General features: G+C 41.6%; 6 protein-coding genes across 9 annotated transcripts in view; 2 read left to right on the forward strand and 4 right to left on the reverse strand.

The window, feature by feature from the left end:
• Positions 1-495, reverse strand: part of nap1l4b (nucleosome assembly protein 1-like 4b) — a 48,776-nt gene extending 48,281 nt beyond the window's left edge. For 2 of the 4 annotated variants that reach the window (XM_060911627.1, XM_060911629.1), the window contains exon 1: positions 415-495. The gene's annotated coding sequence lies outside the window, so the exon portion shown is untranslated. Of the gene's footprint in view, positions 1-175; positions 219-414 lie in introns of those variants that run through there. The other 2 variants (XM_060911630.1, XM_060911628.1) reach the window with 2 other exon arrangements.
• Positions 496-16,905: 16,410 nt separating this feature from the next.
• On the reverse strand, positions 16,906-73,838 carry rfx7a (regulatory factor X7a). The gene is made up of 9 exons (XM_060911747.1): positions 73,435-73,838; positions 60,907-60,940; positions 41,179-41,270; positions 40,797-40,919; positions 36,596-36,712; positions 33,185-33,269; positions 30,862-31,069; positions 27,270-27,574; positions 16,906-24,085 (listed from the first exon to the last, which is right to left on the reverse strand). The coding sequence occupies exons 1-9, from the start codon at positions 73,542-73,544 to the stop codon at positions 20,663-20,665; spliced, it is 4,497 nt and encodes a 1,498-aa protein (XP_060767730.1). The 5' UTR covers positions 73,545-73,838; the 3' UTR covers positions 16,906-20,662.
• Positions 73,839-77,315: 3,477 nt separating this feature from the next.
• tex9 (testis expressed 9) lies at positions 77,316-98,866 on the forward strand. The gene is made up of 12 exons (XM_060911844.1): positions 77,316-77,348; positions 78,845-78,972; positions 79,149-79,212; positions 80,915-80,994; positions 81,080-81,119; positions 84,650-84,735; positions 84,815-84,978; positions 89,687-89,769; positions 89,848-90,021; positions 93,742-93,876; positions 97,136-97,270; positions 97,348-98,866. Exons 1-12 carry the CDS (start codon positions 77,316-77,318, stop codon positions 97,423-97,425), a joined length of 1,200 nt encoding a protein of 399 aa, XP_060767827.1. The 3' UTR covers positions 97,426-98,866.
• Positions 98,867-101,364: 2,498 nt separating this feature from the next.
• On the reverse strand, positions 101,365-109,728 carry calml4a (calmodulin-like 4a). Its single transcript, XM_060911248.1, has 5 exons — positions 109,401-109,728; positions 109,250-109,280; positions 108,925-109,065; positions 104,176-104,364; positions 101,365-104,006 (listed from the first exon to the last, which is right to left on the reverse strand). The coding sequence occupies exons 1-5, from the start codon at positions 109,401-109,403 to the stop codon at positions 103,909-103,911; spliced, it is 462 nt and encodes a 153-aa protein (XP_060767231.1). The 5' UTR covers positions 109,404-109,728; the 3' UTR covers positions 101,365-103,908.
• Positions 109,729-116,719: 6,991 nt separating this feature from the next.
• Positions 116,720-137,087, reverse strand: cln6a (CLN6 transmembrane ER protein a). The gene is made up of 7 exons (XM_060911770.1): positions 136,453-137,087; positions 136,089-136,206; positions 133,150-133,248; positions 132,724-132,912; positions 131,272-131,327; positions 129,326-129,445; positions 116,720-120,951 (listed from the first exon to the last, which is right to left on the reverse strand). Exons 1-7 carry the CDS (start codon positions 136,500-136,502, stop codon positions 120,684-120,686), a joined length of 900 nt encoding a protein of 299 aa, XP_060767753.1. The 5' UTR covers positions 136,503-137,087; the 3' UTR covers positions 116,720-120,683.
• The window catches only part of gpatch1 (G patch domain containing 1), a 29,045-nt gene continuing 21,601 nt past the window's right edge, over positions 136,736-144,179 (forward strand). Inside the window, exons 1-3 of the mRNA XM_060911769.1 lie at positions 136,736-136,997; positions 143,816-143,950; positions 144,056-144,141. Of these exons, the coding sequence (XP_060767752.1) occupies positions 136,928-136,997; positions 143,816-143,950; positions 144,056-144,141 (291 nt within the window). The 5' untranslated portion in view covers positions 136,736-136,927. The remainder of the gene's footprint in view (positions 136,998-143,815; positions 143,951-144,055; positions 144,142-144,179) is intronic.

Genomic DNA, 144,179 nt, shown 5'->3' on the forward strand with positions numbered 1-144,179 from the left:
ATTAACGGATTAATCCTTAGCCTAGTTAGCTAAATTATTCTTAATGCTAAATTAACTGACGTGTAACGAATCCAAACTCGGGTTGAGTGATGTAAACGAGATAGCGGATCTTGTGCTAATAAATTAACTGCCTCACTATTATTAATACTCAATAGTGAGCTAGCAAGATACTTACAGTTACTTCAGCACACTAATGCTTGCTAGCTAACTCGGCTAATACAGCAGGTTTAAAAAAAAAAAAGAAAGCTCTGTCAAAGCGGAAGACGCACAGAAAACGCGAATAAATAAAACCAATATATACCACAGACTGATACCCTTTCAAAGAAAATCCAGATGATATGGTGGTTAAAAAAATATATATTATTAATCTTTTATTTTATTTATTTTTTAGGAAGGAGCTGCCAGCTTTCTTACCTTTTCCAGAGCTGTTATTCTGCACATGGACACTTTGAGCACATTGGGTCAATGCTAAAGCCCACAGTGAGAGCGCCCCCCTGCTGTCTATGGTTGTAAGTGCAGCATATCATGATCAGGTTAGAGCTCAGATTCATCTCAGAAGAAGGAAGGAGGTTTAAACATCTGTGTGGGTCACACTTGTGTAATTTCTAGTACAGTACAGAGCTCATCAGTGTTGGGAACTCATTTCAGGGGAAAGTATCTCAGGCAGGCATGCTGAAATTGTCGCCTGATGGCGTCACAAGTTAATATGCATATTCATTGCATATTCATCGTCATGATCATTTTGCATATCAAGACGTGCTACAAGAAAAAGGGAGATTTTTTTTTCCTGAAGATACTTAGAATAGAGTTTTATCTGAATTTTGTATAACTACAGGGGTGATTTATAGAAAATCGTGCATGCTGATTGGTCAAGAGATTCGGACTGTTTCTCGATAATCACCTCAAGCAACTCTGCAAAATGGCGGCCGATCGCATTGTCACCGTAAGTGAGGAAGAATTACAAATGATGAAAGAAAATGCTGTTTCTAAAATCACTAAAGATGCTCTGAAGTTTGGTCTAAAACTATTCAAAGATGAGGTGGAATTGTGATTGATTTTATCGATTTCAAAACAAAGTATTTTATGTGACTTGGCATAGATAAGTGACACAAGTCTGCAATCAAATCAAAGTCCTTCCCACACCGTGTGGCGCATAGGGCAGCGCCGATCTCCGTTTCCGTAGCCCTCAACATCTCACCTATTACATACAGTGGTGCTTGAAAGTTTGTGAACCCTTTAAAATTTTCTATATTTCTGCATAAATATGACCTAAAACATCATCAGATTTTTACACAAGTCCTAAAAGTAGATAAAGAGAACCCAGTTAGACAAATGAGACAAAAATATTATACTTGGTCATTTATTTATGTGAACCTCTAGGATTAGCAGTTAATTTGAAGGTGAAATTAGAGTCAGGTGTTTTCAATCAATGGGATGACAATCAGGTGTGAGTGGGCACCCTGTTTTATTTAAAGAACAGGGATCTATCAAAGTCTGATCTTCACAACACATGTTTGTGGAAGTGTATCATGGCACGAACAAAGGAGATTTCTGAGGACCTCAGAAAAAGCGTTGTTGATGCTCATCAGGCTGGAAAAGGTTACAAAACCATCTCTAAAGAGTTTGGACTCCACCAATCCACAGTCAAACAGATTGTGTACAAGTATAGGAAATTCAAGACCACTGTTACCCTCCCCAGGAGTGGTCGACCAACAAAGATCACTCCAAGAGCAAGGTGTGTAATAGTCAGCGAGGTCACAAAGGACCCCAGGGTAACTTCTAAGCAACTGAAGGCCTCTCTCACATTGGCTAATGTTAATGTTCATGAGTCCACCATCAGGAGAACACTGAACAACAATTGTGTGCATGGCAGGGTTGCAAGGAGAAAGCCACTGCTCTCCAAAAAGAACATTGCTGCTCATCTGCAGTTTGCTAAAGATCATGTGGACAAGCCAGAAGACTATTGGAAAAATGTTCTGTGGATGGATGAGACCAAAATAGAACTTTTTGGTTTAAATGAAAAGCGTTATGTTTGGAGAAAGGAAAAGACTGCATTCCAGCACAAGAACCTTATCCCACCTGTGAAACATGGTGGTGGTAGTATCATGGTTTGGGTCTGTTTTGCTGCATCTGGGCCAGGACAGCTTGCCGTCATTGATGGAACAATGAATTCTGAATTATACCAGCGAATTCTAAAGGAAGATGTCAGGACATCTGTCCATGAACTGAATCTCAAGAGAAGGTGGGTCATGCAGCAAGACAACGACCCTAACGGCTGTATTCAAGATGGCGCCGCGGACGGTTGCCTCAGTACTTCGCTCTCTCGTACTTTCTATGTTTTTGTGTATTTGTTGTGTTTCTTGCGTTTCTTCGCTTGTCACATACTCTAGACAAGAACTCATAAACATTGGATTAACCACCAGTAAAGTTCTTTCATCGGCTTTCATCAATCCGGAAAGGTTTTCAGAGTTACTTGTTGGGGGAGCAGCAGCTCTCTAGGGATTATGCCGAGGACGCCGGAGACACCAGGGGAAGCGAGCCGGCGCGCTCGTCGGACTGAAGCAGTGGGGGTTTCGCACTGCGCTCCCGTCTATTCACCTGGCTAACGTCTGCTCTCTGGCCAACAAGATGGACGAACTGCTGCTCCTCAACACAATCAACACAGATTTTAACAGATCTGCTGCCTTGTGCTTCACCGAAACCTGGCTCGGTGAGCACATCCCGGACTCTTCTCTCCATCTGCCTGGATTTCACCTTCACCGAGCGGACCGCGAAACGGAGCTCACGGGGAAAACGAGGGGAGGCGGAATCTGCTTTTACATTAACGAAGGTTGGTGTACTGATGTCACAGTTCTAAATAAATCATGCAGTCCTCATCTGGAGTCATTATTCATAAACTGCAAACTGTTTTATGCTCCGCGAGAGTTTTCCTCGTTTATTCTGGTTGGAGTCTACATCCCCCCTCAGGCGTGTATTAATGAGGCGTTACAACACCTGGCTGACCAGATAAACAATGTGGAGAAAAACCACCCGGACTCTTTGCTCATTGTTTTGGGGGACTTTAACAGAGCAAACCTCAGCCACGAACTGTCAAAATATAAGCAGCACATTGTGTCCCACCAGGGACTCTAACACTCTGGACCACTGTTACACTGTTTTAAAGGACTCCTACCACTCTGTCCCCCGTGCAGCCTTGGGACTATCTGATCACTGTATGGTTCATCTTATCCCGTCCTACAAGCAGAAGCTGAAATCTGCTAAGCCTGTAGTTAAGACGGTGAGGAGATGGTCTGATGAGGCCAAAGTGGAACTACAAGCCTGCTTTGACTGCACTGATTGGAGTGTTTTTGAGGCTGCAGCTTCAGACCTTCATGAACTGACTGATACTGTGACATCTTACATCAGTTTTTGTGAGGATGTGTGTGTGCCCACCAAGACCTTCCGCACATACAATAACAAGAAACCCTGGTTCACCGCAAAATTCAGACAGCTTCGCCAGGCCAAGGAGGAGGCCTACCGAAGTGGGGACAGAGTCCTGTACAAACAGGCCAGAAACACGCTCAGTGCGTTTACATGCACATAGAGAAAATTGAATTTCTGCCATTGCTCGACTGAAATCGAAGTTCTAAATGCCATGGAAACACCTTAGCTAGGCTGAAATCGAACCGAACTTGATTTCTCGTAATCGAGCTACACGACCTAGATTATGTGATTTTAGCCGAGCTACTTAGTGCATGTATACCCTATCAAGCTACGTAGTCGAGCTACTTACTTCAGCACTGCCCCTTCCGGGAGTGACGAGACCACAAGCGGGAAACACAACAGCCTCGGTCGGCATGACAACGAATCATGACAACGGCATGAATCTTTTCTTTTTGTGGCATTGTTTGCACTGTTAAAATTTAGCTCACTTACTGTATCACCAAATACATCTGTACAGCTGTTGCATAGCTGTGAATTGTGTACATAAACAAGTCATTGTATTTGTGTGTGTATATATATATGTCCAACATCTGAAGAATGTCAATAAAAACAAAACAATTTAACTTTTTGTGTTTATTAAGACATAAGTTAAATTGTAAGCAAAAAAAATTTTTTTTGTAAGCAAAAAATGGACTTTAGAAAAATATACAATTGTGCAAAACAAGTTGTCTTACAAAACAGTGGTCTGCACAGGACAGTTTGTAGCCATACAGTCTGTTAGAGTAAGCCTAACAGCTTGAGCACGGAACTTGTGAACACGGACTTTGTTTATACTCTTGAATAGCTCTTCTTCATGACGACAACCGGACGTGTACCAACACGATGGGGCGTGTAGCACCACCTGTGGCTCGGGTGCACAATGTACCTCACACAATAGCTCGATTTCCTTGTGTGCATGTAGGATTGGATTTCTCTGGCACCCCTGCTGGGACCCTTAGCTTGATTACCGACAGTAGCTCGATTTGGATGTGCATGTAAACGCACTGACTGACGAAAGAGGTGAAATCAGCTAAGGCCACATCCACACGACAACGGCAACGTGATGTTATTTAAAAAAAAATATCGCCTCCAAATGGGCAACGATCAGTAGAAATCAGGTCCATATGGCAACGCAACGCTTGCTGAAAACGATGCAATACACATGCCACACCTCTAGGGGCGCTGTAAGACGGTCCCTTCGGACACACCAGAACAACCCATACGAAAAAGAACAGTAAAGAACTTATAAGAGTTTACCACTGTCTTAGTAGTAAATCCTTATAAATATAAATAAATATATATGCCATGTATGATTTACTCCTGAAAGTGGCCCATTTTGCATTTTCCTCATACAAATTTTTTATGAAAATCTAGTATGTATGAAGTGAACATTGTGCATGGTTTTTACAGATAATGTGTATGATGAATTACACCGTCTTTGTATGCTTCATGTAATGTTTGTAGTTTTAAATTATATTTTACAGTTTAAAATGTACATGCCTTTTATATGTAAATCCAACACAAACATATGTGGATTTACATATAAAAGGCATATACATTTTAAACTGTAAAATATAATTTAAAACTACAAACATTACATGAAGCATACAAAGACGGTGTAATTCATCATACACATTATCTGTAAAAACCATGCACAATGTTCACTTCATACATACTAGATTTTCATAAAAAATTTGTATGAGGAAAATGCAAAATGGGCCACTTTCAGGAGTAAATCATACATGGCATATATCTCATCTCATCTCATTATCTCTAGCCGCTTTATCCTTCTACAGGGTCGCAGGCAAGCTGGAGCCTATCCCAGCTGACTATGGGCGAAAGGCGGGGTACACCCTGGACAAGTCGCCAGGTCATCACAGGGCTGACACATAGACACAGACAACCATTCACACTCACATTCACACCTACGGTCAATTTAGAGTCACCAGTTAACCTAACCTGCATGTCTTTGGACTGTGGGGGAAACCGGAGCACCCGGAGGAAACCCACGCGGACACGGGGAGAACATGCAAACTCCACACAGAAAGGCCCTCGCCGGCCCCGGGGCTCGAACCCAGGACCTTCTTGCTGTGAGGCGACAGCGCTAACCACTACACCACCGTGCCGCCCACATGGCATATATATTTATTTATAAATCCTTATAAGGATTTATCCTTATATTTATAAGGATTTACTACTAAGACAGTGGTAAACTCTTATAAGTTCTTTACTGTTCTTTTTCGTATGGGAATAGAAGTAAGGACGCATGCGCATAAACTATTATGCGCGAGACTTCATATTAGCCACAAAGTCAGGAAAATCTGTTCGTAAAATTACATTATAATGACCAAATACAATGAAAAGTATTTTTCCAGTCTCGCCTGTGAAAGGTAATCCCATGTGATCTCGTTTAGACAGTAAACCTGTTGGTACAGTTAAACGCAGCTAATCTTTATTCTCCGCTTTGACCTTTCCAATATGGCGGCGAGGATGACGTACGCGGAAGGCGGCGTCTTTAATGGTCCGGAATAAATTGAATACTACACGTTGATGGATTAATTTGCTGTTTCTCACCTGTGAAAGGTAATCCCATGTGATCTCCTTTGGACGGTAAACCTGTTGGTACAGTTAAACGCAGCTAATCTTTATTCTCCGCTTTGACCTTTCCAAAATGGCGACGAGGATGACGTACGCGGAAGGCGGCGTCTTTAATTGTCCGGAATAAATTGAATGATACACGTTGATGGATTAATTTGCTTTTCTACGCCCTTTTTTGAGGAATGTACTGTAGGACTTAAACCATCATCTGAAGAGGTGAGATCGCTCCTTTTTTCCCCTTATTTTTGCTGGCGGGATTGACTCTGCCCTAAGGGCTATTCTCTCTCTCTCTCACTTTGCACCAGGCATTACACAATAAATATTCACAGTGAAAATATTTTGTAAGCGCGTTTCATGAACCAAGTTATAGGATTTCTTGACAACTCGCATCGCATCGCAATGAGATCATTGGCACTACTGGTGTTAAGAATCAGACCATTTTATAAATGAATATTTTGCTGTAGAGCTGCAGTGTTTGTACAATTGCATGTTTTTGCTTCACTATTACTGTCACTATTCTGCTTCTTGCATTACTACTGTGAACTAACACTGAACATAATAATAATAATAATAATATCCAAGCTCGTGTTTCACTCTCACTAGTGCTCTGTAAGGCTTTTTCCTGGTGATATTCGTTACACTTCTACCCGGCGTGAAGCATTCAGTCATGTGGTTGTGACGTCATCGTAAACAAATCCGTTTTACTCATCCAGACGACTTCACAACGGCAACGTTGCCAGATCTTTCCACTCTGGAACCCGTTCTCAAAAAGATTGCGTTTTGGGCACCCAAAACGCCGGCGCCGTGTGGACGCCAGGCCTAAACGATAAGCAATTGTATCGGAGTCACCTGAATCCGTTGCCGTGTGGACAGGGCCTAAGAGGCGCTACGCTGAAAGGATCAAAAACAGCCTTTCAGCCAACGATCCGGCATCAGTGTGGACAGGCCTGAAGAATATTACTAACTACAGGAGACCATCCCCCTACACTGCAATGAACCATCAACTGGCTGACGAGTTGAATGTGTTCTACTCCAGATCTGACAAATTCACACCTCTCCCCCCCTCAGACATTAAAGACCCATTCACACCCCCTGCTATTCTGCCTCCTCTCGCCTCTGACCCCACACCAGCACTCAAGATCTGTGAAGAGGATGTTTGTCAGCTTTTTCGCAGACAGAAGATCAGGAAGGCACCTGGCCCAGATGGTGTGTCACCCTCCTGTCTGAAGGTCTGTGCTGATCATCTGGCTCTCATCTTCACCCAGATCTTCAATAGATCCCTGGAGCTGTGTGAAGTCCCCTCATGCTTCAAACACTCCACAATAATCCCGGTTCCCAAGAAAACCACCATCACAGGACTGAATGACTACAGGCCTGTAGCTCTCACATCTGTAGTCATGAAGTCCTTCGAGAGAGTGTTGTCACACCTGAAGGACATCACAGACCCCCTGCTGGACCCCCTGCAGTTTGCCTACCGGGCAAACAGGTCAGCGGATGATGCAATCAATATGGGACTGCACTACATCCTGCAGCACCTTGACTCTGCAGGGACGTACGCCAGGATTCTGTTCGTGGACTTCAGTTCGGCATTCAACACCATTGTTCCAGACATCCTCCACACCAAGCTCACCCAGCTCACTGTGCCCTCCTCCACCTGTCAGTTGATTACAAACTTCCTGACTGACAGGAAGCAGCAGGTGAGGAATGGGGAGCATCATATCCAGCACTCCGACTGTCAGCACTGGCGCCCCCCAAGGGTGTGTGCTCTCCCCACTGCTCTTCTCCCTTTATACCAACGACTGCACCTCAAGAGACCCGTCTGTTAAACTCCTGAAATTTGCAGACGATACAATGGTCATCGGCCTCATCCGGGACGGTGACGAGTCTGCATACAGACGGGAGGTTGAACGGCTGGTCTGGTGGTGCGGTCAGAACAATCTGGAGCTGAACAAGCTCAAAACTGTGGAGATGACAGTGGACTTTAGGAGGAGCCCCCCCCTGCTGCCCATCACCATCACCAACAACACTGTGACTGCCGTTGAAAGCTTCAGGTTTCTGGGTTCCACAATCTCTCAGGACTTGAAGTGGGAGACAAACACAGTCACTGTCATCAAAAAGGCTCAGCAGAGGTTGTACTTTCTGCGCCAGCTCAGGAAGCTCAACCTGCCTAAGGAGCTGCTGACACAATTCTACTCTGCCATCATTCAGTCTGTTCTTTGCTCTTCCATCACTGTTTGGTTTGGATCGGTCACCAAACAGGAGAAGAACAGACTGCAACGGACAATAAGGTCGGCAGAGAAAATTATTGGTGTCAACCTGCCCTCCATCCAAGACTTGTACTTGGCCAGAGTCAGGAAACGAGCAAGTAACATCTCTGCGGACCCATCACACCCTGGTCACAATCTGTCTAATCTTCTCCCCCTCAGGGAGGCGATATAGATCACTGTATGCAAAAACAACCAGACACAAGAACAGTTTCTTCCCCCAGGCTGTCTCTGTGATGAACAGCTAAAATCCAGATTCATATATCAGCAATATCACTTGCAAAACATCTGCACACTCATACTGTCATTCTGTGCTCACTGTTACTTATATATTTTTTTACTTATTTAAATTTACTATTCATCTTTGCACTATGCACCATATTGCACCAAAAGGGAAATCCTTTCTGTGATGAACAGCTAAAATCCAGATTCATATATCAGTAATATCACTTGTAAAATATCTGAACACTTATACTGTCATTCTGTGCACACTGTATACTTTATATTTATTTAACTATTCCATACTTGACTTACCTGGATTACTTTGCACTATGCACCTATTTTTGTTGTTGTTTGCTTGTTTGTTTGTTTTGTGTATATGCTTTTTTTTATCTGTTTTGTACTATGAGAGCTAAGTGAACCGGAGTCAAATTCCTCGTGTGTCCACACACCTGGCAATAAAAGTGTTTCTGATTCTGATTCTAAGCTCACAAGTCGTTCTACCAAAGAATGGTTAAAGAAGAATAAAGTTAATGTTTTGGAATGGCCAAGTCAAAGTCCTGACCTTAATCCAATCGGAAACCACCAACATCCCAGAGTTGAAGCTGTTCTGTACGGAGGAACGGGCTAAAATTCCTCCAAGCCGGTGTGCAGGACTGATCAACAGTTACTGGACATGTCTAGTTGCAATTATTGTTGCACAAGGGGGTCACACCAGATACTGAAAGCAAAGGTTCACATACTTTTGCCACTCGCAGATATGTAATATTGGATAATTTTCCTCAATATCACCGAAACCTGGCTTCATCCGGAAATACCCGATGCTAGCTTGCAGCTAGCAGGTCGCACTCTGCTCTGCTGGGACAGGACTGAGAACTCCGGTAAGAGCAGAGGAGGGGGGCTCTGTCTTTATGTGCATGACAATTGGAGTAACAACGGAACAATTATAGACAGACACTGCTCCCCCGACCTCGAGTACATGTCTGTAAGATGCCGGCCTTTTTTTCTACCGAGAGAGCTATCTGTGGTGATTGTCACAGCTGTGTATATTCCACCTGACGCCAGTGTTAACACAGCGCTCTCTCTCCTGATGAACACCGTAAACAAACAGCAGCGGGCCCACCCTGACGGTGTTCACATAATTGCAGGAGACTTTAATAAGGTCAACTTGAAGACTGTACTGCCGAAGTTCTATCAACATGTTAAGTGTTCCACTCAAGGGGAGAACACTCTAGATCATGTTTACTCCAACATCAAGCACGCGTACAGAGCCATACCCCTCCCCCACCTCGTCCAGTCAGCATACATGTCAACCTTTGGTCAATCAAACCTGTATAACCAACCTCCAAAATCCGTATTTCCCTTATAAAATCCTTATAAGATGCAAATTAAAATAATTTACCTAAAATTTGAATGATAATTAACAATGATTTATCCAAGTTACTTTTTATTCAATATTAATAACAATAAACCTTCAGAATGAATACAAAGCTCCAATGTTCGACAAAAACACAAAGTGTCACTCTAATGTTCTGAATTGTACTCCATGACAGCTTTTTTAGTGCTCTGCACCAATACCTCACGAGGCTGCATGTCACAGCAAGTGTCTGTGTTGATCTTGCCGGAGTGCCCATTCAGAATCTTTTCAGTCGCTATTGAAAGTCGCTCAGGTGGAAATACACGTTTCAAACAAAATGTTACTTCCCGGTTGGTGGGATTCTCGCAATGCAGCGTGCGCATGATCAGAAGTGGAATGAAGTCTCGCTCCCACAAGATAACGTGCGATTTCATAAGACTCTTTACTGGCTGTTTGTGTTTTCTGTGGTGTACAGTACGTTTGTAAATGTTATGCGCTCTTATCATCGTGGGAATTGATTATAGCTCTAAATAAATATTGAAGTTTTTTTTAAAGAATCCGTATAACTTTATTTGTACGCCCGTATACTACGTTTATTGAATCAAATCCGTATAAAATATGGACATTCCGTATAGGTTGACATGTATGAGTCAGACCATCTTTCCCTCCTGCTCTCCCCAGCCTACACCCCCCTCAGACACAGAGCCAGGCCCACTACAAGGACTATCACAACCTGGCCTGACAACGCACTCTCCAAACTACAGGACTGCTTTAAATGGACAGATTGGGACTTATTTGAACACCAGGAGCTGGAGACATTCACGGGAACGGTACTGGACTATATCAGGTTCTGCATCGGGAATGTGACGGTGGATAAAAACATTCGGGTTTTCCCAAACCAGAAACCCTGGATGACCAGCCAGGTCCGCTCACTCCTCAGGGCTCGCGACGCTGCCTTCAGGTCAGGTGACAGAGCTCTGTACAGAAGAAATCAGAAACACTTTAATTGCCAGGTATGTGGACACACACGAGGAATTTGACTCCGGTTCACTTAGCTCTCATAGTACAAAACAGATAAAAAAGCGTAGACACAAAACAAACAAGCAAACAACAACAAAAAAAATAGGTGCATAGTGCAAAGTAATCCAGGTAAGTCAAGTATGGAATAGTTAAATAAATATAAAGTATACAGTGTGCACAGAATGACGGTATAAGTGTTCAGATATTTTACAAGTGATATTACTGATATATGAATCTGGATTTTAGCTGTTCATCACAGAAAGGATTTCCCTTTTGGTGCAATATGGTGCATAGTGCAAAGATGAATAGTAAATTTAAATAAAAGTAACAGTGAGCACAGAATGACAGTATGACAGATATTTTGCAAGTGATATTGCTGATATATGAATCTGGATTTTAGCTGTTCATCACAGAGACAGCCTGAGGGAAGAAACTGTTCTTATGTCTGGTTGTTTTTGCATACAGAGATCTATATCGCCTCCCTGAGGGGAGAAGATTAAACAGATTGTGACCAAGGTGTGATGGGTCCGCAGAGATGTTACCTGCCCGTTTCCTGACTCTGGACAAGTATAAGTCTTGGATGGAGGGCAAGTTGACACCAATAATTTTCTCTGCCGACCTTATTGTCCGTTGCAGTCTGTTCTTCTCCTGTTTGGTGACCGATCCAAACCAAACAGTGATGGAAGAGCAAAGAACAGACTGAATGATGGCAGAGTAGAATTGTGTCAGCAGCTCCTTAGGCAGGTTGAGCTTCCTGAGCTGGTGCAGAAAGTACAACCTCTGCTGGGCCTTTTTGATGACAGTGACTGTGTTTGTCTCCCACTTCAAGTCCTGAGAGATTGTGGAACCCAGAAACCTGAAGCTTTCAACGGCAGTCACAGTGTTGTTGGTGATGGGCAGCAGAGTGGGGGGGCTCCTCTTAAAGTCCACTGTCATCACAGTTTTGAGCGTGTTCAGCTCCAGATTGTTCTGACCGCACCACCAGACCAGCCGTTCAACCTCCCGTCTGTATGCAGACTTGTCACCATCCCGGATGAGGCCGATGACCGTTGTATCGTCTGCAAATTTCAGGAGTTTAACAGACGGGTCTCTTGAGGTGCAGTCGTTGGTATAAAGGGAGAAGAGCAGTGGGGAGAGCACACACCCTTGGGGGGCGCCAGTGCTGACAGTCTGAGTGCTGGATATGATGCTCCCCATCCTCACCTGCTGCTTCCTGTCAGTCAGGAAGTTTGTAATCGACTGACAGGTGGAGGAGGGCACAGTGAGCTTGGTGTGGAGGATGTCTGGAACAATGGTGTTGAATGCCGAACTGAAGTCCACGAACAGAATCCTGGCGTACGTCCCTGCAGAGTCAAGGTGTTCCAGGATGTAGTGCAGTCCCATATTGATTGCATCATCCGCTGACCTGTTTGCCCGGTAGGCAAACTGCAGGGGGTCCAGCAGGGGGTCTGTGATGTCCTTCAGGTGTGACAACACTCTCTCGAAGGACTTCATGACTACAGATGTGAGAGCTACAGGCCTGTAGTCATTCAGTCCTGTGATGGTGGTTTTCTCGGGAACCGGGATTATTGTGGAGTGTTTGAAGCATGAGGGGACTTCACACAGCTCCAGGGATCTATTGAAGATCTGGGTGAAGATGGGAGCCAGCTGATCAGCACAGACCTTCAGACAGGAGGGTGACGCACCATCTGGGCCAGGTGCCTTCCTGATCTTCTGTCTGCGAAAAAGATGACAAACATCCTCTTCACAGATCTTGAGTGCTGGTGTGGGGTCAGAGGCGAGAGGAGGCAGAATAGCAGGGGGTGTGAATGGGTCTTTAATGTCTGAGGGGGGGAGAGGTGTGAATTTGTCGGATCTGGAGTAGAACACATTCAACTCGTCAGCCAGTTGATGGTTCATTGCAGTGTAGGGGGATGGTCTCCTGTAGTTAGTGATATTCTTCAGGCCTGTCCACACTGATGCCGGATCGTTGGCTGAAAGGCTGTTTTTGATCCTTTCAGCGTAGCTCCTCTTAGCTGATTTCACCTCTTTCGTCACTGACTACGTTTACATGCACATCCAAATCGAGCTGCTGTCGGTAATCGAGCTGAAGGTCCCAGCAGGGGTGCCAGAGAAATCCAATCCTACATGCACACAATGAAATCGGGCTATTGTGTGAGGTGCATTGTGCACCCGAGCCACAGGTGGCGCTACACGCCCCATCGTGTTGGTACACTTACGGTTGTCGTCATGAAGAAGAGCTATTCAAGAGTGTAAACAAAGTTATCAGTTCCGTGTTCTCCATTGCGCGTTTTTCTCCCGTCCATGAATTTTAATATATTCAACTCCTTAAGCTGAATGAGCATGAACTCTGTCTCCTCATTGCTCCAGAAGTGCATATTTCTGCTCGCCATTTTCTCTTCTTCGTTTGTTCCTCCTGACCTCTTCTGCTGCTCGCTGCTACTGTTGTCATGCCGACCGAGGCTGTTGTGTTTCCCGCTTGTGGTCTCGTCACTCGTCACTTCCGGAAGGGGCAGTAAGTAGCTCGACTACTAGCTCGATAGGGTATACATGCACTAAGTAGCTCGGCAGAAATCGCATAATCTAGGTCGTGTAGCTCGAGTCTGAGAAATCAAGTTTGGTTCAATTTCAGCCGAATTAAGGTGTATACATGGCATTTAGAACTTCGATTTCAGTCGAGCAACGACAGAAATTCGATTCTCTCTATGCGCATGTAAATGCACTGAGCGTGTTTCTGGCCTGTTTGTACAGGACTCTGTCCCCACTTCTGTAGGCCTCCTCCTTGGCCTGGCGAAGCTGTCTGAGTTTTGCGGTGAACCAGGGTTTGTTGTTATTGTATGTTCGGAAGGTCTTGGTGGGCACACACACATCCTCACAAAAACTGATGTAAGATGTCACAGTATCAGTCAGTTCATGAAGGTCTGAAGCTGCAGCCTCAAAAACACTCCAATCAGTGCAGTCAAAGCAGGCTTGTAGTTCCACTTTGGCCTCATCAGACCATCTCCTCACCGTCTTAACTACAGGCTTAGCAGATTTCAGCTTCTGCTTGTAGGATGGGATAAGATGAACCATACAGTGATCAGATAGTCCCAAGGCTGCACGGGGGACAGAGTGGTATGAGTCCTTTAAAACAGTGTAACAGTGGTCCAGAGTGTTAGAGTCCCTGGTGGGACACTTAATGTGCTGTTTATATTTTGGCAGTTCGTGGCTGAGGTTTGCTCTGTTAAAGTCCCCCAAAACAATGAGCAAAGAGTCCGGGTGTTTTTTCTCCACATTGTTTATCTGGTCAGCCAGGTGTTGTAACGCCTCATTAATACACGCCTGAGGGGGGATGTAGACTCCAACCAGAATAAACGAGGAAAACTCTCGCGGAGCATAAAACGGTTTGCAGTTTATGAATAATGACTCCAGATGAGGACTGCATGATTTATTTAGAACTGTGACATCAGTACACCAACCTTTGTTAATGTAAAAGCAGATTCCGCCTCCCCTCGTTTTCCTCGTGAGCTCCGTTTCGCGGTCCGCTCAGTGAAGGTGAAATCTAGGCAGATGGAGAGAAGAGTCCGGGATGTGCTCACCGAGCCAGGTTTCGGTGAAGCACAAGGCAGCAGATCTGTTAAAATCTGTGTTGCTGCTCCCCCGACAAGTAACGCTGAAAAAATTTCCGGATTGATGAAAGCCGATGAAAGAACTTTACTGGTGGTTAATCCAATATTTATGAGTTCTTTTCTAGAGTATGTGACAAGCGAAGAAACGCAAGAAACACAACAAATACACAAAAATGTAGAAAGTACGAGAGAGCTAAGTACCGAGGCAACCGTCCGCGGCGCCATCTTGGAAGAGCTCTCACATTATGAAAGATACATTATGATCGAGAATCCGATCATAATGGGTCACTGAAGACGCTTTCAAAATGATGGCTGTGCATTTCAGCTGTCCACTTTATGATCAGATAACTCAAGGCAGATGCTAATACCAGGTTTGGACAGAGCTGTTTTTACATATTTACAAAATAGTCAAACCAGGATGGTATGCTGGAACAAGAAGTCTCGTATGGGTTTCCTCCGGTTATTACCTTGCCCGGGACGGAGTCCACCAGGGGGCGAGGTGTTGTTTTCAGTGGGGTTTCTTTGTTTTTTAGTTAGCAACGTTACGAGAAAACGGCTGGACCAATCTTCCTGAAACTTTCAGGATTGATGGGCATTGGTCTCAAATAGAACCTCCAACATTTTGAGGGTCATCTGGTCAAGGTCACCAAAAAGGTAAAAATCTTTTTTTCACAATATCTTCCTTCATATTCATCATATTTACTTCAAACCAAATCCAAAAGGTTCATCTTTCAACTCTGCTTCCATACATATGCTACATGATAGGGCATCTCTCATAGTTTTCTTAGGGGTTGGGGGTCAAATGTCAGGGGTCCAGGTTACGGGTTTTCAGAGGCTCATAACTGGGTAACGGTTCAAGATAGAGAGATACATAATATTAGGCTACATATAGGAAGTCATGTATGGGCTTTCATTTGGCACCTTGACCTTGAGTGACCCTAAAAGGTCATACGCAGGGTCATGGATTTTCAAAGGCTCATAACTGTGAAATGGTTCAAGATAGACAGATGCTTTATATTATTGACCTAGAAAGTCATATATGGGCTCTCATTTGGCACCATGACCTTTGACCATGAGTGACCTTGAAAGGTCAAACTCAAGGTCATGGGTTTTTAGAGGCTTATAACTTTTACAGTGGTTAATGATATACAGATGTTTACCATTATCAACATCTAAGAAGTCCCATATGGGCTTTCAGTTGCCAGCATGACCTTTAATGACTTTGAAATGTCAAACTCAAGGTCATGGATTTTCAGAGGACTATAACCTGACAGTTGATGATTGAGAAATATTACCATTATCAACATATAGGTAGTCCCATATGGGCTTTCATTTAGCACCATAAATGTTGACCTTGAGTGAGCTTGAAATGTCAAACTGAAGGTCACGGATTCACCTCATAAGGTGAATAGGCCAGACTGCCGGGCGAGGTTTGTTTTGCCTGGCAACACTTGTATTATATATGGTCCAGTCCCACAGAAGAGCTACTGTTGCACAAAATGCTGAAAAAGTTAACGCGGACACCTTTCTTTTTTAGTCACCATGAACTTTTTCAGCAGTTTGTGCTACAGTAGTTCTTCTGTGGGACTGGACCATATGAGCTCGCCTGTGTGCCCCATGCGAATCAGTGAGCCTTCGATACCCATGACCCTGTCACTGGTTCACCGGGTGTCCTTCCTTGGACCACTTTTGGTAGGTACTAACCAGTGCATACCGGGAACACACCGCAAGATGTGCCATTTTGGAGATGCTCAGACCCAGTCATCTTGCCATCACAATTTGATCCTTGTCAAAGTCACTCAGATCCTTACGCTTGCCCATTTTTCCTGCGTCCAACACATCAACTTCAAGAACTGACTGTTCTCTTGCTGCCTAATACTAATATATCCCACCCCTCGACAGGTGCCACTGTAATGAGATAATCAATGTTCTTCACTTCACCTGTCAGTGATCAAGTGGTTTCAAACACATGTTCAGTAGTGACCTGTTCATTCACACAATCAGCTAAATTAGGGGTCGCCACAGTGGATCATTCTTCATGATTTATGACCCGCATAATTGATTTGGCGTAGATTGTTACACCAGATGCCCTTCCTGACCCGACCCTGCCCGCTCTATCCGGGCTTGGGACTGGCACTAAGTACTGTACGCATGGGCTTGTGTAACCCCAGCGGCTGGGTATTTTTACCCAATCTGCATGTCTTTGAACAGGACCCAATTACACAACATACAAGTTATTTTACATGTCTTTTCTTACCTTATCTTTAAATAAGCATTTATTTTTTCACACTGGGGGCAAAAAAAAAAAGCACAAAACACTTTGTCATGATACTTTACAAAATGTTTATTAGTCACATAAAATAAGTCAGTGACCACTTTCAATGCAAAAAGGAAGAGAAAAAAAACTTTCTAAAACATCAGAGCAACATTATGAAGCAAGTCTGACTGATGTACAGGGTTTAACACAACAAAGGGGTCAAGATAATGTGTATTAGATCACAGAATAATAGCCACAGTTCTGGCTATATTGATTAAAGAAAGAAACTTCATACATACATTTTATTATTATGATAAAGTGAGAAAATCATATTAAACAAGCTTTGAAAAAATTTACAGAAAATAGTAAGCAAATAATTTCCCGCTTGTTATATTAAAACACTGGGATGATATTTTTTTTAATTTAAGATTTTAAGCTTGGGTTTTAAAAACTCAATACTATTTTGGGGTCTTTTTTTTTTTTTTTAAATAATTATCTTAAAGAAGAAATTAGTGCAACAGTAATAATGAACCTTGAAAGCTTTGTCCAATTTAAGGCGCTGGATTTCCAGATTCAATTCCCTGTCCATGACCGAAAGATACATTCCCTAAACATTCATTCATCCATCCATCCATTATCTATCCCGTTTATCCGTCAGGGTCGCGAGGGAAGCTTTGGGTGAGAGGCGGGGTTCACCCTGGGCAGGTCGCCAATCTATTACAGGCCTTACAGATTATAAACAAATACAAAACTAAAATACATACGTACACATGCAGTTATCTTTTTGTACACGAGGACTGATTCCTCAGGCAGGTTACACATTTGCTGGCTTCTGATAAATAAGTTTAACAGTTTACTAACCACAACAACAATAACTACAGCAAGAACATTAAACAGTGCCTGCGATTCCTCACATACAGGTTTGATATTTACAACCACACTTAAAACCAGTGGATTACTTTAACAGTCTTCTGCACGGCTACACCTTTTTTATTTTTTTAAAACAAATTATACCATTAGTATGTTTTTTTTTTTACACATTCTTTTAGTAAAAGTTTCAGTGCTACATGACAGATTGCATGTTACAAATTACAAAAAAACAAACACGTTTTGAACATTTTCAAATTATGATTTTAAAAAAGGGTATAAAATTCCAAATAAAAAAAAAAAATCTCAAATTCCAGAGCTTTTCTTTGGCATGGAGGGACAGTAAGGCTGAGATGGATTACGGAGACCTTATCACAAGTTGACACTGTGTTTCTGCATCAGGTACAAGAGAACTAGCTACATGCTGTATACCAATTACACAATCTTATGTATCGTGTATAAAAAACATTTATTACTTGAGCCAGATAATTTTTTAGCTATGACGTGCTCAAATTCCAGTGTTCTCAGCTTATCCAATGACATAGTAATACTCATCCTGTTATTTAATATGATATTTAATCTCTAACAGTGCAAGGATAGTAATTGAACAAAAGTCACAAATTGCAAAGTTTAAAAATATTCAGTACAACAGTGCACTTCTTACAATGACAAATCAATCTGATTGATTGAAAATTTTTCTTATGCAAAACACTGAAGATGTAAAAAGGTCACATAAAAAAATGCAAAATTTATGCATTCAATTATAAAAAAGGGAAAAAATTAACTGCCACTAAACCAAAAAAGTGGCAGATCAACCGATTTTTAAAAAAATGCACAGATAATAAAATCTATATCCTGATCAGATCCTGAATTAAATATCTTCTTGACATTTTCTTACTCGAGATCTAAATTTGCATTTGCGACTCAAAAGGGCTGGACTCTATATCAATCAGGAATCACTGTAATTACAGTAGTAGTTTTAAAGGTTTCTGAAAAATACAGTGACCGCACACAGAAAATAGACAACAGTCATGTTCATCATGCTCCGGCGATGTCTGGATTGAAGCATTAAGAATATGCCCTTCATTTTTCTTTTTTTAAACAACTATCTTTCGTGCCTTAAAAAAAAGAAAAGAAAAGGCAGCTTGGAGTTTGTGGGACACAAACGGTGACTGTTAGTGCAAATATTCAGGCCTTTTAATGATTGTTGTTCAAACAATATGGATTATTTGCATCAATTATTGAATTTAATCCCTCAGCTAGAACTTGGGGAAACCCTGAGATAAAGAAATAAAGGAAAATTGAAAGTAAGACACATGAATTCAAAGAAATAATTCACTTACAATTAGGAGCAAGCCAATTATTATTATTATTATTATTATAAAACTGATACTATCCATCTTTGGACTTTAAAAGCCATTCAAATTTTCCACTGTATAACATTTACGTGCCAATTGCTATATTTTATATATTACACACACTCACCAGCCACTTTATTAGGAACACCCATCCACCTGCTGTTTTCTGCAGTTCTCTGAATCAGCCGATACCTTGCCAGCAGCACGATGCATAAAATCATGCAGATATAAATCAAGCGCTTCAGTTAATGATGTTCACAATGTTCAAACATCAGAACGGGAAAAATTGTGATCTCAAAGTGTGACTTTCTTTCACTGTGGTATGGGTGTTGGTTTGAGCCAGACGGACTGGTTTGAGTATTTCAGAAACTGCTGATCTCCTGGGGGTTTCACACACACACAAGTCTCTAGAGTTTACATAGAATGGTGTAAAAAACAAAAAACGTTGAGTGAGTAACTGAGTGAGTGACAGTTCTGTGGGTGGAAACAAACGCCTTGTTGATAAGAGAGGTCAGAGGAAAATGGCCAGATTGGTTTGAGGTTTTTTGCCAGGAAAGATATAGTAACTCATATAAATCACTCTTTACAACTGTGATGAGCAGAAAAGCATCTCAGCATGCAACAGCAGAACACCACATTGGGCTTCACTCCTGCAGCCAAGAACAGGAATCAACAAGAAGTTCCTATTAAAGTGGCCGGTGAGTGTATGTCACAGGTTCTAACCCTGGTCCTGGAAAACCCACTGTGCCGCATAGTTTAGTTCTTTCCCCGATCCTAACACACCTGAATTAATTAATCAACTAATTAACAGCCCTCACAGCTCCAGGGTCCTCGGTTCGATCCTCAGTTACTGTGTTTGTGAAGGATATAGTAACTCATAGCAACTCTTTACAACCGTGACAGACAGAAAAGCATCTCAGCATGCAACAGCCGAAGCCCACACTGGGTTCCACTCCTGCAGCCAAGAACAAGTTCCTATTAAAGTGGCCACTGAGTGTATATATGAAAACTTCATAATATATAAAAGACAGCAGGTATAATCTTCCCATTTCTTATATTCTCCCCCTTTAAGGGAATACATTTATTCATTACAGTTCTGTTATTAATTTGTGCACCTGGAAGCACCTATTTGACATTTGCAAAGCTGAAAAAAAAAAAAGACTAAATGAATCACAGTATATAAGACAGCTCGAAGTCTTAATAAAAGTTTGTGTTAAACATAAAAAAAAGAAAAAAAAAACCTTTTATTTACACAAAGATACCTTGCCTGCAAGGTGTGCAGAAATATCCCTTGTTTTTGGTAAACTGTAAAATTATCCATTTATAATTTCACAGAATTTCTTGGAAGCAATACAAACCATTTTCTTTGAGACACTCGAACCCTGGTTAATTTTAAGTTCTCTTTCCAGTATTTGAACATGTGTGGAGAGAAATTCAACATTACAGTACCACAATTTGAACAGACGTGCAGAGAACAATTTGGGGGAAAAAAGAACCAGTATTCGAAGAAAGAAAAAAAAAAAAGGGATCATTTCTGTTCAACCCAGGAACTGAGCCCAGCAATTCATTGCAACAGTGCTTTGTGTATAAATAAAGCTTCCTGTAAAACAGAGATACAAACCATTACTCATCGAAACAATTCAAGCTACTAATTAACCCAACATTTCCACAGTTGCCTGGTCCTTGTTCTCCAACCAGTCAAAGCCAGCAGAATTCACAGTCTCATTGCAAATCTGTTGGAAAATCGGGTCATTCTTTAGTTCCTCCAGTGTTGGTTCTTCATACTGCACTTGCTGCTGACTTGATGCTGGATCAAAGAGAAGGTTTGCATCTAAAGAGTTTAAATCATTCATGCTACTGGAGAGTTCAGAGGTCAGTTGCATATCACCAGGAAACTCTGAACCTCCAGAGCCAAGTTCGATTGCCTGGCCTGGAAGCTGTGAGACAGTGTTCAAGCTGTCTTCATCTAACAGGTCTTTATCAGTGGTGTTGAAAAGGAAAGACTGCTGGTGCTGATCGTGCTGAAGGTCTTGCTGTGGTGGAACCACTAAGGTCTGATTTTGCTGCCTGTTCTCTTCTGAGACCGACTGCCCTTGGGCCTCCCTTGCCGAGAAGCTTATTTGCTCCCCTCCATTGTTCTTCATGAAGTAAGCAGGCTTTGTAAATTTGTAAGCTGACGAGCCAGGCGAAACCATAGCCTGGTGATTGGCACTGGCTGGGAAACCAGGAGCAGAGGTCGTTTCCAGGATTTGTGAGAGGTTCATGCGAGCAGTGTAACTGGATGGAATATTGTTCATGCCAAGTCCACGTACCACATTGTCTCCATCACCATCCATCTTGTTAAGCAGGACGTTGGTAATGTTTTTAGTATTGCTTGTCTGCCCACCAGCTTGCATGGGTAAAACTTCTGTCTGCATCATCACATTAAGTGGTACAGACTGACTCCTCTGCACCATGCTGCTGACACTAGTATTCCCTTGACTATTAGCAAAGATATTCAGCACTTCTGGTGCCACTGGTGAATTAAAAGGAGAGACCACATAACGGCGGACATTGGGGTTTGGGGTTCCACTCAGGTTGCGCTGCCTGACTGCTGGACTGACACTGCGGCAGCGGAAAGATCCAGAGGAGGAAGTGTTGGTTTTGTTATCAAGTGGGGCTGGAACAGCAAATCCCTCCTGTTTATTAAGATTTGCCATGCTAGCCACCTGCTGCTGGACTGGTGAAATGGATGTCAAGCGACTTATGTGCATGTCATGGTGCCTGACTGGTGATGGATATGTCTGGCCAGGAATGGCAAAAGCATGAGGTTTCCTGAATTGGTTATCCACCAGATTCTGATAGTTAGGCAGAATGCTAATTCCACTGTTGGAATTACTACTACTGCTATTGTAGTTATTATTCATCCAGTCCAGCTTTGCTTTATCTGGGTGGGTGGCCATTGGTCTTTGCATGGGCTTGACTGGACTAGACGAGATAGTGCTGCCATCATGGTAACTTGTGATGCTGGAATTGATAGGAGTGAAGGCAAATGGGTTCCTACACTCAACAGGACTGGGTGGAACACCACTACTGCAGTTTGAGTGGGGTGTTCCAATTGGGGTTTGACAGCTGCTTCCCAGTGCACTGTCTACAGGGGTGGTAGGGGCAAAATGTGAGCAGGGGCTCTCACGGGTCAGTCCCTGCCCCATTCCTATCATCTCTGCGCCATGGGTGGGGGTGTGGACAGGCGTGCTGCTAGTGTTAGCCAAATTGTAGCAAGAAGTGCTGGCCTGGTGACTGGATATCATATTGTTTTGCAAAGCAGCCTGTTGACTTTGCAGTGCCATGTCCTCACAGCCATCAAAGTTTTGCATGGAACTGTTCATCTTCATCTGCTCCTCCATTTGAACTAGTTCCTCTACGATACTGTCCTGAGTCATGTCATCATCGTTAAATGGGAAGCAACCCACATGGGGCTGAGATGAGACATGGTCTAACATATCAGTAGTCACCTGCATCCGCTGGCCTGTGGCAGTAGGTCGAGTCATCATAGGAGTCTCCATAACAGAACTAGACATTTGCTTGTTTTTTACTGTCCCCTGTTGAAAATAAATTTGTTGCTGATTGCCATCTTGCTGCTCATTATTCCAAAGCACAGCATTCAGTTCACATACTGCAGAGGAGCTGGACTGCTCCAAGCCTACCTGAACTGCTTGGGTATTATTGTTTGCATGTTGCTGTACCAACATCTGACCTGGGGCACCAACAGTGCGAGTAACTAATGGCTTGCTGTTCATATTGGATGAAGACCCTTCCCACTGTCCTTGGGACACACTTCGTGGTCTGTTAAAGGTCTGAAAGCTTGCATTCCCGACCTGACAATCCTGGCAAGGGGCACTCACAGCTGTGGTACCAGTAGTGATATTTTTTACGTTCGACGAGGAACCTTCCCACTGTTCCTGCAAGATGTTATGGGAACTGCCAACAGTCTGGAAGCCAGGATTTCCAACTGAACTATCAGAGGATGCAAGGATATGAGTAGAAGCACTGGACGCAAGCTTCACCATAACCTTTCCAGCAGCTGAAGAAAGTTCACTTTCTGGTTCAACAGGAGTGTCTGACCTGGAAACATTCTTCACTGCAATTTTCATCGCCAATTTAGGTTCTTCACTGCCCTCAGAAATGTAAATTTTTTTGACAGGTGTCAGACTTGAATCTGGATGTAAGCCTTGTCTTTTGCGAGGACTTGGAGATGCCAACTCGGGATCCTTGGGTGGTGTCATAAATGTGCTACTACTTCTTGTTGGAGCACTACCGGCACTCTGATTGGCCATGTCCTGATACAAAGTGCTTTCAGTGGGATTGTTATTGCTGCCAGAAGCCAAATTGCTTTCATTAGGGAGCATCTGACCATTAAATTTGTTCCCTGATTGCCTGTCCAATTCTGCAGACATTTTGGCTAGAGATGTAGGCACACTTGCAGCTCTGGGTTTGAGTGCTCCTTCTAATTGCGTACCCCCACCAGTTGTCCCACCCTGAGCTTCTCTTGCTTGCCCTACAGCATCAACAATATCCAATTTGATGTTGACTGCTGGTGTTGGGGTTGTTTGTCCTGGCTTTGACAGTGTCGATGGAATTGCAGCAATGGAGCCACTACGGACACGTGTAACAGGTTGGAGGTCATCACTACGGCTGGTGATTCCAGCAGAGGCAGGCCTAGCTGTGGTGGCAGCAGTGCTGGTGGTGCTGTTGCTGGGCCCCAGAGATATCGCTGTCATTTTTACAATGTTCACTGAGCTCTCCTTGGGTGTTGGTATGACAGTTTTGATGGAACTTTTGGTGATAAGGAGCGCAGGAGGTGAACGTAGCGTGATTGTGCTAGTTGTAGCCGGTTTAGGCAGGATCTGGGCATAGCGATGGCGAGTGAGACGATCACCAACAGGACTTGCAGTGACGTTCTGAGGGGTTTTTGGACATCGGTTCACAGGCTGCACTGATTGGGTGACCACCTGAAAATTGACAGGGAGCACCTTGCTTTCTGCAGTTGCCATAGGTACTGGGCTTGGTGACATCAACTGTCTGCTTCTTTGAACCTGAACAACAAGAGAGTGAACCTAAGACCCATAATATGACTTTGTACAGTTGGGTCCATATGTATTTGGACAGTGACAATTTTTATAATTTTGCCTCTGTAGATCACCACATTGGATTTGAAATAAGCAATCAAGATGTGACTGAAGTGTTGACTTTCAGCTTTAATTCAAGGGTTTTAACAAAAAAAATTAACGTTTAGGAATTACAGCCTTTTATTTCCATTTTCACAGGCTCAAAGGTAATTCAGCAATTGACTCACAGTTTCATAACCAGGTGTGGCCCGTTTCCTCATTATTTCATGGCAAATTAAGGAGATAGAAGATGTGGAGTTGAATCCATCCCTGTATCCGAAATCGCTCCCTACTCACTATATTGTGGGCTATATATAGAGTTCGCCATTTTGTCGTGCTGTCCGAATGTATAGTGAGAATTATTACACCCTATATAGTGCACTTAAAGTATCCCACAATGCATCATAAAAAGTAGTGTGGATGGTCACTAACCAAGCAATATATACCATCATGCCTTGCGGTCACGCTGAAAGAAAAAAAAAAAGTGTGTTGGGGTGAATGGACAGAGGAAGAAAGACATTATAAACGGACATTCAAGTACAATTAAAAATAGTAAGAGAATAAAAAAATAAGCTAAAATAGAATAAGACAGATAACATACAAGAATAAAAGTTACAGTGCAGAGTGAGGAATTAATCAAAAGCCTCAGCTTTGATTTAATAAAAGGTAGTGGCAAAGAAGAAAAAGTATTCAACCTTGATTTAAAAGAACTGAAAGATGCAGCAGACACAAAGTACTTTGTATTGATTAATGTGGGAAATACGCTCAGTATAATATGGATTCATCACAAAAATACATGCGTGTATTTATTATTTTGAAAATCCACCAGCTGACTGATCTGGCACGTTTTAATTGTGCGACAGTAATGACGTAAATAATTGCATAGCGGAGTAGTGTCCGAAAAAGGTTTTTATTTTTTTCATTTTACCAATGAGCTCACTATATAGTCCTCTATATAGCAATTCCCCATATAGTGAGTAGCGAGTAGTGAATGAGTGAGCGATTTCAGACACAGGACATGTGTTGAATTTGCATTTGGCAGCTGTTCATGGGAACTCTCAACATGGGGTCAAAAGATGAAGGAGTGAGGTGCAAGTGAAAGAGGCCATCATTAGGATGAAAAAACAAGAGAGACCTATGACAGACAGAGCAGAAACTTTAGGAGTGGCCAACTTAACAATTTGGTACATTCTTAAAAAAAAGGAATGCACTGGCGAGCTCAGCAACACCAAAAGGCCTGGACTATCACGGAAGACAAATACAGTTGATAAAGTGATCACAGAATTCTTTCCTTGGTGAAGAAAAAACACTTCGCATCAAGTCAAGGACACTCAAGGAGTGTCTCAAGTTCTTGAAGTCTACAACCAAGAGACACCTTCAATAATGTGGGTTAATGAGGGTTTACCATCCATCCATGCATCCATCCATTATCCATAACCGCTTATCCTGTACAGGGTCGCAGGCAAGCTGGAGTCTATCCCAGCTGACTCTGAGCGAGAGGCGGGGTACACCCTGGACAAGTCGGTCAGGTCATCACAGGATTAACACAGAGATAAACAACCATTCGCACTCACATTCACACCTACGGTCAATTTAGAGCCACCAATTAGCCTAACCTGCATGTCTTTGGACTGTGGGGGAAACCAGAGGAAACCCACGCAGACACAGGGAGAACATGCAAACTCCACACAGAAAGGCGCCCATCAGCCACTGGGCTCGAACCCAGAACCTTCTTGCTGTGAGGTGACGGTGCTAACCACTACACCACCATGCCGCCCACTGAGGGTTTACCTCAAGAAACCAACCACTGGTAATACTCAAGAACAGAAAGGCCACATTAGACTTTGCTAGAAAGCATCTAAAAAGGTCAGCACAGTTCTGGAACAAGATTCTTTGGACAGAGGAAACCAAGATTAACTTGTACCAGAATAATGGGAAGAGATGATTATGGAGATGGAAAGGAAGGGCTCACGATCACATCATCTGTCAAACATGGTGGACGTGGGCATGGGATGCCAGTGGAACTGGGTCACTGGTGTTTATTGATAATGTCAAGTCAAGTTTGTTTGTGTAGCGCTTTTAACAATAGACATAGTCCCAAAGCAGCTTTACAGAATTTGAATGACCCAATTTTATGCCTAATCTATCCCCAATGATGAAGCCTGTGGCAACAGTGGCAAGGAAAAACTCCCCCAGATGACACGAGGAAGAAACCTCGAGAGGAACCAGACCCAAAAGGGAACCCATCCCCACCTGGACAACAACAGACAACATGATCATAACATTTAACAGTTTCAACATGAAGTCAGTTTCATTGATGTTATAACTCTCCTCATTAACGGAAACTCAAGCGCAAAACTGTCTATGACAACCGCAGTCCCAAAGCTAGCAAGCCAACCGTAGTCCTCAGCCACAAAAGCATTACTGCAAGTGTCCAGAGTGTCTTCCAAGTGTGACTACTGATCAAAGTAGCAGGATGAATTCTGAAGTGTACACAGCTATACTTTCTGCTCAGACTCCGTCAAAGGCTACAAAACTCATGGGACGGCACTTCACAGTCCAGATGGATAATGATCCAAAACATACCACGAAAGCAATCCAAAAGCTTCTTCAGGCAAAGAAATATAAATGTTCTTAAATGGTCAAGTCAGGCACTTGACCTCAACCCAACTGAGCATACTTTTCACTTACTGAAGACAAAACTGAAGGCAGAAAGACCCACAAACAAGCAACACCTGAAGGCGGCTGTAGTAAAGGCCAAGCAAAGCATCTCAAGGGAGGAAACCCAGCATCTGGTGATGACCATGGGTTCCAGACTTCAGGCAATCATTGACTGCAAAGGATTTGCATCCAAGTATTAAAAGTAGTCCTGACATTTAAACTTGTCAGTTTCTCCGACTACTTTTGAGCCTGTATAAATGGAGGGACAATGTAAAAATGGCTGTAATTCCTAAACATTTCAATCACATCTTAATTGCTCCATTTCAAATCCGTGGTGGTGGTGGTGGCAGCGTACAAAGGCAACATTTACGAAAACTGTGTCTCTGTCCAAATACTTACGGGCCTGACTAAGTTTAAGCATCTGATTTCCTGTACGAATTGAAATAGTTACCGTAACTGGGCTAGGAACTGCAGCTACCACAATACCGATGGTGGGCTGCGGTGAAAGTAGGGCAGGGCTTCGACATGGGATTCCTGTGCTTGGACAAGGAGTAGTGACCCCTTCCACCCTCCTACCCTGACCTTCAGGAGAAAGCGGGGAGTGAAGTTTCTGTTCTTGCTGCTTCTTCTGAATCTTCCTCTGGAGCTGCTGCTTGGCGTCAATGGAAGGGGATGTCAGTGTTTTGACCTGAGGCTGGAATGAGTGGGCATCAGTTGTGGGCATGAACGCAGATGACTGAACAGACATTGGGGCCCCTGAGGACATCAAGAGAAATAACTTACATTAATAAACAAGAAACTTCAGGCTTAATATTTATTAAAATCATATAATAGTGGAGATCACCATTGACAACTACAGTATTAGTGACAACTGTCCTGCAAATTATGGTGTTTCCCCTGCTCTAATACAACCACTTCAACTCAACCTGGCTGAACAAATCAAGTGTGCTGGGATCAGGGAAAATGTGCAGAACAGAGGGTTCCTCAGGACTAAGGTTGGGAACACTGTCACAAAGCAGTTCTTTAAAAAAAAATTAAATAAAAAAATAATAAATCTGAATGTACACTATATGGCCAAAAGTATGTGGATACCTGACCACGACACCTACAGTATATGTGGGCCCAACCCAAACTGTTGCTTGCACAAGATTGTCTGGAAAGTCTGTGTATGCTTTAGTATTATGATTTCCCTTCACTGGAACTCAGGGGCCCAAACCCGTTCCAGCATGACAATGCCCCTGAGCACAAAATGAGGTCCATAAAGACATTGTTTACCACAGTTGGAGTGGAAGAACTCTAGTGGGCTGCATAGAGCCCTGACCTTAAGCCCACTGAACACCTTTGGGTTGAACTGGAATGCCGAAATCAGTACTCAACTTCACTAATGTACTTGTGGACCAACACCTACAGAAAATCTGGTGGAAAGCCTTTCCAGAAAAGTGGAGAGTGTTGTAGCAGCAAAGGAGCACCAACTCCATATTAATGCCATGCCTTTGGAAGAGGATGTTCAAAAAGCACACATGGGTGTCATGGTCAGGTGTCCACATACTTTTGACCATAGTGTACACCTAGATTCCTAATAAACAGGCCAGAGGTGACGGTGGAAAGGAAAAGCCTTGAAAAGAACCGGACTTAAATAAGAACCCAACTTCTTTGTTCTAGGTGTTACAATTTAGTTTTCTATTTATAGGCCTAATTGATTGGTCACTTACGAGGGTACTTCAAAAGGTTCTCGGCCTCACCTGGAAACAAGGGGTCTAACTCCTGTTTTGGGGCATAACTGCGTGCTATAAAGCCTTCCATCACTGATCACAAAAACTCAAATGAAAGAAGTAATCAAAGAAAAAAAGGAGAGGAAAGAAAGCTTCAAGCTGGCGTGCTGTTGCTCCAGGATAGTGCACCTGTCCACACAGCACAGGGGGCGGGGCAGAAGCAGCCAAATACGGCTTTGAACTGTTGCCCTATCCACCTTACTCACCCGACCTGGCACCATCTGGCTTCTGTCTGTTCCCCAAACTCAAATCTCACTTGCATGGTCACCATTTTCAGAGTGATGATGACATCATCCATGGTGTTGAGGAGGATCTGAATGCTCAAGATGTGACCTTCTTCCACAAAGGGATAATGAAGCTTGAACATCGGTGGACCAAGTGCATTGAAGTTAAAGGAGACTATGTTGAAAACTAACAAGAACAATCTTTGTCCTGTGACGTTTTCTGGATGAGGCCGAGAACTTTTTGAAGTACTCTCGTAAATGTGTTTAAGGTTACGCCCATTCTAAAGCTCAAAAACGTCTCTATCTTTTGACACAGGAGACCTGGTTTGGGTTCTGTTGGTGGAACGTTCACACTTTGCACATGTGAGGAATTAAAATTGTAATTGTTCCAATAAATTAATCAAGTGGTACATATTTGAATGGTTGGAATCTGTGATGATCTATGACTAGAATTTTTATTTGTTTTTCATGAACACCAAACCCTTCTATCTAATGAGAAAGTGGGATTTGCCTGCTCTTCCTCCTAAAATAATCTGAAAAATCAGCCTCCAAATCCTAGAGTTTGTAATCAAGGTTAATTTAAATGTCAGTATCAAAGTCAAAGTCCCTCCTGTGCCAGGGTCTGGTCTTCCCAGGCAGTCTCCTGTCCTAGTACTAACCAGGCCTTTAAGGCGCATTGGGCATTTCTATTGACTACTTTCACACACCCATAATGCTTTGCGCCTTGGGGGATAACCAGATGCTATATTTGTTTACTAAGTCATATAAACTCAGTTATTTCTTCAAATTCACACGGGGAAAAACAACTTTTCCTGATTTAAAGTTTTATAGAATACCTAAAGAGGCTAAGCGTCAAAGTGCGGTTAGACAGACTTCGCCGTCAAAATAAGTGGCGGAGTAAAGTCTGATGATCTAAGTCACGAAGCCTACAACCCCTCTGTCTTTACGTTTGATCATAAAAAGTGTGAAAACTGGAAAACAAGGACAAGTCAAAGAACTGAAAAGGACAACTTTATTGAAGGATCAAATCCCAAAACAAAGCCCGGATGATGCAGTGTCAGTAAGCGTCCATGTCCTTCCCCTTTTAGTGTTTATGTAGGGAGATCGAATGTAGTATTTGACCCTGTAGTCTTAACAGCTTCCTCTAACAGCCCACAGATTGTCATAATCTGTTGGCATACGAGCTCAAATCAGAGTGAAGGAAACCAAAATCAGCTTAAAGACAGTTCTGACTTGATGGAGTGAATTCTGTGCTTGTGTTCCCGTGCACAAAGCGTTTTGTATTTTATTTTTTTTTACATCTTTCTCGTCATAACAAGCACCCAGCAAAAACAATTTCATTGTGGATTCTTCTATGATCAGTGTTGATCTTTCTCAGCTCTTCTGCCAATCTTTTACCTTCTGCAGGTCAGTAATTGTTGGAACACCTGTGTTGACAGACGAAGGTGGCTGCTGACTCACTGTTGCCCGAAGTAGAGATGTTCAAAGCGTTCCATACGATATTTACAGGCGCTTTTTTACCGATTGATTTTTCAAAGTCCACAGAAAAGGCTTTGCAGATTTCTTTAAGCTTTGGTTTAGTAAGTTTTGACACTTCTTCGAAGGTTTTAGGAAGATATAAATTTGAAAGATAACGGTCAGTGTGTGACACCATGCTGTTTTAGTTTGTTTATATTTTGGTTACCCCCCAAGGTGCAAAGCATTATGGGTAATGTGAAAGTAGTCGATAGCCCTTGGCCTCAAGCCTACTGCATAGCTAGGGTTACAGTGTGGGGGGGGCAGGTCCTCTGGTAACCCCGAGAGCTTGACTTGGATCTGTATTGCGACGCCTCACCAGTTGGCAGTAGGTACCATTTTTATGATGGCCTTTGGTTTAACCCAACCACGAGCAGAACTTGCAAGCTCCTACTCAAGAGGTGGATACACTAACCACGAGGCCAACTTGTGGTACAAACTAAGACTAGAATTGCGTTTCAGCCTGATTCCATACCAACAGGGGGAGGTATTGTATAAAGGTAAATCTTGGTCTTGGACAAATGCACAGTACCTGGAGGGGATCCTGTCATCACGGTGAGAGCAGCAACAGACTTGGTGCTGATGTAGTGGCTGTTCAGCAGGAAGCGTGCCAGGTCCTCGACACTAAGAAACTGACGACTCAGTACTTTCTGAGCCCACTCGCACACCAGATCACAAGCAGCAGAGCGAATCTCATCCTCCCCACTGGAGTTCTGCCCAGTAGGTTCAAACCCCTCACACTGCCATATATGATACAGAGAGAGAGAGAAAGAAAGAGTGGACATGAATTTGATGGTGACATCAAGGAGAAATGTACGATTCATGCAGTTCTCTAATCAGCCAATCCTGTGGCAGCAGCCTAACGCTTAAATCATGCAGACACAAATCAAGAGCTTCGGTTAATGTTCATTTCAAACATCAAAAGGAAAAAAAAAAGAATTCTGCGAATTTGATCGTGGCATGGTTGCTGGTACCAGACTGACTGGTTTGAGTATTTTAGAAATCTGCCGATCGAGACTGGTCTGAACTGACAGGAAGTCTACAGTATCTCAAATAATCACTCTTTACAACTGTGGTGAGCAGAAGAGCATCTCAACATGCACAAAACACTGAACCTTGTAGATGACGGATGGGCTACAACAGCAGAAGACCACATCAGGTTCCACTCTTGTCAGCCAAGAACAGGAATCTGAGGCTATCATGAGTACGGACTGAGATGCTTTTCTGCTCACCACGGTTGTAAAGAGTGATTTATATGAGTTACTATATCCTTCCTGGCAAAAAACCTCGACCCAATCTGTCCATTTTCTGACCTCTCTTATCAACAAGGCGTTTGTTTCCACCCACAGAACTATCACTCACTTACTCGATGTTTTTTGTTTTCTGCACCATTCTGTGTAAACTCTAGAGACTGTTGTTTGTGTGCGAAACCCCCAGGAGATCAACAGTTTCTGAAATGCTCAAACCAACACCCATACCACAGTGAAAGACGCTACGTTCACACTGCAAGGCTTAATGCTCAATTCCGATTTTTTTTGTGAAATCCGATTTTTTTGTGAGGTCGTTCACATTAACAAATATATGCGACTTGTATGTGATCCTCAGTATGAACGAAAAGCGACCTAAAAGTGTTCCGCATGCGCATTGCAGGATACGACGACGTCACACGCAGTGAGCATGGCCAGTGTTTACGGAAGTAAAACCGCCCGGTTGCGGTATAACCCATCCAATCTAGCTTGAATACCTGTATCCCCCCAAATGGAAATCAGCTCCCTAACCTCTGCGTCCTTCCATTGAGAAGATTCAGAACCTTCACAGCCCGAAGCGTCCCTCACATTGATGTCATGCGCAGGGGCGCAGATACGTTTTTTTGAACTGGGAGGGACAAAAAACTGGGGGGGGGGGGGCAAAGCTGCCAGCAAACCAACCCCAACCCCGATATGCCTGTCAAACTTGTTGTTAGTAACCATAGCAACCAAGCTCGAGCTCGCAACCTGTGCAGTCTGCGCAGCTCAACCAACCGAATATCAGTCTTTGTTTTATGTGAGTTGTTGCAACTATGTATACACTGCTGTGCACCTCAATAAACCGAATGGTAATTAGTCTTTTGATTTTTCCGTGAGGTTTGCCTTATGCAAAGAAAGACAGCATAGACGTTTTTTCCTCCCTATAAGTGGGGGGGACCGAACGAGGTGAATTTAAATCTGGGTGGGACGAGTCCCCCCCTCTATCTGCGCCCGTGATTATGCGCCATGTTGTTGTAACTTTTTTTGAGAGACCCGCCGCCTACTTCAGCGCAGAATAGTGACGTTTGTGGCTTGTTGATGACGTGTAAGTCGGATGAATGCGACCTGGCGGTTCAGACTGAAGTCGCATATGAAAAGAGCGGATAGGGATCGGAATTAGGACCACATATCCAAACGGCCTGGGTCGGATTTGAAAAAATCGGATCTGTGTCGTTCATATTGTCAATAAAAGATCGGATACAGGTCACATATGGGCGAAAAGATCGGATTTGAGTCACTTCAGCCTGCAGTGTGAACGTAGCCAGAAAGTCACACTTTGAGATCACAACTTTTCCCGTTCTGATGTTAGAACATTAACTGAAGCTCTTGATTTGTATCTGCATGAACATGCAGGGGTACTGGTGTTCCTAATAAAGTGAAAGTTGGCGTACTTCGCCATTCTGCTTACGCTGCAGTTTACTACTGTGCTAGTACCTTTACTCGGTGCAATTACAAAGTCGAATCCAATCTAAACTAATATTACTTTGCTGGAATAATCTTAGCTCGGGTGTCTTCTTTATGAACAAGGCCAACACTTAAACACATGCATCCATGCACAGGCAAACCTACTCCATCTCCCGTTTTGTGTACGTCCAGATTCGGAAGAGACGGCATGTGAATGAACGGCTTCTTTCTCAGGCCACTATAGCAATACATGAGCAGGTGTTAAGGCGAAAATATTGTCAGAAATGTTCTCTATATTTCTTAAACTTGGAGGAGGAGTTGCTCTCAGTTCTGTCTCTAAACATAAAATATTCCCTGTATGATGTAAATGTTGCAGCAAGAAAGGATTATTTTAAGTTGGTCTTAAAGAGCACAAGATTATAATACTCAAAAATACAATAGGGGTCTGTTAACTCCATCACTGATAACTGGCATGGAGTACAAAAGTTTTCACCCCTTTTGTTTTTATGTTGACAAATATATCTTGTTTTATGAATGTTCTACTGAAACACAGCCTCAAGTTTACTGAAACGGCGTCTTCGTGAGCAAGCTCAAAAGTTTACATCTCCACTGACCTGCTCTATTTGAATGTGAAGGATTTAAGCAGCTAATAACTTTTAACCAGAACGTCAAGGACGTAGTAGCTCGTCTAGCCTGCCATCATTCAATCGAAACAACCATGACGACCAAAACACCAAACAGAACTGAAATGCGACAATGACCCTGTGTCCGAAATCACTCACTCATTCACTACTCCCTACTCCCTATATAGGGAATTACTATATAGAGGACTATACAGTGAGCTTATCGGCTGGCGGGTTTCAAAATAATAAACACATGCATGCGTTGTGATAAATCCATATTATACTGAGCGTATTTCCCACATTAATCAATACAAAGTACCTGCAGCTTTCAGTTCTTTTAAATCAAGGCTGAATACTTTCTTCTTTAATTTTAATTTGATTTCTTTCAGCGTGACCACAATGCATGATGGGATATATTGCTTGGTTAGTGACCATCGGTTGTACACTACTTTTCATGATGCATTGTAGGATACTTTGAGTGCACTATATAGGGTATAAATAATCCTCACTAAGGTTTCGGACAGCACTACAAAATGGCGTCCCGGCTATATAGTGCCCTATATAGTGAGTAGGGAGCGATTTCGGACACAGGGTGTGAGAGAGGACCAACCTCCACGACAACAGAAAAGCATCAAACAACCAAGTTTTGTTCCTCATGGGAAGATTTACCCAAAATATTGATCAGAACTGGAATCAGATGAGAAATGAGAGAGGAGATACAATTCTAGGGAAAAGTTTGAAAACTCATCTCATCTCATTATCTCTAGCCACTTTATCCTGTTCTACAGGGTCGCAGGCAAGCTGGAGCCTATCCCAGCTGACTACGGGTGAAAGGCGGGGTACACCCTGGACAAGTCGCCAGGTCATCACAGGGCTGACACATAGACACAGACAACCATTCACACTCACATTCACACCTACGCTCAATTTAGAGTCACCAGTTAACCTAACCTGCATGTCTTTGGACTGTGGGGGAAACCGGAGCACCCGGAGGAAACCCACGCGGACACGGGGAGAACATGCAAACTCCGCACAGAAAGGCCCTCGCCGGCCACGGGGCTCGAACCCGGACCTTCTTGCTGTGAGGCGACAGCGCTAACCACTACACCACCGTGCCGCCCAGTTTGAAAACTCATTCAGGTTAATTAGCAGTTTGTTAGCAAAAAAATTGACAATACAATGACCAAGTGTTGTGCAGAAGGACTAGTTCTTTCAAACGAAATAATCAGAACTGAAATCCATTCAGAACCGAGGGAGGAGACACGATTTAACTGAAAATTAAACAAAAGTTGTTTACAACAAGAAAATCAAAGAACAAACGACCAAGTTTTGTTCCTCAAGGGAAGCTCGACCCAAAACATCCATCAGAACTGGAATCGGATGAGAACTGCGAGAAGAGATACAATTCTAATGAGAAGTCCCGAAATTTGTTAAGTTGACCTAATTAGCAGTTCGTTAGCAAAAATTCGATGATACAATGACCAGGTTTTGTACAGACGGACTAGTTCTTTCAAACGAAACAATCAGAACTGAAATCCCTTGAGAACTGAGAGAGGAGACGCGATTTAACTGAAAACAAAATTTGTAACAGAAAAATCAACAAATGATCAAGTTTTGTTCTCGAGGGAAGATCGACCCAAAACGTCCATCAGAACTGGAATCGGATGAGAAATCAGAGAAGAGATACAATTCTAGTGAGGGGCCTGGAAAATTCGTAAATTTGGCCTAATTAGTAACTCGTGAGCAAAAAATTTGACAAAACAATGACTAAGTTTTGTGTAGAGTGATGAGTTCTTTCAAACAAAACAACCGGAACGGAAATCCATGGAGAACTGACGGAGGAGATACGATTTAACTGAATTGTGGATGACGGACACGACGCCATGGCAATCGGCCTTAACGGTCAGATGAGCTGAGAAAGACTGGTGGGCCTTTTTTTTTTTTTAAACCTACTGGATGACAAAACCAATGCTTGGGAATTCACAGGTCAAATTTCATGTTCAGTAAGCAGTCTACAGAAGTCTTTGGAAGATGTAAAGACCAACACCATGGTGCAGTGGTCATCACTGTCGCTTCACAGCAAGAAGGCTCTGGATTCGAATGTCTGGGCTTTTTCTGTGTGGAGTTTGCATGTTCTCCTCGTGCCTGTGTGGATTTCCTGTGGGTGCTCCAGTTCCTCCAACAGCCCAGAAACATGTGGATTCGATCAACTATCTCCTCTAAATTGCCCAAACGTGTGAATGAGTGTGAATGTGAATAGCTGCTCATCTCCATGTTAACCCTGTGATGGATCGGCGACCTGCCCAGAGTGAACCCTGCCTCTCTTTTTAATTTTTTGCTTCACATCAACAATTTCATCATGTGTCATACTGTACTGTATGTGCGCGGTGCTGAGAAATAGAAAATCATGCAACGAAAAAATGGAAGTATGTGAGCTCTTTGCAGGAAGGCAAGGTCAAAATATCCTGTGCTGGTATGAAGATGGGTTTGATTTCTTAACTGGGGATTGCTATGTGTATTAGATTTCCGTTACTGTGACAACCATCATCAACAAACGAGCGTTCTTTTGGAGCAGCACCACCAAGGAAATATAAATAGATTGTATTCACGTATGTACTTTTCATCCTGGCTTTAACTCCCACAAATCTGCTCACTGCTGTTTTAACGATTCAAAAATGCATCATGATAATCCCGAGCCTGTAATGTTTCTAGGAATAATGTATAAATAATGTGTGAAATCCCCACGACTGCCGTGTGTGAAAGAGGAGCTGAAATGGAGAGCGCTTCCTGAAGGTCAGGCAGATTCCTGCTGCTACTCGGTTCCTCTGTCAGACAGCAGCACGTCGACGCTTTATTCCATTTTCCTGATCTATATTTAGGAGGTGCATGAACTACAACAACAGATGTCTGACACTTCAAAAGGGTCGTAACAAACAGGTTCAGAGAAGGATATTTCGATTTGCCCCTCATGCCGAGCCGGCGCGCCTTCATGTTGGGAAAAACGTTCTTCATGATCTTTCCAAAGTCAGCAGCACTGAGAGCGTGATAGCCCAAGTTGTCACAGTAGCTCCTGAAAAATACAGAGCAAGACACTGAGTTTAGAGTTCATATACAGAAATATAAAGTGAAGATATAAACTTCTTAATCTTGATCAAAATGAAACCCACAAAAGAAAAAAAAATAATAATTCTTGTCCAAATCTCCCAAATGTATAAAGATTAAAGAAAAAACAATGCACATGTTTGAAACCCTGAGTCATTAAACTTGTTTGTATGAATAAACAAAGGCAGAACGTATTGGAACATTATATACACGTGTGTGTGTGTGTGTGTGGTGGTGGTGGTTTTTTGCATATTTTCTCTTTCCAAAACTTTAATGGACATACCAAAATTGCAATAAATAATACATAATAAAAATAGTACATTTTTGAGATCTTACGTATCATAATATCCTTTGTTATGAATCTATTATTCTTTAATTATTTTAGATAAACATTACAAACCTAGAAAGCAACTGATTTGATTATTTCAGTTTTCTAAAATGTTAAGAATTTTTAAAATTGTAAAAGGTTAAAGCTAGACGGCCTTTCAGATTTTTCAAGTGTAGGTCACAAAAATAATTTTCTTGACACTCAATTATTTTTGTTTAGTGACCAAAAGCTACTGAATTCGAATCACAGACTTCCAATTTTATTAATTTTTTTTAATAGAACAATTAATTAATTTATCTCCACATGGCCTGAAATTCTCAGCTATTTTTTCCTGCTTCACCATGACCCAATTCAAGATACTACGTCATGCATCACGTGGTGGCCTTTCCCCGTTCACGCAAGGCATTGTGGGATACAGATTTGAAACAGGAGAGAAAAATGGAGGACGTGAGTGTGCGAATGAAACGTGAAAGAGCGACTACAGTAACGGAAAGAAAGCGAGAAGAAAAGATGTTTTATACGAAGGAAAGGAAACGCAGGACCAAACTAATAAATATGGGCGCTCAGCGAGCACTCGGTGTGATCAGCTGTTCGTTTAGCGACAGAATGATGGAACTGTCAGTGCACGCTCAAAGGGAAACCTGCGCATGCACACACACACGGACTTCCTCTGTCTGCTTGACTGCGCGAAGTGAGCGATTTCATGCACGTTATTTACTTTAATCTCATCAAATTAAATAAATACAGTGGTGCTTGAAAGTTTGTGAACCCTTTAGAATTTTCTATATTTCTGCATAAATATGATCTAAAACATCATCAGATTTTCACACAAGTCCTAAAAGTAGATAAAGAGAACCCAGTTAAACAAATGAGACAAAAATATTATACTTGGTCATTTATTTATTGAGGAAAATGATCCAATATTACATATCTGTGAGTGGCAAAAGTATGTGAACCTTTGCTTTCAGTATCTGGTGTGACCCCCTTGTGCAGCAATAACTGCAACTAAACGTTTGCGGTAACTGTTGATCGGTCCTGCACACCGGCTTGGAGGAATTTTAGCCCGTTCCTCCATACAGAACAGCTTCAACTCTGGGATGTTGGTGGGTTTCCTCACATGAACTGCTCACTTCAGGTCCTTCCACAACATTTCCGTTGGATTAAGGTCAGGAGTTTGACTTGGCAATTCCAAAACATTAACTTTATTCTTCTTTAACCATTCTTTGGTAGAACAACTTGTGTGCTTAGGGTCGTTGTCTTGCTGCATGACCCACCTTCTCTTGAGATTCAGTTCATGGACAGATGTCCTGACATTTTCCTCTAGAATTTGCTGGTATAATTCAGAATTCATTGTTCCATCAATGATGGCAAGCCGTCCTGGCCCAGATGCAGCAAACCAGGCCCAAACCATGATACTACCACCACCACGTTTCACAGATGGGATAAGGTTCTTATGCTGGAATGCAGTGTTTTCCTTTCTCCAAACATAACGCTTCTCATTTAAACCAAAAAGTTCTATTTTGGTCTCATCCGTCCACAAAACATTTTTCCAATAGCCTTCTGGTTTGTCCACGTGATCTTTTGCAAACTGCAGACGAGCAGCAATGTTCTTTTTGGAGAGCAGTGGCTTTCTCCTTGCAACCCTGCCATGCACACCATTGTTGTTCAGTGTTCTCCTGATGGTGGACTCATGAACATTAACATTAGCCAATGTGAGAGAGGCCTTCAGTTGCTTAGAAGTTACCCTGGGGTCCTTTGTGACCTCGCCAACTATTACACGCCTTGCTCTTAGAGTGATCTTTGTTGGTTGACCACTCCTGGGGAGGGTAACAATGGTCTTGAATTTCCTCCATTTGTTCACAATCTGTCTGACTGTGGATTGGTGGAGTCCAAACTCTTTAGAGATGGTTTTGTAACCTTTTCCAGCCTGATAAGCATCAACAACGCTTTTTCTGAGGTCCTCAGAAATCTCCTTTGTTCGTGCCATGATACACTTCCACAAACATGTGTTGTGAAGATCAGACTTTGATAGATCCCTGTTCTTTAAATAAAACAGGGTGCCCACTCACACCTGATTGTCATCCCATTGATTGAAAACACCTGACTCTAATTTCACCTTCAAATTAACTGCTAATCCTAGAGGTTCACATACTTTTGCCACTCACAGATATGTAATATTGGATAATTTTCCTCAATAAATAAATGACAGAGTATAATATTTTTGTCTCATTTGTTTAACTGGGTTCTCTTTATCTACTTTTAGGATTTGTGTGAAAATCTGATGATGTTTTAGGTCATATTTATGCAGAAATGTAGAAAAATCTAAAGGGTTCACAAACTTTCAAGCACCACTGTAACTTCCCAGCCACAGAATGGCCTGATATTTTGTGAGATATTACAGAAATAAACATATCACAATGACCACATTTCATTGTGAGGGAACTAAATTTCACTGATTTTATGAAATCAAAAGGCCGTCTAGCTTTAACATTTTTACTGATACTTCTCCTCTAAGTCTTAATTCATTATTAATTATATAAATTAAAGCTTTTATTTAAGATTGTAATTAATCATTTATAATTAATTACATTTCAGTGTTTATTATGAATAATCTAACTTTTGAACATTTTTACAGTTCAGATTTTATGTTTCATTTATCCTCCAACTAGGGCGGCACGGTGGTGTAGTGGTTAGCGCTGTCGTCTCACAGCAAGAAGGTCCTGGGTTCGAGCCCCGTGGCCGGCGAGGGCCTTTCTGTGCGGAGTTTGCATGTTCTCCCCGTGTCCGCGTGGGTTTCCTCCGGGTGCTCCGGTTTCCCCCACAGTCCAAAGACATGCAGGTTAGGTTAACTGGTGACTCTAAATTGAGCGTAGGTGTGAATGTGAGTGTGAATGGTTGTCTGTGTCTATGTGTCAGCCCTGTGATGACCTGGCGACTTGTCCAGGGTGAACCCCGCCTTTCGCCCGTAGTCAGCTGGGATAGGCTCCAGCTTGCCTGCGACCCTGTAGAACAGGATAAAGTGGCTAGAGATAATGAGATGAGATCCTCCAACTAATTATGTCAATTTTTAAGACTAATTTATAAATAATTTTTCAAGATTTTTTTTAAAGGTACAGGGTTCATTCATTATTCATATGACTCATTTATAAGTAAATTTTAAACATTTTTCAAAATGCTGATGTTAGCTTCTACCAAATTTAGAATTTTTTTCCAAAAGGTTCAGTGTTTAATTTTGCTTTAAGTTATAATTTTTTAAATGTTCTGCATTCACTGAATATCAATTTAAGACTATTTTTAAAGGTTTTATAATTCAGTGTTAATTTATGATCAAGTTATTAATTTATAGCTTTTAATTTGTTTTAAAGATTTTGTAAGGTTCAGTGTTAATTATTTTAGTAAAACTTAAATTAATTAACTTTTTTGAAGTTCAGTGTTAATTTATTGTTCACTGATTAATTTTTCACTACCTCAATTCTTTTCATGGTTCTGTTTTAAATTATAGCTTCGTTATTAATCTGTAACAAATATTTAAACTATTTTAGAGGTTCATTTGTTAATTTATACCTTTTTTTTTTTAGCATTTTAACATTGTCACTAAATACTAATTTTTTTTTTTTTTTTACTGTTTTTGCTGGCAGTTTGTTGCAAACCCACACATCCTGATGTTGCGTACTCAAGAAATGTCTTTAAATACCACTGTGAGAACTCTGACTCGTAAACTCACTTGTACTCGTCGAAGACTTCCTGTTTGGGCAGCGAGGTGTCCGTGTGCTCCTCCAGGTGATTCCGAATCCAGCTGAACGCATGCATCTGCTGCATACGGCTCGAAGACACGCAGCTCTGCTCACTGCTGGAGATACGACACAATCCCTGTTGTACTTGTTTTTGCTTCGTTCTAACTAACAGACATCATGTCGCACACCACACACCTGCAGCGTGTATTACAGGTGAACATATTTTAAATGAAATGAGTTCCAGACAGTTTGCGCTGCCCCACGTGCCTTTCATAAAGGTGCAAGAACAACTGTGCTGCTGAAAATCACAGAGTGAAGTATTTTTAACAGTCACAATGTGAAAATGTGAGAATTTTAAAAACAAACACTCACATTTTGTCGCTGCTGCTGCTGCTGCTGGGGCCCGAGGGCAGCCGGAGGTAGAGGTAAAGTTTCTCAATGTCTGTAAACCTCTCCACATCTTGCTGTAAAAGGACAGGAAATGAAGAGAAGGAAAAGAGAACAAGGATATTAAGGCTGAGAGACATTAATAGATGTGTCACGTTCATTATGTCTTCTTATTAACCCATTGACGCCGGATGCTGCGTCACGCAACATTGCCCCTAGCGCCGGTTGTTGCATAACGCAACACTGCCCCAAATGCCGGTTGCTGCATAACGCAGCATTGTTGATTTGTCATTATTTTCAAGACTCATCTATGTGTTAACAAATGTGTTAGTGTTAATGCTGAATGAGCATGATCCAATAAAAGCAGAGAATTTTATCTTTTAAATGCAACTTATTTCATGTCTTTATGTGCTTCAGAGGCTGAGATATTGAATTTTTCATAGGCGTTTTCAATTAATTATTTTTATTTCAGAAAACCCTCAGGCAGATGGGGACCTTTTCTAAAAACTGGCTTAGGCATTTGCAGACGTTTTTTTGCAGGCGTTTCAGGCGTCAATGGGTTAAATCAAGTCATTAGTTTTCTTTTGTTACAGACATGTAAAAGTTTTTTCCTTTACCTGACATGTTTCGACGGTGTAACTTCCGTCTTCATCAGAGGGTCACCCGGATGTTGGTGTGTGACGTGCTTTTGTTTACGTAACATCAGCTGATTACAAAAGCACGTCACACACCAACATCCGGGTGACCCTCTGATGAAGACGGAAGTTACACCGTCGAAACATGTCAGGTAAAGGAAAAAACTTTTACATGTCTGTAACAAAAGAAAACTAATTACTTGAGAGACATTAACTCCTGCTTTTAGCACTTTTTCATTCGTTCGTTTAACAGTCAGTGAAAATGCTCCTGTTTCTAAACGTCATTTTATATCATATTTAAAGCACAAACAAGGGCTACGGGACAATAGTACATGTGACCGGGGGGGGGGGGGGGAGAACACAAAAACGGTGAATAAACAAAAGTCCAAAATGTATTTGGAGAAATAATCCAGACAAAATTAAAACCAGAACGTCAAGAATGTAGTCACTCATCTGATCTGCCATCAAAACAACCCTGATGACCAAAACGCCAAACAGAACAGAAATGTGACACTGTGAGAGAGAGAGAGGACCAGCCTCCACCACAAACTATTTACAACAGGAACATCAACAAAGGACTACATTTTTGGCCCTTTTCCACTACCCTTTTTCAGCTCGCTTCAGCCCGACACGGCTCGCGTTTCGACTACCAAAGAACAGCACGACTCGGCTCGCTTCAGCCCTGCTTAGCCCCTAAAACTCGCACCGTTTTGGAGTGGGGCTGAAGCGAGCCAAAGCGAGCCGAGTGAGGCTGGGGGCGTGAGCAGACACTCCCCTGTGCACTGATTGGTGAGGAGGAGTGTCCTCACATGCCCACACACGCCCCGCGAGCACGCTGGGATCTGTAAACACCGTAAACCCGGAAGAAGAAGAATTACGAATTACAAGAATTTCTGAAGCCTTATGCGCCTCGCCTCATCTATACGCTCTTGCCAGTATCTGTTGGCGTTGTCGGTGACAACAAGCCACAGCACCAAGACCAGCAACACTAACGACTCCATGTTTATTGTTTACTATTCAGGTCGTGAGACTACCGCTTAAAAGATCACTGATGTCACTGTTTGCGCTGCTTAACGACATCACGTGACGTCCACCCACTTTCGCTAACTCCACCCAATGTGTCCACCCACTTCCAGCCAGCACGGTTCAGCGCGGTTGTAGTTGAAATGCAACTTCAACAGCCCCGCTCAGCCCGACTCAGCCCAACTCAGCCGCGTTTGTAGTGGAAAAGCGGCATTTGTTCCCCGACGGAAGATCGGCCCAAAACATCGATCAGAACTGAACTCGCATGATAAATGAGAGAGGAGATACAACTCTAGTCAGAAGAAAATATGTTAAGTTGACCTGATTACTAATTTGTTCGCAAAAAATTGACAATACAACGACCAAGTGCTATACAGGACGTCGAGTTCTTTCAAACAAAACGATCAGAAGTGAAATCCACTGAGAACTGACGGAGGAGATACGATTTAACTGAAAATAAACAAAATTGTAAACAAATTGTTTACAACAAGAAAATCCACAAACAAAGTTTTGTTCCTCGAGGGAAGCTCGACCCAAAACATCAATCAGAACTGAAATCAGAGAGGAGATACAATTCTAGTGAGAGGCCTGGAAAATTTGTTAATCTGGCCTAATTAGTAACTCGTTAGCAAATAAATTTGACAAAACAATGACCAAGTTTTGTGCAGCGTGACGAGTTCTTTCAAACAAAACAATCGGAATGGAAATCCGTGGAGAACTGACGGAGGAGATACGATTTAACTGAATTGTAGACGACGGATGTGACGCCATGGCAACAGCTCTTCGGCCTCATGGACAATTGAGTTAAAAATTATAATTAAGGCAAAAATAAAATTATGATCCACACAAAATAAAAAAAGAATGTCTCTATGCGAAATAATTGTATTTTATTGAGAAATATGTAAATATATTATCCATTACTGAGCAATAATTAAAGTCTTTCATGTCGAGGATAACCTCAAAGAGTTTAATCATTTTTTTTGTTGCCTTTTCTTTTAGCTCATCCGGCCGCAGGCCAGGCCTGATGAGCTTAAAGATCACGCATCGTCCGTCTGTCGTCGTCGTCCAGCCACAATTTACAAAAATTGCTACTGCTCCTACAGGATTGATCGGATTTCGATCAAACTCACATACAATGTTCCCCAGGTGGGTGTGCATAAAAGTTGTCAAGACGGTGGCGCCGTCCGTCATATTTACAATTTCTGGGGCGTCTGAAATTTTGGGGTGATTAATCACATTAAACGCCATTCTTCGTAAACTGCTGGGACGTTTTCACTGAAACTCCTCCAGAAGACTCTAAAGACATGTTCCAACAAGAGTTGTTCACCAGGTGGCGCCACCTGCCATGGCTGCGGCTGCACAGGGGTCACGGGCAATTTCACAAAAATCGCTACTCCTCCTATAGGAGTGATCGGATTTCAGACTCGCACACCTCAACAGTGGCCGCTATGAGCTCCAGCCTCACTGAGGCCATTTTCTTTCATAAGTTGGTCTAAACTGCCCTACTTTATTTTCTACAACCGCACTCATGTTTACTCCAGTAAAATAAACCTAAAATATATATAAACTAACCTGCTCTATCAGCTTTTCCTCAAAGCGTTCAGCCATGTTGATAACTTCAGACTAATAAAAACAACGCTGAGGTCACGTACCAAAACATGAACACACTGCCACCCTGATTTTTGCTGGTACTGCAACTCGCACATGCGTCGCATTAATTTCTGACGATGTGCTCAGAGGACGTGCCAAAAGAGCACTGGGAAGGCGTGGCAGCCTTGATGCGTTCCGAGCGTCGAGTGTATTCCAGCCCTAAGACTTGGCTTTGAATAATGACCCCAAAATACAGGACCGGTCAAACACAGGGCTACAAAATCAGCAATAAGCATCTCCGGGTCTGGATTTAAAGCCTCCTGAGAACCTGTGGTGTGAACTGAAGACGATGTCCACATGCACAAAAAGAAGAGCGTGAAGGATCCTGAAGAAACTGTGGAAGATTGTGGTTTGGTTTTTAATTAAAGCGGATTTTTTTTTCCATTGATGGGCATTCCTTCAGTTCCTTCAGAAGGTTTAGTATGAATTATGGACACCTTTATTGTGTGACGGTGTCTTCTTATACGCTCGAGATCAAAATATCAAGAATGCATGTGATGTAGGTGCAGTAAAAACCCCAACACACACACACACACACACACACGCAGAGAATTCAGCTTAAGGAAATGAACTGTTATCCTTCTTTATCTCTCTCTCTCACACACACACACACTTGCTCAGAGGTTTGTAGTGGCATTAAAATGTAGAAACCGTCTCTACATCTTCATCCTCTCCATCGACTTTATTCCTCTTCAAAGGGAATCTGAAAGATGGTGGGGTGCAGCAGAGCTAATTTACATTCTGTCTGAGTAAAAGGCAGTGCGTGCACACACACGTCTGTCTCTCTCAAGGCATTTCTCTACTGCACAAGCAGATGCTCACACACACACACACACACACACACACACACACACACACACACACACACACTCCACAACTCACTACAATAAAGCCCTGATGTTACTGAAGGTCTAAAGAATAAAACAGAATCAGCACACATTTTCACTATTAACCAAAACATTCACCTGACCATGTAGAGAAGGTAATAACGCTGATATTTTTAGGGTTTTAAAGTTCCTCTTGGACCGGAGATGGACACATCGTGCTTAAACATGAGATTATTTCATCATGTCCAAAAGCCTTTTGATTTTGTGAATATACAGTAATTAAATTAAACACAATTCATTTTATGTGACTTCCAAAAAAAACAACAAAAAACCCTACTTTCTCCACCTCGAGGTTCAGGTGTGATTAAAAGCAGATACATACTCCTTTTAATCATTTTTTTTAAAAAGTTGTCCAAATGCAACGAAAAAAACGATATCTAAAACTATCCAAGCCGGCTAAATCCAAAACTATAGCCTTATTCGGACGGGATTAAACTGACCTGAGGGCATCTCCTGTTTTACAGAAGCTACTCTGTGATTTTGTTCAGAGAAAATGCAACCCGACAGAAACTCAGTCCTGCTTTGGGAACTTTATTGCTGTCCAGATACGAGAGTTTTATTACTGATCAACACCAACACAGCTTGTGAGGTTATATTAAAAATTATTTACTAACTAAAGGCCCAGTCCCACAATACCTATAACTATAACCATCTCATCTCATATCATCTCTAGCCGCTTTATCCTGTTCTACAGGGTCGCAGGCAAGCTGGAGCCTATCCCAGCTGACTACGGGAGAAAGGCGGGGTACACCCTGGACAAGTCGCCAGGTCATCACAGGGCTGACACATAGGCCCTGTCCACACGGCAACGGATTCAGGTGAATCCGATAAAATTGTTTATCGTTTCGGCCTGGCATCCACACGGCACCAGCGTTTTGGGTGCCCCAAAACGAAATCTTTTGAGAACGGGTTCCAGAGTGGAAAGATCTGGCAACGGCGCTGTTGCGAAGTCGTCTGGATGAGTAGAATGGATTTGTTTACGATGACGTCACAACCACATGTGCTTCACGCCGGGTAGAAGTGTAACGAACTCGATGCGAGTTGTCAACAAATCCTATAACTTGGTTCATGAAACGCGCTTACAAAATATTTTCACTGTGAATACTTATTGTGTAATGGTGCAGATAGAGAGAGAGAGAGAGAGAGAGAGAGAGAGAGAGAATAGCCCTTAGGGCAGAGTCAATCCCGCCAGCAAAAATAGGGAAAAAAAGGAGCGATCTCACCTCTTCAGATGTTGGTTTAAGTCCTACAATACATTCCTCAAAAAGGGCGTAGAAGAACAAATTAATCCATCAACGTGTAGCATTCAATTTAACGCCGCCTTCTGCATAGAATCATATGTCATCCTCGCCACCATATTGGATGGGTCAAAGCGGAGAATAAAGATGGCTAATTCATGTGCTGCGTTTAACTGTACCAACAGAGGTGTGGCATGTGTATTGCATCGTTTTCAGCAAGCGTTATGTTGCCATATGTACCTGATATTTTACTGATCCGTTGCCCATGTGGACGCGATATTTTTTTTAATAACATCTCATTGCCGTTGTCGTGTGGATGTAGCCATAGACACAGACAACCATTCACACTCACATTCACACCTACGGTCAATTTAGAGTCACCAGTTAACCTAACCTGCATGTCTTTGGACTGTGGGGGAAACCGGAGCACCCGGAGGAAACCCACGCGGACACGGGGAGAACATGCAAACTCCGCACAGAAAGGCCCTCGCCGGCCACGGGCCTCGAACCCGGACCTTCTTGCTGTGAGGCGACAGCGCTAACCACTACACCACCGTGCCGCCAACTATAACCATAACTATGAATAAAATCAGTCCCCTGCAGTTCATGGTCGGTGCTCAGACCAGACTGATAACGATCCCTATAGCCCCGGCCTGGGTTTATCCGTATCGGTGAGATTGCTTCTGGAGCCATTTTTCCAGGCCTGGACCTGATCCCATAAAACATCTGACCAATCAGGGAATTGTTTCCATGTGACGTTGTCTGAGCACGTGTTATTTTTCCTGAATATCTTTGTACATCCTTGTTGCATCATAAAGTCATGGAATACGGATTCACGGAAAATTAAAAAATATAATACAAAGCACGGATCTTTTATTCATGGATATGTGATTATTTTCCGTGAAATATCAATCGTAAAAAATTAAACGTATAAATGCAGGTAAGATATTTTAATCATGAACTTCGGCAATCCAAACATTTAATTGTTTTAGATTTCTTACTTGTCTTACATGATCCATTTTTTTTTTTTTATCTGTGATGAAATCAGTAACAATCTGTAATATCCTGAAACATCTGTGACCGATCCGTAAATTATTAGCATCCGTGATGCATTCGTATTAAAATCCGTAACCACTCCATATTTTGTATCCTTTTTTATTATATTTCTGTAATCTGTGACCTGTCCATATGATATCAACCACCAGAGTATGTACATGAGTTGTTCTGAAGTCCGAGCTGTACAGTACGACCCGGAATAATGTGCTACTACTCGGAAAAAACTTCCATGACTATTCCTAAGCTGCATGTGTTTATTTCCCCGAGTGTCAGGACCGAGCGATATTATAATGGGGATTATAGTTGTGGTGTTTCTGCTCCAGACTGGAACTAAACTCAGGCAGACGGAGAGTCAGAGTTGGAGTTAGAAGTATAATTATAGTTAGTTATCGGTGTTGTGGGACCGGGCCCTTACAAAATCAAGATTATTGGTGTGCAAAAACAGTGTGATAGCTCCATGAAAGATTTTTGAAATTCACACACTGAGTGTAACGGAGGAAACCTTTGCTATTAAAACTCAAAAACTTTCTAATACTGCATACATATACACTTTGAGTCCCAGCTGTAGTTTATGGACTTCGCTCGACACCGACTCCTTGATTAATCGTGTATTGATTAATTGTATGCATAAGATAAAAATGAAGACGAAGCTTTCATGTGCTGCAATATCAACATAAATCACGTTGATATTGCAGCACGTGAAACCTTCGTCTTCATTTTTATCTTATGCATACGATCGCATGCTGAATGAACCCATCTTGCATGTGTGTATTTAACAGCAGGTTTAATAAACCTGTTATAACTGGCCTTGTGCACACATCTTATACATCCTGCTTCACACGAGGCTGGAGAAACCCGTTTACAATCCGCGTTCTGGTCCCGAGCGCTCGTTTGTGTTTGGATGGATTTCCTGTCAGTTTATTCAGACATTTTACACGCCCCTCCCACAGCCCTTCACTCCTCCAACACCTCAGTCTGAAATCGGTAAGCACGCAGCGCAGCCGGATAATTCTGTGAGCAAGAAGCCACACAGCAAAATAATTATCTTGTATGATGGAAATTTGGCATGGTGGTGATGGAGAACTTAAATTCACGATCCAATTTCAAGATTTATCCTTCACCCATCATGCTCCAGTTCACCATGTGCCTCACCTGTCCACAGCTCCTCAGTCTTCCCTCCAGTCGCTGGAATTAGTGTGGTGTTTCATCTCGTCATTTCTGTTTGTCTCTATATTAAGGGTTGATAGACTTTGAAAGCCTAAATTTATCTACCGCTGACCTCATATGACTGTAGTGGGGCTTAAAAAATAAATAAAAATGGCCCCTGGATGCAGACGTCTCGGAGCCGAACATGCTGCCTATTTTTGTAGATGGTAAGCAAAGACGTGATGATGTTAAACACACACACTGACAAAAAGAGCTTCTCTGTTAGACAGTGTCGTGAAATACCTACCATCCTACATCTTTTGCCAAATGAGTGGAAACATAACTAAGTACAGGTGCTGTATTTGGTTTTAAGTTTCTTGCCAAGGTACCAAAAGAACCAAACAGTGCCATCTGGGTGGAGCTACAGTGCCAGCCCAAAGTTTGGACACATCGTCTAATTCTGTAGTTTTTTTTTTTTTATTAATTAAAAAAAAAAGTCATTTCATGTCTTGAAGTAATGATGGATGTCGTTTCTCTTTACTTAGTTGTTCAGTTCTTGATCTAATGCAGTATGGATTACTACAGCTATTTTAAGTTCGTTTCTTAAGACAAGGATTTTTTAAGATGTTACCTTGTTGACAGTTTCGGCGAGAATCTTCCGCCTTCTTCAAAACAGTCACCAGATGTCGAGTGGTGACGTGCCTTATCAGCTGATGTTACGCTACGGAGGCGTGAACGTCCCGCCCAATTTGACAGGTAGTTCACGCCTCCTGCTGTCAGGTCGCTCCCCCAGGACTGCGCTCCAGGTGTGTGACAGCGCGTACGCTCCCTCATCCCGGTTCATCGTCCTCTGCGCCCGCTTGCGTATCTCCACTGCCTCTAAAATCCAACGCTGGTATCTATTTTCTTCAGCGCGAATGACTCTGGCCTCTTCCCAATTCATTATATGATTATGTCGTTTGCAGTGGTCTGAAATGGCTGATTTTAAGTTTTCTTGGTTTGCTTTTTCTTTTTTGGATCTTGTGAGTCTTTTTGTTGTTTCTTTTTCACATTCTATTTGGTGTTCTTTCCTTCGAGTATGGAAGCATCTGCCCGTTTCACCAATATAGACTTTATTACATGAACAGCAAGGGATTTCATAGATGACGTTGCATTTATTGTCCAGTTGTATTTTGTCTTTGGGGTGAACTAGCAGCTGTCGGAGGTTCTTGTATGGTTTGACCAGGGTGTTGATATGGTATTTCCTCATGGATCGTTGGATGCGTTCTGTAACTCCTTTTACGTATGGTAGTGTGAACCATACTGGAGCGCAGTCCTGGGGGAGCGACCTGACAGCAGGAGGCGTGAACTACCTGTCAAATTGGGCGGGACGTTCACGCCTCCGTAGCGTAACATCAACTGATAAGGCACGTCACCACTCGACATCTGGTGACTGTTTTGAAGAAGGCGGAAGATTCTCGCCGAAACTGTCAACAAGGTAACATCTTAAAAAATCCTTGTCTTAAGAAACGAACTTAAAATAGCTTTAATAGTTAGACATAATGAACTTCCACTACATATGGATTACTACTAATAAACGCATTAAGAAGGCAAGAAACTCGTCCGCTAATTACCTTTTGACGAGGCACGGCTGTTATTTGAAAAGCATTCCAGGTGACGACCTCATGAAGCTGGTTAAGATAATGCTAATAGAGTGTAAAGCGTCATCAAGGTAAACACTGGAGAAATAAGAAATGCTTTATTAACAAATAAATCGCAGCCCCAATAGGCTGAATTGCGTATTACATAAATAATGGTAAATAAATACTGATTATATATTAAAATAAATCAATAAAATTTTCCTGATCAATTTCAATTCAACTTTCAAATTCAATTAGACTCGCGGCATGAAGATATTATTAAAAAAAAAAAGTTTTTCAAATGATTTGTTTTGAATTTAGGTATAATGGACTTGCGCTTATGTCTGATATTGTATTTAGACTCGTGGTGGGGGGCAATAAACCATAAAGTTTATGCTGCCCATCATTTGTTATGGAATTAAATGTTGACTTGCAAATATCTTTATGATGTTCTTCTAAATGTTCCGCGGTGGATACGCTGAAGAGCCTAAAATATCAATCATATTTTTTAAAAACATTTTGTTGTTTACCACATAATTCCGTAGATGTTATTTCATAGTTTCGATGTCTTCAGTTTTGTTCTACAATGTAGAAAATACAAAAAAAAAAAAATTAAAAAAAACCCCACCACCTTTGAATGAGTAGAGTAGGGGTGTACAAACTTTGACTGGTACTGTAGAAAAGGTGCAGATCATTAGTGGTGTTCACACAGCACATATTTGCATCAATGCTGCACCGATGTATTTTGTTGCGATATATCGTAAATTTTGTGGAGCGTTCACACGTCGCAAACTTGCTTACTAGAGAGAAGCGTGTTAGCACCGGTGCAGCCCCACTTGCGTTCACACGGCAGTTTTTGCGACCGTGCTACCGGTATATGATAGTAATGCGGAAATGAAATACGCGCATGCGTGAAAAAGTACTTCCTTTTCCCGGTTGTCATGGCATCACCAAGCGCCGGGAAAACAACGTGGATGAAGACACGCAGTTCTGTTGTTGTTGATATTCACCATTTTGGAAGCGCAAAATACCAGGATGCAAATTATGCAATGCCCGTATGTGATCAACTCTCCTCACGCGTAGCGAGTCTACCCCTGTAGCGTTCAGACGGCCCATTTTATATCGGTGCTGCCCCGCAAACTAGCATTTACTCCGGAGTAAATTTCTTAAACCACCTCCCGAGCAGGGTTAGATTTGCACCGGTTTAAGCAGCTTTCAGGGGCTACACCGGTATAACTTTGTACCGTGTGAACGCTCTACCGGGGCAGCCCTGGTGCTACACCGGAGTAAAAGTTGCCGTGTGAACATCCCTATAGAGATCTTACAGTCACGTGACCGGAAAGTACACAGACGCCATCTTGTCGGGCAACAACACAGCTGAATACTGCTGCACTCGTGTACAGAATGGATCAATTTCAACCGACGGACTACACGGCTCATTTTTCTAATGAACAGATAACTAGATATATGTCTAAAATAAACGATCTACAGATTAGTGACCCTTATGGCTTACCGGACGGAGTTTTCACGACCGTGTCAGTGGATATGGAACTGCCAGAGGTGGAATACCCAGACGTGTATAATTACCTCATCAACTTTCCCTCGCTGTTCAGTGGTGAAGCACTGCGTGCCTATAAATCTCTGGACAGTTATCTTTACAGAAATTCAGGATTTGTCAGCGACTCAGATGTGGCATCTTGTAAACAAGAAAATAATCCTCATTGGATGGGTAAGTCACTTAAGTATTACTAGTACTGCACTGACCAGCCGATTATAGAATAGAATAGAATAAGGTAATTCCAGCTGTAATTCCAAATCGTCCGTTTTGTTTACCATGGATCTGGCGTTGGAGAGATAGAGGCTTAGCAGTGGAGGTTTGAGTAGCTGTTTTCTGAGCTTAGTCAACAGGCCGGCTCTACAGCCTCGCTTTTGCTTCCGCTCCCGGCGCCGCCTCCTTCGCTTTGCTTCCGATAACAATCCACGGAGACCCCGCTGGTCTCGCTATCTCGTCTGGAATGTTTTTTTTTTTCTCGTCCGGAATGTTGTGCATGCGATGGAAATCGCTACAAACCGTCATTTTCTGCTGGAAACCAATGTCCAGTAAGTCCATACGGTTGTAGTGGATATTGAAGTCCGGTACAGATGAACAACACGCAAAAATACACACAAAAAACATAAAAAACGTGCACAGGTAGGGAGAGCTTGTAGCCACAGCCGTTGTAGTAGAATTGTATATAATAGGGTTTTCCAGAAGAAAAGGTAGAAGTAGAAGCAGAAGTAGAAGGGGGAAATATGGCGTTTGACCGACAAGATGGTGTCTGTCACAATCTGGATCGGCTGTGACGTCACATGCAAGTGCTCCATAGATTGGTCCTGACAATACAACAGTCCCAGGATTGTTCTGATAACGTTTCTGGCTAAAACAGCACAGTAGTGATGCAGAGCATAATTTTGTATTTATTTACCTCCAGAAATGTTTTGTTGTTTCTATTTACCTTAAAATATGCGATTTGAGGAAAAGATTTACGAGAAGCTGTCCGAGAAGCACTTGATGCCTGCATTCTCCCAAAGTTAAAAGGAAAGCAGTGATATTAATGACTGGTGGTTTCGTCCTTGTGCCGAGAGCGACGCGTCGCCACTTATGGGCGACAATCAGCCTTAATGAACACACCCTGTGTTTAACGCATCACTGGCGAGTTTTGGGTTTGGAGCCATGACTCACTCGCTTCACTCATTTCATATATTTAACAGTTATTCCACGAAATCGAGTCGTACATGAGCTGATAGCCGGCAAGACACGTAGCACCGAGTTGTCTATAATCCATGTACGACAAGATTGAGTGGAATAACTGTTTTATTCTACCCACATTCACTGGATTTTGAGAAACAGAGCATTTTTATTTTATTTTTTGCAAATTTGATAAATAAAAACTTTATACAAAATGTCCGACAAAATCGTTTCCGCTTAGAATGTAAACAAACCGGCAAAAATGACAGGAGCAATGTGTGAAAAATGCGATAATAATAATTCTTGAAAAATAAAAACGATACATTCTTACTGTCAAATACTTTCATTCCATATTTTGTTGCTTTTTTTGGTATTTTGGGGGGTTTTGTTTTCGAGTAGAGTTTTTATTTCATCCTCGCTTGGTTCAGCAACACGCGCCGCCATTTTGTTTTTCTCTACTCACGGTATACGAGCTGATATCCTATTTGTAAGGTAGCCAATCAGAGGGCGCGATTGCTCATATCCAGTGAATGTGGATAGAATAAGAAGGAATAGCGGTACTCTGTGATGTAATTGTGTAGACACTGCAGAATCAATCAACACTGCTCCTGAATCGAATTGCAGAAAAAAAAAATTGAGTTCACAATTTTAATTTTATGTTCTATTTATAAACCCCTTCACTGTATCAGGCTTCTTATTCCTTTTCTACACATTTTATTTGCAACTTTGGTGCAAGTGGTTAGCGCTGTCGCCTCACAGCAAGAAGGTTCTGGGTTTGAACCCAGCGGCCGGCGAGGGCTAGTCTGGTTAACACCAGACCATATCACAAGTGAAATATGATCTGGAATCCGCCTATTGAATTTCTCGTAGGGGAGGTGTGGTTTACGATTGTCAACGGCCGTTTATTGGACGTTGCGAATGTCTATCATTTGGCGTATACGTAGCCCATGGCCAATCATGGCAGTTGTACCCGGTGACGTAGTTAGAGCGACGAAGAAAGACTATAACGCCAAACGCTGTTCTTTTTTTAAAACAAACTTTCGCTATAAACTATTCAGAACAGTGTCTAAAGCTTGATCGAAAGTTTGGTTCGTATCGCTCGCCGCCATGTTAAATGTGATCCGTAAACAGTCCCAAATAAACTACAAGCTTCCGTTTGTCGAGTAGTACGCGTCACCGTCTTTCCACCCCTCCCCACTCTCTGATTGGCTCCCTAACTCAGGCGAGCCTTTAGACCATAGTTTCCATGCTGTCTTTTCAGATTGGAACGATTGTGCAAAGCAGCATGGGATTTCCCAGGCTAGGCGAGGGCCTTTCTGTGCGGAGTTTGCATGTTCTCCCCATGTCTGCGTGGGTTTCCTCCGGGTGCTCCGGTTTCCCCCCACAGTCCAAAGACATGCACAGAGACTCAGATTGTTTTGCAGGTCAAGGGGCCCACAGGGCCCCTCCTGGGAAAAAACAGGGGCCCATTTCTACAATGGGGGGCCCAGTGATTATCCTTCAGTTGAAGCGAACCTAGTGAGCGAAGCGAGCCCAATGAACAGCTGAGGCAGGCCAGGGGCTGTTTTTTTCTTCTCAATTCTGTTTTTTTTAAATATTAGAAGCCATCTGAAGCAATGTAGATGACAAAAATCAATGCTTCAACCAAATATGTTGAGATATTGTTTAATCAGTGGCAATATTTTGGAATTCAACCACAGGCCACTATATATCACATCTATATTATCTCCTCTTTGTAAATTATAGCACAAGAATGGGTTTGTAGTAGTAGTCACCAGTGGTAGTGGCAGTGGTAGTAGTGGTTGCTGTTGTAGTTGTTGATGTTGCAGTAGTTGTTGTTGTAAATCTAGTATGACTAATTACCTTGGGTATCAGGGGTATCAGTTTTTTCAGGTGAATGTACTCTCTTTCTGCTGAAGAATGACAAAATAGATGTATTTTTCTTTTTTTTCTTATCCATGTTTTCTTGTCTCTTTCAAATATTCGTACATAGACCGTAAGACGCCACCTAGCGAAAGACTTGGATCAGGTTTTACTCGCTTGGGCGGCTACAAACGGGGCGGCATAAATCAGACCCTCCAGGATTTCGCGATGTTGTGATTTGCAACTTCAACGCAAATTCAATCAATCCCCGTGAATTCAGGGCGGTGTTGCAATTATATCCAATCACCGCAACTTTCCCGCAAATTTGACCAATTGTTGGTGTCGACAAACTACCTTCCGCCTTACTTCCAGTGTTGCCAGATTGGGCGGTTTCAAGTGCATTTTGGCAGGTTTTGAACATATTTTGGGCTGGAAAACGTCAGCAGTATCTGGCAACACTGCTTACTTCCGTGTATACGTTCAAGAGAAGCAGCATATGCGAGTCAGTGTTTCTGTAGGCTTAAATTCTGTTACTGAAAGTGTGTTATGTTTACAGTGAAGGACTGTGTGCACTTTACATTATTTTTTACTTAATACAAGAAATTAATGGACGCCAACATTTTTGCCAAAATGGTATTTTATTTTCCATTGTTTAGGCAGCTTCAGCATCATACTGTGAGATTCTGTTCAAATTGTTTTTTTTTCTTCTATGAAGCCTGAGCCATTTATTTTATTAGTTTATAATTATTGTTTAATTTAGTCTTCAGGAGAGACTGCCTGCACACAGTACTAGTATTAATAGTGTTTTTTTTTTTCTTACATGAAAGCTGAGGCATTTATATTATATTTTAAGGTAACTTCATGTTGTGCTGTGAGGTTCTCTGCACTTTAACTTTTGAACCAACAGGTGCATTTGGATAAGTAAAGCCTATTTTTCTGCATTTTTGTAGTCCTGGTAATCTTTTATATTGGTAAAGTTGTTTATAGGACCATTTCTCAGTGTCTGTTTTTTTTAATCAATAGTTTTTCAGGTGGTCGGGCCTTTGCCCATGGGGCCCGGCCGGGCTCAGCCCGAAGAGGCGACGTGGGCCCGACCTCCTGTGGGTTCACCACCCACAGAGGTAGCAGTAGGGGTTTGGTGCAGTGTGGATTGGGTGGCAGTCGAAGGCAGGGGCCTCGACGACCTGACCCCCGGACACAGCGGCTGGCTGTTGGGACATGGAATGTCACTTCGCTGGGGGGGAAGGAGCCTGAGCTTGTGCGGGAGGTTGAGAGGTACCGGCTAGAGATAGTCGGGCTCACCTCCACGCACAGCTTGGGCTCTGGAACCCAGCTCCTCGAGAGGGGCTGGACTTTCCACTTCTCTGGAGTCGCCCATGGTGAGCGGCGGCGGGCTGGTGTGGGCTTCCTTATAGCTCCCCAGCTCAGCCGCCATGTGTTGGAGTTTACCCCAGTGAACGAGAGGGTCGCCTCTCTGCGCCTTCGGATTGGGGAGAGGGCTCTTGCTGTTGTTTGTGCCTACGGGCCAAATAGCAGTATAGAGTATCCGGCCTTCTTGGAGTCCCTGGGAGAGGTACTGAGGGGTGCTCAGACTGGGGACTCCATTGTGCTACTGGGGGACTTCAATGCTCACGTGGGCGATGACAGTGACACCTGGAGGGGCGTGGTTGGGAGGAACGGCCTCCCCGATCTGAACCCGAGTGGTGTTTTGTTATTGGACTTCTGTGCTAGTCACAGTTTGTCCATAACGAACACCATGTTCGAGCATAGGGGTGTCCATAAGTGCACGTGGCACCAGGACACCTTAGGTCGGAGGTCGATGATCGACTTTGTAGTCGTGTCATCTGATCTCCGACCCTATGTCTTGGACACTCGGGTGAAGAGAGGGGCTGAGTTGTCAACTGATCACCACCTGGTGGTGAGTTGGATCCGCTGGCGGAGGAGGAAGCTGGACAGACCTGGCAGGCCCAAACGTATGGTGAGGGTCTGCTGGGAACGTCTGGCCGAGCACTCTGTTGGGGAGGTCTTTAACTCCCACCTCCGGGAGAGCTTTTCCCAGCTTCCGAGGGAGGCGGGGGACATTGAGTCTGAGTGGACCATGTTCTCTACCTCCATTGTGGACGCAGCTGTTCGGAGCTGTGGCCGCAAGGTCTCCGGTGCCTGTCGTGGCGGCAATCCCCGAACCCGGTGGTGGACACCGGAAGTAAGGGATGCCGTCAAGCTGAAGAAGGAGTCCTATCGGGCCATGTTGACCTCCGGGACTCCTGAGGCAGCCGACGGGTATCGGCAGGCCAGGCGTGCTGCAGCTCGGGCAGTTGCGGAGGCAAAAACTCGGAACTGGGAGGAGTTCGGGGAGGCCATGGAGAAGGACTATCGGTCGGCCTCGAAGAAATTCTGGCAAACCGTCCGGCGCCTCAGGAGGGGGAAGCAGTACTCTGCCAACACTGTTTACAGTGCGGGTGGGGAGCTGTTGACCTCGACTGGGGACATTGTCGGGCGGTGGAAGGAATACTTTGAGGATCTCCTCAATCCCACCGTCATGTCTTCCACTGAGGAGACTGAGGCTGATGACTCAGAGGTGGACTCGTCCATTACCCAAGCCGAAGTCACTGAGGTGGTTTGCAAGCTCCTCGGTGGCAGGGCACCGGGGGTGGATGAGATCCGCCCTGAGTATCTCAAGTCTCTGGATGTTGTGGGGCTGTCTTGGTTGACACGCCTCTGCAACATCGCGTGGCGGTCGGGGACAGTGCCTCTGGAGTGGCAGACTGGGGTGGTGGTCCCTCTTTTTAAGAAAGGGGACCGGAGAGTGTGCTCCAATTATAGGGGAATCACACTTCTCAGCCTCCCAGGGAAAGTTTACTCCAGGGTACTGGAGAGGAGAATTCGACCGATAGTCGAACCTCGGATCCAGGAGGAACAATGCGGTTTTCGTCCTGGTCGCGGAACACTGGACCAGCTCTATACCCTTCATAGGGTGCTCGAGGGTTCATGGGAGTTTGCCCAACCAGTCCACATGTGCTTTGTGGATCTGGAGAAGGCATTCGACCGTGTCCCCCGTGGTATTCTGTGGGGGGTGCTTCGGGAGTATGGGGTTCGGGGCTCTTTGCTAAGGGCTGTCCGGTCCCTGTACGAACGGAGCAGGAGTCTGGTTCGCATTGCCGGCAGTAAGTCAGACCTGTTCCCAGTGCATGTTGGACTCCGTCAGGGCTGCCCTTTGTCACCGGTTCTGTTCATAATTTTTATGGACAGAATTTCTAGGCGCAGCCAGGGGCCGGAAGGAATCCTGTTTGGGAACCACAGGATTTCATCTCTGCTTTTTGCGGATGATGTTGTCCTGTTGGCTTCTTCAAACCAGGACCTTCAGCATGCACTGGGGCGGTTTGCAGTCGAGTGTGAAGCGGCTGGGATGAGAATCAGCACCTCCAAGTCCGAGGCCATGGTTCTCGACCGGAAAAGGGTGGCTTGCCCTCTCCAGGTTGGTGGAGAAGTCCTGCCTCAAGTGGAGGAGTTTAAGTATCTCGGGATCTTGTTCACGAGTGAGGGAAGGATGGAGCGTGAGATCGACAGGCGGATCGGTGCAGCCTCCGCAGTGATGCGGTCGCTTTACCGGTCCGTCGTGGTGAAGAAGGAGCTGAGCCAAAAGGCGAAGCTCTCAATTTACCGGTCGATCTACGTTCCGACTCTCACCTATGGTCATGAGCTTTGGGTAATGACAGAAAGAACAAGATCGCGGATACAAGCGGCTGAAATGAGTTTCCTTCGCAGGGTGGCTGGGCGCTCCCTTAGAGATAGGGTGAGAAGCACAGTCACTCGGGAGGAGCTCGGAGTAGAGCCGCTGCTCCTCCACATCGAGAGGAACCAGCTGAGGTGGCTCGGGCATCTTTTTCGGATGCCTCCTGGACGCCTCCCTGGGGAGGTGTTCCAGGCATGTCCCCCCGGGAGGAGGCCCCGGGGAAGACCCAGGACACGCTGGAGGGACTATGTCTCTCGGCTGGCCTGGGAACGCCTCGGTGTTCTTCCCGAGGAGCTGGCCGAGGTGTCTGGGGAAAGGGAAGTTTGGGCTTCCATGCTTAGACTGCTGCCTCCGCGACCCGGTCCTGGATAAGCGGAAGAAGACGAGACGAGACGAGAATAGTTTTTCAGTAATAACTTAATATTTAACATATCACTCAATTTTAATCACAAAAAGAGAAAATCGCAACAATTCCTCGCAACTTTCACTTCCTCCCGCAATGTAATCGCAACAAAAACCTAAAAAACACCGCAACTTTCATCGCAATTTTTTGGAACCCCCCCCACAACATCAGACATTTTAGCCCGCAACAATCACAAAAAAGGCCCGCGGAATCCTGGGGGGACTGGTAAATACACGAACGGGTCCGACGTATATTCAATATGGCGGTGGTCAAAACAAATTCATCCGATGCTGAAATCTGTTGAATATCCAGATAATTATGTTGGAAGTTGCATATTTGTGCAAGATTTTCGATATTGAGACCATGAAGTCAAGTAATACGCCACGAAACGTTCCAAATAGGGTATAAAATGCTCGTGTCCATCTTGGCCCCTGCCCCTCTCGACAATGCGTTCATTATTCGAAATAGTGCGTCTTATGGCCCTTTTCCACTACCCTTTTTCAGCTCACTTCAGCTCGCTTCAGCTCACTCCAGCCCGACACGGCTCGCGTTTCGACTACCAAAGAACAGCACGACTCGGCTCGCTTCAGCCCTGCTTAGCACCCAAAACTCGCACCGTTTTGGAGTGGGGCTGAAGCGAGCCAAAGCGAGCCAAGTGAGGCTGTGGGCGTGAGCAGACACTCCCCTGTGCACTGATTGGTGAGGAGGAGTGTCCTCACATGCCCACACACGCCCCGCGAGCACGCTGGGATCTGTAAACACCGCAAACCCGGAAGAAGGAGAATTACGAATTACGAGAATTTCTGAAGCCTTATACGCTCTTGCCAGTATCTGTCCGCGTTGTCGGTGACAACAAGCCACAGCACCAAGACCAGCAACACTAACGACTCCATGTCCTCCATGTTTATTGTTTACTCTCCGGGTCGTGAGACTACCGCTTAAAAGATCACTGATGTCACTGTTTGCGCTGCGTAACGACATCACCTGACGTCCACCCACTTTCGCTAACTCCACCCAATGTGTCCACCCACTTCCAGCCAGCACGGTTCAGCGCGGTTGTAGTCGAAATGCAACTCCAACAGCCCCGCTCAGCCCGACTCAGCACGGCACGGCTCAGCCCGACTCAGCCGCGTTTGTAGTGGAAAAGCGGCATCAGACGCGGGCGTGCCAACAATCTGAGTCTCTGCATGCGGTTAGGTTAATATGGGACGGCCTTGGGCTGAGGTGCCCTTGAGCGAGGCACCGAACTCCCAACTGCTCCCCGGGCGCTGTTAGCATGGCTGCCCACTGCTCTGGGTATGTGTGTGTGTGCTCATTGCTCACGTGTGTGTGTTCACTGCTTCAGATGGGTTAAATGCAGAGAGGAATTTCACAAGTGTGTGATGAATAAAGTTGTGCTTTCTTTCTTTCGCAAAATATAGTCTACCTGGAAAGCTGCATTAGTTCTGAGAAGAAAGGAACTTTCCAAGACGGCATTTTTACCGTCTCTGACTCCGAGTCATTTCTTACCTTGATGGAACCGATATATTTTTTCAAAACGTTTCTGAATTTCTGCACAAACCATATTTCTGTACCCAGAGTCTGTGATTACTGGACTTTTTATATATTAAGAGGTAATAAATAAATAAATAAAATCAATCCTTAGTTTGAATTTATGGATTGTGTTCATTTGCTTTAAATGTTCAGCATCATCAGGAAACAGTTAATCATCTGAAAAATCAGGAAAACTCACCAAAATGCTGTCCACCTTCGACTGTACGGATTTGCTGTAGAAAAAAAAAAGACACAGGGAAAGAAAAACTATATTAGTAATGACACAAGTGTAACAGGAGAAACGCTTAAAGCTGTCTTTATTAATAAACCGGTGGCATGTGAAGTATGCTCCCAGCTGCCAATCTCGCTCTGGCCGAGTCACGGCGATATATAATCACAGGAACACATGCGGGAATAGAAAACGAGCCGCAAAGAAGAGCAACAAGAGCCAAGCAGTAACCCGGGACGAGGGCAGGAACCGGTACAAACTTGTATACAATCTATACACAGGATTAATATGGACTTGTGGTGATCTAAGACAGGTGGAGAACGAAGAGTCTACGGAGTGTATAGAAGGTTTACCAGGTCTGATGATGTAGTTAAAGAGTCACAAACATTTTCCAGCCCGGTTTGAGTGAAAAAAAAAAAAAAGAAAGCCTCCAGCCAACTAGATCATTTATACACATCAGTTTTGTTTATGTTACACAAGCTAACTGCACTAGCTAGAGATCCACTCACCACAGGCACCAACGATCTCTTCAACTTCCCTCCAAGCTTCGTTCTTCTGAAATGTCTTTATATGCGTTTACTGAGAGGATGTTTAAGATAGGATATGGTTTTCTGACAATTTTTGCGTCAAGCCAAAAATGAGAACAAGTTGCAGGTAAAGTTGGAAACGGAAAACCGAATTGTCGGAACAGACACACTGTAGTCTGGGGAACGGTCTGAGGAATCATTTGAACAAACTAATCATTTGGATTTGTTGCTTTATAGCAGTGTTTCTCAAATCACTGGGCCGTGAAGCGCCATCTACTGGGCCGCAAATTTTTTTTCAGGTTGAAGCTAATTTTTACTCGTGGTTGGGTACAATTGCTGGGTTGCATTCGATGTCACATCCGCCTCATTACGCTACGGTCACACTGCAGCTTGCGATGCTTTGCGATGGGTTATCGATGAAAATGAGGCATTTTGGTAGCGGTGCATGGCGATATACACGTGAGCTAAAGGTTGTGGTCACAGCACGCGAACACTTGACTGTCACGCCTTCGCGCACTTGAGTCTGTCGCAGCTCGAGTGGCCACACGCGCTCACGGAGCACACTGTGCGCGTGCTTGGGACCCGGTCATTATGGGAAACACGTGATACTGATTTGAGCACAATCAGCACGTGCAGATTCAGACGCTGTTTTCACAGAGGCATTGCGCAGTATCATCATCATTATCACGGTCACGTTTGTTTCTAGCCATGTTTATAACGCTGTTTAAATACTCTGCTTTCTGTTTTGCTCTCATTTTTGTGAATATCACGCCTGCTAATAAACACTCTTCTTTTTGTTTTTATTGCATTTTAGAAAATATCCCCACTTTTCTGGAAATGGGGTTTGCATATTTCCCCACTTATTCTATCCACATTCACGTGCTCTGCTTGGCTACTCTACTACTAGGATATCACCTCATATACCGTAAGTAGAAAAAAACAAAATGGCGGCGCACATCAAGTCAGATATATCACTTTATCATCAAGTATTTAAAAAAAACAGAAATAGCTCAGGGCGGCACGGTGGTGTAGTGGTTAGCGCTGTCGCCTCACAGCAAGAAGGTCCGGGTTCGAGCCCCGGGGCCGGCGAGGGCCTTTCTGTGCGGAGTTTGCATGTTCTCCCCGTGTCCGCGTGGGTTTCCTCCGGGTGCTCCGGTTTCCCCCACAGTCCAAAGACATGCAGGTTAGGTTAACTGGTGACTCTAAATTGACCGTAGGTGTGAGTGTGAATGGTTGTCTGTGTCTATGTGTCAGCCCTGTGATGACCTGGCGACTTGTCCAGGGTGTACCCCGCCTTTCACCCGTAGTCAGCTGGGATAGGATCCAGCTTGCCTGCGACCCTGTAGAACAGGATAAAGCGGCTACAGATAATGAGATGAGATATAGCTCAAAGAATATAGTCCCCCCCCCCAGTATCTCCTGTTCCACACTCCAGCCCAGTCGGTGGCGGTAATGCACCTTTAAGTTGGTTTGCCAACCGCCAAAAAACCATAAAGAAGAAGAAAATAATGGTGGCGCGTGTTACTGAACCAACCGAGGACGAAATAAAAACTACCCAAAAACAAAAAACTCCAAAAAATACAAAAAAAGGCAACAAAATATGGAAGGAAAGTATTTGATGGGAAGAATGTATCTTTTTTTATTTTTCAAGAATTATCACATTTTTCACAAATTGCTCCTGTCATTTCACCGGTTCGTTTACATTCTAAACAGAAATTATTTTATCGGACGATTTGTATATAAAGTTTTTATATTTGAATTTGCAAAAAATAAAAATGCTCCGTTTCTCAAAATCCAGTGAATGTGGATAGAATAAAACAGTTATTCCACTCAATCTCGTCGTACATGGATTACAAACAGCTCGGTGCTACGCGCCTCGTCAGCTATCAGCTCATGTACGACTCGATTTCGTGGAATAACTTAATTATACGTTAAATACTAAAAGGTACAAAAGATCCATATGATAGAAAATAAATAACTTAAACTTTCTGAAATCGGTCGAGAGTAAATCCTCTTGAATTAGAGTATCTAAATAAGAAATACTATTTTACTAAATGCCTGCATCTTTTTATTTGTAAAACATGAACAGGTAATCATCCTGAAATGAGAGGTGAACAATTTAACGAGCTGTTCCAGACAGGAAGTGCTCGTTAACAGACGGTGCAGCCAGGACACTAAAGTGACACGGTTTCTACAAGGACTGCTCCATGGAGTGTCCTCATCAAGGAGGGTGGCTTTCTTCAGGAATAATTCCTCTCTTCCTGAACAACAGAGTGATGTCATGTCTAATTTTAAGCAGAGCCTACACCCTTCAGGAGTGGACAAATCAGCAGCAAGGGGACACAGGAGGCTCCGCGGGGTAGTGCTCGCTTATTACTCGTCTCTGTTCACACCCATAATAACGCTGCAGTTGTTTAATGAGAGGGCTGTGGCGACAGGAGTGTTACTCTTCAAGCAGATGCAAAAATGACCATTTGACGAGACTCTTCAGTCTCAGAGTTCGGGGACAGAGGACAAAACTACAGCTGTGCTCTTATGGCTCTACCTGCCACGCCCTTACCCGTGTCATATGATCACTCTGTGGGTAAGGTGTTTGTTCAGGGAAAGCTATATATTTGGAGTTTGTTTCGGTTTACATTTCCCTTCAATATCCCTTTCTAATTGTTATTAATGTTTATATCATTAGCATTTTTTCCCAGCTTAAATTCACCTCCGTAAAACTGTAAGTCTCTGGTCTGCAGGCATGACACTTTCACCAACACTGCGGGGGGTTTTAAAGCATTTTTCACTGTTTTGTGTAGCGCTGGGTCTCACAGAAACAATGGCGACGCTGCTGATGTGGTTCATTTTCAAAACACTTTGAAGTTAATTACCCTCATTATGTCGGCACCGACCCGTCCTCTATCTCAGCCTCGCTCCTGCTTTTACGCCAATAAACAAAGCTGCACACACTTCCATGTCCATATATACAGACCTTATTACATCTCTTCTGAAGGATGTGACACGCTGTACACCAAAGACATGAAAATACAGTGTAGACTACAAAAAAACCTAAATACAGCAGTCTCACTAATACAATTACTATAAAAGAAAGAAAGAAAGAAAGAAAGAAAGAAAGAAAGAAAGAAAGAAAGAAAGAAAGGTAAATGTAGAATGAAATTTTAAAAAGAGAAGAAAAAGAAAGACAAAAAAACAAAAAAGCGACAAGATTAAATGTATTTAAAATTTAACAAAAGGTATAAATTTAATAGCAAAAGAAAGAACAGAAAAGATGAAAGAAAGAAGCTTAAAACAGACTTGAAGAGGAGAAAAAGAAAATGCAAACATGCAAAAGAAAGAAAGAACGAAAAAAGAAAAAGCAGTTCAGTGATGAATAAAATCAGTATTTGAGCTGTGACAGATGGAGGAGTTTAAAATGGTCTGTGTAGAGACGCACAGAGGTGTGTCGAGATACGTACAGGTATGTACAGGTGAGTAGAGATACGTAGAGGTGTGTAAAAAATGTGTAAAGGTGTGTAGAGATACGTACAGGTGAGTAGAGATGCGTAGAGGTGTGTAAAAAAATGTGTAGAGGTGTGTAGAGATACGTACAGGTATGTACAGGTGTGTTGAGATGTGCAGAGGTGTGTAGAGATGCACAGAGGCGCGTAAAAAAAGTGTGGGAGGTGTGTAGAAATGTGTAGAGGTGTGTAGAGATGTGCAGAGCAGGGCTTTACATTAGCCCCCGCCCACCCGCCAAATGCAGGTAAAATTCGGCTTTAGCGGGTAATAACTTTAGTCCCATTAGCCACTTTGGCGGGTGGTTTATTCTGTGGTACGACAATATATTTTAATTGTAGTTTTCACTGAAGGCATCTGATATAATAAACGCATTGCAATGTAATATTACGCGCCGACAACTCCCATGAGCACCTGCATAAACATTCTGACAACATGTTAGAATTGTTTAGAACGTCTCAGATAAAATCAGTGATGCGGTAACCTGCGGTTAATGAACGAAGCAACAAAGTTGCTGATGACTGACAAGCGCACTATGTGGCGGCGTATAGCTGGAGTTTCGAACCCTGCTGCTCAGGGAAAAAGGGGCAGAGATGATCAGGGCCAGAGCAGCTTTTTAAAATCACAGAGGTCTGTGATGCACAAAGCGCGCGCTGAAAAATGTTCGACATATTTAAATGAGAGGGTGAATTATACATCACACAAGAGATCTATTCCTGAAATTACTTTTAATGGTGTTTGAACTGAATATCGTCAGTTTTGAAAAAAAATAAATAAATCATGTATGTGGCAAAAGTAAGAATAGTTTAAGCTTGTTTAATGGTTTGATCTGGCCCAAGCAATGAGGACAAAACTGCGCTGCTTCAAAAATGTAAATTGAACAGCTTCATGAAAGTGCGCTCATGGTTACCATGGAAACCCCGTGTCTCCTGCACTGTGTTCCTCTGCCGAGTCGCGCGCTCATTCGCTTTTGTGTTCTTGGTCTCAGAGGCGCGCTCATGAAACAGACACAGAAGACAGAATCAACGTTTAATACCATTAACAATGCACTTTTTATAGAGACGTTTTAATGTTATTCTTTATTTTTTTTATCCAGTTGAATATTTAGCGTACAAATGTATTTTCAGCTCTTAAAAATGACCGAGGTCCGGACCGCGGGGGCCTCAGAGCTGGCTGCGGCCATGGAGATGAACAAGACGCTAATAGGAAGATAAGACAGTTCAATGACAAATGGAAGTGCGGGCGAGATCGGCTAGTTCATAGCAAAACCGAAAATACCCTGTACTGCGAAGACTGTAGAAAGTCTGGCAAAGACAGGCACCAGTAATTTTAAACTCGAAACTATAAAGGACCACGAAAAGTCAAATGCACACATCGGTACTATAACATCAAAACAGGCGAAGACGGCTGGTCACTACAGGACAGCATTGCTTTCAGTCCCTGGCTGTCATGAAGTCGGCTGAGCTGGAGAGGATGGAGCTGCTGTTTAGAAACGTTCACGCGATTGGAAAGAAGTTGATCCGCCCCAGCTATCAACTTACAGCCTGCTGGAAGCCTCAGGTCACGAAGACCATTTTTCATGGACCATTCAGACTCATCTGATGATGAATGTAATGAGGACATTTAATGTCTCTCTCTACACATGTTCACACACACACACACACACACACACACACACACACACACACACACACACTATTAATAGATAATAGATAATATACATAATACTTGATAATACACAGAATACTTGCGTATCAAAACATCAAATACTTTCCAGTGATAAATGTTTTGAATTGGACTTTTAATATTAGAATCAGTTCAGGTGTACTGAATGTTATTTTTCATATTATACGATATTTCATATTGTAAGGGGCTTGAATTTGAGTTCAATAAACAGAATACTCCGTTTATATTTTTGTCTGAACTGTTTGCATGTTTTCATATAGGGAGCGACCTTAACAGCACTGAATACTTGAGTGCTACTGTAGAGATACATTATACGCTGCCGTTCATAATTAAATCTAGATCTTCCGAACTTTAACGCATCATGGTGAAGAAAAAAACTGCGATTTCCTGGCAACAAAATTGTGGCTAGTGAAAAGGCTGAATGACTAGTGACTTGGGAAAACCACTAGCCACAGTGGCCGGTGAGCAAAAAAGTTATGTAAAGCCCTGGTGCACAGGTGTGTAGAGATGTGTAAAAAATGCGTAGAGGTGCATAAAAAAAAGTGTAGAGATGTGTAGAGGTGTGTAAAAAATGTGTAGAGATGCGTAGAGGTGTGTAAAAATGTGTAGAGACTAGGGCTGTAACGATACACCCAACTCACGATTCGATTCGTATCACGATTTTTGACCCACGATTCGATACGCCCACGATTTTTTTAAAAATGTTTTTTTAAAGTAGTAAATTTGACTATTAACATTTACTTACTTACATTAACTATTTAATAACAAATAATTCAGACCACTGCAGAGAATGAGTAATATGTATGCAAAAATGAACAAATGTATATCCAAAGACTGTTTTATTTCTCAAAATAATACTGTTGAGCCGGAAGCTCTGTTTTTTTCGGTTCTGAAAAAGTCATTTTTCCAAATCGTGTAAATCCGTTAAGATTTTTTTTTGGGGGGGGGGGGGGGGGGGGGGGGGGGCTCTCACTGTCTCACTCTCATAGGGCCAATGATTTTCTGTGATCGCGGAAAACAGATGGAAATTACGGAATTTTTATGGTGAAACATTGCTCGCGTGTCAAAATGTAACTGCCGCAGAAGGCTTCCGCCCAAGCAGACATGCCTTCAGTGTTGCCAGATATTGCTAACGTTTTCCACCCCAAAATATGTTCAAAACCAGCCAAAAAGCACCTAAACCCGCCCAATCTGGCAACACTGCATGCCTTTCCGGTCAAGTGATTGTGATTGGCTTGTGGCACACCTAGCCAGCCAATGAGCTGCTTGTTTACAGATTCGCTCCCCGCGTCGCAACCAGAATGGCGACCGCTTAAAAGAAATGAATGCTCTGCCAGTGGCGAGTGTGGACGTTGCGTGACTCGCAGAAGATTGTCACAGGTCGGCGAAAAAACGACTTACTAATAGATATAAAAAATAAAAGTAATTTAAGTAAGTTTAAAATGTAATTTAAATAAAAAGTAAAGTATTCATAAATTGAAGTTTGGAAGCGCCTCTGTTTTTGAGCTGAGGAGAAGTTTGAAAGGGTGTACCGCGATTCTGCCTTCTTGTATCGCGATACGGATCGTGGCTCTGCGTATCGCGATTTCGATACGCATATCGTTACAGCCCTAGTAGAGACATATAAAGGTGTGTACAGGTGTGTAAAAAATGTGTAGAGGTGTGTACAAGTGTGTATAGATGCATAGAGGTGTGTAGAGATGCGTTAAAAATATGTAGAGATGTGTAAAAAACGTGTAGAAGTGTGTAGAGACGTGTAGAGATATGCAGAGGTCTGTACAGGTGTGTAAAGGTGTGTAGATACATATCTCTGTCACCATACAACGGTTTAGAGATGCACAGAGTTGTGTAGAGACGTGTAGAGGTTAATCTGGGACGCTGCTTTGTCTTTTCCAGCGAGGTCTCCAGGACCATAAAGAACGCGCGGCGTGTCCCCTCGTCCCCCGGGGCAGACGCATCAGCGCGCCAAATATGAATCAGGGCTATCAATTAACACAGGGGCTTTAAGTGACCTTTAACTGCCCCCTGCACACGGCCACAAGTCCACTGGAGAGGCTCTCAAAGGCGACCATCAGATTTTATATTTAAAAAGCTGAAGTACCAAAAAGGCACCAAAATAATGAAGTTATAAAACAGAGTCACTACGGCATCACAGAATTCTGGAGGAAATAAATCTACAGGAAATGCTGCATTAAAGCACCACAGTACACAATACGCACAACACACACAGTACACAATACACACAACACACACAGTACACAATACACTCCTCCTAGAAGAGCGACAACAAATATTCAGTTCATTGTACATGCTGAGGCACAATTTCAACGTTCTGATCAAACACAATGTTTATTATTTCTGTTTCCAGTTGAAATAAATGTTGTGGTTTTGAGTATAAAGTACAGCGACGTGCCGTGTGATGATCCTGACGTCACAGAGTGAACGGAGTGTGTGCTGTCCTGTAAGCACTACACAGCTGTACGCTGGCAACATGTCTCGACATGTACAATCAGAGCTGCTGGTGGTGGTGGGGTCGGAGTCACGGCTGCAAAAATAACTACACAAGCACATTTTCAGCGCACAGTAAAAAGATGTGACAATGACTGGTCTGTTTAAACGACTGCTGTAATAATCACTGAAGCGCTGCGCACATATTTTTAATTAAAAACTTTTTTTTCCTCTGTATTTTGGCCTCCGGAAAAGGTTCCCAACAACTAATCATTCCTCACCATCATCATCATCATCATCGCTCCCAATGACCAGTCACTCATCAATGTTCCTAAGGTCCAATCACTGATCACTAGTGATCCCGACAACCAAAAGACACGCCCACACAGGTGAGGAACTGTCAAAGCTACCTTTCATTGCTTTTGTGTCTCATGTAATATTTCTATACTTTTTCATGGTAGATAATGCAAATAGCCCTCTGTAATCTTTAATCTTTCATTTGTCTAATTTTTATTTCAGTTTTATTTTGTTATCTGTATGACATTTTCTTGCTACTGTAATGTGAATTTCCCCGATGTGGGATCAATAAAGTGAATCTAATCTAATCTAATCTATCAAATGTACGTTTCTAAAATTGTCCACATCGCACCGTGAACCTGCACACACTCATAAGCCGTTATAAACGTGTTATGAACGTGCATTTAACAGGAAGAACAGTTTAATTAATGACACACACTTGACTCACGCTCACATTTTCAAATCACTGTTGCATTTTTTTAAAAATGCTTTCTATTTTGGTATAACACTTGTTTAATCTAATCTAGTGCAAGTGTCTTAAGATAAACCTTTCTTCATTAGCCATGCAAATGAGCATGACAAATCGATAAATATGCAAATAGGGTTATTCTACGTCATTTGGTGCCTTCTAGACTTTCATGTAGCATGTTTATCCATGCAAATGAGGATGATGAAACAATAAATACGCAAATATGGTGTTTTTATGTCATTTGGTGCTTTCTACACGTTCATGTAGCACGTTTAGCCATGCAAATGAGCATAACAAAACAGTAAATATGCAAATAGGGGATTTTCTACATCATTTGGTGCCTTCTACAATTGCATGTAGCATGTGTATCCATGCAAATGAGCATGACGAATTAATAAGTATGCAAATAGGGATTTTTACGTCATTTGGAGCCTTCTAGACTTTCATGTAGCATGTGTAGCCATGCAAATGAGTATGACGAATCAATAAATATGCAAATAGGTTTTTTCTACATCATTTGATGCCTTCTAGACTTTCATGTAGCATGTTTAGCCACGCAAATGAGCATGATGAATCAGTAAATATGCAAATAGGATGTTTTTACGTCATTTGGTGCCTTCTAGACTTTCATGTAGCATGTGTAGCCATGCAAATGAGCATGACGAATCAATAAATATGCAAATAGGTTTTTTCTACATCATTTGGTGCCTTCTAGACTTTCATGTAGCATTTGCATGTGTATCCATGCAAATGAGCATGATGAAACAGTAAATATGCAAATAGGATGTTTTCACGTAATTTGGTGCCTTCTAGACTTTCATGTAGCATGTGTATCCATGCAAATGAGCATGATGAATCAGTAAATATGTAAATAGGCTGTTTTTACATCATTTGGTGCCTTCTAGACTTTCATGTAGCATGTGTAGCCATGCAAATGAGTATGACAAATCAATAAATATGCAAATAGGTTTTTTCTACATCATTTGATGCCTTCTAGACTTTCATGTAGCATGTTTAGCCACGCAAATGAGCATGATGAATCAGTAAATATGCAAATAGGATGTTTTTACGTCATTTGGTGCCTTCTAGACTTTCATGTAGCATGTGTAGCCATGCAAATGAGCATGACGAATCAATAAATATGCAAATAGGTTTTTTCTACATCATTTGGTGCCTTCTAGACTTTCATGTAGCATTTGCATGTGTATCCATGCAAATGAGCATGATGAATCAGTAAATATGCAAATAGGATGTTTTCACGTAATTTGGTGCCTTCTAGACTTTCATGTAGCATGTGTATCCATGCAAATGAGCATGATGAATCAGTAAATATGTAAATAGGCTGTTTTTACATCATTTGGTGCCTTCTAGACTTTCATGTAGCATGTGTAGCCATGCAAATGAGTATGACAAATCAATAAATATGCAAATAGGTTTTTTCTACATCATTTGATGCCTTCTAGACTTTCATGTAGCATGTTTAGCCACGCAAATGAGCATGATGAATCAGTAAATATGCAAATAGGATGTTTTTACGTCATTTGGTGCCTTCTAGACTTTCATGTAGCATGTGTAGCCATGCAAATGAGCATGACGAATCAATAAATATGCAAATAGGTTTTTTCTACATCATTTGGTGCCTTCTAGACCTTCATGTAGCATTTGCATGTGTATCCATGCAAATGAGCATGATGAAACAGTAAATATGCAAATAGGATGTTTTCACGTAATTTGGTGCCTTCTAGACTTTCATGTAGCATGTGTATCCATGCAAATGAGCATGATGAATCAGTAAATATGTAAATAGGCTGTTTTTACATCATTTGGTGCCTTCTAGACTTTCATGTAGCATGTGTAGCCATGCAAATGAGTATGACAAATCAATAAATATGCAAATAGGTTTTTTCTACATCATTTGATGCCTTCTAGACTTTCATGTAGCATGTTTAGCCACGCAAATGAGCATGATGAATCAGTAAATATGCAAATAGGATGTTTTTACGTCATTTGGTGCCTTCTAGACTTTCATGTAGCATGTGTAGCCATGCAAATGAGCATGACGAATCAATAAATATGCAAATAGGTTTTTTCTACATCATTTGGTGCCTTCTAGACTTTCATGTAGCATTTGCATGTGTATCCATGCAAATGAGCATGATGAAACAGTAAATATGCAAATAGGATGTTTTCACGTAATTTGGTGCCTTCTAGACTTTCATGTAGCATGTGTAGCCATGCAAATGAGCATGACGAATCAGTAAATATGCAAATAGGCTGTTTTTACGTCATTTGGTGCCTTCTAGACTTTCATGTAGCATGTGTATCCATGCAAATGAGCATGACAAATCAATAAATATGCAAATAGGTTTTTTCTACATCATTTGGTGCCTTCTAGGCTTTCATGTAGCATGTGTAGCCATGCAAATGAGCATGACGAATCAGTAAATATGCAAATAGGTTTTTTCTACATCATTTGGTGCCTTCTAGACTTTCATGTAGCATGTGTAGCCATGCAAATGAGCATGACGAATCAGTAAATATGCAAATAGGCTGTTTTTACATCATTTGGTGCCTTCTAGACTTTCATGTAGCATGTGTATCCATGCAAATGAGCATGACAAATCAATAAATATGCAAATAGGTTTTTTCTACATCATTTGGTGCCTTCTAGGCTTTCATGTAGCATGTGTAGCCATGCAAATGAGCATGACGAATCAGTAAATATGCAAATAGGTTTTTTCTACATCATTTGGTGCCTTCTAGGCTTTCATGTAGCATGTGTAGCCATGCAAATGAGCATGACAAATCAATAAATATGCAAATAGGTTTTTTCTACATCATTTGGTGCCTTCTAGGCTTTCATGTAGCATGTGTAGCCATGCAAATGAGCATGACGAATCAGTAAATATGCAAATAGGCTGTTTTTACATCATTTGGTGCCTTCTAGACTTTCATGTAGCATGTGTATCCATGCAAATGAGCATGACAAATCAATAAATATGCAAATAGGTTTTTTCTACATCATTTGGTGCCTTCTAGGCTTTCATGTAGCATGTGTAGCCATGCAAATGAGCATGACAAATCAATAAATATGCAAATAGGTTTTTTCTACATCATTTGGTGCCTTCTAGGCTTTCATGTAGCATGTGTAGCCATGCAAATGAGCATGATGAATCAGTAAATATGCAAATAGGTTTTTTTACGTCATTTGGTGCCTTCTAGACTTTGTGCGCGTGCGTTAGCAAATAAACAAACAATCATGTAAACTGAGACTAAAGCCAAACACAGCTCGTTCTGTGAACACTGAGAAATAATGCGACACACACACACACACTCTCTCTTTCACACACACACACACACACACCCCTTCATTAACCAGGACAGGTAATAACGCCTAACAGCGCGCGCGTGCATGGTTTGTGCACAGGTGAGTGCAGCAGAACGCGCCTCTCTCCTCCTGAAGCCGGAGGGACTGCAGAGAGAAGAAGAGGCTGTGAAGCTGCTGAGTGAGTTAAAGAGCTGGAAGAGAGCAGCTGAGTTTACTGAGCGCTGCAGCCAGGTGCACTGACTCACCAGATGGAGTTCTTGATTTTCAGCTGCAGTGAGCTGCTTTCTGCTGCTTGCAGTCCTGATGGAAGCCCAGAGCCGGACTGAGGCTGCTGCTGCTGCTGCTCATCAGCCATCACGGTGAAGAAGAAGAAGGAAGGAAGGAAGGATAGATCTCTCTAACAAGCAGGCCACGACCTGAACCACACAAACCCCCACGGCGCTGTCCCGGATATTCACATCACATCACGCTCCTCCTGGTGAAAGCCTCCTCTTCTCTGAGCTCCTGCTCCCGACACCTAAACACCCCTCACTCATCATCTGAGCTCCGACTCTCCTCCAGCGTGGTGGGTTTGAGACTCAGCGCGCATGCGCTCACAGGACGCACTCAAGCCCTCAATCCAGCCTGCTTCACTACCACGCACTGACTTCCCTGAGCACAAATGAGTCGATTCCCAAGAAAGAGTCGATTCTCCGAGCGTAGGTGTTCAGACTGGAGAATCGATTCCAAAGCTTTGGAGTCGATTCCGCACAGCACTGAGTATGATGTTGATCGATCAATCATAGCTTTATCTTCGATATGTCCAATGAGTCAAAGACTCGTAACAAATACATTCGAACTAATAAAAGATCTGAATTAAAAATATAAAAAACAAACATTGCCTTATTTTTGTATTACACTACATTTACCTTTATTTTGTACTATACTGGGTGGTTTTTTTTTTGCTTTTATTTTGCACTATATTGCCTTTACTTTGTATTATTTTTTTCCTGCCTATTTATTTATTTATTTATTTATTTGTAATTGGCATTCATGGTGGACAGCAAACTAAGATTGTGCAAGAGAAGAAGAAACCTTTATTCGTCACATGCACACTTCAAGCACAGTGAAATTCATCCTCTGCATTTAACCCATCTGAAGCAGTGAACGCACGCGCACACCCAGAGCAGTGGGCAGCCCAGAGCACCCGGGGAGCAGTCAGGGGTTGGTTACCTCACTCAAGGGCGCCTCAGTCCAAAGCCGCCCCATGTCAACCTAAATGCATGTCTTTGGACTGTGGGGGAAACCGGAGCACCTGGAGGAAACCCACGCAGACACAGGGAGAACATGCAAACTCCGCACAGAAAGGCCCTCGCCGGCCACGGGGCTCGAACCCGGACCTTCTTGCTGTGAGGTGACAGCGCTAACCACTACACCACCGTGCCGCCCCTCATTGAAAATATCTCATCTCATCTCATTATCTCTAGCCGCTTTATCCTTCTACAGGGTCACAGGCAAGCTGGAGCCTATCCCAGCTGACTACGGGCGAAAGGCGGGGTACACCCTGGACAAGTCGCCAGGTTATCACAGGGCTGACACATAGACACAGACAACCATTCACACTCACATTCACACCTACGCTCAATTTAGAGTCACCAGTTAACCTAACCTGCATGTCTTTGGACTGTGGGGGAAACCGGAGCACCCGGAGGAAACCCACGCAGACACAGGGAGAACATGCAAACTCCACACAGAAAGGCCCTCGCTGGCCACAGGGCTCGAACCCGGACCTTCTTGCTGTGAGGCGACAGCGCTAACCACTACACCACCGTGCCGCCCCTCATTGAAAATATGTGACCTAATATTGACCTAGGTCAAAGGTCAATAGGTCAAAAGTATAAATATTCATTAAAACATGTTTTTCTATGGCAAAGGAGCAAGGCTAGCTCAAAGACCATAAAAAAAATAGACAAAACTCTGACTTTTTGCTATCGAATCACCTAATTGACAAGTTCAAGGTCACGTAACTCAGTGAAAACAGGTCAAATCACTTAACCAATGCAAATTATTTTGAAGCCCGTCCCCCCCAAAATAGGCTCTCCATACCCAATCTAGTGAAAATTCATGAAAAAATGAGGGAGGAATAGTGATTTAACGCATAAGTGACCTTTGACCTAATTCTGGTAAAGGGTCAAGGTCAGAGGTCAAATGAGTGCAAAAAAAGTATTAAGGTATAAGGGCCATGGAAGATGGCATGAAAAAAATTTTGTCTAGCTTATCCTGGTACTGTACCAGGTGGTCCCATTCATAGCCATTCCTGAAAATGTTATGACGTCATGTGACGGCATGCATGATATGGAGATCACAGATGGTCACTAACTATATACACACCAAGTTTCATCCAGATATCTTGAAAACTGAGCAAGAAAGGACCCTTGTCTAACTACTACTACGACGTGGACACTAAACCTAAGCAATTTCAGGATCCCATTTCCACTTAAGTGAGTTCACAGTGCGCATTCATATGTTTTGGAAGAGTGACTTTCGAGGGAATGCTGAAGGGAGGGGGTGGGATTTTTCAGTTGGATACTTTTAAAAATGTAGCTTACTTTTCCTGGTTTCTCCAAAATTACCTATTCTGCCTTTTATTCTTCATTTACTGTCAGCAGGAAATCCCAGCACAGGCAAGCTGCCACTGTTGGGCCCTTGAGCAAGGCCCTTAACCCTACCTGCTCCAGGGGTGCCATATCATGACTGATCATGTCCTCTCACCCTGACTCCTAAGAAGCTGGAATATACAAAGAGAAGAATTTCATTGGACAGGAATGTATATGTGGCAGACAAATTCTATTCTGTTCCACAAAGGAGACACAGGTTGGCCACCAAAAGTATACGGTGGGCCTTTACTACTTAAGAAATCACATCGCATTACAGGCGATAAACATCGGCCTGAGTGATTCTTAGGAAGACTGCTGAGATACATAAGGCCTGAAACCCTCGATTCTGAAAGATACAAATACTGTCGGGATTTTTTCTGTAATTCTGAATCAAGTTGCCCCTAAAAGTTCCCCTCAAGACCATAAACATGAGGAATCTGTAATGAAAAATTTGTAGCAACAATCTAGTTTTTGATGAAACAATGTAAGTGCGAGAACATTTCAAGGTGAACAGTCTGAAGAAGTTGACAGACCTGGTTGCTTCATTTGTTTTAGCGATTATGATCAAATAAATGAACCAAAATGTTTAAAAATCAATACTTTTATAAAGATAAAACTAATTATTATTATTATTATTATTATTATTATTATTATTATTATTATTAACATAAGCACCACATAATGATATCAGACTGATAAGAGATAATCACTGAATGTTGCCTTTTATGTGTATGTGCTTAAATTAATTCATTTATCTCCTAATTAACTATAAAATACTAATTATTTGATGACTAAAATATTTATTATTGGATACTTGGATTACAGGTAGAAATAATTTAACAATGCTTTAATAACTAAATCCAAACCATTGCTAAATAACCCTAGAATTTAATAAATAATATAAATGTGCCAAGATTGCTTGTCATTCATACCAAGTAAAATAATATATTTTGCAATTAAATAATAATACACTGTTTATTTAACGTTTCTTGAATGCAGACTCCAGAAATGTATTCTGTAGAATCACTTCATGGAATCGATTCAGAATCAGAGTCAGAGTCGAATCCAAAATTACAGGAATTGAACAGACCTGCTGCGAGTCAGGGTTCGCGCATGCGCGCTACAGAAGCAACAAAAACACGAGGCTGAAAAAGCGATGTGGATTAATGAGTCAGAAATAGTACAACCTTAAATAAGTTTGTCACGAAACGTTTATAAATATGTGTGTGTGTATTATATTTTGTCCAAAGTTGTGCGCTTTTTAAACGGTCTCTTAATGACTCCGGTAGAATTTATTGCCCAGTATAAAAATGTTTAATTGTAGTAAAATCATATATTTGGCAATTTCACCTGTTTATTTCCAAAAAATAACCAATATAAATAATTTCCAGTATAACGTGAAGCAAGATGATGACGTCAGTAGTTTACACTGTGTGGAAAAGCAGGTGAACGTAGTTGCTAAGCAACAGCGCCGCGTTCACTAAAACAAGATGGCGGACAGACGGAGACCCGCGTCTCACGGGGTGAGCTACAAACAAACTTCGGATACGCTCCGTAATTTGCGCACAGTTTTTCTTTTAATACTTTATCAAATGTTACCCTTAGTCTTCCATTTTACTGTAATACTGATGACTTTTATGAAAAACAAATGACGAGTGGTTGTAAAGAAAGCAATTTAAAGTCTACTCACAGTCCTGGTACACACTAGCTGTGTTGTTAGCTTCTCAGATACGTCATCACAGCCGCCATATTGGAAAGGAACTATAATTCATAGCAGCCGTAGTTTATAATTGAGCCTAATAGCTGGAAATTTTACTGCTTAATCTAGTATATCAATAGCCTAATAAAATTAATATTACACTCATAAATGAGTATTTTAATTCATATAAGAGGAATCAGAAATAACAAGATAAACTGGGAATTATACAAATACAAGCCACAAAGTACAAGTTTAATGTACAGCAGTGTGTAAAAGTCTGAGGCACATAAAGAAATGCTGTAGTGTAGACCAAAAATGGCTTAAAAATAATGAAATGAAATGTTTCAACATGAAAAAATACTATAAACAGCAGTAAGCCATAATAAATCAATATAACAAAGTCAATATTTGGTGTGAGACAAGCGTTTGCTTAAAAAAAAATACTTTTTTATATAGGGTGGCACGGTGGTGTAGTGGTTAGCGCTGTCGCCTCACAGCAAGAAGGTCCGGGTTCGAGCCCCGTGGCCGGCGAGGGCCTTTCTGTGCGGAGTTTGCATGTTCTCCCCGTGTCCGCGTGGGTTTCCTCCGGGTGCTCCGGTTTCCCCCACAGTCCAAAGACATGCAGGTTAGGTTAACTGGTGACTCTAAATTGAGCGTAGGTGTGAATGTGAGTGTGAATGGTTGTCTGTGTCTATGTGTCAGCCCTGTGATGACCTGGCGACTTGTCCAGGGTGAACCCCGCCTTTCACCCGTAGTCAGCTGGGATAGGATCCAGCTCGCCTGCGACCCTGTAGAACAGGATAAAGCGGCTACAGATAATGAGATGATATATTAGTCTAGCCATAGTTCTTCTGGACACTTTGACTGTTCTTAATTTTGCACCAAAACCCAGCAGCCTTCATTATTTTTTCTTTTTTAATCTGAAAAGTGCTCTCTTATGGAATATGCTGCTCAGATATAAACTTTTTTTTTCCTGTAACATTTAATTTTGTGCTGGAAAATAAGCGAACATTTGGAACTCTAAAATGTTCTCGTACTGACCTGATAATGTAGAAGTCATAAAATAGAAATCCATAACAAAGTTTGTATGAAAAAATAGGATGCCTAAGACTTTTGCACGGTACTGTATATTTATGTAAAAATACCGCACATTTGTTGTAAATTGATCAAGTAGCCCAGAAGAATTCTCCTCTGATATTAGCTTCTTGTTACTGTTTATAAAAATTAATTGACAATAAGTTAGAAACGTGCCAAAGTCATACTTTCTACACTGAATGCAGAGTATCACTATAGCTTCTCCATTACGAACTTTGCACCCAGGCCAAAAAACCTCCGAGGTCTAGTTCCCAGAGGCCTCCAACCGCAGCAAGACCTCTAAACCGTCCTGCTTCTGCTCCTACGAAGAACCCAGCTCAGACGGACCTGCTGGCTAAAGAAGAGGAATACATGTACGTATTTATTTTAACCACGATATTTATATTTTCTTCTGATCACAACACTGTACATTCTGTTTTATATGCACGTGCGAAAAACAAATCCTTCTGGAGAGTGGTGTCATTAATTACAGACTTGGACGCAATAAAATGCTCAGCTTGCTTTACCGAGACGTCTTCTGTTGTTTTAGGAGACGAAATGCAGAACTGGAGGCTAAAACAGCCGAGGTGGTGCGGCAGGCAGAGGAAGTCATGGTGAGGAAAATATTTACCAGATGCGTATTAAGCTCCTTTGATTTCTTCCTGTTGGCTGAAGCTGCTGTTAAGAATTTACAAATGAAAGTCTAAATGAAGGAACGGTTCTTAATAAGAAGAAAAATTATTTAGAATTTTTTACAAATTATTTGATAATACATTTTCCATTCTATTCGATCTGTCTGAGAAATGCGTACAGTAATTGTGCAAATAAAAAAATACATCTAATCCAGTCGACTGTTCCCTAACCAAAGTTAAAGAGCGGGATTGTATTTGATAAGGGTCATGTCAGGGTTACTGATGGACCAATCAGAATTATGGCCCTTTTCCACTACCCTTTTTCAGCTCACTTCAGCTCGCTTCAGCTCACTTCAGCCCGACACGGCTCGCGTTTCGACTACCAAAAACCAGCACGACTCAGCTCGCTTCAGCCCTGCTTAGCCCCTAAAACTCGCACCGTTTTGGAGTGGGGCTGAAGCGAGCCGAGTGAGGTTGGGGGCGTGAGCAGACACTTCCCTGTGCACTGATTGGTGAGGAGGAGTGTCCTCACATGCCCACACACGCCCCGCGAGCACTCTGGGATCTGTAAACACCGTAAACCCGGAAGAAGAATAATTACGAATTACGAGAATTTCTGAAGCCTTATGCGCCTCGCCTCATCTATACGCTCTTGCCAGTATCTGTTGGCATTGTCGGTGACAACAAGCCACAGCACCAAGACCAGCAACACTAACGACTCCATGTCCTCCATGTTTATTGTTTACTATCCGGGTCGTGAGACTACCGCTTAAAAGATCACTGATGTCACTGTTTGCGCTGCTTAACGACATCACGCGACGTCCACCCACTTTCGCTAACTCCACCCAATGTGTCCACCCACTTCCATCCAGCACGGTTCAGCGCGGTTGTAGTCGAAATGCAACTCCAACAGCCCCGCTCAGCTCGACTCAGCACGGCACGGCTCAGCCCAACTCAGCCGCGTTTGTAGTGGAAAAGCGGCATTAGTCATCTGATTACAGGCTTGTAGTACTCGAGTCTGATTCGTGCCCTAATTTTAAGGACTTGTGACTTGACTCGGACTCGTGCATTAACTGCATTCGGACTCTGATTTTTTCATTATTTTTTGTAACATGCCATAATAATTTCGTATAAGATATTTATATCTTAACATTAGTGCCACCAGCCTTTTCCTAAATATTCCTGATAGAAGACGTCTTTTTTGTGAATTTATTGTAGGCTGTGGTACAGGACATACATCTTCACACTACTCAAAGCTATCAGTGTGTTTTAGAGTGTGTGTGAGTCAACTGTGTCATTTGTGTCGGACTCGACTCGGAAATTTTCTTTAATGACTCGGATTTGAACACTGGTGACTCGAGACTGGACTCGGACTCGAGGTTTAGTGTCTGATTTACATCAGCTCCCCTTTTACCCCCTTTGAACAAAATCTCTGGAACCTGAGCTCTGTCGATCCCATACACCTTTCCAGCACTTGCTCTGTCAGCGTGTTGTTTATGTTGCAGAGGATACAGTGCTGTCAATCACTGAATGATCTGACACGCCCACACAGTTCTGATCAGGCAGAAAAGAGGACTTTTTGTAGCTTTTTGTCATTATAATTAAATCATAATTGAGGATATCGCTCTTGAATCTCCCACTGATAAATTTGTAAAAAACACCCCCCCCCCTTTTTTTTCCCCAGAGGGAACAAAATGAGGTGCTGTCGAAGCCCATCTCGACCCACCTGAGCCTTGATATTGCAGATGACCCTGAGGATTTTGGGTAAATATGTTTCAGTTGTAATACTGCATCAAAACACATTTCTTTAAGTACACATTCTGATGTTGTGTGTTTTTCCCCCCCACAGGGATGCCTTCATGCTCTCGGTGAAACAATCTACAGCAAAGGTGAAAGTCCAACCTCCTTTAGATGATTTTGATCATAGAAACCCTCGCTTTGCTCACACCATACAGTACGTGACTGTCTGTATTGTGATCCGATAATATGAAATGGAGAGGCGGATGGAGTCGCATCCCGACTGCATCATGTCAAGGAGTTAAATTATTTATATGTACATACGGTACTGTTTAAAAGCCTTAGGCACATGTAAGGAAATGCTGTCGACCAAAACTGGCTTAAAAATAATGAAATTAAATGTTTCGACATTAAAAAAATTCTCTAAACAGTAATCAGTAAGCCATAATAAATGAAACAAAGTCAATATTTGGTGTGAGACAAAATTCCCTTTGCTTAAAAAACAACAACAACAAAAAATAGTAGTCTCAGGTCCAGTGAGGTCAGTTTTATGCTGAAATGAGCTGTAGGTTTTACTGAACATCTTCCAGAACCAGCCACAGTTCTTCTGGACACTCTGACGGTCAGACTCATGTCTTCGTTTTGCACCAAAACCCAGCAGCCTTCATTATGTTTTCTTTTTTAACCTGAAAAGTGCGCTCTTATGGAATATGCTGCTCACATACCTGCCAACCTGTACGCATCTTGTGTAGCCGCTACGAATTTTTACCTCATTGTACGACTGTACGTTTTCACATTAAAAAGTACGCATATCGTCCGAACTCGCATTTCAGTCAAGTTCTCGCTGAAGTTGATACCGCTGATCTGTGAGAAAACTCAAAGCCAGAATGGAACGCTTTGCCCAATCCCCCCGCCCCTCTTCCAGAGCGTGTGGCTCTGCCCTCTTCAGCCCCTCCCCTTCCTCCTTCGCGTCTCTGACTTGAGTGCAGCGGTGCAGCCAGGTGGCTAGAGCGAGTCGGGGATTGAAACGTCGGTTACAGACGTCGTTTTTATATTTGTAACAGAAACGGTTGTGTTTCACGTGCACTCGAGCTTCCTAGCCGTTATTTTGTGCATTTACAACACCAACAGTACAGGCTAGTTCTTCATTTAACTTCGAAGCCGTCACTCGAGGTTGCATATTCGATGCGGTAACCAACGAAACCTGATTACAATTCCTCATTGAATCACTATGATAAGGACCACTTTATTGATGTGCTCAACAAAACGTAGCGTGTTGTATATCTTAAGGGCAGTCGTTAACTTCTGTCAGTGGTAGCCTAGAATGTTTGCAGATGATGTGAAGTCGAAAATTGGTCATCCCTGTTATGAAAAAAACCTGCGTGGTACTGCAGTATCAAATGCTTTTTTTTATACAGTATTACTGCAGTAAATGCAATATTTCGAATGCAAATGCAATAGTTTGCACATGAAAAAGGCATACTACAAAATACTGCAGTGTACTGTATAATGCAATATTTTTACTGTATAATGCAATATACTTCCAACATGTTAAAAAATGCAAAAGTCTAAACCTGTTGCATGGGAAATTTGTGCAGACCATGTTTTGTGTTGAAAGTGCCTTTTTTACATACTGTATTAATTTAATGTGTTGTTATTTATTTTGAAAGAGTGGCTCTGGTTTAATTTCATTTCATTTGCACATGTATTAATGTTTGTTGTGCTTTTCAAAACGGAAGGAAGTTCCCAAGAGCCATCAGTAACAGTTTCCTAAAGTCTATCAATAGGAATGTTTTACAAAACTGGACTATGTTCCCAAGGTCAATCAATAAAACTGGATTGAAAGTGTGTTTTTGGTCTGCTGGTTGTGGTCTGTGGGGGCGCATGCGCGCCAGGTTGGGGTGAGGTTGACGCGGGGGTACTCATGAAATTGTAAAATTGTACTCATAAAATTTTTTCAAGGTTGGCAGGTATGTGCTCAGATACAATTTTTTTTTTTTCTGTAATGTTTAATTTTGTGCTGGGAAAAAAACCCCTGAAAGTTTGGAACTCTAAAATGTTTTTGTAATGTTTTGACTCAATGAATGTAGAAGTCATAAAATCAGGGCTTTGAACCGGTTCAAGGAACGAAAATGAAAACCGGGAACTTTTTCTATTTCACATGGAACAGAAACGAAACCAGAAACTTTATTATTTTTTATGTTCCGGAACAGAAACGCTTATTAAAAATAATGGTAACCGGTTAATACCGGTTTTTATTTCGTTCCTCAAAGTTTCCGTAGCCTACAAATAAAAAAAGTCATTCTTCTCCTGTGCAAGTTTCTATGACCCGCTGGGGTTCACTTCCTGTGTGACGTTCGCTGACTGAATGGAGAGAGCGGGAAGGTGGACTACTATCACGTCTCCACGTGATAATAAGTGAGTAAGTGCATTACTGAGTGTCTGAGCAAAGAAGAGCCTGAACGTTGCAACCTCCCTATTGGCTGTTTGTAAAAATGTATCAGTTGTTGCCCTTCCCACGGGAATCATCGCGGGCTCGAGAGACGAGACCTGACGAGTTAGTTCGTTGGTAGCAGAACAAAATGTCTGGACACAAATCGGGTTTTCAGAAAAGGAAAGAAAATAAACGGAGGGTCGAAAATACAAAAAAGGAGGCAGAAAATGCAAAACGAGTTTTAAGGTAGGACAAATGGTTACTTTTCTGAGGCAGCCCGCCGTGGCTGCCTGCAGGCTTATTTATTATAGCCCATTTAGTTAAAACAGTTGATATAAAATGTTTATAGTTATAGTTATGTGATGGTTGTCCTGATTTAGACTGGTGGTTTTTTTGGGGGGGGGGGTTTGCGCGATGTTGCACCCGGGTCCAGATTAGGGCAGAACCGGCCCTGGCTACATTTCAGGTGTAGTTTGTTTTATGTATGTATGTACTTGCATAGATGTGTACTTGGTCTTCCAATATGGCGCCTAACAAAATCTCGCGGCGCGGTGACGTCATGCGGTAGCCCTCTATAGGGCCTGATTAGCCTTTGGTAACACACTAAACGAATTATCTTTCATTTTTGGCACTTTTTCTGTTTGTGTAGATGGGAAGACATACTGAGAATCCAAATCGCCAACATTTGAAATAATAATTGTTTTGAATTATTTCTTGTCTTATTTAATGAAGGTTGTAATAGAATTAGCCTACATTTGGCTTAAGCTGGATGAGACAGAGACATAATTTTATAGCCATTTGTTAAACAGCTGACAGGGAACGTAATTAACCGTTCCGGGAACGAAATTTTTTTGTTCTAACCGGTTCGGGAACGTCTATTTAATGGTGGAACCCAAAACCGGAAACGTTAAAATTCCGTTTCTGTTCGGAACGAACCAATAGGAAAAAAATTCTGGTTCAAAGCCCTGCATAAAATAGAAATCTATAACAAAGTTTGTATGAAAAAAAAATAGGGTGCCTAAGACTTTTTTTCACAGTACTGTATATATAATCTGTACGAGTTGAAGATGACTCATTTCTGTGTATAATTTAAAAAAAATAAAAATTTTGTGACTCTTCTTTTTTCTCGGTTGTAGACTAAAGTTATGAGTAATGAATTGAACTTGCTGCCGGATCACGGAGATGGATGTTAAACAGAGCCATGACTACAGCAGGTTCACAGTTCTTTTTATCTGTTGTATTATACAGGCAGCGACGGAGAAAAGGTCTTTAAAAACAGGAAAGCTGAACAGACCTTTATCATCATCATCATCAGCTCCCAGAAAGACAGCACAGTGAGTTTAAAAGTGTTTTCTACACATTCGGGTCCGAATTTAACTGAAGTCACACTGCTTAATTTTTGTTTGATATCAGAAAAAAGAAACCAACAGTCGTGGGTGACGTCGCAGTGCTGGAGGATTTCACCGATTTCTCATTGGCCAGGGTGATAAGCAGCATGGAGGAAAGAGGATATGATGACATCACAGGCGAGCAACTGGAGGATGTCATACTGGGCGCCGGTGAAGAGCTGGGTGCAGGTGAGTGCCGAAAATGCAGAGATTCACTTTTTAATAAACTATAACGTCCAAATATCCGTACAACTGTGCTGGTGAATTTTGCGTTCTGATTGGTCGGATTAATTTTGACAGTAGTAAATCACGTTCATGTTAATGCGCTTGTTCCACTGATCTCTACATAAAATATCTGGAGGGATCGTCAGCCAATCAGAGTGAAGCTACTTCGCCGCCTTATGTTATGTGCTTAAACACATTTCATGAAGAGAATTTGTTTATAAGTGTCAAATGTAGCATAATTTTGAATAATAACGATAAGCGTATTTGGCAGTGTGAGGTCACTGTGAGCCTTTAACAAAAGAATAATCCGGAGCCGCCTTTTGTTAAATGGATCCCAGTGACATCACACTGCCAAAAATGCTTATGATGATTATTTGAAATTTTGCTATATTTGACACATTTGGACAACTTCACTTCGTGAGAGTGTTTTAATATAAGTACATAATCTTTCTGCAAACCCAAACTAATGAATTAAGTTTTCTACTCCTTTAAAGCAGATTAATTCTCCTTGGCTTTTGCTTGGCCCAATGTTGGGCGACCCTCTCATCATCCATCTCGCTGTCATCCATGCTGATGTGGATCAAATTGTCCAGCGAGTCTTCTCCTCGCTTATTAAAATCAGTCGGCTTTGTCCGTCTGGTGGGGGACAACATCGGCAGCCAATGAGATCGCTTATAATGAATCGGAAACTTCTGGGATGTCTGACGTTTTCTTTCGATGTTTTTATTGGACGGTTTGAACACGTGATCTTGACGTAGCCAACAGATTAGTTTGTTTACATCATACCACGCGGACATATTACTTTGACAGAATCAACACAAACGCTGGGAAAAACAGAGCACTTGTTTAACACAAATATCAATCAGTATGTAAATGGATCTGTTATTTGCTCTCCTATGTATCTCGTTACTTGTGGGTAGGAAATCTAACATATCGGTATAAATCTAAGCGTATCGGATTTTAACTAAAGCGACTAAGCGTATCGGCAGGCAGAGCAAGCGTATCGGGCCCGATACGCTAAAACGCTTTGGGGAAAACCATGTTGATTTGTAGCCTGGCAAGCCAGACTAAATGTGAATATTTAATCTGGCCTCGATCCATAGACATTTCCGAAGGGTGTGGGAGGAACAAACCGCTGTCTTTCAAACTGTCTCTGTGCGTATAGGCCAACGCTCTGACCAATCAGCGCAACAGTGACTGTGACGTAGTCAGAGCGACAGAAAGCAGTGGGGGAGACCTTGAAATAAATAATTTTTCAAAATGCGTATTAATTAATAAACAGGTTCTAGATATTAAGAAGTTTGGAGATAATGACCACAAGTTTGGAGTCTGTACCACATACTTAACATACACTCTCTTATTTTTTTCAACTGTTTTTGAGAGTTTTTATTTAGTGGTGTTTGGTGAAATAATTTCCCTTAAATTTAAAATAACGGGAAAATAAGAAACAATCAAAAAGTAATGTTTCAAAGCTGTTTAATTCTTCGTACTGCACAAACTAGCCCCATCCTTTTGGCTACAAGCAGAGCCAGCTGGTAGATCAGACTTTTGCCATAGCCGGTCGGCAAAACAGCGAAAACGTCCTTCTTGAAAAGGAATGAGCGGAGAGCCTCTTCCTGCTCATGTTTCAACGAAAACTCCAGGTCTAATTCTTCTAAAACTGATTCCAAAGCGGAGTCAAACACGCGCTGTTCACTAGCCGTGGCCATCTTTCCTGCTGTGCTTTCTCCAGCGTCGCGCAGCTTTGTCGTCACTCCTGCAAAAGCCCGCCCAAAGAATCCAAACAAAAACCTTGCGTTGTGATTGGCGGGCACGATTTGATGCCCGGGGTGTTTTTGTTTATATGGTGCGAGGCTAGACCCACTCGCAGGCAAAAAATATTTTTGGCCGCTAGGCGGGTGGGTCTAGTTTACTAGGCTAGTTGATTTGGTTTCACGCGCACAATCCACTCGCTCCGCCTCTTCTCCTCCTTTGGAAAAAGCCAACCCTCTCGCTCCGCCTCTTCTCCTCTTCCGGAAAAAGCCAATCCACTCTCTCTGCCTCTTCTCCTCTCTCGGTAAAAGGTAAAATCTTCTTCCTGAACCGGTCCCGTTGTTACAGTTCACTGCACAACAATAAGGCATGGGGGGTTTTTCTTTGGAAATTCCCAAACACACGTCTGCACTCAAGCCGAATGGCAATGCAAATAAACGGAAGTGGACTCAACTCAAGCGGTTTGTTTGTCTTGAATGACGTCACGCGCCAAGTGGTCACAAAAATCGCAGAACAGAAATTCACCGCGATCCGCACTAACTTATTTTAATTATTACTTATTAACAATACTTCTTGGGACCAGGAGAAAATTACTGAGGGTTTTTTAACATATAAAGTTTCAAATGTGTATAAAATTTAAACCGTTGCCTCTGAGCTTTAAGACACGACTGTAAGAATGAAGTGAAAATAACAAAGAACATGAGAAAATAATCCTGTTTCAACAACTGTCCTAAATAGAAAGGAAGAAGAAATCTATACGAAAGAGAAAGATACCCTGTACAAGAGAAAAACTGAAATAATCTCAATAAAAATATAGTTGTAAAAGAGACATTCAAAAGAAATTATCAAAGACTGAACTGGAAAAGGAAAAAAACAATAACAGTGAAGGGGAGCGCGATAAAGATATGGAAGGAAAAAGAGGAGGTAATACTTTTCTTAGGGGCAAATTTGATCAGATACTGTACAACACTTTAACACGTAAGCCAAGTACACACGATGGGTGTGGGAATAGGGTGGCCAGATGGCTTCACTCGTCTCTACAGCATGGATTGGACGATGAGCTCTCCAGATATTTTACAGAGAGATCAGTGGATTGTTCTTATGTTATTATTTTTATTTTATTTAAATAAAATAAATTTATTGAATATTTAACATTTATGGAAGGAGTCTCCAGTGTCAGAGCTTTGTAAGTAAGTTTTCTGACATCTTCAGGACAGATGAGTTTATGCTTTGCGAGAAGCTTGTGAGGGAAAGACTGTTTATCGCTGCTATAACGTAAGCGAGAACACAACTTTAAAGCTAGACAGCCTTTCGATTTCATAAAATCAGTGAAATTTAGTTCCCTCTGAAATGTGGTGATTGTGATAGATGTTTATTTCTGTAATATCTCACAGAATATCAGGCCATTCTGTGGCTGGGAAGTTATTTAATTAATTTGAGGGGATTAAAGCAAATAATGTGCATGAAATCGCTCGCTTCGCGCAGTCAAGCAGGCAGAGGAAGTCCGTGTGCGCATGCGCAGGTTTCCCTTTGAGCGTGCACTGACAGTTCCATCATTCTGTTGCTAAACGAACAGCTGATCACACCGAGGTGCTCGCTGAGCGCCCATATTTATTACCGTATTGGCCCGAATATAAGACGACCCTGAATGTAAGACGACCCCCCCCTTTTCCAAGTTCATCTTTGGGGAAAAAGTTTTTTGAAGACCAAATGTTCATTCATATAAAGCGTATTTATTTCAAAATTCTGTTTAAAATTAGAGGCTTTTGTTTTTCACATTTAAATAGAGGTCATTTCAGTCTCATTTCCGTGAACACTTTTCATAGAAGTAAAAAAAGAGGCTAAACTCCAGGCTACTAGACAAGCCAAATTAAAACATTTAAATTGCATTAATTCAACAAATTTGTCAGGTTTAGATTGAAAGTTCATAAACTTCAGAATGTCAATGCATTAACTTCCCATAGCCTACGGGTATATGGAATAAATTTGCAGAACAGTGCAAATGCTTTAAACAATGCATTAAACAATACATTAAGGTTTACAATAATAAACAACTGAAACAATGGAGAGGGTAGTTTCCTAAATTACAGCTACTCAGCACAGAGATCCTCAGCCTCACTTTGCTCACTCTCACTGTCCTCACTTTCACTTTCGTTTTTGGCGGCATTTTGTCTAGTCCGCGAATTTAAGACGACCCCCCTTTTTAAGAGCTATTTTTTACAACAAAAACACCGTCTTATATTCGAGCCAATACGGTAGTTTGGTCCTGCGTTTCCTTTCCTTCGTATATAACATAACGTCTTTTCTTCTCGCTTTCTTTCCGTTACTGTAGTCGCTCTTTCACGTTTCATTCGCACACTCACGCCCTCCATTTTTCTCTCCTGTTTCAAATTTATATCCCACAATGCCTTGCGTGAACGGGGAAAGCCCACCACGTGATGCAAGATGTAGTATCTTGTATTGGGTCATGGTGAAGCAGGAAAAAATAGCGGAGAATTTAGGGCCACATGGAGATAAATTCATTAATTGTCCTGTTAAAAAAAAACAACTAATAAAATTGGAAGTCTGTGATTCGAATTCAGTAGCTTTTGGTCACTAAACAAAAATAATTGGGTGTCGGGGAAAATTCTTTTTATGATCTGCACGTGAAAAATCTGAAAGGCAGCACAACTTTATATGTGATTATAAACAGATATGAGGAATAAAATGAAACCCTTTAAAGCTCTTTCAGGTTGTGCTCTTATAGGAACACGATCAACTTTTGAGTAGTTATGTGATCTGTAGTAGTTATGTTTTATTCCTTATTTAATGACGTACAAAGTGGAAATTTTTAAATCGTGAATGTGTGTATTGTTCAGAAATGATAGAATTTATATTCCATCATCACATCAGTGAGTTTCCTGTCTTTGAACATTCACAGAGGCTCAGATTCGCTACTTGAAGGCCAAACTCCGAGTGATGCAGGAAGAGTTAAACAGACTCTCCAACGAACTCAACAAGAAGGTAAGCATTCGCAGTTACACGCAATGAAGAGTGTCAAGTGTGACAGGGATCTAACGTACGCGCTCGCTCGTCATTCAGGACAAGGAGAATGGAGTGTTGAGCAGTAAGCTGAAGGAGGCGGAGCAGGACCGAGTCAAACTGCAGAGGACCACCAGCACACAGCAGATGCAGTTAGAGAAGCAGCGGGCGCTGGCTGAAGACGCCAACAGGAACTGCGACGGCCTGCGCCTTCAAGTCTCTGCATTACAGAAGGTGAGACTGACTGCCAAAGGATTTGTTTGTTCCTCTGATTCCGTGATTCAAATAAGTGATTCATGATTCTTCAGGAAATATTGCATATTCTATTGAATTAAAGTGACACTCACTGGGATAAGGGGATTAAAAACACGGTCGATATCAGTCAGCTTTTACCAGGTATTCTGATATTGATATATTCTAATAATTTTTTAATGCAAATTAGTCATAATTTGATTATCTAATTATGCTTTCATTTGCATATCTAATTAAACCAAACATCTTGTCTTTTGGATGATTTAAAGAATTAAAATTGTTTATTTCACCATGAAGATGCGTTTCAGAGACAGGCCGGTATATTAATTATTTGATAATTGTTAAATCAGTAAAAGAAAATATATAGAGGATATTGATTCAAATTCAAGTTTATTTGTCACATACACAATCATACAGAGTACGACATGCAGCGCACTGCTTATTGCAATGCTCCGCAGGTCGTGAAGATGGGTTTGGGGGGAGTACTTAAAAAAAAAAGGGAGTAAAATAGAATGTAATAAAAAATAGAATAAAAAATGTGATGGAGTGCTCTGCAGAATTTATACAATATACAGAATATTACATGGTTGCATGAAGATGTGAAGTTTAAGAAAAGTGGTCAATGTACATTCCACAAGTGAGCGAAGTGAACGAGTGATATATTTTTCACATTCACAAACAAAAAGTCCCCAGATTTATCAAAACAATTCATAGATGTCCTGGGTGTAGTTCGTATGAAAAATACGAGTGGTGTATTTCCCAGTAAAACACTCATGTCTGTGTAAGAACATACGTTATTGTCTATACAGGACACTTTCTCGATGGAATAAAAATGTGTTCTATTCCCTTCTAGCGGGTTTCATTCATTTGGTTTGATAGCATGCAATATTGTTAGCATATCGCTTACCCTATGTGTATTACGTCACTCTACCTAATGGAGAACGAGCGTTGAATATGGTTTACGATATTGCATGGTTGTCAAGACAACATGACCTCATGTCGGAGCTGATGCAAATATCCAGTGAGAGAGTTTTCTGCTGCGCATGTGCACAATTTCTTTGTTCGCCATCGGCGCCTGCAGTAAACTGTCGCAGTGAACTGAAAATGCCATATGTTTTACATGTAAAACTTCCATGCTAGCAAGCGACTGTGACAATTTGTAAACAAACATGGCCGTCAGTAAAATCTATAATTGTTCCACTGAATGTGTATTAATAATACAGTAGTAATAATAATATTGGTTGGCTTTTTTTTCATGGTCTATCAGATATATTCCATTCAGCTACTCGTTTTCAACTTGTTCAGTATCATGCTCGCTGAATGGAATATATCTGATCGACCACTCAACACCAGCCAATATTATTTAATTACGTGATTATAATCTAACGCAAATCCAGCAACTTTGGGAAATTCCTTGTTAATATCTAGGGAAAGGAATAAATATGTAAAATTGTCTGAATGCAGATCATCTACAGACTGAGATTTTTGGTTCCTGATTATAGAAAATATAGCGAGATTAAAAAAAAAACCACCAAGTCATTTAATGTGATTTCATACTACTAGGTGTAGTTTATAAGATTTATAAAGGATACGGTCATGGCACTAGTCTCAGGAAAGAAGCTGTTCGGGTATATACTAGTGCATCTCAAAAAATTAGAATACTGTGAAAAAGTTCAATATTTTCCATCAGTTATTTAAGAAAGTGAAAATGTTATATATTATAGACTCATTACACATAAACTAAAATGTTTCAAGTATTTTCCTATTTTAATTTTAATCAGTATGGCATACAGTACAAAAACAAAAAAAATCTCAAAAAGAATATTTCATTTCGAGTTTGAGTAAAACAGTATGAACACAGTGTATCTCTCGGTCTAGTTCAGTACACACAACCACAATCATGGGGAAGACTGCTGACTTGACTGTTGTCCAGAAGATGATCACTGATGCCCTCCACAAGGAGGGTAAGCCACAAAAGGTCATTGCTGAAAAGGGTGGCTGGAAAAGGTGCACAAGCAACAGGGATGGCCGCAGTCTTGAGAGGATTGTCAAGAAAAGTTGATTCAAGAACTTGGGAGAGCTTCACAAGGAGTGGACTGAGGCTGGTGTCAGTGTATCAAGACCCATCACAAACAGACATCTTCAAGAAAGGGGATACAACTTTCGCATTCCTAATATCAAGCTACTCCTGAGCCAGAGACAATGTCAGAAGTGTCTTATCTGGGCTAAGGAGAGAAAGAAATGGACTGTTGCTCAGCGGTCCAAAGTCCTCTTTTCAGATGAAAGTACATTTTGCATTTAATTTGGAAATCACGGTTCTAGAGTCTTTTGGAAGAGTGGAGAGGCACAGAATCCAAGGTGTTTGAAGCCCAGTGTGAAGTTTCCACAGTCTGTGATGATTTGGGGTGCCATGTTATCTGCTGGTGTTGGTCCACTGTATTTTATCAAGTCCAAAGTCAACACAGCCATCTACCAGGAGATTTTAGAGCACTTCATGCTTCCATCTGCTGACGAGCTTTTTGGAGATGCTGATTTCCTTTTCCAGCAGGACTTAGCACCTACCCACAGTGCCAAAACTACTACCAAATGGTTTGCTGACCATGATATTACTGTGTTTGATTGGCCAGCCAACTTGCCTGACCTGAACCCCATAGAGAATCTATGGGGTATTGTCAAGAGGAAGATGAGAAAAACCCGACCTAAAAATACAGATACGCTGAAGGCCACTATCAAAGCAACCTGGGCTTCAATAACACCTCAGCAGTGCCACAGACTGATCACCTCCATGCCACACCGCATTGATACAGTAATTCATTGTAAAGGAGCCCCAACCAAGTACTGAGTGTATAAATGAATATACTTTTCAGAAGTTGGACATTTCTGTATTGTAAATCCTTTTTTTGATTGATCTTAGGGAATATTCTAATAATTTGAGATACTGGATTTCTGATTTTCATGAGCTATAAGCCATAATCATCAAAATTAAAACAAAAAAGGCTTTAAATATTTCACTTTACATGTAATGAATATAGAATATATGAAAGTTTACCTTTTTGAATTCAATTATGAAAAAAAGGAACTTTTTCATGGTATTCTAATTTTTTGAGATGCACTAGTAGTGTGTCATCACAGGTTTGTAGCAAATGGGCGGAGCTTAAAGCCTTCTTCAGAGTTGCTGATTTTCAGATAGCGTGGTAGTCGTGAGTCACGGTGAGTGGATGAAAGTGCTAAATGAAATAATATTTCTTAAGTTTTCACATATTTTTTATTATTACAGTATAATAGAATGCACATTATATATGTTTAATTATTGTTTTCTCAGGCATGTTTCTAAATTACTGATTTATGTAAATTATCTTTAGCTCCTCTTCAAACTCCTTTGATGTTAGCCTTAGCACTATCACTGCTTGGTTTTTTTTTTATATGAAATACTTTAAACATGTCTCAATTATTCCACCAACATTGAACAAGACAGATTTTACACCTATGCAAAAGTGTAGGTTATCATCCATCCATCCATCCATCCATCCATCCATCCATCCATCCATCCATCCATCCATCCATCCATCCATCCAGTTCCCCAGTTGTTAATGTCCCTAAATGGTGAAAGAGAAAAACACACCTCCATATTTCTCTTTTTGTCAGTTTATCTTTTATTAACCACAACTCCTATGACTCTCTCTGGCTGTGTGTAACGTTCAGGAGGTGGAGGGAATGAAGAGGGCTCAGAAGCAGGTGTCCAGCAGCCACAACGCCACAGAGGTGAGACTGAACCGAGCTCTGGAGGAGGCCGAGAGGAGCAAAGCTGAACTCAACAAGCTCAAACAGAGCAGCAAGGTACGGATCAGTCCAAACACTGACGGAGTCCTTTTACCATAATCCACAAAAACGATAATTATGAGTTTCAGTTCCACTAAACAGAAATGGAATCATTTTAACCCCTTAAACGTTCAGGAACAACTAGATCATCCAGAACCTCTCACTCCTCTATCTACATTTATTCTTTCCACATTCACTGGATATGAGCAATCACATGCTCTGATTGGCTATTCTACTACTAGGATATCAGCTCACAATACAGTGAGTAGAGAAAAACAAAATGCGTGTTGCTGAACCAACCGAGGACGAAATAAAAACTCTACTTGAAAACAAAACCCTAAAAAATACAAAAAAAAAAGAGCAACAAAATATGGAATGAAAGTATTTGATGGTAAGAACATGTCTTTTATTTTTCAAGAATTATTATAGTTATTATTATTATAGTTATTATTCTTAACATAGGGCGGCACGGTGGTGTAGTGGTTAGCGCTGTCGCCTCACAGCAAGAAGGTCTGGGTTCGAGCCCCGTAGCCGGCGAGGGCCTTTCTGTGCGGAGTTTGCATGTTCTCCCCGTGTCCGCGTGGGTTTCCTCCGGGTGCTCCGGTTTCCCCCACAGTCCAAAGACATGCAGGTTAGGTTAACTGGTGACTCTAAGGCTACGTTTACATTAGACCATATCTGTCTCGTTTTCTTCGCGGATGCACTGTCCGTTTACATTAAACCGCCTGGAAACGCTGGGAAACGGGAATCCGCCAGTGTCCACGTATTCAATCCAGATCGTGTCTGGTCCGGTGCTGTGTAAACATTGAGAATACGCAGATACGCTGTGCTGAGCTCTAGCTGGCGTCTCATTGGACAACGTCACTGTGACATCCACCTTCCTGATTCGCTGGCGTTGGTCATGTGACGCGACTGCTGAAAAACGGCGCGGACTTCCGCCTTGTATCACCTTTCATTAAAGAGTATAAAAGTATGAAAATACTGCAAATACTGATGCAAATACTGCCCATTGTGTAGTTATGATTGTCTTTAGGCTTGCCATCCTTCCACTTGCAAGTGGTAAGTGATATGCGCTGGGATCTCACACACAGCGGCTCAGTCCCGAATCACAGCTTGTTCACTTCACTTGCGCGCTATGTGAGCTGCGCAAGGCCGGAGTGCGCACCCTCCAGAGGGCACTCGCTGTTCAGGGCGGAGTGATTTGGAGCGCAGGATGCCTGAGGAGCCGAGCGTATCCGTGTATTGGTATTGCTGTGTGCATGCAAATCGTGTATTGGTGTTGCTGTGTGCACACTAATCGTTTTAAAAACGTTAATCTGATGATCCGCTGATACGGTCTAATGTAAACATGGGCTAAATTGAGCGTAGGTGTGAATGTGAGCGTGAATGGTTGTCTGTGTCTATGTGTCAGCCCTGTGATGACCTGGCGACTTGTCCAGGGTGTACCCCACCTTTCGCCCGTAGTCAGCTGGGATAGGCTCCAGCTTGCCTGCGACCCTGTAGAACAGGATAAAGCGGCTAGAGATAATGAGATGAGATTATTAATATAGTCCCCCCCCCCCCCAAAAAAAAAAAAAAATCCTGTTCCACACTCCAGTCCAGTTGGTGGCAGTATTGCGCCTTTAATGAACCGGCAAAAACCCTAAAGAAGAACAAAATGGCAGAGCGTGTTACTGAACCAACCAAGGACAAAATAAAAACTCTACTTGAAAACAAAACCCAGAAATATTTGATGGTAAGACGTAGGGCTGGGAATCGATCCGGATTTCCTGGATCGATTCGATTTCGATTCATTAGGTCACGATCCGATTCGATCCACGATTCGATCCGATTCGATTCGATATCGATTCATGTACATATTGCTGTATTGTCACTTTAAAACTTTTAAATAAAAACTGACCCTATTGACAAACAGCTCCATGTCTGTTTGTGCTTGTATCTGTGTATGTGTAAGAGGGACACACAGAGAGACAAGAGTTCAAGTTTGAAAGAAAGCTTATTTATTTTGGAATGAAACATATCCAGGTTTTATTTGAAGTCTAAATCAAAATTATGACATTTGGTGGCCCTCTTTTAGTTAAATAACATACCCAGGTCTGGGTTTCTGACCACAAAAAAAATAGCTCATCAGTCAAGAAATTATGTTTGACTGATAAGTATCAGAGTGTAACAAACTATGACATTTGGTGGCCCTCTTCTAGTTAAATAACATACCCAGGTCTGGGTTTCCGAACACAAAAAAAATAGCTCATCAGTCAAGAAATTACTGTCTCGCTTAGATGTTTTCGGCTGGGCAAGACGTAGCGTGGCTCTAACCTCTTTACTAGTAGCCTAAACCCAGCATTTTCGACTACGCTGTAGGGGCGGAGGTCTTTACAAATAAAGATCCCGACTCCCTCTGTAAGGCTCATAGCACGCTTAGACTGTGGGGGAAATTTCACACCAAATGCATTTTCAAGTGCCGTCTGCTTTGCGTCAGGTTTAGCACTAGCTGTCTCGGGGTGGTGCCTGGATAAATGGTTTCTTTAGATTGGTGGTATTGCCCAGATATTTTACTTCTATTTGGCATAACTTGCAAACTGCATTCGTTTTGTCCAGTTCATCTCTGTCCTCATACCGTTTGAAGCCGAAGTGTTTCCACACATCCGACTTCATCCCTGGCGGTGTTTTTAACCGGGCAGCTTCGTCCATCTTCTTGTTTTCTTTATAAGTTTCGCTTTGCCGGCACCCGCTTTTATAGTGCTCCTTGCGCGTTCGAGAAAATAGTGTTATAGGCACCTGGAAGAAATCGATTCACATGTTGTTGGATCGATATCGTGTTTTTTTCGCGTGAATCGATATCGAATCGTGGATCGATTTTTTTTGACCACAGCTCTAGGAAGACGACACCCCCCCCCCCCCCCACCCCCCCCCACCCCACCCCCCCGAATTATTGCATTTTTCACAAATTGCTCCTGTCATTTTGCTGGTTTGTTTACATTCTAAGCAGAAATTATTTTGTCAGACGTTTTGTATAAAGTTTTTATTGATCGAATTTGGAAAAAATAAAAACAAAAATGCTCCGTTTCTCAAAATCCAGTGAATGTGGATAGAATAAAACAGTTATTCCACTCAATCTTGTTGTACATGGATTATAGACAACTTGATGCTACGTGCCTCGTCGGCTTTCAGCTCATGTACGACTCGATTTCATGGAATAACTGTTAAATATTGTTATCTGGTCCAGCCTGACTTTCAGCCCATGTTAGTTATGGGATTGGTTTATTTTCCTGTAAAGGACTCGGCGAATCAGGAGCAGCAGATGATCGCAGCTTTACAGGCTGAGCATAAAAAGCTGGAGAAACAGAAAGCTGAACTCATCACAGCCTTTAAAAAGCAGCTCAAGCTTATTGATATTTTAAAAAGGCAAAAGGTGAGTTTCTGTAATTCATCATCATCATCATGGCATGAGCACAGAGTTCACTTTAACCCTGATGGAAATGTTCACAGATGCACTTTGAGGCAGCGAAGATGATGTCCTTCACTGAGGAGGAGTTTATGAAGGCTCTTGACTGGGGCAATCCATAACACACACACACACACACACACACACACACACATGCACGCACGCACACCATTGGGCATTTCAGATCAAATCCTCATCTGAGCTGTCAAAGACTCAGGGGTGGGTTTCCGGAAAGCCTCTTAAGGCTAAGAGCGTCTTTATCTGCCTCTTAAGATCCATCATTAAGCTAACATGGTTTTCCGGAACAACGTCGTAGCCAAAGTAGTGCTTTAGTTCAGTCTTAACTTATGATGGACTGGGATCACTCTTTCACAACAAAGAGCATTTCCGCACAGCTGAATACACAGACTGCGATGCTCCTCTGAGGGTCTCTCAGCACTGGTGTTGAATCTGCTGCCGGGGTTCAATTATTTTTCTTGTACATTGCAAGTACATTGAGTTAATTATTAAATAAATATACGCAAAACATTTATGAATTTATTTCAGTATGTTATGAAATTACGTATGGATATCATAACGTCACATTGATATCGCCACGTTTCAATCAAACTTAACTCCATTAGACAAGAGATTCTCATTTAGTGTCATAAGAGACGTTTCTGCACTTCAGGGAAAACATTTACTTCATTATTGGCTCATACGGCCGACAGGCTTCGTCCACATTTCACATTTCAATTCTTCACCAATTTTTATTCTTTTTCGCAGGAAGGTCGGTCTGCCTGGGGTGCATATAGCTTCTCCCCAGATTTGCATAATTGCAATTAATAATGAAGATATGGAGTAATTAATCAATCCCTAACGAGCAGTTTCCACACAAATCGCTTCTTCAGTTCTTCACCGATTTTGATTCTTTCTGGCATGAAGGTGGGGTACCTAGGGTGTATATAACGTCTACCCAGATTTGCTTCATTACAATTATTAATGAAGTTATGGACTAATTAAGCCTTAAAGGGCTGATGACACGAACATGACTCTATGCAATTTCTTAAATAAACTATACAACATGGCAAACATGTTAGATTTCTGTTATAATTACGTGAAAAGAAGCTGTTGTTACGCGAATATCCAACTTTTAATTGCACAGCGCAAGAAAACTGGGTCCGTGGCTCGCGGCCATGCTGTGACGTCAGCGGAAGAACACGCTGCGGTTCACTGGCTGTTCTACTCTGGTTCTACTCAATGGAAATGGCGCATGAAAACGCCGGTGAACTCTCTAGTGCTAGCTCTTCCTCTTCTGGGAGTCTAGAATTGTGTTGATCTCTTCCGAATAGAATCTATGATAGCCTACCCTCTTTACCCTTTGCCTCTCGTTGCTAGGCGGCAGTTACATGAAAGCCGCAAGCTTTCACAAGCAAATACATGACTGATATCATGCTGACTTTATGATTACATTTATGATTATCATGTAGAATCTATAGCTCTACGTACCTTTATCTTATGTCGTTTCACAACACGTGCTCTGACAGGAGGACTGTCTTTGGATCCGGCATAGCTACTAGTAGACCCCCTCCGGAATACTGGCAGTGTTGCCAGATTGGGAGGTTTCCCGCCCAGTTGGGCGGTTTCAAGTGCAATTTGGTGGGTTTTGAACATATTTTGGGCTGGAAACGTCAGCAGTATCTGTTGCCAGATACTGCTGACGTTTCCAGCCCAAAATATGTTCAAAACCCACCAAAATGCACTTGAAACTGCCCAACTGGGCGGGAAACCTCCCAATCTGGCAACACTGTGTAGGCACTGCTGATGGTAGTAAAACACGTTTGTGCTGAACTGAACACCCAAGAGATTCTTTTAAGCTGGGAAGGGTGTCAAAACAATCCAAATCGAAGTGTTCAGAGCACAGGACGGATGTTGGTGAGGGCTCCCACTTGTCACGAGTGCGCCTGACTTGCTTCACCCACTTCGCATGCAGCTCGGGATCTCTGGGAAACTTGAATAAACTTACCCCATCCTTGTAGGTTTTGGAGCAAAAGCCGGCAACACAACGCGAAGGCATAATAACTATATATATAATAATGTATAATAATGTCTAATAAAATACTAATAATGATAAACTGAACACCTGTCGCATCAACAACAAACTGGTAAGTTAGGAGGAAGGTTCTTTCGCTGACGTCCTATAGCTCCTCCTCCTCCTTCGTCTCCTGGGTGCTGCAGCCCCGTCAAATTTGCCCAAATAGCCGCGTTTATCATCATAACTTGGATTCTTTCTGGTAAATATTTGAGCTGGACTGGTTGAGAGTAGAACTGCACAAGATGGCCCACTGTAGATCGTTCCTTCTGGACTAGACGGGGCCAGAGTGAGTGACGCCATCATTGACGCTCTCATTTAGCTTATTATTTGCTCATTCTTTTATGGGTTGTTTTACAATCAGGGGACAGAGTTTGAGTCACAGGGGTCCAAAATTCAAATTGATTCAAACTGGTTCTTGTACCAGTTTTTAAGTGAAGGACAAGTTAAAGAACAGATTTCAGGTAATTTTTTGACATGTGTATGGTAGTTTTGTGTAATCTGCTATAAGATAAAGAAGATGAAGTGTAGCTTTAAGCAGGGCTGGGAGAAACAAACGAAGTGATTCTCGGAGAGGACATTTTTTTTTGACAATTCAGAATCCACTACTTCCATAGTGCTTTTAAATCTAAGGCTGTAAGCTTTGTGTTAGTTGTCTCTAATATTTATGTCCCAATATCTTGACCACATTTTAGGATGAAAATAATCATTTTAGATATGTTATTTTATATTGAAAAATTAGCTGTCTCGGAGAGGACATTTTTTTGACACAATTCCATACTAATTTGATCAAAATAGTCTGAAAACTTACTGGCATTCAACATTAAAACTTAACTATGTTTCCAATGATATGGAACCAAATATGTGTTTTATGGTATAAAGAATGATGTAAGTGCATCCCTTTTGGAGCTACCTGTGGTCAAAAAGCACTTTTTCTAAATGACACGAGTAATTTTGCTAAATATGACACACATTGCCATACATTCACCAAAAATAACGTTCTCACCAAAATTTTTTTTTTGCATGGTAAATAGAGCTATCACAGGGCTACAATAAACAACCAAGTTTATTTAGTCAAGCCTTTTGATATTGAAGATAATAAGTGTTAAATGTGATTTTTAGCTTGCGTACCCTGATTGTAAAACAACCCTTATATGAATGTTTGTTCATTTAATTAAAAAAAACATTCTTGGAATAAAGTGTTATTGTCTAAAAATATAAAATAATTATTTCCACATTACATATATAATGTTTAATGATGATACAGTATATTAACATTTTAGATTTCATTGGGTTTTTTTTGTAAAAACAAAACAAATGCCATGTGACCTCATCGACTGGATTTAGCAACTACTAATGCCTTCAGTAACCACAGTATGAGTGCCTTTAGCAACTACTAATGCCTATATCAGGGACGTGCGCTCCAAAGGTGCTCTTAGCAAAGTTGCTCTTCAGACTCCTTACAAACGAGTTTTGGAAAACCACGTACAGACAACGTTCATTGCTTAAGAGCATCTTTAAACTCACTCTTTAACCCTAAAGTGCGACGTTATCAGGAAACCCACCCCTGAGCTGTTGTTTAAAACGTCTGAACTGTAAATGTCATCTTTCTCTTCTTGTTCATCTTTATAGTTATATCTGCTTGATGATTATATCTTTAAAAATTTGTCTTTTAATAACTTTTGGAAAATTTTTTTTTACTGCTTTATTTTATTTAGAATAAATATTAGTTACAGGATTCTTGAGCAGGTCTGGAAAACCATGGACTTTAGAAGCACTCCCTGGGAATGGACAGAAAATTTAGGAAAGGTTTTTGGAAAAAATAAAAATGATCAAAGCAAAAGAAAACTGTATATTAAACACTGGCAGATTTAAGTAATATTTTGGATTATAATATCTCAGGAATTAAACGCTTGGTGTTGTGCTGTTATGGAAAAATATTCCACAGCCAATTTTTTTTTTTTAAATCCATTTATTGTTACATGTTGTGGAACGTCCATGAAATGTTTAAGTTACAGCAGCTATAAATAATCGTTTCCCAGACTCTGTTTTTTCTACCTTGAAGTTAACAAGACAGATAAATGTAAAGCGAAAGAAAGTAACGTGTTAGACTTCTTACATAATATAGTTATACGATTGTTGAACCTACAGTACTGTGAAAAGTATTAAAATATCCCCAAACAAACTTTGTTATAGATTTCTAGTTTATGACTTCTACATTATCGAGTCAGTACAAAAACATTTTAGAGTCCAAGCGTTTGTTTTTTTCCAGCACAAAATTAAATGTTACAGGAAATAAGTTTGTATCTGAGCAGCATATTCCATAAGAGAGCGCTTCTCAGATTGAATAAGAAACCATAATGAAGGCTGCTGTGTTTTGGTGTAAAATGAAGAAGTGAGTGTGACAGTCAAAGTGTCCAGAAGAACTGCGGCTGGTTCTGGAAGATGCTCAGGAAAACCTACAGATCATTTCCACATAAAACTGCACTGAAATGACTATTTTTTTTTTTAAGCAAGGCGTCGTCTCACGCCAAATATTGACTTTGTTTCATTTATTATGGCTCACTGATTACTGTTTATAGTATTTTTTTTTTAAATGCTGAAACATTTCATTTCATTACTTTTAAGCCATTTTTGGTCTCCAGCATTTCATCACACATGCCTAAGACTTGGGCAGCACGGTGGTGTAGTGGTTAGCGCTGTCGCCTCGCAGCAAGAAGGTCCGGGTTCGAGCCCAGTGGCCGGCGAGGGCCTTTCTGTGTGGAGTTTGCATGTTCTCCCCGTGTCCGCGTGGGTTTCCTCCGGGTGCTCCGGTTTCCCCCACAGTCCAAAGACATGCAGGTTAGGTTAACTGGTGACTCTAAGGCTACATCCACACGACAACGGCAACGAGATGTTATTAAAAAAATATCGCATCCAAATGGGCAACGATCAGTAAAATATCAGGTCCATATGGCAACGCAACGCTTGCTGAAAACGATGCAATACACATGCCACACCTCTAGGGGCGCTGTAAGACGGTCCCTTCGGAGACACCAGAACAATAGAAGAAGTAAGGACGCATGCGCATAAACTATTATGCGCGAGACTTCATATTAGCCACAAAGTCAGAAAAATCTGTTCGTAAAATTACATTATAATGACCAAATACAATGAAAAGTATTTTTCCAGTCTCACCTGTGAAAGGTAATCCCATGTGATCTCGCTTGGACGGTAAACCTGTTGGTACAGTTAAACGCAGTACATGAATGAGGCATCTTTATTCTCTGCTTTGACCCATCCAATATGGCGGCGAGGATGACGTATGATTCTACGCGGAAGGCGGCGTCTTTAATGGTCCGGAATAAATTGAATGCTACATGTTGATGGATTAATTTGTTCTTCTACGCCCTTTTTGAGGAATGTATTGTAGGACTTAAACCAACATCTGAAGAGGTGAGATCGCTCCTTTTTTTCCCTATTTTTGCTGGCGGGATTGACTCTGCCCTAAGGGCTATTCTCTCTCTCTCTCTCTCACTTTGCAACATTACACAATAAATATTCACAGTGAAAATATTTTCTAAGCGTGTTTCATGAACCAAGTTATAGGATTTGTTGACAACTCGCATCGAGTTCGTTACACTTCTACCCGGTGTGAAGCACTCACTGTCATGTGGTTGTGACGTCATCGTAAACAAATCCGTTCTACTCATCCAGACGACTTCACAACGGCAACGTTGCCAGATCTTTCCACTCTGGAACCCGTTCTCAAAAGATTTCGTTTTGGGGCACCCAAAACGCCGGTACCGTGTGGACGCCAGGCCGAAACGATAAACAATTTTTATCGGATTCACCTGAATCCATTGCCGTGTGGACAGGGCCTCAATTGAGCGTAGGTGTGAATGTGAGTGTGAATGGTTGTCTGTGTCTATGTGTCAGCCCTGTGATGACCTGGCGACTTGTCCAGGGTGTACCCCGCCTTTCGCCCGTAGTCAGCTGGTATAGACTCCAACTCGCCTGTGACCCTGTAGAACAGGATAAAGCGGCTAGAGATAATGAGATGAGATGCCTAAGACTTTTCCACAGTACTGTATTTCGAAACATTTTTCCTGATTTCAAGCTGAAAGTTGGCTTTTTCTGTTGGCAGATAAATTTCTTCTTTCTATAAATAAATGTTTGAAATAAGCTGAATTATCTGCGCACAACTTCAAACTTGAAACTAGACTGGGAAATGCCTAGAAATAGACTTTAATAATCTAATATTTGTTTTACAGTCATCTACGAATGAAATAGGTCACACTGTCCAGTTTTCCTTTTCTTTCTATTATTAATTAGCAAGGATACACAAAGGGTTAAAAAAAAAAAAAAGCCTGGAAAGGGGGGAAAAAAAAAAAGCATGGATTTTTCCCCCCATGATGGAAAAACTAAAGTCGGAATTAATATGAAAACACGTTTTGTTTTTTTAATGACTGTTGATTAAAAAAAAAAAAAAAAAAAAACACACAGAACTTGGTAAACGGACCCTGACAAGTCCAGGCACTTCCTGTTTGGTCCTTCAGTAGTCGACAGGAGGCAGAGTGACCATTCTGGTGAACTCCTCGTAGTCAACCTTGCCGTCAGGGCCGACGTTGGCCTCCTTAAACAGCTCGTCCACTGGAATTACAACAGAGAAAAGTCTTGTAAGTGATTTTTAAACCATGTAACCTCAGTTCTGACGTGATTTGTTTAATCTGCTGATGTTACAAGATTCTTTGAATGAACAACTTCCATGCAGTTCTTTAATGAAGGCTTTAAATCACCCAGAACCTCGACTCTGCTGTACCTTCTTTATCAGTGAGCTTCTCTCCCAGGCTCGTGAGTTTGGCGCGGAGCTCCGATGCCAGGATGTAGCCCTTCTGCTGCTTGTCCGTCATGCGCATGGCCTCCAGGATCTCCGTCTTGGGGTTTTCCTGCTGCGTCTGTCTGTGCATGATGGTCAGGAAGGTAGAGAAGTCCAACTCGCCCATTTTATCTGAGCCACAACACGTGCATGACATGTTATAAGATTCAAGACAGCAGTAAACATTTTAATAATGATGTGAAAGGAAATTGGACAGGACAAGCTTGAGTGCAAAAGTTTGTACATCCCATTTTAGTTTTCTGAGTGAAGAAATTGATAATTTACAGGATGTTTCTGATTGAAATCTGCTTAAATATCACAGCAACTACGTTTTTATTAGCAAGCTCAAAAGTTCAGAGCTGGATCCAGGAGGCCTGCGATTATCTAATTTCAATACAGTGGTGCAAACCTAGGCGGCACGGTGGTGTAGTGGTTAGCGCTGTCGCCTCACAGCAAGAAGGTCCTGGGTTCGAGCCCCGGGGCCGGCGAGGGCCTTTCTGTGTGGAGTTTGCATGTTCTCCCCGTGTCCGCGTGGGTTTCCTCCGGGTGCTCCGGTTTCCCCCACAGTCCAAAGTCATGCAGGTTAGGTTAACTGGTGACTCTAAATTGAGCGTAGGTGTGAATGTGAGTGTGAATGGTCGTCTGTGTCTATGTGTCAGCCCTGTGATGACCTGGCGACTTGTCCAGGGTGTACCCCGCCTTTCGCCCGTAGTCAGCTGGGATAGGCTCCAGCTTGCCTGCGACCCTGTAGAAGGATAAAGCGGCTATAGATAATGAATGAATGAATGAATGGTGCAAACCTACCATTATTAAAAGGTAGTTCTCCTGTACACAGAGGATATTACACGGTTATGTGAAGATATGAAGTTTATTTTCAAGTGGTGAATGTATAGATCGCAAATGAGTGAAATATTTTTCAACACGAGAAGATAAACTTCATATCTTCACACCACTGTTTAATGTTCTTTATATTATATGGACACATCCACAAACAAAAATATGCAAGTTAATGAAAAGAATTTTAATTTTGAACTGGTTCGCCGTTTTGACAACGCGCGTCTAGCCAGCGGGAAAACACCGGGAGTGACATCATTGGAGTGAAATATTAGGAATTATTAATCCATACAGGACACTTTTTCCTGTGGAATAAAAACTTGTTCTATTCCCTTCTAGCAGGTTTCGTTCATTTGGTTTGATAGCATGCAATATTGTTAGCATATCGCTTGTCGTACGTGTATTACGTCACTCTACCCCAGGGCTTTTCAAAGTGTGGGGCGCGCCCCCCCTGGGGGGCGCCAGAGTTCTTCGGGGGGGGGCGCAACGTGAGAGACAAAATGGATCGGTTTTTAGTACCTAAAGCTACAGTGAGTGAGGAGACAAAGTCTGGGCCAAGCAAAAAAACAGAGCCTCCAGGATGTTGCGATTTGCAACTTTAGTGCAAATTCAACTAATCCCCGTGAATTCAGGGCGGTGTTGCAATTATATCCAATCACCGCTACTTTCCCGCAAATTTGACCAATCGTTGGCGTCGTCTTGAGGTGACGTCGACAAACTACCTTCCGCCTTACTTCCGTGTGTTCAAGAGAAGCAGCATGTGCGTCGTGTTGCCAGATTGGGCGATTTCAAGTGCATTTTGGCGGGTTTTGAACATATTTTGGACTGGAAAACGTCAGCAGTATCTGGCAACACTGAAAGTGTGTTATGTTACAGTGAAGGACTGTGTGCACTTTATTTTTTTGTTACTTAATACAAGAAGTTAATGGATGCCAACATTTTTGCCAAAATGGTATTTTATTTTCCATTGTTTAGGCAGCTTCAGCATCATACTGTGAGATTCTGTTCAAATTGTTTTTTTCTTCTATGAAGCCTGAGCCATTTATTTTATTAGTTTATAATTATTGTTTAATTTAGTCTTCAGGAGAGACTGCCTGCACACAGTACTAGTATTAATAGTGTTTTTTTCTTACATGAAAGCTGAGGCATTTATATTATATTTTAAGGGAACTTCATGTTGTGCTGTGAGGTTCTCTGCACTTTAACTTTTGAACCAACAGGTGCATTTGGATAAGTAAAGCCGATTTTTCTGCATTTTTGTAGTCCTGGTAATCTTTTATATTGGTAAAGTTGTTTATAGGACCATTTCTCTTTGTTTTTTTAATCAATAGTTTTTCAGTAATAACTTTAATATTTAACATATCACTCAATTTTAATCACAAAAAGAGAAAATCGCAACAATTTCTCGCAACTTTCACTTCCTCCCGCAATGTAATCGCAACAAAAACCTAAAAAACACCGCAACTTTCATTGCAATTTTTTTTGGAAACCCCCCGCAACATCAGACATTTTAGCCCGCAACAATCACAAAAAAGGCCGGCGGAATCCTGGGGGGACTGGAAAAAGAAGGAAGTATGACCACGATTATTTAAAGTTTGGATTTTCATGGACTGGATCTGAAGATGCTCCACTGCCACAGTGTGTTGTCTGCCAAGAGGTGCTAGCTAACGATGCTATGGGATGTTTAAAATCTGTAAAACAAGATGTTTTAAAAAGCACAGATGTTTAAAATGTGAAAAAGAAAAAAATAATGTGTACAACAACCATTTTTTTAAAAATACGAATGGAACATTAAGTATAGCAACAACAAAAATTGTAAGGGGGGGCGCTGTTGTTTATTTGCTCTCCGAGGGGGGGCTGACTCTCCCACACTTTGCAAACCCCTGCTCTACCCAATGGAGAATGAGCGTTGAATATGGTTTACGATATTGCATGGTTGTCAAGACATGACCTCACACGTCGGAGACATAAAACTTCCATGCTAGCGAGCAACTGGGACAATTTGTAAACAAACATGGCTGCCAGGTTTGCTTCGTTAAATACGGAAGGTTTTGAGAGAATTTTGAAAGAGAAAGACACATCAAACACCTGAAAGGAATGTGTATATATTATTATAACAACAATAATAATAATATTGCCTGGCTTTTTTTCATGGTCTATCAGATGTATTCCATTCAGCTACTCGTCTTCGACTCGTTCACCGTCATGCTCGCTGAATGGAATATATCTGATATCATGAAAAAAAAAAAGCCAGACAATATTATTTAAATATGCCACTCATATCCGCGATGTATTTCGTATGAAAAATGTGAGTTTTTCAACACGAGAAGATAAACTTCTTATCTTCAAGCCAATGTGTGATTTTCTTTTTATTATATCGACACAAACAAAAAGTCCCCAAATTTATCAAAACAATTCATCGATTTCCTCATGAGTGACATAACAGAGATTTATGACACGGTTTTGGTTCTCCATGTCCTGGATGGAGCTTGTGTAAAAATGGGTTCTAAAATTCAGAAATGATGCTGCCAAAACAGTACTGTACACATTTCAATGTGCAATGTGCCTAATTCTTTAAAAATAGTTTGTAAAAAAAAAACCAACTGAGAAGCTCTGTGATTTTTTTTTTCTCATTCTCATCTCATTATCTGTAGCCGCTTTATCCTTCTACAGGGTCGCAGGCGAGCTGGAGCCTATCCCAGCTGACTACGGGCGAAAGGCGGGGTACACCCTGGACAAGTCGCCAGGTCATCACAGGGCTGACACATAGACACAGACAACCATTCACACTCACATTCACACCTACGCTCAATTTAGAGTCACCAGTTAACCTAACCTGCATGTCTTTGGGGGAAACCGGAGCACCCGGAGGAAACCCACGCGGACACGGGGAGAACATGCAAACTCCACACAGAAAGGCCCTCGCCGGCCACGGGGCTCGAACCCAGGACCTTCTTGCTGTGAGGCGACAGCGCTAACCACTACACCACCGTGCCGCCCTCTGTGATTTTTTTTTTTTAATTTAATTTTTCTTTAACAGTTAAAGATCTCTTTTGTAAAACATTTCTGAACAGTTTAAGAACCCCTGCTCACGTTAATACATTTGAATGTACTTCGTTACGGTGTCTAATGACTTTATAAACATGTTTACATCTTATTAACGTCATGAAACGCTTCAGATTTTCTTAAACCAGTTTTCCATTATCGAACGATTTGCTGCGTCCAGTCAGGTGAAGAGTCGACCCGGAAAACGGCTCTCGGACAAACTAAACCAGGAAATACTGAACAGTCACAGAGCTTGAGGAGATAAAGTGACTGAGTATCATTTCCTCCTCCTATTAGTATCTAAACATACTTTTAAAAAAATTTTTATTACTACTTCATGATATGATATGATAAGATAATGAAAAAAAAGTCTGTCCTTCCCTTTACAAGTTTGATATTAAATGAAAAATGGACTCACACACACAATTATGGAATCAAGGGAATTTAGACACATACAACCACAGATTTTTTTTTTCTTAAAGTAAAAATTAAAAAATTTTAACATGAGCACTAATATGCTGCCATGTCCCCTGTGACATATCCACATCCGTGCTCTCAGCAGCAGCTGTGGTTCCTACCTTCAGATCATCAAATGAAGATGAGAGAACTGTTAATTTGTTTTCTGGAAAATGTAATCTATTTCTCTGTAAAACAGGACAATCCCAGAACATCGAAATCATTTATGGAGGATAAAAGTGGTCCCGTTTGTTATTTTTAAAGCAAGAGGGTGCACTAACTTTTATACACTAACTACATCTATGGAATTCTCTCTATAGGCTACGTAATAAATGGACACTGCAGTACAGTCTGTACCTATTTTGTTGACCTGTAGGTGTCGGTCCACCTCGCTGAAAGTGGGACTGGCGCCTAAAGAACGCATCACTGTGATCAGGTCCTTGGCTTCGATCTTCCCCTTCCGCTTCTTATCATACAGAGAGAAGCATTCTTTAAATTCTAGGAGACAAAGGACATTAAATAAAAGTTATTGCTGTGACATCCGGAAGTCAGAAGCGTAGTCTTATTCCTACTAAAGTGTCTTATTTGTGGTTCAGTGCATTGATGAGCCAAACGTATACGAGTTAGACATGAAGTCAGGCCTTTTAGTCATCAGGTGTAGAACTGTGTTCGTACGACTCACCGTTAATCTGAGTCTGAGACAGAAACTTGGCCTGAATGAGGATAAAGAGATCATTAGTAAAAGAAAAATCATTAGTATGTATACAAGACTTTATACAACTAGGTCAGAATTTTACTTTAATAAATAAAAATCAGTATTAAAGTGTCTTTACCATCGTGTGTGAGTCGTACACAGGCAGCGTCCCTCCTTCACGCTACGAACGCGATCTAAAGTCCACAGAGCTCATGACGTAATTGATAGCCTTGTTGCTATAGAAACGGCATTATACGACACCACCTATCATATTGTACCCTCCTCAGGGTTGAGTTTAACAGCAGGTGATAAATACTTCCAGTGCGTGAAATCATTCCCAGCTCACAGCTTCCTGGTGCGTGTGTGAGTGTTTTTTTTTTTTAACAAGTTATAACCTGCATCGTCTTATACAGTAGACTGAACTTCTTTTAATGCAGATGTACAGTACTTTGACAATCAGAACTACAACCCCGATTCCAAAAAAGTTGGGACAAAGTACAAATTGTAAATAAAAATGGAATGCAATGATGTGGAAGTTTCAAAATTCCATATTTTATTCGGAATAGAACATAGATGACATATCAAATGTTTAAACTGAGAAAATGTATCATTTAAAGAGAAAAATTAGGTGATTTTTTTTTAAATTTCATGACAACAACACATCTCAAAAAAGTTGGGACAAGGCCATGTTTCCCACTGTGAGACATCCCCTTTTCTCTTTACAACAGTCTGTAAACGTCTGGGGACTGAGGAGACAAGTTGCTCAAGTTTAGGGATAGGAATGTTAACCCATTCTTGTCTAATGGAGGATTCTAGTTGCTCAACTGTCTTAGGTCTTTTTTGTCGTATCTTCCGTTTTATGATGCGCCAAATGTTTTCTATGGGTGAAAGATCTGGACTGCAGGCTGGCCAGTTCAGTACCCGGACCCTTCTTCTACGCAGCCATGATGCTGTAATTGATGCAGTACGTGGTTTGGCATTGTCATGTTGGAAAATGCAAGGTCTTCCCTGAAAGAGACGTCGTCTGGATGGGAGCATATGTTGCTCTAGAACCTGGATATACCTTTCAGCATCGATGGTGTCTTTCCAGATGTGTAAGCTGCCGATGCCACACGCATTAATGCAACCCCATACCATCAGAGATGCAGGCTTCTGAACTGAGCGCCGATAACAACTCGGGTCGTCCTTCTCCTCTTTAGTCCGAATGACACGGCGTCCCTGATTTCCATAAAGAACTTCAAATTTTGATTCGTCTGACCACAGAACAGTTTTCCACTTTGCCACAGTCCATTTTAAATGAGCCTTGGCCCAGAGAAGACGTCTGCGCTTCTGGATCATGTTTAGATACGGCTTCTTCTTTGAACTATAGAGTTTTAGCTGGCAACGGCGGATGGCACGGTGAGTTGTGTTCACAGATAATGTTCTCTGGAAATATTCCTGAGCCCATTTTGTGATTTCCAATACAGAAGCATGCCTGTATGTGACGCAGTGCCGTCTAAGGGCCCGAAGATCACGGGCACCCAGTATGGTTTTCTGGCCTTGACCCTTATGCACAGAGATTCTTCCAGATTCTCTGAATCTTTTGATGATATTATGCACTGTAGATGATGATATGTTCAAACTCTTTGCAATTGTACACTGTCGAACTCCTTTCTGATATTGCTCCATTATTTGTCAGCGCAGAATTAGGGGAATTGGTGATCCTCTTCCCATCTTTACTTCTGAGAGCCGCTGCCACTCCAAGATGCTCTTTTTATACCCAGTCATGTTAATGACCTATTGCCAATTGACCTAATGAGTTGCAATTTGGTCCTCCAGCTGTTCCTTTTTTGTACCTTTAACTTTTCCAGCCTCTTATTGCCCCTGTCCCAACTTTTTTGAGATGTGTTGCTGTCATGAAATTTCAAATGAGCTGATATTTGGCATGAAATTTCAAAATGTTTCACTTTCGACATTTGATATGTTGTCTATGTTCTATTGTGAATACAATATCAGTTTTTGAGATTTGTAAATTATTGCATTCCGTTTTTATTTACAATTTGTACTTTGTCCCAACTTTTTTGGAATCGGGGTTGTATAATATTTATTTGTTATAGGAAACGTAACATGCACATCTTTTTGATCTCGTTACGGATGTGACAATCAGTGAAGGAAAAGAGCGGCCTCCGTGGTGCATGCTGTTTGCAGACGACGTCGGTTTGATTGGCGATGAAGTAAAAGAAAAGTTGGGAAAATGGAGGAAGGTAGAAGAGGACAGAGGATTAAAGATAAGCCAGGAAAAACAACAACAACCTGAATAATTTTGTTTCAACAACGATCAAGATCTCGAGATCAAGCTGCAAGGAGAAAGACTGAAGAGAGCATGGGAAAAATTCAAATATCTGGGTTCAGTAGTGTTAAGAGATGGTGAATTGGATGAGGAAGTAATAAATGGGATACAGTGTGGATTAGGGTGCATCAGTTCTCATCCCATTCTCATTATCTCTAGCCGCTTTATCCTGTACAGGGTCGCAGGCGAGCTGGAGCCTATCCCAGCTGACTACGGGCGAAAGGCGGGGTTCACCCTGGACAAGTCGCCAGGTCATCACAGGGCTGACACATAGACACAGACAACCATTCACACTCACATTCACACCTACGCTCAATTTAGAGTCACCAGTTAACCTAACCTGCATGTCTTTGGACTGTGGGGGAAACCGGAGCACCCGGAGGAAACCCACGCGGACACGGGGAGAACATGCAAACTCCACATAGAAAGGCCCTCGCCGGCCACGGGGCTCGAACCCGGACCTTCTTGCTGTGAGGCGACAGCGCTAACCACTACACCACCGTGCCGCCGGTGCATCAGTTGCCCCCTAAAAATGAAAAGTTCCTCCGATCATGATGCATTTTTGTTTTTATGTTCCTTTTGGTAAGAAAACACACTGGGTGAAATATTTTGACAAAATTCAAAAGTTTAATGGTGGCACCAGGAGCTCAAAGTTATGGAAAAAGCTGCTATTTTATGACAAAATTTCGATCACTTTTCATGAAACATTATGGCACCTTATAGAGTATACCAAATATCTTAGATCCACATTTTTAGTACATATTCTAAATATATTATCAAGCACAGTTTGAGTTTTAGCTGTTCGTTGAATCATTGTTCAACTACTTTTAAACAATACAAATGTATTATGAATCACATTAATGCTTCTCAATCCCTTGCAAAGGTTCTTAACATGATCTCTGGCTCACAAGAAATCAATAAATGGAGTCCAACATTGTGATTCAAACCTTACGCGAAAACATAAAATAAACGTTTTTGGGCAAAAAATGAACCTCATGGTGCCACCATTAGACTTTTGAATATGGTCAAAAAATGTTACAGGATGTCTTTATTGGTGAAAAGGAACACCCAAACAAAAATGCATCAGATTTTATGAAAGTGAGGGCAACTGATGCACCCTAGTGTCTCATCTCATCTCATTATCTGTAGCCGCTTTATCCTGTTCTACAGGGTCGCAGGCAAGCTGGATCCTATCCCAGCTGACTACGGGCGAAAGGCGGGGTACACCCTGGACAAGTCGCCAGGTCATCACAGGGCTGCACATAGACACAGACAACCATTCACATTCACACCTACGCTCAATTTAGAGTCACCAGTTAACCTAACCTGCATGTCTTTGGACTGTGGGGGAAACCGGAGCACCCGGAGGAAACCCACGCGGACACGGGGAGAACATGCAAACTCCACACAGAAAGGCCCTCGCCGGCCCCGGGGCTCGAACCGAGGACCTTCTTGCTGTGAGGCGACAGCGCTAACCACTACACCACCGTGCCGCCCCACCCTAGTGTGGATGGAGAAATTGGAAAAGAGTCTCGGGAGTGTTGTGTGACCAGAGAATAAGTACAAGTCAGTGGTTAGAAACATGGCCTGTGATGAAGAATTGAAAATGTTGGCGGAATTAATATTGGTGGTACAATTATAAATAAATAATCTTAGATATGCAGATGACACCGTGTCATTGGCAGAAAACCAGGAACAACTACAAAAAATAGACCAAGTTAATAAGCGAGGCAACGACTTTGGTATGAAAATGAACGCAAAGAAAACTAAACACAGTGGTGATCAGTAAAAAGACAGATAATCCTAAAGTGGACATACAGATAGATGGAATCAACATTGAGCAGGTGGAGAAATTTGTGTACCCAGGTCAACTCATCACTGCAGATGCCAAATGTGAGAAAGAAATATAGCAAGGAGAATAGAAATCCCAAGAGGCGTCTTTAACAAAATGCAGGCAACCCTTACTTCACATAGAATTGGCTTAGAAACAAGAAAGATTACTGAAGTGTTCTGTTTGTTTGGTCTACGCTTTTATATGGAGCCAAAACATGGACAAATAACCAAATGCAAAAAAAAGACTCGAGGCCTTTGAGACGGGCTTACAGACGCCTGAATAAGATTTCTTGGACTGAAAAAGTAATAAATGAGGATGTGCTGAAGAGGGAAGGTGCTAAGTAAATGCTTCTGAAAGTAATTAAAGAGAGAAAACTCAAGTACTTTGGTCATATAGTTAGACATGACAGCCTCCATCGTACTCTACTGGAAGTCCAGATAAGCAGCAGGCGAGGTCGAGGCCAGCCCAGAATATCATGGGTTACGAACATTAGGCAATGGACTGGCATGACTTAGACAGAGGCAATATGAAAAGCACAAAACCGGAAAGAATGGCGTTTCATCACATCCCACCCTCGATCACAGGAAGGAATGTGAAGAAGAAGAGATGAAGGTTCATGAGAAGAATCTGGATACCACGGAAATGCGGAGTGGCAAGGACGTACAGGGTTAAAAACGAAACGGGGGGAGGAAGATATCAGAGAAAGTACAGGAAAGGAGGTTGCAGTGGTGTGGTCATGTGATGAGGAGTATGTTGGTAGAAGACATGGAGCTGGAAGGAGAAAAAAAAAGACAAATGAAGATGGTTACAAAGCATTTGAATGGACTGAAGAGAGAAAGGCCTGTCTGGACAAGAAGCGAGCAGCAGGGAAGAGACTCGTCAAATCCATCGACCCCACAGAGAAGTGGGAAGAGGTGTCATTCATTCATTCATTCATTATCTCTAGCCGCTTTATCCTTCTACAGGGTCGCAGGCAAGCTGGAGCCTATCCCAGCTGACTACGGTCGAAAGGCGGGGTACACCCTGGACAAGTCGCCAGGTCATCACAGGGCTGACACATAGACACAGACAACCATTCACACTCACATTCACACCTACGCTCAATTTAGAGTCACCAGTTAACCTAACCTGCATGTCTTTGGACTGTGGGGGAAACCGGAGCACCCGGAGGAAACCCACGCGGACACGGGGAGAACATGCAAACTCCGCACAGAAAGGCCCTCGCCGGCCCCGGGGCTCGAACCCAGGACCTTCTTGCTGTGAGGCGACAGCGCTAACCACTGGAAGAGGTGTCAGTAGGGGGAAAAAAGGAAACGCAATACGCATTAGTTAGTACATTTTAAGATCAGTTTTTCAGCCTTAGTGCATTTTAGAAAAATTCTTCAATACAAAAAACTCAAATACAATGGATACAGGGTCTCTGCACATTTCTGACCAGCAAAAATAATACTTTTTAAGACCATTTTAAGACCACTGAGTATAAAAAATAAGACCACTACCGCGGAACAAATACGTACAGTAAAAAAAAAAAGCACACTCTAGGTTAAGTTCAAAGCATTTTTTTTAATAAAAAATGTGCATCTTCAGTTTACAAAACAGAACATTAGCTGCCTTCTCGATATTTTAATAGTAGGGTACTGCTGTAAACAAACAGTGAGGAAACAAATTGATCTTCAGTTAACAAAACAGAACATTAACTGCTTTCTCAATATTTTAATAGTAGGGTACTGCCATGAACAAACAGTGAGGAAGCAAGGAAGTTTGACTACTGATCGAACTGCCTCTGGGGACTGTTGTTGCCCGACTAGCAGCACAGCGCATATGCTTTTCCCCTTTCGAGTGAGCGTCAAGGGCTTTACAGCCCATTGTTGTTAACTTGATGTCTTTCCGACATACCTTACATCTCGCTTCATATTCTGAAGTTGCTGTTGTTAGCCAACTTTTGTATTTTGGCTCCTCAAGCCACTTGTTACTAAACTTACACTTCCCCATCTCCGTTCATGTTCAAGTTCAACCACTTCTTCCTCGTCTGCTCTACTCTCAATGGTTCTACTACCAGTGTTGGGCACGTTACTTTCAAAAAGTAATTAGTTATAGTTACTAGTTACTTTTCCCAAAAAGTAACTGAGTTAGTAACGGAGTTACTTTGTCATAAAAGTAACTAATTACCAGAGAAAGTATTCCGTTACATTTTGTTCCCCCTCAAAAAAAAAATCAAATTCAATTAGTGTAATCATAATAAAAGTGAATGTTAAATGTGTTTAATGACTGAAATGGACACTTAACAGAACCAATTAGTAATGTTATCTACACTATATTAAATATTTTTGTGGGACAATGTGAGATAAGACATCTATCAAATGTAATATATTTCTGTAGTTATTAAAATTGTTACTAATTACTGGCCACTGACGAGGACAAACGCTTTGTTCCTCGACATAATGTGCATTGCACGTAAACACTCTTGCCTTTTATTTCAAGTAATGAAAAGTCCTGGCTGTATTTCCAGTGTGAAAGCGCAGTGCTGGGCTGACCGCTCGCCATCGCTGGCTCTTCCGATTGAAAGAGCGCGCAGTAGTGCAGTAGGCGTGGCCTACCTACGTCTGTTGTCCAAATCTACTCTGATTGGCTTACTGTGCCGTTGTCTCGTGTCTCCCCGCCCCACACGAAAGCAGAGTAAAGAAAGGCTGAATGAGCAGCGTGCCAGATGAGAACAGCTTTAATAAAGTAACGCATAGTATTTTATTGTAAGTAACGGGAACGGCGTTATAACGATGTAAAAAGTAATTAGTTAGATTACTCGTTACTAAAAAAAAGTAACGCCGTTAGTAACGCCGTTTATTTCTAACGCCGTTATTCCCATCACTGTCTACTACATGGATAAAAGAACACACTGCCCCCAGTGGCGTGGTTCCTGCGCTATTAGAACTAGTGCTAGACACACAACGGCTCTTGTGCTACTTGTTCAGCATCTTGATAACAAACGACGCTGGTTGAATAAATAACGTTAGCGCGGAAAAAAAATCCAGACATATGTTTTTTTTTCATTTACCGTAGGCTACCCGGATGAAATTTAATACCTCCCATGTGAAATTTAATACCATAGCTCAAAAAATAGCGAAATATAATGCTTTTTAAGACCTTAAAAAACACATATTAAAAATAAGACTTTTTAAGACTTTTTAAGGATCCGCGGAGACCCTGTTTAAAAAAAAAAAATCTATACACTGCTGTTAAAAGTGCAGGGTTTTGTGAGATCATACCTCCTTTATTAAAAAAAAAAAAAAAGTGTGAACACTTACACAACCAGGTTATTGCACATTTTCTATTTTTAAGGGTTTTTTTCCCACTGGAATATTTCGGTTCCTGTATCACAGTGAAGGTGGAAAAAGATCTGGCATCGTTTATCTCCGTTTCTGTTTTTACATCACGTTCATCCTGCAGTTTTATCCGGGCGGGGTCGACTTTTATATCCACCGCACATGAACAGGCTATGGATGAGTACACTTCAGAACGATTCTCAATAAAAAGTCATAACACAGTTCATTACAGTACAGCAGGACAGGACGCTTCTTTCAATAAAATATGTATTTTTTTTTTACAGAACAGTAAATGAACATAATTTTGTACAGAATAATGAGAATTTCTGGGAAGTATAACCTGTAATTAAAAAAAAAAAAAACACCCCCCCTCAACACTTTTCTATTTATTTTTAATTAATTTATTATACTTTTTCTGCTAAATTTTATATTCTGTTGGAACAGGTGGACTGTAATGAACAATATTTGTTCATGTTCCAATAAAATAGAACACATCTGTGGACAAAACCGTGAAATGCACAATGACAGTGGAAAAAATAAATTATATATATATATATATTTTTTATTAAAGAATGAGCGAGTGTAAAAGGCAGATTCAGATTCTATAAAATAAAATCACAACATGAGAAGAATCCACTTCTCTGAACGATCATCTGTAAACTCCAGTAAACGACTCATCGAACACAGAACACACAAACATCAAACCTCACTGATCCTGAGCTACGGTGGAATGCGAAAGTTTGCACACCCTTAACTGACAATGAAATTTATACTTGGACATTTTCACAGCTGTTCCTTTAAATTTTAGTTTATTTGTACCGCACATTTAACAACAGACTGTCGCAAAGCAGCTTTACAGAACAATAAAGACTTTTAACATGGGCTAATTTTATCCCTAATAAATTTTTTTAGCCTTTTTATTTATTACACAAATATTCCAGTGCAATCAGTTCAAGCGTTTGAATCTTTCTTTCTGAACCTGATATAAATATTTAACAGTTATTCCACGAAATCGAGTCGTACATGAGCTGATGGTTGACGAGGCGCGTAGCACCGAGTTGCCTATAATCCATGTACGACGAGATTGAGTGGAATAACCGTTTTATTCTATCCACATTCACTGGATTTTGAGAAACGGAGCACTTTTTTATTTTTTGCAAATTCGATAAATAAAAACTTTATATAAAACGTCTGACAAAATAATTTCCGCTTAGAATGTGAACAAACCGACGACATGACAGGAGCAATTTATGAAAAATGAGATTATATCACACACATTCTTACCATCAAATACTTTCATTCCATATTTTGTTGCTTTTTTTCCTATTTTTTGGGGTTTTGTTTTAGTTTTTATTTTGTCCTCGGTTGGTTCAGCAACATGCTCCGCCATTTTGTTTTTCTCTACTCACGGTATATGAGCTGATATCCTAGTAGTACAGTAGCTAATCAGAGCATGCGCTTGCTCATATTTAGTGAATATGGATAGAATATAAGTCTTTATTTTTGGAGTTGGAGTCATCGCTGTTTATTTTAAACAAACTCATTGGGTTTTACATTTAATATTTGTTCTATCATTCCTTCTCAGTAAATCAGCAATAAGATCCACAACTTTAGAAGAAATCTATTAAATCTAAAACCTTTAAGGTTTTCTGCTTAGAATGTAAACAAACCTGGCGAAATGACAGGAGCAATTTGTGAAAAATGCAATAATTCTGGGTTTTGTTTTCAAGTAGAGTTTTTATTTCGTCCTTGGTTGGTTCAGTAACGCGCTACCATTTTGTTCTTCTTTAGGGTTTTTTCCAAGTTCATTAAAGGTGCAATACTGCCACCAACTGGACTGGAGTGTGGAACAGGATTTTTTTTTTGGGGGGGGGGGGACCTATATTCATTTGGCTATTTCTGTTTCTTTTAAATACTTAAAGTAATATCTGACTTGATGCGCTCTGCCATTTTGTTTTTCTCTCCTCACGGTATATGAGCTGATAGCCTTGTAGTACAGTAGCCAATCAAAGCGTGGGCTTGCTCATATTTAGTGAATATGGATAGAATAAAAGTCTTTATTTTTGGAGTTGGAGTCATCGCTGTTTATTTTAAACAAACTCACTGGGTTTTACATTTTAATATTTGTTCTATCATTCCTTCTCAGTAAATCAGCAATAAGATCCACAACTTTAGAAGAAATCTATTAAATCTAAAACCTTTAAGGTTTTCTGCTTAGAATGTAAACAAACCCGACGAAATGACAGGATCAATTTGTGAAAAATGCAATAATTCTGGGTTTTGTTTTCAAGTAGAGTTTTTATTTCGTCCTTGGTTGGTTCAGTAACACGCGCTACCATTTTGTTCTTCTTTAGGGTTTTTGCCAGTTCATTAAAGGTGCAATACTGCCAACGACTGGACTGGAGTGTGGAACAGGATTTTTTTTTTTTTGGGGGGGGGACTATATTCTTTTGGCTATTTCTGTTTCTTTTAAATACTTAAAGTAATATCTGACTTGATGCGCTCTGCCATTTTGTTTTTCTCTCCTCACGGTATATGAGCTGATAGCCTTGTAGTACAGTAGCCAATCAGAGCATGCGGTTGCTCACATCCAGTAAACATGGATAGAATAATATTTAATAACTCGTAACTGCTGCTAATGTCCTTCATATTCTCCGACAGATGTTTGGATTCTCACAGCTGGAATATTCTTGTAATTTATCTGAAATCAAGATTTCTTTTTCAAATCACTGTAAATATCACCTTTTTTCTTTTATAGTTCTTTTCAAAATACACTGCAACTCCACTATAACGAACTCCTTGGGTGACGTCCAAATAGTTCGTTATACAGAAAAGTTGGTAATACTGAAATGGACCCACTTGTCACCCCAAACACTCATGTGTGTGAAATTTTCAGCACATTCACCTTATCGTAGATTTCTCCTTCCGAGTCCCAACTGCAGTTTACTGACGGAGTTAAAGGATCACGAATGGAGGTGAGGATTGATTTCTTCGTCTGTTGTGGAAATGATGGAGGTTACCGGTGTATCATATTCAATATCCAAACACTGACTCGCTATGTTTTCTAAATCTTCACCATTCAGTTCATTCATGTGTTGCAAATCACTGATGATGTAATTTATGTCATGCTGTGGGGCTGTGCAGGGTGGGGTTGGGTATAAAAGACGCTTTAACTAGGCGTCAAGTTTCGTGGTATCAGCAATCATTTCGTCCTTTTATCGATCCTTTGATCAGTGTTCTCATTAATTGTTAGTGATGGACACTCAAGCGAGGCTCATTAAGCCTTTGTTTTATGGCATCAACATGCCTTGTTAACTCAACTGTGGACTCGATTACTTATCGTTTGTCTCTGGGGAAGACGAACGCATGGCTCAGTAATTTTTTTTTTTTGAAGACTTACTCATTTTCATTAAAAGTGGGGACACAAACTTAGTTCATTATATGCAACAGTTCGTAGTAAAAGAGTTCATTATAGCAGGGTTGCAGTGTATTTTTCTGTTCTGATCAACTGTCCGTTTTTTTCACGCAGGAACATTGGAGGATGCCAGTTTTCTGCAATCTTTCCAACAGCAAAATAAACACGAGAGAAAATTAAACAGCTGATCAAAATCATCTTTACGACAAATAAATCACTTGCTGGAATACTGACCAGGGTTTAAAGCAGCAATAAGGAACCTTCTGCTTGTGTCTGATGTAAAGAAATATTTCTTATAATATGTTAAAACCTTAGCACACACCTCTTTTACTGTACATTTTTCAATATATTCAGCATCAAAAATATTGCTTACTGCTCCTTGAATGATTCCAGGCAGTTATTAGGACAGAACATTTCCATGTAATATATTAAGGCTTTCGTTACAGAACCCTCTCCTCTCAGGACCTGCAAGACGACGTTTCAGCGCAATAACGAGACTCTTAACCAGCTCCTGTTCCCTCTGACTAACTGCCTTTGATATGTAACGTGTAATAAGACCACGGTTCTGGGACGTAGATGATACCGGGGTATTTTTTGCGCAGGACGTCGTCATTCCACAGATAGACGACCCAAACGATCACCAGGCCCAGCGTGATGATGAAGTTGTAAAGCAGGAAGCGACCGTTACTGTCCAGCACATAGCCTTTCCGTTTCTGACGCATGACCGTGGCAGCCATGGCGAAGAACGTGAAGATGTACAGAACGAAAATCTGGCCTTCAGTCACCAGGTACCTACAAGAAATTAATATAAAATACATTATTTTAAAAATATTTTAAGCTTTAGATTGTATTAGAAGCCGGTACTTGATTTAATGGGATTTTAACAGGAATTGCATTCATACTGGGATTAAGCTGGACCTAAAGATGACTTTTAATTGCTTTTCACAAGGACCAATTTGAAGGAGGATGTGAGCTGATGTTTTATAAATAAAGGACAAAAATCATCCCTAATTTACAACCCCGATTCCAAAAAAGTTGGGACAAAGTACAAATTGTAAATAAAAACGGAATGCAATGACGTGGAAGTTTCAAAATTCCATATTTTATTCAGAATAGAACATAGATGACATATCAAATGTTTAAACTGAGAAAATTTATCATTTAAAGAGAAAAATTAGGTGATTTTAAATTTCATGACAACACGTCTCAAAAAAGTTGGGACAAGGCCATGTTTCCCACTGTGAGACATCCCCTTTTCTCTTTACAACAGTCTGTAAACGTCTGGGGACTGAGGAGACAAGTTGCTCAAGTTTAGGGATAGGAATGTTAACCTATTCTTGTCTAATGTAGGATTCTAGTTGTTCAACTGTCTTAGGTCTTTTTTGTCGTATCTTCCGTTTTATGATGCGCCAAATGTTTTCTATGGGTGAAAGATCTGGACTGCAGCCTGGCCGGTTCAGTACCCGGACCCTTCTCCTACGCAGCCATGATGCTGTAATTGATGCAGTATGTGGTTTGGCATTGTCATGTTGGAAAATGCAAGGTCTTCCCTGAAAGAGACGTCGTCTGGATGGGAGCATATGTTGCTCTAGAACCTGGATATACCTTTCAGCATTGATGGTGTCTTTCCAGATGTGTAAGCTGCCCATGCCACACGCACTAATGCAACCCCATACCATCAGAGATGCAGGCTTCTGAACTGAGCGCTGATAACAACTTGGGTCGTCCTTCTCCTCTTTAGTCCGAATGACACGGCGTCCCTGATTTCCATAAAGAACTTCAAATTTTGATTCGTCTGACCACAGAACAGTTTTCCACTTTGCCACAGTCCATTTTAAATGAGCCTTGGCCCAGAGAAGACGTCTGCGCTTCTGGATCATGTTTAGATTCGGCTTCTTCTTTGAACTATAGAGTTTTAGCTGGCAACGGCGGATGGCACGGTGAGTTGTGTTCACAGATAATGTTCTCTGGAAATATTCCTGAGCCCATTTTGTGATTTCCAATACAGAAGCATGCCTGTATGTGATGCAGTGCCGTCTAAGGGCCTGAAGATCACGGGCACCCAGTATGGTTTTCCGGCCTTGACCCTTACGCACAGAGATTCTTCCAGATTCTCTGAATCTTTTGATGATATTATGCACTGTAGATGATGATATGTTCAAACTCTTTGCAATTTTACACTGTCGAACTCCTTTCTGATATTGCTCCACTATTTGTTGGCGCAGAATTAGGGGGATTGGTGATCCTCTTCCCATCTTTACTTCTGAGAGCCGCTGCCACTCCAAGATGCTCTTTTTATACCCAGTCATGTTAATGACCTATTGCCAATTGACCTAATGAGTTGCAATTTGGTCCTCCAGCTGTTCCTTTTTTGTACCTTTAACTTTTCCAGCCTCTTATTGCCCCTGTCCCAACTTTTTTGAGATGTGTTGCTGTCATGAAATTTCAAATGAGCCAATATTTGGCATGAAATTTCAAAATGTCTCACTTTCAACATTTGATATGTTGTCTGTGTTCTATTGTGAATACAATATCAGTTTTAGAGATTTGTAAATTATTGCATTCCGTTTTTATTTACAATTTGTACTTTGTCCCAACTTTTTTGGAATCGGGGTTGTAAAACAAACTTGCGTGATTAACATCAGTATTCAGTAGCACTATTGCTGGGTTTCATGTGACGTCACATCCGCCTCATTAGTTATTCAGAACTTTAGCTGGTGGTCTACCAAAGCTCAGCTGACAAAGCGTTTGTATGGAGAAGGTGCATTGCTCGCATGAAAAATGCCTCATGCTTGTGTTGTTTTAGGTTGTTCGAATCGATCAAACCATGAAACTGATAGAAGTTTCTTCAGGGTTCCCCGTGAACTAATAAAAAAGGGTGAACAAACACAGATTTCACAAAAAGACATGGAGAAAGGTGGCTTTTGAACCTGTATAAAATATTAATTTATACAGGGACAGGGATGTATCATCTCCCCGATCCTCTTCCTGGTCACCATCGATTGGGTGATGAAGAATGCCTGTGACAAGCCCAGAGGCATCCAGTGGACCCCATTCTCCCAGCCAGAACACCTCAACTTTGCGGATGACCTTGCCGTACTGTCCACCAAGCTTACCCACCTCAAGCAGAAAACAGACAGGCTGAGTGACTTCGCCACCAAGGTGGGGCTAACCATCAGCACTTCCAAGACCAAAGTCATGAGCATAAACACCAGATGTGAAACGCAGGTCACTGTGAACGGCGCTCCTCTAGAACAAGTAGTGACTTCACTTATCTTGGAAGTGTTGTTAGCACAGACAATGCGGCACAGAAGGACATACAGTGGGGCAAAAAAGTATTTAGTCAGCCACCAATTGTGCAAGTTCTCCCACTTAAAAAGATGACAGAGGCCTGTAATATTCATCATAGGTACACTTCAACTATGAGAGACAGAATGGGGGGAAAGAATCCAGGAAATCACATTGTAGGATTTTTAATGAATTAATTGGTAAATTCCTCGGTAAAATAAGTATTTGGTCACCTACAAACAAGCAAGATTTCTGGCTCTCACAGACCTGTAACAACTTCTTTAAGAGGCTCCTCTGTCCTCCACTCGTTACCTGTATTAATGGCACCTGTTTGAACTCGTTATCAGTATAAAAGACACCTGTCCACAACCTCAAACAGTCACACTCCAAACTCCACTATGGCCAAGACCAAAGAGCTGTCAAAGGACACCAGAAACAAAACTGTAGACCTGCACCAGGCTGGGAAGACTGAATCTGCAATAGGTAAGCAGCTTGGTGTGAAGAAATCAACTGTGGGAGTAATTATTAGAAAACGGAAGACATACAAGACCACTGATAATCTCCCTCGATCTGGGGCTCCACGCAAGATCTCACCCCGTGGAGTCAAAATGATCACAAGAATGGTGAGCAAAAATCCCAGAACCACACAGGGGGACCTAGTGAATGACCTGCAGAGAGCTGGGACCAAAGTAACAAAGGCTACCATCAGTAACACACTACGCCGCCAAGGACTCAAATCCTGCAGTGCCAGACGTGTCCCCCTGCTTAAGCCAGTACATGTCCAGGCCCGTCTGAAGTTTGCTAGAGAGCATTTGGATGATCCAGAAGAGGATTGGGAGAATGTCATATGGTCAGATGAAACCAAAATAGAACTTTTTGGTAAAAACTCAACTTGTCGTGTTTGGAGGAGAAAGAATGCTGAGTTGCATCCAAAGAACACCATACCTACTGTGAAGCATGGGGATGGAAACATCATGCTTTGGGGCTGTTTTTCTGCAAAGGGACCAGGACGACTGATCTGTGTAAAGGAAAGAATGAATGGGGCCATGTATCGTGAGATTTTGAGTGAAAACCTCCTTCCATCAGCAAGGGCATTGAAGATGAAATGTGGCTGGGTCTTTCAGCATGACAATGATCCCAAACACACCGCCCGGGCAACGAAGGAGTGGCTTCGTAAGAAGCATTTCAAGGTCCTGGAGTGGCCTAGCCAGTCTCCAGATCTCAACCCCATAGGAAATCTTTGGAGGGAGTTGAAAGTCCGTGTTGCCCAGCGACAGCCCCAAAACATCACTGCTCTAGAGGAGATCTGCATGGAGGAATGGGCCAAAATACCAGCAACAGTGTGTGAAAACCTTGTGAAGACTTACAGAAAACGTTTGACCTCTGTCATTGCCAACAAAGGGTATATAACAAAGTATTGAGATGAACTTTTGTTATTGACCAAATACTTATTTTCCACCATAATTTGCAAATAAATTCTTTAAAAATCAGACAATGTGATTTTCTGGATTTTTTTTTTTCTCATTCTGTCTCTCATAGTTGAAGTGTACCTATGATGAAAATTACAGGCCTCTCTCGTCTTTTTAAGTGGGAGAACTTGCACAATTGGTGACTGACTAAATACTTTTTTGCCCCACTGTACAAGCTAGACTCAGCAAAGCCAGAGGTTCCTTCGCCAGACTCAAGCCAATCTGGGGATCCAGGCAGGAGAGCACCACTACAAAACTCAGGCTTTGTCAAACCAGTTTTGCTGTATGGCTCGGAGTGCTGGAGGGTGACCAAGAGCGACATGAAGAAGCTCAGCGTTTTCCACAACGGCTGCCTCAGGAGAATCTGCCGCATTTTCTGGCCCATGAAAGTCTCCAATACAGAGCTCTACCAGAGAACCAGCAGCCAGGACATCACCACTGAGATCAAGCGCCACCGGATGCGATGGCTAAGACACGTCCTCAGAATGGAGCAGTCGCGTACCCCAAAGATCGCACTGAAGTGGACACCACCTGGAAAAAGGAAGCAAGGATGCCCGAAAACCACACGGAAGCGTACCATCATGCACGAACTGAAGGAGATGGGGCTCTCGTGGGGTGAGGCACAACATGCTGCAAACGACAGGAATAAATGGAGAGGCCTTGTTGATGCCTTATGTCCCGCCCGGGACGAAGAGGACCAAGTAAGTAAATAAACCACAGCTGCTCGATTCTCAATCCTCCCTGGTCTTCTCTTCCAGGTAAATCATTCACAAAAATCCACAGAAACTCCTTTAAACACCTGGGTGTTGGTGAAACAGGAAGGACAAGTCATCACGGCTCACTGTGACTGCACGGCTGGGGAAACAGTGTTGTGCTGTTAATTAACCCGTGAGCTCCGTGTTTGTGTTTCGGTGGATCGTATCGATTATCTTCTCTCTCGAGTTCAGTGTCGGAGCCCAATCTACATCATCATTGCCCTTAATAAGGATTGCTCAGACATCCTGATAAATAAAGTGAAAACGTGCGTTAGTTTACAACATGGCGACCACGATCAAACAGTAAACAAAAACACATCTGAGGACTGAAGCGTCTCCTGAACTTCCTTCAAAACATCACGAAATAACAGAAAATGGTGAGAAAAGTCAGTGATTTGTGAATCCGAATGAAATAAATCAGAGGAATTTACAAAACTTTCATGGAGTGATCACTGCAAACTTGAGCATTCTTCAACTAAACTCCCTCCCATCACAGCAAAAGGTTCAATCAAGAGCCACACTGCAAAAAATTATTTCTTGTTGAGAGAAAATATCTTTAATATGGGTGAATTTATCTATTATTTCTTATTAGAAGTTTACTAGAACTCAAATATAAGATTATTTTAGCTTACTTTGAGACACTTTTACTAATTTCAAGCCTTAAATTTTCTTATTCTATTGGCAGATAATTTTGCTTCTTTCTAGAATTGAATGCTTAAAATGAGCAAAATTATCTGCCAATAGAATAAGAAAATTTAAGGCTTGAAATTAGTAAAAGTGTCTCAAAGTAAGCTAAATAATCTTACATTTGAGTTCTAGTAAACTTCTAACAAGAAATAATAGATAAATTCACCCATATTAAAGATATTTTCTCTCAACAAGAAATCATTTTTTGCAGTGCACCTTTCTCATCATCTTTTGGAAAAATCCTTTGCTCTTTCACCCTTTATTACTTCATGGGGAACCTGGAAGAAACTTTGATCAGTTTCACGGTTTGATTTTAGCAGCCCAAAGCAAAGCACGCGTGGGGCATTTTAATGACTAGCAAGGCGCTTCAATGATAACACTTTGTGAGCACGGAGCTCAGCTGACCACTTCATGTGTCGCATATCTAATGAGGCGAATGTGACGTCAGATGCAACCCTAAAATTAACTAGATCTGTTCTTCCTCTTGTATCAAGATAAGTAAGGAATAAAGCACCCATTGTCGTGATGTTATCGGAAAATAATCAACACCAAGGTGGTGTGATGAAGCAGTTACGATGCTGAAGTTCATTATTTTCCTCTGAAAGCACAACACAGGGTGTTTTTTTTTATTCCTCTTACACCACAGCAATCTGCACACGATTACTATTTTTAATTTATAAAACGACATGTCACTTTTTTTCATGGTTTATAGTTACATTTATCATGACCAGCTATAAAAGTCAATCCCTCACCAGTCTTGTCCCTCGTTTTTGTCTTTTTTTGAAAAAAGTAGCTTTTCAGGCGGCACGGTGGTGTAGTGGTTAGCGCTGTCGCCTCACAGCAAGAAGGTCCTGGGTTTGAGCCCCGTGGCCGGCGAGGGCCTTTCTGTGTGGAGTTTGCATGTTCTCACCGTGTCCGCGTGGGTTTCCTCCGGGTGCTCCGGTTTCCCCCACAGTCTAAAGACATGCAGGTTAGGTTAACTGGTGACTCTAAATTGACCGTAGGTGTGAATGCAGAGATGCCTACCCCAAATTTTGAATTTCAGTATTCTTGAAAACATTTTTCAGTATTTTGGAATGACTTTCAGTAACATTAATTTATGCGCATTTCTATTATAAAGAGGTGTATATACCAATATGTTTAACATTTAAATTATTAAAAAGAACTTTTGTGTGAATTGAATAAACAAAACGCGAGCAGCCATCTCAATTGAATTTCCACTCAACAAATTTCTAGAGCATACAATAGATCACATTTTTCTAAATACAATAGTGTTCCCTGTTTGCAGACATTACGGTTGACTACCAATCATTGGTATTGAATGTAACTCCTCAAAAGTATTATATTATATTGCCTGGCAATTGCTTCGGCAGCGCAGAAGGTGTTAGTACGCCTGTCATTATAGTGCGCACTTTCCATAGCATAGAAAATCGCTACGTTTCAATTTGTGTAACTGAACTTGTTTCATATCACTGCTCATATAAACCTATGTAAACAGGAAAAACGCGGAAGAGTTTGGTCGCATCTAACTACAGCCCCAAAAAATACCATTGGCCATGCTGAGCCTAGCTACATTGCTAACAGGAGTGACAGCGCGTCTGACTGCGTCTGACTGACTGGGAGGTCGCGCAAAGCTCGGACAGGTACGGAGCAGCTCGTCTCAATTCAGATAAGAGCATATTTCATTATGGAAGTACAATGGACTGTTCCTTTAATGTCCCAATATATAAATACTTCAGCATAATGCTTCAGAAGAGACATTGAATAAAATTACATTTATAATTGTATTTAAAACAGTGGAATGATCAATTTTTTGCCACAATCCCAACAGCACTAATCATAAAATTCTGTTTTTGATCATACTACATGGACATTTGCACTTGCAACACTGAAAAGACTTTGAATTAAAGAAGTACAGCCAGTGTTTGATATTTCAGTGAATAAAAATCAGACATGTAAAAAGACACTGAATAAGTTTAACTCACATTTCATGGCACTAATTGGCAAGTTCAACTCCAAGCATAGGTCAACCATCACTGCTTCAGCACGTGTCACGTTCCGTGTCTTTTCATCCACAGATTTCATAAAAAACTGCTGGATACCCCCAGATTTACTTTCCGCCTGACTCGCCATTTCAGCATACTCCACGGTTTTTTTTTGCAGTTGACATGCTGCGTGCAGTCATCGCGACCACCATGAGTGATGTTAATGTCAGTTCTACACAGTTTGCAGTGCGCGTATCCATTGCCCTTTTGACTGGGTGTAATGCACGGCCATTCTACTGTATCGAAAATAGCGCGAACAAATTTGCGGAATCTGTGCATGTCACACACAGCACGTGTGGAATCTGCGCATGTCACACACAGCACGTGCGGAATCTGCGCATGTCACACACAGCACGTGCGGAATCTGCGCATGTCACACACAGCACGTGCGGAATCTGCGCATGTCACACACAGCATGCGCGGTTGTCGTAAAAATAAATAGCCATGAATCGTGCATGGATTGAAAAAGTCGCTTGGACATTTAAAAACAACTCACTGGAATTTTTTAAGACTTTATAATAATTCCGTACAGAATAACACTCTTTGCCGTAACATCGTATTTACGTAACTTTTCCGTACAAAATACGGCCAATCCGTACTAGTAGGCATCTCTGTGAATTTGAGTGTGAATGGTTGTCTGTGTCTATGTGTCAGCCCTGTGATGGCCTGGCGACTTGTCCAGGGTGTACCCCGCCTTTCGCCCGTAGTCAGCTGGGATAGGCTCCAGCTCGCCTGCAACCCTGTAGAACGGGATAAAGCGGCTACAGATAATGAGATGAATGATGAGTAGCTTTTGACGTTACAGAAAAGAAAGGTGCATATTCCGGGCTCATGCTTTGTGACGTATCTTTACAGATCGGTGTAAATCGTTTCCTTTCACAGCCGTGACTATTCCCAACTTGCTGTATGGTGAATTACTCACCAGTAATAGAGAGCACTAGGACCCAGTAGCAGCCACCCCGAGTACGGCATCTTCTCCTCTTTGGACTGGGTGAAGCAGCCGGTGAAGTAGAGGAAGAGGATGAGGAAGAACGGGACGTACCTGCAGCACAAGTGACAACAGCGCTGTGTTAACGCCTTTGTGTTCGGCCCCAGATGTGCAGGCAGATCGGAATTTATCACCTCATACACGCTACTGTACTGTTTGTGAAAGCGACACAAGTCAGAAGGCAGTTACATCCTGTGAAGTGAAGTTGAAGGTTTATGTGACAAGGAATAAAACTAGCTGTTGTATTTTTTTTTTCAAAATATATAATACGCTATAAAGTGTTTTATTCCTCTTATATCACCGCAATTAGTTTTTCCACTCATTAAAGATCATCATACATAATGTACATTTGTAAATTTAATCATTTATATCATACAGATATCTAATATGTTAAGTTTTTACTCTTTACCAGTTCTTAGTCTTTGTGTTCCTGCTCCAACAGGTTGTTATAGGTTTCTAACTCGAGGATGAAAGCGTTGGGGATCGCAGGGTTTCAGTCGCAGGACCGAAACTGTGGAACTTGTGGATCCCTTGAAAAATTAGGCCCGCAAGTTCTGTTATTTCTTTTAAGAGTCAGCTGAAAACTCACTTATTTCAAGAAGCCGACTTCTCTTAGTGTTTGTAATTAGCTTTAAGCTTAAAATTAGGTTTTAGCAATATATATAAAAAACACACACATAAGCATTATTTTGTAGCTTATAGTTAGCATATTTTTAATTCAACTTAGTTGTCTCATCTCATCTCATTATCTGTAGCCGCTTTATCCTGTTCTACAGGGTCGCAGGCGAGCTGGAGCCTATCCCAGCTGACTACGGGCGAAAGGCGGGGTTCACCTGGACAAGTCGCCAGGTCATCACAGGGCTGACACATAGACACAGACAACCATTCACATTCACACCTACGCTCAATTTAGAGTCACCAGTTAACCTAACCTGCATGTCTTTGGACTGTGGGGGAAACCGGAGCACCCGGAGGAAACCCACGCGGACACGGGGAGAACATGCAAACTCCGCACAGAAAGGCCCTCGCCGGCCACGGGGCTCGAACCCGGACCTTCTTGCTGTGAGGCGACAGCGCTAACCACTACACCACCGTGCCGCCACCTTCATGATATTTATGAAATAAATAAATAAATATGAAATTTTGAAATAATGAATTTCTAAAAACGTTCCACAAAAATACTGCAGCTACTTCAAATAAACAATTTCTGACAGAAATCATCAGCTGCCCTGAGACGTTTCGTGAGCTTGGAGTAATCAGAGGAATGTGACAAAACTATTCGAATTATTTTACAGTCATTGTTTATAATAAAGTTCTTAATTATCATTCTGTGGATTACTGCAATAAAAAATGCTATTCAATAATTATAGCTTCCAGAAAGAAGATAATTATTTTACAGAAATTATTATACATGACCCTTAGATTATTTATTACTATTTATTAATAAATATAAAACTCTTAGCAGTGAAATTGCAGATTTGAGAAGAGAAAATGTCTGATTTAGCGTTACATCATCCAACGTGTTACCCATAAATATGCGGCGCTACTGTAGGAGCACAGACCCATAAAGATCCTGACTAAAAAATATTATATATATACATATATAAATAACTTAATTTATTAGTTATAAATAATTACCCGTAAAGACTAACTGCTGCTTGCATTATTTGTGATGTAATTGTACTACCACAGAGTAAACATTTAGTCCCACAGAATAAGAAATTAAACACTAAAAACATGTCCGGTCTTTATTCTGTGAATTGAGACGTTTTTAAGAGTTCGTGAAGCACAGATGGAGGGTAAAGTAGGACAAAGGACAAAAACTAAGGGTGTTGTGGTGTGGAAGTAAAACACAGACACACACAGGTCCCGGTACGTACCACATGGAATGTCCTAAATGTTCATCGTAGTAATAAAGCAGCTCAAAGGAGTCGATCTGAAAATGAGAACAAAATTAGGGAAAAATGTACGATAAAACTATATAATGAATGAATAAAATACAAGGTGAACTAGAACAGGGAAATAAACACACACACACAGACATTACCAGTCAAAATGTTAGACACACTTTCTATCTAATTCAGCGTTTTTTCTTTATTTTCATTAAGTCAATCTGTGTCTTAAAGGAACAGTCCACCGTACTTCCATAATGAAATATGCTCTTATCTGAATTGAGACGAGCTGCTCCGTACCTCTCTGAGCTTTGCGCGACCTCCCAGTCAGTCAGACGCGCTGTCACTCCTGTTAGCAATGTAGCTAGGCTCAGCATGGCCAATGGTATTTTTTGGGGCTGTAGTTAGATGCGACCAAACTCTTCCGCGTTTTTCCTGTTTATATAGGTTTATATGAGCAGTGATATGAAACAAATTCAGTTACACAAATTGAAACGTGGCGATTTTCTATGCTATGGAAAGTGCGCACTATAATGACAGGCGTACTAACACCTTCTGGGCGCTTCGACAGCGCATTGATACGGAGCTCAGATATCAATGCGCTGCCGAAGCGCACAGAAGGTGTTAGTACGCCTGTCATTATAGTGCGCACTTTCCATAGCATAGAAAATCGCTACGTTTCAATTTGTGTAACTGAACTTGTTTCATATCACTGCTCATATAAACCTATATAAACAGGAAAAACGCGGAAGAGTTTGGTCGCATCTAACTACAGCCCCAAAAAATACCATTGGCCATGCTGAGCCTAGCTACATTGCTAACAGGAGTGACAGCGCGTCTGACTGACTGGGAGGTCGCGCAAAGCTCAGAGAGGTACGGAGCAGCTCGTCTCAATTCAGATAAGAGCATATTTCATTATGGAAGTACGGTGGACTGTTCCTTTAAAGTAATGATGGATGTCGTTTCTCTTTACTGAGCTGTTCGGTTCTTGATCTAATACAGTATGGATTACTAGAGTTGTGGTGTGGAATAGGGCTATTTACTGTGTTATTATTTACTATTTGATCTCAAACACATTAAGAAGGCAAGAAACTCGTCCACTAATTACCTTTTGACGAGGCACACCTGTTAATTGAAAAGCATTCCAGGTGACTCCCTCATGAAGCTGGTTAAGATAATGAATCATGTGTAAAGCATCAAGGTAAACACTGGATATTTTAAAGAATCTAAAAGATGAAACTTTTTTTTTAGCACTTTTTTGTTTACCACATAATTCCAGATGTTATTTTATACTTTTGATGTCTTCAGTTTTGTTCTACAATGTAGAAAAGAGTCACAATACAGAAAAACTTATGAATGAGTAGAGTAGGGGTGTACAAACTTTTGACTGGTACGCTACATTGTTAGGCTAGATGCTCAGGTTATTTTCCTACACATCACCAGAGAGGGAGGGTTGAGGTCCTTCATGATGGGGTTGTCTCGGACAGACAGGTGGAGCTGGTAGCCGCTGTGGATCAGCCGGTGGTTGATGGAGTCTCCCACCAGGTGGATGCTGGCGCCCATAACGAACGTGATGATGCTGAGGTATACAGCAGTGCGTGGCAGCGTGGTCGGACTTCTCTCCATCAGCTACAACACACACCAGTCGGTCAATCCATTTTCAAACGGCATCACTTTTCAAACTGCGCTGTGAATAAATCACTCCAGCGCTTACTTACAAGTGCATGAACGTGGACAATTCCCAGTTTGTCTGTTTTTTTTCTTACCAAAAAAAACCCCCCTCATTCACTGCTGTTGTTAGTGAATTCATTTAAATAATGATTTATTAATTATTGGTTGTGTGTGCAGAAAATTTATAGCTTATACCTTCAGAAGCAGAAATGGTGTAATAACATTGTAGGCCATGTGGAAGTAATCTCCTGCACTGGGCTTGTTCAGAGGAAACCATTCCAGAGGTAATATAATCTAAGGGGGAAAGGACGATTAGGAACATTTAGAATATTTCTGCTATGGAAAGATTGTTTCATGGTTCATGATAGGACACGGACATCCCTGTGACATTATTGCTCTGTGCCATGTCCTTTAAAATGAGCTCAGGGTTACAGACGACTGCTTTTTTTCACATTTATTACATTTGCACTCTCATGTCCCAGCAGCTGTCCCTCACTGGGACATCTTGGTAATGTTTTATGTTTGTTTCTTTAAAACTTGGAATATACAAATTAACATATTTAAAAGATTTTAGTGTATTCGGTATTTCTGTGTAGCTTTTTTAAAATGTACTCCAGTAGATCACGTCATAAAAATGTCAAATCCTATCTGATGTTAATCCAATCAACACCTTCATTAAAAAGTGTCGAACTTATAGCTGACCACAAGTAGCCTTCTAATTGGGCAGACTAGCTATAAATAAATATGAATAAAATCTGAAATATATACTTCTATCTATATAATCTTAAATATAAAAGATAAATCTTAAACGTATACTATAAAACTTAGAAAGTCCTGTTATTCTTGACAAAAATAAATAGATAAATAACCCTTTATTAGAATGGAAATAAATAGATATGAAGGAAACATTAAATAACTATATGGGTCTGTCTCAGAAACTGGGTACTGTGGGGGTAGCCCACTAAATATACTCAGTCAATAAACTATACGGTTTTGAATGGTGATGCTGGTTTTCATTTGAAATAAAATGCTGAAAGAAATTATACTGATAAAACTAAATCTTTGATGTGAATACTCTATTCAGAATTTGGCAAAAATTCTGCAAATTTGTGGAAAAATGGCAGCTTGATCTGGGACATGATAAATGGTCAACTACATCGCATTCTCTTAAAAAGGTTGTAGTCCACTGAAAAGTCTACAGTTATCACTAATTGTATTTTAAGTTGTAACTTTATACACCTAAGGATTGGTGCGCTCACAGAATAATCATAACCGTAATAAAACATCATGCAAAATATTTGATCGCAGTCGTAACTCCATTTTCCCCAAACCCAATACGATCGTGTGTTTTGATCTAAACGGAAAGCCTCAGGGTCGAGGTCACGACCTCACCAAAAGTAGGAACTTAAAATCACTATGCCGTATAAACATTTAGTTATAAATCTGCGATTTTGTTTTTTAAAATGAAAGCTGAAAGTTAGGTATAGAATATGTTTCTTACAGAATATGTTACGATGGTAGCTGGTCTTGTATGAATTTCTGAGCTATAAAATGAGTCGTGGTCTATTTTTTACCGTAGCGTGTTATTTGTGTGCGGGGAAGGACACACATTAACAATTTGCATGTGTAGAATGGAATTTTCCACTCCAACAGTTAGAAGTTGATCGTGCTTCCATTTGCGGTCTTTCTGTTACGCGGGTGATCTGTTCGGACGTTATCACTGAAAAGGTGAGTTTTGATGGTTTTATTTTGTTTTAGTCTTGCAGTATAAGGCAGTAGAATGTTTCTTTTTCATCTTACTTTCCTATTTCGTAGTGTTTGCATATTTTTGGCCAATATTTTGCAACCATGGTCAATTTAGATCGAACTTTTGATAGAATCTACAGCCAGTCATTTTGCCCCGCCCCCGCCTCGCGCTCCGTCCGGTGCGGTAGTGATGTCCCGTTGCTCGCGCGCTGCAGCAGAGACCCGCGTGACCTTCAGCCGGTACAGTCGCTGTTCTTTTACCACCGCCGTTATTCTCATCTTTCCGGTGTGTTCTTGATTTTTCCATTGTGTCCTATTTCGCCGTATCAAATACCCAAACTGTATCATATTATTCATATTTAAGTGAATAATCAATTCAGTCATCATAACTTGGCATTTTTAACCCAAGCAATCAAAAAGAGGAAATTTATTCAATATTTTCACTCATCTGTGAAGGAGGAGCTTTAATTCTTCATGACGGAGTTATTTTATATGAACATCAATTTTACAAAGCATTTGAATTGTAATCAAAAAATATTTTCCACAGTGGAGGCCAGATAAAGCAAGATACTATCTTTATTCTTATTAAACATGACAAAAGAAAAACATTGAGTGTTAGGTAAATGCAAAAAAAAAAAAGTAAAATTAGAAAATTTATTTTTTGACCATAATGTCCCAAATGAGAGAGCAGTTTCTGAGACAGACCAATATACTCAAATCTATAATGTTTATATATATGATAAAATCTTAATTCTATATTAAAATGTTTAATATATATTTTACACGTAAAACTCATCAAATCTTTAAATCTAAGTCTCAGCACTAAATTCTATATTAACATGCTGATTAGGGCGGCACGGTGGTGTAGTGGTTAGCGCTGTCGCCTCACAGCAAGAAGGTCCTGGGTTCGAGCCCCGGGGCCGGCCTTTCTGTGTGGAGTTTGCATGTTCTCCCCGTGTCTGCGTGGGTTTCCTCCGGGTGCTCCGGTTTCCCCCACAGTCCAAAGACATGCAGGTTAGGTTAACTGGTGACTCTAAATTGACCGTAGGTGTGAATGTGAGTGTGAATGGTTGTCTGTGTCTATGTGTCAGCCCTGTGATGACCTGGCGACTTGTCCAGGGTGTACCCCGCCTTTCGCCCGTAGTCAGCTGGGATAGGCTCCAGCTTGCCTGCGACCCTGTAGAAGGATAAAGCGGCTAGAGATAATGAGATGAATATGCTGATTATTATATATTCTAGGTAGCGAGTCCAAAGTTTGATTCCTCTCCCTGTGAGGTACTTTTTAGGTTTTATGCTCGCACTAAGACACTTAAAGAGATGACTGAAAAGAATTAAACACTAATAAACTGTAGCAGTGCTCTTTAACCATTTCCACTCATTTTAATCACCATCACTATCGGCCTCCCGAAGTCCAGGATCCAGTTCTGTACTGTGAAAGAGAACCAGAGGTCCAGGTGGAAGTGGGATCGAGCAGGTGGAGGAGCTGCTCTTTCTCTCCCCATCATGCTGTCCGGAGCAGAGAACACACAGGTGTAAATAATTCATAACGCGTGTAAATAACTGCAGCACTGCAAGATGCAGGTCACATAAACTACTAAACACCCATCTTAATCTGAGAACATTTCGCGAAAACTCCACAAACATGACATGAACCAAGTTCTTATTGTTTACACTAAAAACATAAGAATGAAACTAACTAGCCGGACACGTGACCTACTTACTGGTCATTTTGGTATTAAAAATGTAACAAACCTTAAATATGGTGACGCTATCCCATCTCCTCTTGGCCGTCTGCGGATCATTTTAAACAAAATATTTTTTTTCTTCAATTATTTTTCGCTTAAGTCACCAGTCTTGTTCCTCTGATGTAAACGAGCGAGTATTACTTCCGTAAACAAACACCGCTTCCTCCCTCCAAGTGACGCCACATCCGCTAACCCCTTGCAATTCTTCTTCTTCTTTGAATCTTAAGCGCTTTGTATTCAGTTTGTTGAAGTTGCGCCCTCTTCTGGTCGACCAGCAAAAATTGTTCTGCATGTTATTTTAGCCTATATAACATTGTATAATTTTTTAAAAAGCAGACATAAAGTGCTGAAATGTTCACGTAAAAGCGAATACAGTAGCTAAGCGGTGATGTGAGCGTTAAGAGAGGATTTTTTTTTTTTTGCATGATTCCTTGTCAGTATCTGGGAATTTGGTCCTCAGCGGCCACCGTCTTCAGGTAAACATGGCGTCCGACGGAGAAAGCGATGAGGATTTTGTCACTTATGGAACGCCTTTAGAGCCTCTTGAAGAAGGTATTGATAAATCTTACTTAAATATATTTCAGATGACAAATTGTGTGATCATTTTCTATATTCGTGCAAATGTGAAAAGGTTTTAAAAGCCGCATATCAGTATTATATTTAGCAGGGGGTTTTTTTCCCTACTTGTAGTTGTACAAGCCCCGCCTGCTGCGCTCGGATTGGTTAATATGAGTTACTTAAGCGCAGTTCGACAGTTTAATAGGGTGGACATAAACTGCTAGCCAATCCTGGCTCAGTAGGTGGGGCTTGTTGGAATACGGGTGTGATAGCATAATGCATGGAGATTTAACGATTAGCAGATTAGCATGTACACACACACACACACATATATATATATATATATATATATATATATAGCGCGTTCATAGTTGGCTATAATCACTATATGGCATTCAGAGCTCATTATTCTTAAGGCATATGAAGGTACAGCGTTCATAGCTCAGTAAACTCTCCAGTATAGTGCTTTCATTGAATATTTAATTCATATATTATAGTACACTGTTTGTTTGTTTATACCATATATTAGAAGCACTGTACTCGGTCTCCTGTCTTTCCCACCTGTACACTCAGAGTCTCCTCACGTGTGTTTGTTCTAAGCTCCTTCAGCTTCACGTTGTTGTTGTTGTTGTGGGATTTAGGGTCGCTCCCATCAAGTGATGCTATGGCGACCTGTAGCAAAATTACTGAGGTCAAGACCTCACTAAGTGTTTCTATATACATTTGCAATATATAGTACTTATAGGTACTATCTGTATCAGTTATTTACACCACAAGTGTATTGAAACCAAACCCAACATAATATGGACCTTCATTAATGATTTCCCTATAATACAACTTTAACACCCTACTCTAAAAGTGCTTATCCTGAAATGGAAAATTGAAAAGTCCCAATCACCTTTTACTCTGGGCCGATTCAGAGTGAAACCAAGACAAAGTGGGCCTGTTAATAAAGTAAGGCGAAATTGTGCACCTAAATCTAAATAAATTTTTTAGTTCCTAGCACATATTTCCATATTTTGTCATAATGACTTTTATTTCCTAATAGAGAAGTACTGTCGACTTTTAAAGATTTTGACATAAGCATATTAACAAGTTCCTCCTGCAAGTGCTGGAATTCAATACACTCTAGCAGGTAGTGCTGGACATTTTCTGGGAATTGACAGAAATCACAATTTCCATCAGGGTGCTTGCCTATTAAGCATCTTGTAGAATTTAACCAGCAATGACCAAACCTGATTCGAGTCATACACACCTCCTTCCTTCGGTTGGAGTCTGTATACTTCACCTTAAGAGACACTTTATTTTCAGACTTGAAATAAAATCTTCCCTTAACATCTTTATTCCAGCGATCCTGCCATAACCTCATGATAACCCCCTTCATGTCCTTTAAAATATCTGTCATTTCTGGGGAAATTGTCAATTCAACATTTTCATGAGAAAGAGCTTCTTTTGCCAACTGATCAGCAACCTCATTTCCTCTTAGACCCACATGACCAGGAATCCAAGCAAATTCCACATTGATACCTTTATTTTGCAGCATAAATATTTGATACCTAATCTCACAAACCAACTTACTTAATTTATCTCCTTCAATAGCTTGTAGAGCAGATAAGGAATCTGATAAAATTACAAACTGAAAAGGAGGATTCTCTGCTAACCAAGAAATGGCTAACAGAATAGCCACCAACTCAGATTCACACACACTTGTATTATCAGTTAATCTCATGCATTTTTTAAAGCCCATTTCTGGAACATAGAATGCACAACCTGTTTTATTCTCACTTTTAGAACCATCGGTGTATACCTTTAAATGATTATTCCACTTTTGCAAATACTCCTTACTATGTGCTAAATTTATAACTGGAATATCCTTTTTAGAGATATTATTAGCTAAATCTAAACAAACTTTTATGTCTCCACATTCCCAATAAGGAATATTATCAACTATTATTTCCTGACCCTCAATATTGAGATCTTTAGTGTACTCATTTACTTTATTAAATATACTGTTGAAAGAATCCTGGTATTTACCATCATAAGCTTCGTTAAAGCATGCACTAGTAGGATGATTAGAATTAAATTTATATTTAACCGCTAGTTTACATTGCAACCACAACCTTCGTAGATCTAAAGGCATATCACCACACTCAACCTGTAGTGCATTAATAGGTGTTGTCATTAATGCTCCACAGCATATTCTTAAACATTGAGCCTGAATTTTGTCCAACTTATTTTTATGAGTTTTAACTGAAGTGTCATAAACTTCACTCCCATAATCAATAACAGACCTAATTAGACCTTTATATACAGATGACAATACTTCTTTACTTGCACCCCACTTTGAACCAGAGATCACCTTTAGCAGATTTATCCTCTTTTTACATTTCTTAACTACATAGTCAATGTGATCTTTCCAAGTAAGTTTTTGATCAAAAATTAACCCTAAAAATTTAACTTGTTTTTCTTGCTCTAGCTTAGTACCTTGAAAATAAATATCTATAGGCTCTTTACACTTTTTCCTATGAAATAAAATCACTTTTGTTTTGGCCTTCGAAACCTTAAAGCCCCATTGATCACACCATGTTTCTAGATCATTGATAGCTCTCTGAACCTGTCTTTTTATATATTTAATGTTTCTTCCTGCTTTCCATATTGCAGTATCATCAGCAAATATGGACACTTGCATACCACTTAAATTTAAATCATTGATAGCAATCAGAAAGAGAATAGGACTAATTACACTTCCTTGAGGAACACCATTTTGTACATTAAACTCATCTGATATTGCCTCCCCAACCTTTACTTGTAAGACTCTATTATTCTTCAGCTTCACAGTCTGTCCTCACTGTATTTAGTCAGAGCTGATTAAAGGTGGGGTATGAGATTTTTTCAGGAGTATTTTTTTACCATATTGCTTGAAAAGCTCCTCACACCCATGTTGCAAGCAGTACAATAGAAGGTTTGACCCAAAAACGAAATATTTTAATCCAGTCTACAGTGTAAAATAAAGGAAAAACGCCATCCAATCCTATCGATGTACCACCTCAAAATGATTGGATACTGACACGTCAATCAGACTGAAGCCCACGAGCAGCCCGCCCTTCTGTGTGTGTGTGTGAGAGAGTGAGCAGAGTGTCACACAGAGCGCAGGATTTTCTCAGTGCGCTCCCTCCAAACACCGGAGATTTACACGAAAACGGAAGGAGATATTCACAAAATTCTTTCACAGTGAGTGCCACAAGGATCTCCTGAACACACTGATGTAATTTTTTGTCTGTAGTGTAAAAAAATGAGGTCACTAGAGCGAGTTAAAAACGAGTGACTTTTCTGCCAAGTTTATAATGGCAGTCTATGGGGCTGGGCGGCTGTCCTCTCCTCACTTTCAGGCTTCTCATTCAAAAACTGCAAGTCCTATCGTGTAGGTTTCACATTGTGTGAATCAGGACAAGTGTGGCTACTACTTTTGAGAAAATTGTGTGTGTGGAGTGAAAATTGGGGCTGAAAACACAGTTTAAATGAGAAAGTTTGAGCTATTTTTCCAAGCTCTCTACACTCTGCTCCACTGGTGTGTAACGCAATAGACACCCATTATAAAGGCTGACTTTCTCAGGCTTTATAAGGGGGAGGAGGGGTGGAGACGCGGGGGGGGAGCATGGCGAGGGCGGGCGGGTTTCTTTTCAAAATATGGCTTGCGGGAACCGTTATTCCAAAATCTCATACCCCACCTTTAATACCACACCTGATACCTGATCTATACAGGTGGGGTCCAGAAGTCTGAGGCTACACCGAGGATTTGGGATTTCTTCTTTTTTCTTCATTGAAAAATTAGAAATAAACAGAAGGTTTTGAAATATTGAACAATTACTTTTCATTTTAAGATTCAAGATTCAAGATTTTTATTTGTCATATACACAATAACAGACACAGCGGTTTATTATTGGGTAATGAAATTCTTATTTTGCAACTGCCCGACCAAACTACGCTTACCAATATAAAAAGAAATATATAAAATATAAAGTGCATATGGAATGCAAAATATAAAGGTCGAGTGAAAAATGAAGATAACATTTAAAAAAAAAAGGAGAGATAAACAATGTGCAAACATGGAGGTAGATATACTGTGCAATGTCTTGTGCAAAATTGCTAATATAATCCGTGGTTCAAAGCCTGATGGAAATATAGAGGTAGATGGTGATTATAATCCATGGTTCAAAAGCCTGTTTAAATATTTAACATGGAGGAAGCCCATGCTAAGGGTTCAAGAAGCAGCTTTGGGACCAAAAGGTTGCTGGTTCAATTCCCTGGACCAGCAGGAATGGCTGAAGTGCCCTTGAGTGAGGCACCGTACCCTGACTGCTCCCTGGCCTGCTCCCTGGCCCGCTCTGGGTATGTTTTATGTTGTACGTCATTCTGGGTAAGAACATCTGCTAAATGCCTGTAATGTAAACAAATATGTGATATTGATCACGTTAACTACTTTGTATGAAAAGGTCAGATTTTGCATTACATTACTGTAAGACTTTGAGCGGGTGGGTGGAGCACAGAAGTACGGCAGGCCAGAACTGAGTTACCAAAACTCTTTATTGTGACACTTTTCAGTCGACCACAAACTCACAGACGCGCGCGCACACACATCAGTCGTCTGGTTGGAGAGAGCTCCTTTCCTCTGCTCTCTCTCTCCTTTTATAGGGCGCGGCCACTGGGGAAGACACGCAAACACAGGTTAACTAACATCAGGTGTAGTGATTCTGCCACTTACCTTCCCTGACTCCGCCCTCTGTTCACAGACCGACGCTTGACCACGCCCCCGCTGCCACAATTACATTACAGGCATTTAGCGGACACTCTTATCCAGAGTGATGTACAGCATACCCAGAGCAGCCTGGGGAACAGTCAGGGGTTTGGTGTCTTGCTCAAGGGCGCTTCAGCCATTCCTGCTGCTCCAGGGAATCGAACTGGTGACCTTTTAGTCCCAAAGCTGCTTTTCAAACCTTTAGGCCATGGATTTTCCTCATGTCTAATCTCGGATCTGATCTAAAAAGGATGATAAGGTTTTCCACAAACTTGTCGTGTCTGTGCAGCTCGACTGCACGCTGTCATTAAAGGACCCATGGCATGGTGGTTTGTTGATGCTTTAAACGGGCTCGTGGAGGTTTCCGGATGTTATATCCGCAGCCTTTCTCGAAATGAACCCTCGGCACGTAGATATAGCCTCCTGGGAGAAAGCCCCATTTCAGCGCTTTTCCCAGTGCGTCGTTTTGCTAATGAGAAGCAGGAGGCGGGGAAGGGTAGAGGGTGGGGGCGGGCCATGGGGGGGAGGGGCTTGACCAAGTTGCACGCACACACATACTCGCTGCTATCATCGCCTGTAGCCACGCTGCTAAGACAAAACCCCGTTCTCCCTCGGACTCCTTTCGTAAACTCAACGTGACACAGAGAACAGAGAGTGAGAGTGTTCGGAGTGGTAGTTTACGAACGTATAATACCCTAGGCTTGAACACGCACTCCATAACCAAAGAGGATAGAAGCAGCAACTACAGCAACATATCGCTTATCCAACAGAAGACATGCATTGCAGAGCAATAGTCAAACATAAGCTCATAAGTTACAGTCAATTTCCAGACTAAACTCAGTTTAACAGAGCACGCTGCATGCTCTTTAGTTTTGTAGCGCAGATTACCTGGCTAACTGCAGGAAGCGGTTAGCTGCACAGCTAATGTAGCCATTGCTAGGCTAACGCACTGATTTTAAAACACGGCAAAACGACCAGTTATACACTTACTTGTTCGGTGTTTGTGGCTGATGCGGCAGGGGTGCTTGGTACGGACCCAGGCTTCAGTGACAGTTGATGTGCAAAACCTGCCCTGTACTGTCCCAAGCTGTGGAAACATTAACAGGAAAATGCTTCCGACAAACATACACCGTCTTAGGTAGACTCGACGGCGTATTATTGAAGTAAATAAAATTAAGCCACTGCGTCTTCAGGGGCTCTCCCGTCGGCAGTAAAAACAGACTCTTTTCTGTGTTGTCACATCCATGTACAGCGCAACTTCCATGTTTCGCTCGCTTAGGTGATGCCATGTTGTTGTGTCCTCCCTCTATGGTCTCCTCACTACAACTGGGCGGGCAATCCATACAGTGGGTGGGAATCCAGAGGGGGGGCGTGGGGATCATCTCCCTTGCTGACGTAGTAAAGGGAAGAGTTTATCAACGCGCTGTTTTGACGCGCCATTCTCAAATGTTGGGCATAGTTTGGTTTACACATTATGAAATTTCTAGCCACTGGGGTGACTTAAGAAGGTCAGAGGAACTCATTTTAACGTTCAAAAACCTCAGAAAGTGAAAATTTCATGCCATGGGACCTTTAAAGTAAAAAAAAAAAAATGGTACAAACCAAATATTAAGAGATTCTGAAATTCATGTAAATATTTCAAAGATTCTACTTTTCACTCACGTTGTTGTCCGTAATATAAATTGTCATGAAATTTGTTGTATTAAATTAGAAAAAAAAATGCAAAGCAGAAGTATTTTCACTCGTGCTCTCAGACTCGATATACCCCACTCTATGATCTTTATCTCATCCTGTATCTCTATACTGTAATCACGTCTTGAGTATAATGCAACATAAACCCCAGATTAATTTATTTTTCACTGGAAATATTTTAACGTGCGTTCTTTTAATCATGTTATTCATGCTTGTAACCTGTTCTGAGTGTGTGTTCTCTGTGTACCGTGTGAACATTCCCCCAAATGTCTCTCTTCTTTGTGGAAATAATAAAAATAAGCGTTTTCTGTCCCGTTCTGTGAAGACGAGCCCATCAGAAAGCCGATACCTGTGCAGGACCAGACGGTTAAGGATGAGAAAGGTCGCTACAAAAGGTTTCATGGAGCTTTCACTGGTGGCTTCTCTGCTGGCTACTTCAACACTGTGGGATCGAAGGAAGGTCAGACGAAACCACTTTCGAGACAGTAAACCGTGCGTGTGTGTGGGTTTTTTTTAATGACGTGAGTTTTGCTGTAGATGTAACTTTGTCCTTGACCTTATTTAGGTTGGACGCCGTCAACATTTGTGTCCTCACGAAATGAGAAGGCAGAGAAACATAATGCCAGACCAGAAGACTTCATGGATGAAGAAGTATGTCTTTATATTTAATCGTGTGCGTAATTCTGGTT

The sequence above is a fragment of the Neoarius graeffei genome, chromosome 27, assembly GCF_027579695.1.
Source record: "Neoarius graeffei isolate fNeoGra1 chromosome 27, fNeoGra1.pri, whole genome shotgun sequence".
Taxonomy (NCBI): Eukaryota; Metazoa; Chordata; class Actinopteri; order Siluriformes; family Ariidae; genus Neoarius; species Neoarius graeffei.

What these genes read in the sequence shown, in the direction of transcription:
- rfx7a (XM_060911747.1), bottom strand. Translation starts at nt 73,544, where the DNA reads ATGGCTGATGAGCAGCAGCAGCAGCAGCCTCAGTCCGGCTCTGGGCTT. An exon ending in TACACAAAACGGGAGATGGA is followed by an intron (nt 31,070 to 33,184) that starts GTAGGTTTGCCT and finishes CATATATGGCAG; the next exon opens with TGTGAGGGGTTTGAACCTAC. An exon ending in GATGACAGGATCCCCTCCAG is followed by an intron (nt 27,575 to 30,861) that starts GTACTGTGCATT and finishes TGATGTCCTCAG; the next exon opens with GGGCCCCAATGTCTGTTCAG.
- tex9 (XM_060911844.1), top strand. Translation starts at nt 77,316, where the DNA reads ATGGCGGACAGACGGAGACCCGCGTCTCACGGG. An exon ending in TGAAACAATCTACAGCAAAG is followed by an intron (nt 81,120 to 84,649) that starts GTGAAAGTCCAA and finishes TGTATTATACAG; the next exon opens with GCAGCGACGGAGAAAAGGTC. An exon ending in ATATTTTAAAAAGGCAAAAG is followed by an intron (nt 97,271 to 97,347) that starts GTGAGTTTCTGT and finishes AAATGTTCACAG; the next exon opens with ATGCACTTTGAGGCAGCGAA.
- calml4a (XM_060911248.1), bottom strand. An exon ending in GTCTCAGACTCAGATTAACG is followed by an intron (nt 109,066 to 109,249) that starts GTGAGTCGTACG and finishes TTTGTCTCCTAG; the next exon opens with AATTTAAAGAATGCTTCTCT. An exon ending in CCTACAGGTCAACAAAATAG is followed by an intron (nt 104,365 to 108,924) that starts GTACAGACTGTA and finishes GTTGTGGCTCAG; the next exon opens with ATAAAATGGGCGAGTTGGAC.
- cln6a (XM_060911770.1), bottom strand. Translation starts at nt 136,502, where the DNA reads ATGATCCGCAGACGGCCAAGAGGAGATGGGATAGCGTCACCATATTTA. An exon ending in TCGGGAGGCCGATAGTGATG is followed by an intron (nt 133,249 to 136,088) that starts GTGATTAAAATG and finishes TTTCCCCCTTAG; the next exon opens with ATTATATTACCTCTGGAATG. An exon ending in CCTAGTGCTCTCTATTACTG is followed by an intron (nt 120,952 to 129,325) that starts GTGAGTAATTCA and finishes AATTTCTTGTAG; the next exon opens with GTACCTGGTGACTGAAGGCC.